This window comes from Poromitra crassiceps, assembly GCF_964638095.1.
Source record: "Poromitra crassiceps genome assembly, chromosome: 26".
Lineage (NCBI taxonomy): Eukaryota > Metazoa > Chordata > Actinopteri > Beryciformes > Melamphaidae > Poromitra > Poromitra crassiceps.
The window spans coordinates 1,351,914-1,496,092 of record NC_139640.1 but is presented as its reverse complement, the minus strand read 5'-3'; the positions used below and the strand labels follow the sequence as shown (position 1 = coordinate 1,496,092).

The 144,179-nt window shown below is 43.4% G+C and overlaps 3 protein-coding genes across 3 annotated transcripts; 2 read left to right on the top strand and 1 right to left on the bottom strand.

The window, feature by feature from the left end:
- Positions 1-80,497: 80,497 nt before the first annotated feature.
- Positions 80,498-102,397, top strand: iffo1b (intermediate filament family orphan 1b; the record flags this gene model as incomplete). The annotated part of the gene is made up of 11 exons (XM_083661441.1): positions 80,498-80,993; positions 81,299-81,836; positions 86,726-86,786; positions 88,964-89,059; positions 91,140-91,280; positions 92,060-92,229; positions 94,340-94,466; positions 97,580-97,672; positions 100,206-100,336; positions 102,054-102,076; positions 102,270-102,397. 11 exons carry the CDS (start codon positions 80,498-80,500, stop codon positions 102,395-102,397), a joined length of 2,004 nt encoding a protein of 667 aa, XP_083517567.1.
- Positions 102,398-114,839: 12,442 nt separating this feature from the next.
- LOC310798691 (uncharacterized protein) lies at positions 114,840-122,265 on the top strand. The gene is made up of 11 exons (XM_083661248.1): positions 114,840-114,928; positions 115,040-115,109; positions 115,429-115,465; positions 116,732-116,842; positions 117,011-117,157; positions 118,991-119,090; positions 119,307-119,359; positions 120,017-120,133; positions 120,420-120,442; positions 120,551-120,641; positions 121,523-122,265. The coding sequence occupies exons 2-11, from the start codon at positions 115,041-115,043 to the stop codon at positions 121,816-121,818; spliced, it is 1,044 nt and encodes a 347-aa protein (XP_083517374.1). The 5' UTR covers positions 114,840-114,928; position 115,040; the 3' UTR covers positions 121,819-122,265.
- A 990-nt stretch (positions 122,266-123,255) lies between these two features.
- LOC310798877 (uncharacterized protein) lies at positions 123,256-131,295 on the bottom strand (the record flags this gene model as incomplete). Its single annotated transcript, XM_083661440.1, has 6 exons — positions 123,256-123,680; positions 123,849-123,953; positions 124,060-124,119; positions 124,655-124,723; positions 126,884-127,015; positions 131,172-131,295. The coding sequence occupies 6 exons, from the start codon at positions 131,293-131,295 to the stop codon at positions 123,535-123,537; spliced, it is 636 nt and encodes a 211-aa protein (XP_083517566.1). The 3' UTR covers positions 123,256-123,534.
- Positions 131,296-144,179: the final 12,884 nt, after the last annotated feature.

Sequence of the window (144,179 nt, the reverse complement as noted above, 5' to 3'; positions counted from 1 at the left end):
ATATTTTTTTCTCATGACACAATTTATGCTTTTACTCTGAAGGCAAAACAACCCAACTTCCTGTTTTAGGTGGCACTGCGCCTAACTTCCTGGCTGTTGCGTGCTAACGTAGTCACATGACACGGGTACAGACCAGACCGGGTGAGTCTGGAAACATAACGTTGAAGCTACGTTAAGCTACTCGGTGGCCCCACGTGTTGTTTTGTTGTTATGTGTCCAAGGCAACATTTCACCGTCCGGTGATAATGTGTTCGTGAAACGTGTGCGTGTGTGTGTGTGCGTGTTGTGGCTCTTGCTATCTTGTGCAGCGTGCAACATGCTGCTCGTATTCCTGTGCTTTTTCAGAGGTGTTGAAATAAGTTTGTGTGACGCTGTCTTTAGTAGCCACTAGCCACAGCCTTCAGAGAGACTTTACAGCGAAGGGATGAGGAAGCTCACTGTGCTTGCCATGATGATGCCTGTCTGTGTCTGGCTGCGCTGCAGGCGTTCTCATACACTAACGTTAAACGTTAAATAAAACAAACGGGGGGGGGGGGGGGGGGGGGGGGGGGTCCGCGGACCACGACGTTCCGAACCGTGTGCCGAACCGTGGGGGCTGATCCGTACGGGTCACGGATTATCCGTGATCCGTCCCAGCCCTACCCAGCCGGTAAGTAACGTTAGCGCTTCCTAGCAGCACATTGGACCGATGCTGGAATGAGACACATATTTTCAGAACTTACCACTTCAGTCCTACATCCTGGCTCACTTCCATGTCGTCTCCTTGTTTTTGCGGTCTGGAATCCGTTATTCCATGAGACTACTACTGTTGTGTTAGTCCCAGACAGCCAGGCTAGAGAGAGCCTGGTGAGTGGTGACGCCGCCGCGGGTTACTGAAACACAGAACAGGGAAGAGAGGGGAAGGGTGGGAGCTAGCGTGCGCGCGCTGCGCGCCGGCCGGCGGCAACGCTTTGTTGCCAGGGTAACAAGTCCTTACTGACGTCACAAAAATTATGGTTCTCGCACAAAATCGGCATAAATCCATGTCATCTCGTCTACGAGAGTTCATAGGCGCGAGGGGTGGTTCATGGGGGTAACATTAAAACACTTTCACATATTTATTTGAAGCTTAGCCCATGTTTAATATGACCATCCAAGATTGTAACAACATATATATGATACAAAATTAAGAAATGCATAATATGGCCCCTTTAACATTTTTATACCCCAAAGTCTTTGGCCAGGACCACCAGAGGTCACCTTAAGGTCGCAGTCATTTAATGCAACTACAGTCTGATATTGAATATGTCGCTCGTAACTTCCTCGTCTTTCAACCGAGAGAGCCATGCAGGTTCGCCTCCCGACGTGTTCGCTTTTTAACCCAAACCCCAACCATAACCATAGTTACAACTTGCAAGTTGTTTTAGTTGCCTAAACCCAACCAAGTAGTTGTACTTGCGTTGCCTAAACCCAACCAAGTAACATTCCATAATAATTGTAGTTTCTGTCACTGCGACAGCGCTGCGGTTTTGTGCTGGTGAGAATCAACGTCTGTATGTCTGAGCTGGCTCAAAGACCCGGATCAGACCCGGATCAGACTGCCTCTCTGACCCGATCAGGCTCAGTAAGCTTCGGTGACGACACGGGGAGTTTGCCTCAGATCTCAAAAAGCTGAATCAGGCCAAAAGTGGTGGATTGTGCAACCAGCTTTAAGTGGTCTACTGTGTGTGAAAGTGTTAGCCTGGTTAAAACCATCCTGATAACAATGTTTACCAGGCTATGAAAGTGTATGTTATGTAGGGAATTAAAATGATTTAAAAGAAATCCATGTATAATGTGTTAAATGGCTTTGAAATGTCATACAATCCAACAGCAATTGTAATTACAGTGTTTTTTGGAGGAAAACATTGCCTTTTGGGCATAACTTATCTTGAAATCTTAGCATGAAAGAATGGGCATCTCCCAAAAGCTTCCTAAAGAGATAAAATGACGTAGTCCTTTCCGGGAGCATATTTTAATGAGAGGGCAAGTGCAAGTGGTGAATGTGGAGATGACTGTGAATCAAAATTGAAAAACACACTGCTTTTTAACCTTTGCTACTCTGGCTGCATTTCTCCGTTTTGCTTTCGGGCAGCAATGATGGCAGAATATTATTTTCCGATGCTCTAAAACCAGCCATTCTCTGTTGTGCAATATAAGCCCAAGGCCTCTAAACTCATTCTACTGGTTGCTGTTGCGGCTTCAATTTAAAGGGAGACTTTAATCGAGCCGCACGCTCTTGTATGGGTGTAGGCGGTTTAGTTCAAAATTGAGCCGCACGCCCTTGAAAGCTCAGCAATTCTGAGCTTTCGAGCGGTGATTCCAGGTGGCCAGCTGGCAGGAAAGTATCGCGGGACTTGACGAGACTTGGTGACCGAGATCACGTTTGAGGTAATTTGATCCCTGGGAGAGACCAGGAAATAGCCTGGGGGGAAATATCACTCTGGTCGTTCTTGAGGGATCAGATTATGACGATATGTGGCGAAAACGGGAATAAAAATAGCTATTTAGATGCAGGAAAGACAGGCTCCCACTTGGCCCCAAATCAGCTCCATTTTACGACTGACTTGGACGCTATTGATCTCAAAACAACGCTAGGACGGCCAGAAACGGCGCGGACATCGCTGGGTGAGTGGCCAAATCATAATTATTGCCAGGAGATGGGTCCAGGTTACAAAAAAACCGAAATTCTCCTTTAACTTAGCCTGTAAATTTCATGTACATTCAACTCTTATTTAACTCCGACTGTAAATTCATGTAAATCCACTGCCTATTTAACGTCTATTTAACTCAGTCTGTAAATCTCATGTAAATCCAACGTAAATTCATATTTATCATCCACAGAACACTTCACCACTCATGTACATATTGTATATATTTACTCGATTTGATTGCACTTGCAACTTTGTGATTGTCTTTAGTTATTTTCCTACTTCTTATCTCTGTATATTGATGTAACCACTACGCTGCATACAGACACTAAGACAAATTCCTCGTATGTAACTTGCATACTGTGGCAATAAAAGTGATTCCGATTCTGATTCTGATTTCTTCCTCCTTCAGTGTTTACATCCAATGTGCTCAGGTGGAGCACTACAGTGGCCATGATGTCACAAAGTGCTCAGGTGGAGCACTACAGTGGCCATGATGTCACAAAGTGCTCAGGTGTAGCACTACAGTGGCCATGATGTCACAATGTGCTCAGGTGTAGCACTACAGTGGCCATGATGTCACAAAGTGCTCAGGTGGAGCACTACAGTGGCCATGTCACAATGTGGTCAGGTGGAGCACTACAGTGGCCATGATGTCACAAAGTGCTCAGGTGGAGCACTACAGTGGCCATGATGTCACAATGTGCTCAGGTGGAGCACTACAGTGGCCATGATGTCACAAAGTGCTCAGGTGGAGCACTACAGTGGCCATGATGTCACAATGTGCTCAGGTGGAGCACTACAGTGGCCATGATGTCACAATGTGCTCAGGTGGAGCACTACAGTGGCCATGATGTCACAAAGTGCTCAGGTGGAGCACTACAGTGGCCATGTCACAATGTGCTCAGGTGTAGCACTACAGTGGCCATGTCACAATGTGGTCAGGTGGAGCACTACAGTGGCCATGATGTCACAAAGTGCTCAGGTGGAGCACTACAGTGGCCATGATGTCACAAAGTGCTCAGGTGGAGCACTACAGTGGCCATGATGTCACAATGTGCTCAGGTGGAGCACTACAGTGGCCATGATGTCACAATGTGCTCAGGTGTAGCACTACAGTGGCCATGATGTCACAAAGTGCTCAGGTGGAGCACTACAGTGGCCATGTCACAATGTGCTCAGGTGGAGCACTACAGTGGCCATGTCACAATGTGGTCAGGTGGAGCACTACAGTGGCCATGATGTCACAATGTGCTCAGGTGGAGCACTACAGTGGCCATGTCACAATGTGCTCAGGTGGAGCACTACAGTGGCCATGATGTCACAATGTGCTCAGGTGGAGCACTACAGTGGCCATGATGTCACAATGTGCTCAGGTGGAGCACTACAGTGGCCATGTCACAATGTGCTCAGGTGGAGCACTACAGTGGCCATGTCACAATGTGCTCAGGTGGAGCACTACAGTGGCCATGATGTCACAAAGTGCTCAGGTGGAGCACTACAGTGGCCATGATGTCACAAAGTGCTCAGGTGGAGCACTACAGTGGCCATGATGTCACAATGTGCTCAGGTGGAGCACTACAGTGGCCATGATGTCACAATGTGCTCAGGTGTAGCACTACAGTGGCCATGATGTCACAAAGTGCTCAGGTGGAGCACTACAGTGGCCATGTCACAATGTGCTCAGGTGGAGCACTACAGTGGCCATGTCACAATGTGGTCAGGTGGAGCACTACAGTGGCCATGTCACAATGTGCTCAGGTGGAGCACTACAGTGGCCATGATGTCACAAAGTGCTCAGGTGTAGCACTACAGTGGCCATGATGTCACAAAGTGCTCAGGTGGAGCACTACAGTGGCCATGTCACAATGTGCTCAGGTGGAGCACTACAGTGGCCATGATGTCACAAAGTGCTCAGGTGGAGCACTACAGTGGCCATGTCACAATGTGCTCAGGTGGAGCACTACAGTGGCCATGTCACAATGTGGTCAGGTGGAGCACTACAGTGGCCATGTCACAATGTGCTCAGGTGGAGCACTACAGTGGCCATGATGTCACAAAGTGCTCAGGTGGAGCACTACAGTGGCCATGATGTCACAAAGTGCTCAGGTGGAGCACTACAGTGGCCATGATGTCACAAAGTGCTCAGGTGGAGCACTACAGTGGCCATGTCACAATGTGCTCAGGTGGAGCACTACAGTGGCCATGTCACAATGTGCTCAGGTGGAGCACTACAGTGGCCATGATGTCACAATGTGGTCAGGTGGAGCACTACAGTGGCCATGATGTCACAAAGTGCTCAGGTGGAGCACTACAGTGGCCATGATGTCACAATGTGCTCAGGTGGAGCACTACAGTGGCCATGATGTCACAAAGTGCTCAGGTGGAGCACTACAGTGGCCATGATGTCACAATGTGCTCAGGTGGAGCACTACAGTGGCCATGATGTCACAATGTGCTCAGGTGGAGCACTACAGTGGCCATGATGTCACAATGTGCTCAGGTGGAGCACTACAGTGGCCATGATGTCACAATGTGCTCAGGTGGAGCACTACAGTGGCCATGATGTCACAAAGTGCTCAGGTGGAGCACTACAGTGGCCATGTCACAATGTGCTCAGGTGTAGCACTACAGTGGCCATGTCACAATGTGCTCAGGTGTAGCACTACAGTGGCCATGTCACAATGTGCTCAGGTGGAGCACTACAGTGGCCATGATGTCACAATGTGCTCAGGTGGAGCACTACAGTGGCCATGATGTCACAATGTGCTCAGGTGGAGCACTACAGTGGCCATGTCACAATGTGCTCAGGTGGAGCACTACAGTGGCCATGATGTCACAATGTGCTCAGGTGGAGCACTACAGTGGCCATGATGTCACAATGTGGTCAGGTGGAGCACTACAGTGGCCATGATGTCACAAAGTGCTCAGGTGGAGCACTACAGTGGCCATGATGTCACAATGTGCTCAGGTGGAGCACTACAGTGGCCATGATGTCACAATGTGCTCAGGTGGAGCACTACAGTGGCCATGTCACAATGTGCTCAGGTGGAGCACTACAGTGGCCATGTCACAATGTGCTCAGGTGGAGCACTACAGTGGCCATGTCACAATGTGGTCAGGTGGAGCACTACAGTGGCCATGATGTCACAAAGTGCTCAGGTGGAGCACTACAGTGGCCATGATGTCACAATGTGCTCAGGTGGAGCACTACAGTGGCCATGATGTCACAATGTGCTCAGGTGGAGCACTACAGTGGCCATGATGTCACAATGTGCTCAGGTGTAGCACTACAGTGGCCATGATGTCACAAAGTGCTCAGGTGGAGCACTACAGTGGCCATGTCACAATGTGCTCAGGTGGAGCACTACAGTGGCCATGTCACAATGTGGTCAGGTGGAGCACTACAGTGGCCATGTCACAATGTGCTCAGGTGGAGCACTACAGTGGCCATGATGTCACAAAGTGCTCAGGTGTAGCACTACAGTGGCCATGATGTCACAAAGTGCTCAGGTGGAGCACTACAGTGGCCATGTCACAATGTGCTCAGGTGGAGCACTACAGTGGCCATGTCACAATGTGCTCAGGTGGAGCACTACAGTGGCCATGATGTCACAAAGTGCTCAGGTGGAGCACTACAGTGGCCATGATGTCACAAAGTGCTCAGGTGGAGCACTACAGTGGCCATGATGTCACAAAGTGCTCAGGTGGAGCACTACAGTGGCCATGTCACAATGTGCTCAGGTGGAGCACTACAGTGGCCATGTCACAATGTGCTCAGGTGGAGCACTACAGTGGCCATGTCACAATGTGCTCAGGTGGAGCACTACAGTGGCCATGTCACAATGTGCTCAGGTGGAGCACTACAGTGGCCATGATGTCACAATGTGGTCAGGTGGAGCACTACAGTGGCCATGTCACAATGTGCTCAGGTGGAGCACTACAGTGGCCATGATGTCACAATGTGCTCAGGTGGAGCACTACAGTGGCCATGATGTCACAAAGTGCTCAGGTGGAGCACTACAGTGGCCATGATGTCACAAAGTGCTCAGGTGGAGCACTACAGTGGCCATGATGTCACAAAGGCAGCAGCTCTGACGGGAGAAGAAAATGTTCCCATCTTTTCAAAACCTAATCTACATAATTGACCTGACTCAGTAGACATGTTAAATATGGATGCAGCTCACATTTACTCCAAATCATCTCCACTGGCATGAAGAAAGGAGAGAGTAAAGACATCCAAATGATCTCCACTGGCATGAAGAAAGGAGAGAGTAAAGACATCCAAATGATCTCCACTGGCATGAAGAAAGGAGAGAGTAAAGACATTTTCTTTGCTCTTCCTCTGTTGTTATTCTTGCATCGGTGCAGGCATGGTGGTATAGTGATTGGGCTTGAGCATCAGTGCAGGCATGGTGGTATAGTGATTGGGTTTGAGGGCGATGTGAGCAGGCATGGTGGTATAGTGATTGGGTTTGAGGACGATGTGAGCAGGCATGGTGGTATAGTGATTGGGTTTGAGGGCGATGTGAGCAGGCATGGTGGTATAGTGATTGGGTTTGAGGACGATGTGAGCAGGCATGGTGGTATAGTGATTGGGTTTGAGGGCGATGTGAGCAGGCATGGTGGTATAGTGATTGGGTTTGAGGGCGATGTGAGCAGGCATGGTGGTATAGTGATTGGGTTTGAGGGCGATGTGAGCAGGCATGGTGGTATAGTGATTGGGTTTGAGGACGATGTGAGCAGGCATGGTGGTATAGTGATTGGGTTTGAGGGCGATGTGAGCAGGCATGGTGGTATAGTGATTGGGTTTGAGGGCGATGTGAGCAGGCATGGTGGTATAGTGATTGGGTTTGAGGGCGATGTGAGCAGGCATGGTGGTATAGTGATTGGGTTTGAGGGCGATGTGAGCAGGCATGGTGGTATAGTGATTGGGTTTGAGGGCGATGTGAGCAGGCATGGTGGTATAGTGATTGGGTTTGAGGGCGATGTGAGCAGGCATGGTGGTATAGTGATTGGGTTTGAGGGCGATGTGAGCAGGTTCTTCAGCCTTGATCTGAGATTGAAATGGAAATGAGCTGTGTTGTAGTCGTATATTCGGCACACATTTTTGTTGACTTGAAGGACAATTTCAGCATGATTTTCTACCCCTTTAATGTTGATTCTGTCTGTTTTACATGCATGTATACAGTATCGCAATTAAATATTCTCATCAGTTTTGCAATAGAGACAGTCCGCATGTCTGGGAACGCCCATACAGGCTCTAGGAACGCCCACAATAGACGCTGGGTTAGCCTGGGGGCGGGGTCAGGGTGGGGTAAATTCCCCCGTTCTATCCATTCAGCAAAGTTAGAATTTAGCTGATAGCCCAGCCCAGGCAGACACGATCGGGGATTTAACCACCGCAGTAAACGCACATCTGAGCAGATGTCTTGTGTTCTGCTCTAGAACCCCCAAACCTGTAGTTTAGAGCCGCAGCACCGTCTTTTGGTGAGTCAGCCCATGAGATATATGGGCGGTTTTACCCCACTCGCGCGCCAGCCGTTTAACATTTTGTGGGCGTTCCCAGACATGCGGACTGTCTATGACGAGACGTGGCCTCAACCTATACCGCTCATTCACTGCCATTGCATAAAAAAATAACTTGGTGAATTCAGTCCCTTTGAAAGAAGTTCTTTCAACGGTTTCCTATTATTGCGCTCATTCAGGAATGCCGCGAAAAGCCAAGACAAGACAGTACTGTACAACTTACATGCATTTTCTGCTTGTAAACTAATACAACTACATGTCTAATAGTTTCCCTCATCAAAACAAAGCTTTAATCCAATAGTATTCTCTGTGTTTACATTACTTTTTCTCAATCACCAACCATTCAAGCCAACGTGTGGCCTAAATGAAATCAAGACACAAGACGCTTCCCCTAGTCCCCAAACATGAAACTGAAATTAAAGCTATATTTTACACAATTACAGCTTAAAAACGACACTTCCGGAAGCTGGTTGTAGCTAGCTTCCACACCCCGGCTTGAGCTGTCCCGTGAAGCTATCTGCTAGATAAGTCAACTTCCCCTTTTGCAAACTTTCCACCTGACAGCCTTGTGGTTATTTCATTCTGCCGTGGTATGTTGCAGGTCCAGTTCATCTAGACACGAGCCTATCTCTTTTTAGAACCGAACCTGTGACAGTTTGTTTGTTTGTTTGTTTTGGGGGGGGGTGTATTAAACTAAACTCTTATCGAGTATGTGAAAAAATCTGATTTGAGCTGCCTATCTGAACATGGCTCCTATTGTCACCGCTCCTGGTGCTCCAGTTTTAGTGGGCAACTCTGAGTAGAGAGCCGCAGGGATGACGTATTTTTGTAGTCGGAACGCGGAAGTCCCGGACTTCCTGGTTCTTCACTGTTTCTGCCTATGGGATTTTTGAATGGGTTTTTGCCGCGATGCTTCAAATAAGGTCTCTGGGCAACGCAAGCTTAATCAAACGCGAACCAGAGTTCAGTCGGATAATCTTCACACATGAGGACCACTTTCATGAGTTTTGAAGCGTAAATGCGAGCCCTAGAAGTAAAAAGCTTGTGCTAAGCTAATCCAGAACTACACACTGTCGCATAGGCTTCCCCGTCACGTCACCACTCAACCTGTAGTGTTGTTGATGTGTGCGCTGCTGTGCACTGATTACCCCGGGCTGAACCAGGTGAGGGAAAGAGAATTTCCGTGTTCGTCCTCTGAAGTGATGACGTCATTGACGTATAATATCCCCGTCGACTCAACAGTGTAGTCTCATTTAGCCGTTTGCTAGCTAGCTGCCCTTTTAACGGCACGTAAAAGCTTCAAAACTCATGAAAGTGGTCCTCATGTGTGAAGATTATCCTACTGAACACTGGTTCGCGTTTGATTAAGCTTGCGTTGCCCACAGACCTTATTAGAAGCATCGCGCCAAAAACCCATTCAAAAATCCCATAGACGAAAAGAGTGAAGAACCAGGAGTGTTAGCATGGATGATTTCCGGACTCGTTCTTGCGGCTCTCTGTTCCTCTGTGCAGAGCGAGCTGAGGCATCCTGGATGTGACTCTCCCCAGTCATCTGCCCTCTAATGGGGACAGCCAGGTGCAAACAGCATGTAATCCTGTTTGTCACCCCCGGGCGGCGTATCTCTATTTCCCCACCCCTCCTATTTGGCAGCAATCTGCATTGGAAGTGTGGATTTGAAAAGGCTGCAGCCTCGAGCAGTCACAGGTGGAGGTGGAGGAGAAAGTGAGGGAAGTGACAGCGACAGAGAAAAGGAAGGGAAGAGGCAATGGAGGGATTGACTGTGTTAATGCCCTCTTCCTGGGTGTGCTACTTTGCAGTTATCCTATGCTTAGCCAATGGCACTAGCCCATAAAGACCCACTATAGAGACACTGCATGAAATAGGCCACGCCCATCACGGGGGAAAAGCTCCGTTCATTTCCACACACCAGCGTCATTTTCCTTGAATTAAACATAGCTAAAAGCTGTTGTGTGGTGGGGCTGCGCAGACAACACATGTAGAAAATCACCAGTTAAAGTTTGTTTGTACTCCTGAGCAAAACAAGGAAGCCATTGAGAATTGGCGGGAAGAAAAATGTGGATCTAGCTGTCAAGGAAGTAAGTTGGAGTGTTCATCTTCCGTATATACGATCTTTTTGTGCAACACGCAACCATGCACGTGACATAGGAGAACACCAGGATTGGAGGGGGGGTTTCTGTTTTCCCCCGTCTTGGGCGTGGCTTCTGAATGATGACGCGTTACGCAGTGTCTCTATACTGCTTAACCTTGTCCCAATCTCTTCTCTTCTGTAGGGTTTACTGTGCCATGTGGAGATGTTGTAGATGAGACATTTGAGAAAAAGGATATGATACACTGGCAGCCACTTCTACTAGTTTACTCAGGGAGTCATGACAGGCCAATAATCCAGCTTCTGAAGCAGCCCAAACGAGCTGCCAAAGTCCCTTGTGTATTATATTAGCACCTTGCCATGTTGTAATATTGAATGTTGATGATGTATGTATGTTGTTTCTTTTTGTTTCTGTTTGTTTTGTTTTGTGTGTTCTGACAAAAAATGTAAATAAAATAATGGGGGGGGGGGGGGGGAGTAGAGTGCCAAAGGCACACCAGACCCTCTTCCGGTTTAGGCATAGGAACCAAGGGATTTAATCCACCATTCATTTCTCCATAGACATTTCATAAAATGCTGATAAAAAATAGTTTTACTTTGTCAAACCAAGCGATTGAGTTTTGGTCCAAGTAAAACGTTATAGGGCCTCTCCTCTCCTGATTCTGAATATAGCTTGAATCGCTTGGTTTAACCAAGTAAAACTATCTTTGAAAGCATTTTATGAAATGTTTATGGAAAAATGTATGGTGGATGAGATCCCTTCATCTGTATGGCTAACCCGGAAGGGGGGTGTGACTTTGGCATTCTATGGCTCAAGAAAGGATCCCTGTCTGCTAATGCAATGTACTTTTTGATCTGCTGAAGGGGCCTTTGAGCCTATTGTTGAGATGGTGGTCAGTGTTGGGCAAGTTACTTTCAAAATGTAATATACTACATATTACTAGTTACTTTCATTTGAAAGTAATAAGTTACTTTACAATATTACTGTCTGTGTAGAGTAACTCGTTCCTTATTACACTACTTTTGCATTACTTTCACCAAAACAACAGCAGCAGCAGAATGACATCGCCGCCCCGGAACCATCCCGAAAAATAATTTTAACCGCCTTGAAGTCAGTGTAAACAATCCAAAATTCTAAATGTTATTCTTTTCCTTTGTTATTGTCATCTATAGTGGTTATTTGCATAAAAACACAGTTTGATTAGGAAATGATTGTATCTTTTTTAAATATGTGCTTTGATTTAATAAAATGTAACTCAATTTGTAACTTGTGTTACTTGACAAAGTAACTGGTATAATATTACTGAAATCCTATAAGTAATAAGTTATATTACTGAGTTACTGCTAAAAGTAATATATTACATGTAATATGTTACTTTTGTAATGAGTTACCCCCAACACTGATGGTGGTGTGGCTGTAGGAGCCATATCTGTTGTATAGTAGATGTAATGGAGATGAACATAGGTCTTATCAGTTCAGAGAGTAGGTACAGACCTTGATGCTTATTGTGGGATGTTAGAATTTGCTGCTGAAGGAGTCATGAGCCCAATTCCACCAAACATGTGTAATGGGAGGAGATCACTTGATAACCCTGGTAACATGCATCTGCCTTTGCTCTAATGTTCAAGCTGTGTTTATATGTAGTTGCTCAGGCTGATGTAATCACACCAGGGATAATTAGCCTATATCTGATCTTGTGCACATTAAAATGTCTCAAGAGACATGAAAACGGACGCAATCGATGCTGAAACATTCGTAATCCCTTCTTCTGCGATACACATCGCAGTGCTGTGCCTTTTGTTTCTTTGTTTATGGCTCTTTTCTGCCTTTTTTGACTTGATATGCAAGACGACGACACAAAGCACAGCCAGCCTGGGTAGCAGTTAACCGCCAGGGTCCTGATTTCTTAGGGCTTAGAGAGAGAGAGAGAGAGAGAGAGAGAGAGAGGGGGGGGGAGCAGGGCTGAGTGTTTGTGGCCTGCTTTTGGTCTCTATGCCTGAGGCCTGGTGCGACACATAACATGAATAAATCAACGCCATGGAAAGAGGACACGCACTGAGTTTTGGGGGCTCCGAGCTCCATATAACCATTTTTATCCATACACAAATCACCCCCCGCCCAACTGCCTTCCCCCCTCTCTGACACACTTTTAGGAATCTATCGTGACATAGTCCCTCTTGGGAAGTAACAAAGCAGCTCCAGTGTCAGGTCAGACTCAAGGTTTTATAAGCAGATTAGGGACTGCCTTTAGTAGAGTGTGCTTTGCCTATGAGCTGTTATTCCCTATTTCCATAAATATGGCCCCATGAATATATATATAGAAGAGTTCATTGGCAAAAAAAAACAGGTATCTCTGTTTGGATTTTTTATCATTTTATTTTATATATTGATGTGTATGTATACTGTAATTAATCTATTTTGGGGATTTTTTTTATTATCAATCATAACTAAAACATATTCATCTGATAATTTTCACATAAATCACCTCAATAATGTTTTCTATGTGCACTCCAGGGAGTATCAAACAGATGTTTGTTCATTTTAAGAATGGCGTTTACCTGTTTTTGCAAATGAACTCTTCATATATATATATATATATATATATATATATATATATACTTTTTTTTACCTACTTTCTCGGTTTAGAAAGTCAATAATAGCTGAGCTTCCCTGTCTTTGATTGTGATGTGATTGTGTTTTCTGAAGGTATACGGTCATTTTTTGATTAAAAACCATCAAAGCTCATGACTATTAGATTAGAGTCGATCGGGGGGGGGACATGTCCCCTTCAATATTAAGAGGAGGAGGAATTGGAATATTTCTGCCTCAAACACACGCTGCATTTTTACTCACTCGGCATTTTCTGAGGCACAATTGAGTTTCTCCGAAGCACACAACGTTTTTGTGATTGGCTTTGATAACAAACCTCCCCTTTAACAAAAAGTGTCTTTCCCTTAGTTGTTTGGAACTCTTTTTAATACGTTCGACAACAAAAACGACGGTCATGTTTCATATTTTGATTCTCGTTTGCCCTTCAGATCTTTTGTTGTCTTTCAAATGGACCAATCATTTTGCTCTGTCTCTCTCTCTCTCTCTCTCATACCTGCATACTTTTCTTTCGTTTCAGGCTCCTACTATGCTCATAAATTATTTGCTGCCTGGAGTTTGAACCGTAACACTGAAACTGAGGGGCACTTTACACGAGGACGGTTTCCTATGGTGACAGGGAATTATTGTATCGTTAGTGCCTCCCTTTTAGACGGCGACGGCGAATTTGCGCTTAGGAAACGACACATTTTGAAACCACCTTCTAGAGTGAAATTCTTGGTGACGCTCCCCGCTGAGCGCTCCATGTAATCGCTTGAGAAGGCTCATTTCAGGAATTCTGACGTGCCTGCACACGCGACACACGCGATTACGCCATAGCCGTGCGTGAGTTGGCAACCATTTTCAAAATAAAACGTCAGTATGAATGAAGTTTGGCAACATTCAGAATTAAGCTACACTGCGGCCAACTTAAGTGACATGTTCATAACGTTACTGCTGCGAGGAGCCGATGGCTGTACCCGGTCGGCATTTAGCGTTAGTTACAAAAGCACGTCGACAGTGTTTTCTCACTGCCAGTAGCCTAACTACAGTAGGGTTTGACAGATAGCTAGTCCGACCGGTGTCAGCACAGCCAGCGCTCCCGGTCCTCGCTGCTCGTTAAGGATTTCCAATAGGCGTTATTCTGATAAACTGGTCACATATATGTTACGTTCTCACCCGACAAATATTAAAACTTTAAAACAGTTTGGGGTTTTTTTTAGCTTGAAAACAGCTTTTTGGCAAGTCTAAATGACTGCGGTAGGCGTACTCTACTTCCGTGTTTAAAACCGGAAAGACGATTACGAAATGACGTCATGCTGAAGCGTCGATTGTATGGGCAAAGAATAAGGTGATCACACTGCCACCTAGTGACCTGGCATGTACATTACGGCGTTTTAAAAATTCAACAGCGCTCATGTAAACGGGGAAAAGGTGTGAAGGAAACGCTATTGTGTCGTTTCTTCCAGAAACTGTCCTCGTGTAAAGGGCCCCTAAACCTGCGCTCTTGCCCTCATCCATGTGGTGAAGGAAGTCTTGTTAGAAGGTATCCACCTTATTTTTGACGACCATTTTTGCCTGATCTGCTGATGGGTGCTTCTTCCAGTGTGATCCTCCCAGCCTTGTTGCTGACAGCTTGACACCCGTCTGGGCGAACGGAGCAAATCACTAATCAGGTCCAGCTTGGCAAAAATCTCGTCGATAAATATCCCTTTAAGAGCGCAGTGCATTCATGGGTAATCGCCTGCTGTGGCTAATATTAACCATTTCGAGTAACACTTTTTCCATACGGATCACCGGCGTTAGTTTGTTGTTTATAACGTGGCTATATTCATAACGTTTTCTATCTCGGATACGTTATTTCGAATCGCACATAGGTTACGCCAAACCCCACATAGGTTACGCCTCGAATCCCACATAAGTTACGCTAAAACGCACATACTTTACGCCTCGAATCGCACATAGGTTACGCTAAAACCACCAGCGCAAAGCGTGTGGGTTTCAGGACGAAACAGACTCGAGCCACTAACGTCATCTTAAGAGCACAATATTCCTGGAATGCAAGTTTAACTAAACAGTTACATGTCCTCTGCATTCTACATAAAATTAAGATATTACGGGTTGTTTTATTTTGTATGTTACATACTTATTGACCAAGTTATGTTCAATTCAGCTAGGGTACAATAGACTGAGTGTAGGCAGCCATCTTTTCAAATCAAGTAGAATACATTAGGAAATGGCAAGCTGCAGCAATAGTCACGTTAAACCGGACCTTGTACGCACAATTATTTTTTACAGTGGGGCATTCAAAAATAAGGTGGATAAGCGTATGTTTTCTGTGCACCGTCTCCTGTTGGGTTAATGGGTGCCGGGCCTTGGTGTGGGCTGGAGCTCTTCCAGCTCACCTCTATTGTTCTATTGTTGTTGGCTTTAATTGTCTGTGTTTCCATGCCAGCAATCCTCTCCTCTGCATCCAACCAGGTGCTCAATACCGTCGCAATCTTCCCTTAATGTGTGTAACTATGTACACACGTATGTGTCTTTCATGTGTGTGCGCTCTGTGCTGTGTGTGTGTGTGTGTGTGTGTGTGTGTGTGTGTGTGTGTGTGTGTGTGTGTGTGTGTGTGTGTGTGTGCCATTGTCTGGCAGCGCAGAGCTTTCTCGGGAGAGTTTGCCAGATTGTGCCACCGGGCCCCAGAGCCGACCGGGCTGCAATCTACATGTCTTTGTATCAGGATTGGTGGAGCTTTGTTCCTCAGATTTTACACTCCATTCGAGCAACACATCCTCAGGATCCTGCTTTTGGCTGTGGATTCTCCCTGAGCAATCTGCTCATGCTCACTGCACTGTGTTAAAGGAATAGTTCAAATGGAAATTCTGTCATCTACTTAAAAATGTATTTAAATGTGAAAAATATGTTATGTTTAATTTACCTAAAAGCAAGAGGTCCTTATGTGCTCAGTTACGATGTGGTATCCTGCCTTTACATATTGAAACAGGCAGATACAGAGGGACGGTGGAGGAGGATAGGATTTGTGAATATTGTGAGTTGAAGGAAGTGGAGAATGAATTTCATTTTATTTTGTACTGCCCATTGTATCATGACTTACGAGAGATACTATTTAAAAAAGTTCACTCCCCTGAGCTAAACTTGTTAGATTTTGAAGAAGGAGCCATACTTGAGTTTCTTTTTGACAACATCTTTGCTTTTTCAGAATATATTTCTCATGCGTGGGATAGGAGGAAAAAGATGACATATGATAGATAATTCATATATTTTACTTACTACATGTTGTAGTTAAATCTGTGTCTTGCTGTCCATTTCCTGAATGTATTGTTTATGCACCGGAATCGATATGGTAATTACTTTGTTGATCTCTCTCTCTACTCTCCCTCATGCGAGTTGAAACACAGGTGAAGTTTGTCCATATAAGTTATATGATATAACACACAGGGAGGTTGCCAGCACAACAGGGAGAGAAAACCAGTCACCATTGACTTCAGTTGTACTGTACTGAAGTCAATGGCTGGTTGATGATGACAGAATTTCCATTTTTGGGTGAACTGTTTCTTTAATAATCGCTGCTGCAAGAGCAAAATACGTCAGGAATACATATCAGTTCTAGTAGGCAATTTGAGTAGAGGCAATTTTTTTCAAGTGCTGTCTAGCGCTTAAAGACGTGTTAAATCCTTATTGGCAAGACAAGAAAAAGCTCAGGGTCCAATTGGGAATCCTGGCGCTAAGATTAAATTTCAACTGTCCTGCTGTCTTCGCCATCTGACCGCGACTAACAATAACGTCACTTGTGAAAACATTTGAGAAAGAGAGCAGCCATTTGTCATATCATGATACTTTTTGCATACTGCTTTGTCACAGGAGACCCTCATATTTCTTTCAGATAGAGCACGGTGGAATGGTGGGCTATGCATTGTATGTGGTGGTGAGGAGATGGCCGTGACCAAACTGTGGAAGACGAGGTGTGCCATAGTTATTCACCAAGTCATCATCCCAGGTGAAGCGGTCTATAAACAAACCATAACAGAACTGAAAAGACAAAGAACACTGGACATCAGAACAAAAAGACCCACACCCTGGCACCTGCTCACCTTCTAATAGACTTCTTATTTTTTGTTAAGTAATCCCTTCTACTGTTTATATATATATATATATATAAAAATATATATATATATATATATTACTGTGAATGTTTGTTACCCCTGACTGAATAATTCAATAAAGTATATTTAAAAAGTAAAGAGATGGCAGGTGGGGGAGGGGGTAAGTATTGAAGGCACTGTTCTCTAACTGAGGCAGGGATATCGTTTTTATTCATTGTATTGACTTTCCTGCCGTCCCCCCAGCCTCTGTCTGTCTTTAATTATTAATTTCGGGGGGCATTTGTTATTGTATTCCGTGAGAGTCTTCAGCCTTTCCCTCCTCAGCTCCATGGAAATTGAATCTCCTCTCTGGTGTGGTAGCTAATGCAGGCAGTTCAGTTGCTAATGGATTGAGTGCATATTGAATGCTTCAGTTGCTCCTCGGGGTAGGTGCAGCTTAGTGAAGGAATTAGCCCAGGCCAGCGCCTTGAAAGATGAGAGCGGAGAGTGGAGCCCAAATAGAAAAGATCCATCTATTATTCTTCTATTTTTTTCTTCTTTGACAATCTCTATCTTCTCGCTTCCTCTCCTTTCTCCTTCCTCCATTGTCACAGGCCTTTTCAAAACGTCCCTGTGCCATTCAGGTAATCAGCTGGAATTGAATGAGCAGAACCAGGATAGCAGGATTGTGCTATAGACCCATTGGAGATGTAGCGGAAGTCAAGCAGGTTGACTTTGATGTTCTTACAGTGATATCCCTAGGACTGGAGAGCTGGCCAATCAAAAACGAGTATTCACCCAGACCATGGTATAAATATATGTATTTGTACACTTATTTGTACATTTTGAATTTTAGACGCATTTTTCTTGACTTGACTTGTTACAATGTGGGGGACATCTTATTGAAACTCCTTCCTCTCTGACCACCTCCTCCAAAGGTATGTCTCAATTTGCAATCTTTGGCTCTCAGATGTGGCTCTAAAATATTGATAGGCTACAGTGCAGTAGACAGGCGTTCTCCTGGCACGTATGATCGCTCTTGACAACTTCAACTGTTGCTTACAGGATGCAACCCAAAGAGGACAGAAAGGTTGTATTTCTTAAGACAACATTAAAGGAGCCAGTAGATCACTACAGAAACCACCTGTCAGCACACCTGACTGCTTTCCGGTTCAAAATACTAAGCACTCCCACTGTGAAACAACCTGTCAGCACACCTGACTGCTTTCCGGTTCAAAATACTAAGCACTCCCACTGTGAAACCACCTGTCAGCACACCTGACTGCTTTCAGGTTCAAAATACTAACCACTCCCACTGTGAAACCACCTGTCAGCACACCTGACTGCTTTCAGGTTCAAAATACTAACCACTCCCACTGTGAAACCACCTGTCAGCACACCTGACTGCTTTCAGGTTCAAAATACTAACCACTCCCACTGTGAAACCACCTGTCAGCACACCTGACTGCTTTCAGGTTCAAAATACTAACCAATCCCACTGTGAAACCACCTGTCAGCACACCTGACTGCTTTCAGGTTCAAAATACTAACCACTCCCACTGTGAAACCACCTGTCAGCACACCTGACTGCTTTCAGGTTCAAAATACTAACCACTCCCACTGTGAAACCACCTGTCAGCACACCTGACTGCTTTCCAGTTCAAAATACTAACCACTCCCACTGTGAAACCACCTGTCATCAGCACACCTGACTGCTTTCCAGTTCAAAATACTAACCACTCCCACTGTGAAACCACCTGTCAGCACACCTGACTGCTTTCTGGTTCAAAATACTAACCACTCCCACTGTGAAACCACCTGTCAGCACACCTGACTGCTTTCCTGTTCAAAATACTAACCACTCCCACTGTGAAACCACCTGTCAGCACACCTGACTGCTTTCTGGTTCAAAATACTAACCACTCCCACTGTGAAACCACCTGTCATCAGCACACCTGACTGCTTTCCGGTTCAAAATACTAACCACTCCCACTGTGAAACCACCTGTCAGCACACCTGACTGCTTTCTGGTTCAAAATACTAACCACTCCCACTGTGAAACAACCTGTCAGCACACCTGACTGCTTTCAGGTTCAAAATACTAACCACTCCCACTGTGAAACCACCTGTCAACACACCTGACTGCTTTCTGGTTCAAAATACTAACCACTCCCACTGTGAAACAACCTGTCAACACACCTGACTGCTTTCAGGTTCAAAATACTAACCACTCCCACTGTGAAACCACCTGTCAACACACCTGACTGCTTTCTGGTTCAAAATACTAACCACTCCCACTGTGAAACAACCTGTCAGCACACCTGACTGCTTTCAGGTTCAAAATACTAACCACTCCCACTGTGAAACCACCTGTCAGCACACCTGACTGCTTTCTGCTTCAAAATACTAACCACTCCCACTGTGAAAGCACCTGTCAGCACACCTGACTGCTTTCCGGTTCAAAATACTAACCACTCCCACTGTGAAAGCACCTGTCAGCACACCTGACTGCTTTCTGGTTCAAAATACTAACCACTCCCACTGCAGCCCCGTTGTGACGCGTTGTGACATAAAACGCGCCACAACGGAGCGCTTTGACAGAGGAGGAAATGGGAGATCTCCGTGAGGAAAACCGAGAGAGAAGGTAATCACTGCCCATGTGCTTACACTATATTACCCAGATTATTAATGATACAAAGTGGGTGGATTACCGCTAAAGCCATCCTTTAAGTTTATACACTTAGGCTTATTCAATACATCTCAATATCTGTCTAAAAATTTAGAAGATACAGTTTGTAAAAATGTATTGTCAACCAAGTTGCCTACTAAAGTTTCACTTGTTTGTTTCTTGAAAAAGTGCTAGTTTAAATCAAGTGTGTATATCTATTCAAGTCGGGTGCATTGATTCCTACTTACAGTGAATCATTTCAGATTGAGGCTTTGTTCATGTTCAGCACCCAAATATCCTCTTTATACCAGCCATCAATCAAATAGTCCAACTTCCTATCTAAGAATTACCCTCAATTATCTACTGAAAGTAACCACATCTCCTGATTCAAAAACATCTCTGTCTGTCTGTCTGTCTGTCTGTCTGTCTGTCTGTCTGTCTGTCTACCTGTCTGTCTGTCTGCCTGCCTGTCTGCCTGCCTGTCTGTCTGTCTGTGTCTGTCTGTCTGTCTGTCTGTGTCTGTCTGTCTGTCTGCCTGCCTGCATGTCTGTCTGTCTGTCTGTCTGTCCGGCTGGATGGGCCAGGCAGATAAGGGGCAGATAAGTCACGGAGCTGCTGGGCCCCTGAAGTGAAGAGGAGGGAATACCTTGGAGAGCTTGTGGACTCAGACTCAATATGTGTCAGAGGCTGGAGGACACTTTCTAATGAGAGCAGAGCAGAAGAAGCTAAGAAGCAGAGGAGGAGAGGAGGAGAGGTGGTGCAGGAGGCTGCCAGCCTGGCCCCAGGGCCTCTGGATGAGACGAGGAAGAGGGCGGAGGAAGGCTCAGAGAGAAGAGGAAACGTGGTGGGGAACTAACTGTACGTCCACGGAGGAGACAGATGGACGAGCCCATAGCCTGGAGTTCTGGCTGGAGGGATAAGAGAGAGGAATGGACTCATTAAACAGACACAGGGAGGAGATAGACACAATCCTGCTATTAGCAGATACCATTGCCTGATTAACGTGAATAATGTGGTGTGTATGTGTGCGCCGTTTCTGCCTTATGATCAAGGCACTCCAGCCAAAAGTTCTTTGTTTGCTTAATTAAATGAGTGTCAGATTGAGGATAAGCCTTTCAATTTGGTGGTAAAGAGCGTACAGTATAGTTGCCCTGGTTCCTCCAAAGCTCTGCCATGCCTGTCTGAATATTAAAGCAACCAACAGCTCTCAGACACCCCGTTATTCTATTGTGGCTCATTTTCAAATAATGATGCCTCCAATCTAAGGCCAGAATGTACAATTGCAAATCCATGGGCTCCATCTTCCCACTGGCCTTAAAGTCGAGCTGAACCCAAAAATGACTTTTCTTTTCTTTTAGTTCAAATACCTGGTTATGCAGTGCACCTATTTAATAATGTATGCAAACAAAATCACAAAAGTCTAATTTCTTTCGTTTTTCACACATTTTCACATCAAAAGTTCATTTTTCCAGATTTCATTGATAACAGTAATTTACAGTTTGCTGACGTCACCTAGTACTATCAAATTTCTACCCCATTTCAACCAATCACGACATGGCAGCTGTCAATCAAATCTTCATTTCAGGATAATTTTCTCTTCCAAATGAAGGGGAAAATGGCGCCTAGTGCCTGTCATCTGGCAGAATTCCTATCCTATAAACTAACTACTAACTTGGCCAATTGTTAGAAACATGAACAAAAAACAAAAACTATAATCTCTAAGAATGCAAAGAAATGTAACTGGCTCATTAACACGTTAAGTGCCATAGCCGAGATATCTCGTCTTACATAATCCAACGCTTGAGTGCCAGAGCCGAGATATCTCGTCTTACATAAACATTTTTTTTTTTTGACGGTGGGACATCAATCAACAACTTTTACATCTTCGAGATCACTATTGGAGCAAGAGAATGTGTATAATCTATTTTACCGACCCACTAAGTGTTGACAGTGCTCCCCCAGACGAGCGAAATCAAAGAAAAAACTGCCGCGGGAGCAAGCCATTCAAGGAAATGGCGAGGCGATTTTACAGTAATCCATTCCAGACTTGTCTTGCCCGAGAGCGGCCGCGCAGGCAGCAGCACACAGAGAGCGGAGAGCGATTTGCAAAATAGATTATAGGTGAAACACACTTTGAAACACCTCAGAAAGGCCAGAATCAACATCTGCCCATCGCCCACGCATTCCCCGGCCCATCTTGACTCGCACAAGGAGCGTCCGCACGCAGGCAAGCAGGCAGGCAGGCACGCAGGCAGGCAGGCAGGCAGCAGCAACGCGCTTCTGACACGCCCGCTGTAGAGCCAGGAGGAAGGAGGAGAAGACACACGGAGGGAGGAGTTTGAATGAGAGGGGTGTTTCCTGTTGTTATGGAGGAAATTACTGTTCAAAACTATTGTTTAGAATGTCTGACGGTCTTACTGATGCCAAAAATGAATGGTTAAAGTGACTGTTCTATCGAATTTCACAAAAAGCCATTTATCTCTGAATAAATTTCCAGACGCTGAAACCATGCTGTACTCAACGGCTAATATCTACATAACTACTAACTCTACAAACTAACTCTTTTAGACAGAGAAAGCACACATTCTATTAGTACTTTTCTGAACTTTGTGTTCACAAAGTCCAACCAGAAAATGATGCTCGGCTCTTGTAAAATGAGCCAGAATCCTCAAAAAAAAACCTGGCACAACTTACCTACAGGATGAAAAAATGGCTGGCACTCAATGTGTTAAAACGCGCATTCCAGGGATATCGTATTTACAGCAGCGATAATGGCGCGCATCCGAGAGCTTGGTTGTCAGTGGTCGCACTTCAGAGATTCCAGGCCGACGGGCACTCTGGAGCGGTTTGTTTGGGGTGGGGAATGTGAGATGTGGGATGGAACAGCCATCACTGAAGGGCATCAATGACCCTGCAATTACCCCCCTCCATTTGATATTTCCAGTCTGTCCCCATCTTAACTTATTGATACAATTATTTTGGGTGTAAAAAATAAAAAATAAATCATATCTCTTACGATGTGTACAGAGGCATCATCAAAGGTTGATGTGTGCTTAATGAAGGGTTGCATAGCTTGGGCTTCTGCCTCCCTTCAAGTGCACGGGCAAATTAAGCCAACTAATGATCTGCTGTTAACGCTCTGTTTTATTTCCATCCAATTATTTAAACACAGCCAATTAACTTGATGAATTGCACTAATTAATGGATATTGCTTTTATGTGGCTTTTGTACTTTCAGGTTTTGCGGGGGGAAGCCTTCGATGCCAAATTTCACCACAATCGCTGCACCGTTAAACTCCTGCAGTGTCTTGATTGGGAAGAGACTTGTCGTCACGGCGGTGAGGAGTTTTGGCGAGCGGGAGAGAATCCTACATGTATCTGATGCCTGAGCCGGTCCCTGGTTTCCTTGATTTAATTATGACTCACCCATCTGAACAAATAAAGTGACTATTAGTGGATTGGCAGAGGTGGCAGGATCAGCGGGAGCTCTGTGCTGAGATCCAGTGTGATTTTGAAAAGGAATTCCCGCTGGAAGCCTTTGGCAGGCGCAGTCATTTGGCATATCTGACAGAGGCTTCCCATTGGCTGTTGGTGTAGTAATGTGCATGCTGCTTCAGACTGTTAATGACAACACAGTGCCTTGGGCCTCTGCGCTGCCTGATAGGATATTGTTGTCTTTCCAATGAGACTTCATATTGGATTGGTACGGTAATATCTGCCTGTTGCATTCTCCCTCCATCTCGCTCACCATCTCTTCCCCCGTGACAGTCACCTGTCCTGGACTCAGGAGCAGACGCAGGGCGCCTTTTGCGTGTATTTGCCGCTGTCAGTGTTGGGGGTAACTCATTACAAAAGTAACATATTACATGTAATATATTACTTTTAGCAGTAACTCAGTAATATAACGTATTACTTATAGGATTTCAATAATATTATACCAGTTACTTTGTCAAGTAACTCAAGTTACAAATTGAGTTACATTTTATTCAATCAAAGCACATATTAAAAAAAAGATACAATCATTTCCTAATTAAACTTGTTTGTTTTTATGCAAATAACCACTATAGATGACAATAACAAAGGAAATGAATAACATTATAGAATTTTGGATTGTTTACACTGACTTCAAGGCGGTTGAAATTATTTTTCGGGATGGTTCCGGGGCGGCGATGTCATTCTGCTGCTGCTGTTGTTTTGCTAAAAGTAATGCAAAAGTAGTGCAATAAGTAACAAGTTACTCTACACAGAAAGTAATTGTAAAGTGTAAAGTAATTTATTACTTTCAAATGAAAGTAACTAGTAATATGTAGTATATTACATTTTGAAAGTGACTTGCCCAACACTGGCCGCTGTCACTACATGAATGCATAGGAAGGCGTGGGACTGAGGCTTAGAGCGGTAAAGTGTGGCGCCCAAATCAGTATTCCACATCCGACTCTGCTACATTTGTATACAGCAATAAGGGCATCGTATGCAAATACCAGTCATTTTCACGGAAAAGATTTTGAACTATTGTACTCAATTTGATAGAGTAGAGATTTCTATTCGACGTATATACCAGCCAGTCATGAAGTGGGCGCAATCAGAGACAACACAAACAGGCCACTGACAATTGTACCTAATCCATGGAGATGAATGTGTTGTGGATGAAAGGCTTTCAGCAGTGAAATATGTGGATGGCATATTGGACATCCTTTTTCTTCCTTCTGTCTTTCTTTTGACAGCACATTTCATATCAAAACCACTTTTCACACGCAGAGGAAGTAGAATATTCAATGTATGATTTACTTTTATCAGAGCAGAGATCCACTGGGTTTTATCAGAGCAGAGATCCACTGGGTTTTATCAGAGCAGAGATCCACTGGGTTTTATCAGAGCAGAGATCCACTGGGTTTTATCAGAGCAGAGATCCACTGGGTTTTATCAGAGCAGAGATCCACTGGGTTTTATCAGAGCAGAGATCCACTGGGTTTTATCAGAGCAGAGATCCACTGGGTTTTTTCTATTCCTGCTTCTTCCTGTCTAACAATGATCCCATGTGGCTTTCATGGGGAGTTTTGTTTTTAGTTTAGTTTAGTTTTAGTTCTCACAAGGAAAACAACAACATTGGTCGATTCTCAAGGTCAAAACGACTGATGTTTACACATGCGCCCTCTTGTGGTTGTGCGAGTACTGTTACGTCCAAATTCCACTGAGTCCGTGTTTGGTCCATCTCCGCTCCGGCACGGCTTCGGAGCCGATACGTTTCCACTCTAATCAATGTGTCAACTCCCACCTACTCCGCTGCGTTGCGGAGCTCTCCGAAGCAGATACGCAAGGCTTCTATTTTTCACAGATGTCGGAGCAAAGCCGCAGCAAGTTGGGCGGAGCCAGGCCTGGAGTCAACAGGTCAGAGGTGCTTACAGCATTCAGCAGTCACACGTTTCTTCCTGAAATTTCGGCTTGCTCCATGTCTCATTTGGTCTTGGTTGCTTCCTAGTAGGGATGGGCATTTCTAGCAAAAACACTATTCGAAATTCGCTGGCCAAATTCGAATTTAATTCGAAATTCGAAAAAAAAAAAAAAAAATGTAAAAAAAAAAAAAAAAAAAAAAAAAAAAAAAATTATTTTATTTTTTTGTGTGAGTGAAATGTTGCATTGTCTCCCCTGATTCTAAGTCTACGGCTTTATTAATTAATATAAAAAGCTTCTGCTGTGGATTTTTAGCTCAAACAAGCATTGCACCACTGAAGTAAAGAACATGTTACATGACATTGACATTTTCGAAAATAAAAAACAGTTTTGACAATCATGAGTGGTTCATTAAATATTTAGTAGGCTCAGGTCTGAGTGCCAAAGGGGTGCCAAAGTCACCCCCTCTCCCTCTTCATGGGATTTCATCCGCCATTCATTTTTCCATAAACCTTGCTTAAAATGCTTATAAAAATTGTTTTACTTGCTCAAACCAAGCGATTTGACTATACTTAGAATCAGGGGAGACAATGCAACATTTCACTAAAAAAAAATTTTTTTTAGAATTTCGAATTTCGCATTTCGAATTTCAATAATAAAAGTCGACCTTGATAATAACAACGATTATTCGAAAATTCGAAATTCGGTGCCCATCCCTACTTCCTAGGCTGCTCTAGAGCATCATTTGTGAGAGATGACGAGGGGTGGGCCCACTCGGGGGGAAGAGGTTTTAACTACCGGTAAGTTGTTTTAGTTGCCTAAACATAACCGTTTTCAATGAGGAAACGCAGCGCCACCAATCCCAGCGAGCCTGTTTTATGCCTCCACACACTCACAGCACCAGAGACGTATCACCTGTACGCAGCGTTTTGCTCATGTTGTTTTGGGGAGTCATTGGAAATTTACTTATTCTGTCGTTTTGGTTATGAGGACGTGTTGGTTTTGCAATAATGGCGACGAGGTAATTCTAAACACCATACTACTGTAGCCGATATTTTTTTTCCCATGATGCCGAAGGCTAGACGAAGGCATGACCCGCCCCTCTCTGCCTCTGATTGGCTGACTGTACTCGGCTGCTCCCACCTTCTTTCCAGGCGAGCCAGAAGTATCTCAAACGAGCCTAAATATACTTTCATTCAATGTCACGATGCAGCGGGTGAAAAGTAGGCTACTTCCAAGCATGATTCCTATAGCGTTAGATATTAGTGGTGTGTTTGCTGGACAGCTAACATTCATACATGACTGCAGTTAGTTGTTGCTGAGGCTATGGTCATCTAAGCATTTATTCATAACGTGAGCAGCAGGTGCAAAACAATCATTAAATCAACAAGCATGAGATACTTCATTATATGGAACGTTACAATTGCAGACCCTATAACTGAGTTATTTAGGCCTATTTAGCCTATTACACAGACCTGTATTTTTTTTCTTGTCATTCCAAATGTACCGGTAATCACATTGTTGCTCTGATTAATATTTCAATTCAAATACATGTCACTCTTGTGTTAGAATGAGTAAATGGGCATTGACACTGTTTTTATATCACCCTTGATCAATTCTCATTAATCTTTTATCTTTTATTTTTTATTTATCTGTAGGTTACATAGGTGCACTGCCAAGAGTAGTGGCAGCATTCTAAACCAGAGACCAGACTATATCAAAAACATAAAACACACAGTGGCGTCTTTCATGCCTGCTAGCAAGCGAAACTGCCGTCTGTCTGACCATCGACATAAATAAATACCCACTGACCCACTGAGTCTGACCTAGCCTTGGGATTGGATGAACGTTTGACGCTAGGCCAATCACAGGCAGAGAGGGTGCCTCCAGCCTTCGCCATCATCCAAAAAAAAACATCGCCTACTGTAGGCCTACTGCATGTTGATGTTGTATGTTCTGCTATAAGGCGGTCTGCTCTACACATGCTCAATTGTAGAACTGTTTGTACAGGATACAGCAGAAGCCTTGAGAAGATTGTCTTTGATACTCTTTTGATCAGAGCTTCTCAGTCTGTCTGAAAGCGTGTTCTTTTGTTCAGGCAAAGCCGAGAGATTGCAGTGCATATTTCTCTCTTTCCCCCCCCCCCCCCCCCTCATGATTTTGCATACATCTTGAAATTGTTGTGTTTTTATTTTCAGAAATCATTCCCATACCTGCTGCTGACAGTAATTGTGGGGTTGGCGTTTCTGTCGTCGCACAAGCCTGATGGCAAATTATGGGCTATAATTTTGTTTGGTTTCACTTGTTGCATCGAGGAGGCTTGAAAGGCAAATGAGGTGGCAGCAGCAGCGCTCTTCTTGATGTATGATATTCGCCACCTGGGTTTTGGAAAAATATTGTTATCTCAAAATGCCAGAGGGCGACTCCGAATCCCAATCGCTCAGAGGAATGGATGCAACCTGCCAACCTGCCAACCATTTAGACAGAGTCTGCAATGTGGAATGAATGCAATCACTCGGGAAATTAGACATCTTAAGTAAATGGGATTTAAGAGTGCTTGAAACATTTGCAATGCTTGTGGGTTTTTCCTGCATCCAACATGCTCGAGCATAGGGTTGGGCAAAATAATCGATACGGCAATATATCGCGATATTTTATTTCCCGATACTGTATCGATACTTGGACGCCAAGTATCGCGATATTAACTGCCATGCCAGGCCTCTGCATCTGGTGATTCCCACCCCTAATCGATACTGTATTGATATTTCCCATATCGATGCGTTCAGTAACACTCAACACTCAGTAGTTTTGACTCAATTTGTCCACTACCTGGGTGGTACACAGTGTGTTGTATCTTTAGCTCTATTATTTAATTTTGAGTCAATTCTGTAGAATATCGCAATATATCGCAATATGTATCGCATCGCAATATATCGTGATACAATCGTATCGTGACCCAAGTATCGTGATACGTATCGTATCGTGAGATCCTTGCCAATACCCAGCCCTATCCAACATGCTCGAGCAGCTCGACATTTGAGACGGATATCAGCAATACTGTGTGCCTCCACCAGCAGTGGCTCTATTGAGAATGGAAAACACTATCATCTCGCAACATAATCATCAATAGCAAGGCAGTCATACTGAAATGCATTATAGTCCAAACATATTTGCAATAAGAATGCCTGCTCTTCACTGACTGGCACAGGAGTATTAAAGGTGACATTTGCTATGATTGATATTTCTGGGGAAACATGCATCTTCATCTGTCTTCCTTGGAGGCTACATTGTAACACTCAAAATAATCATCGTCTACCAACAAAGTGATGTGTGTATACTGGATAATGTGGAATGAGAGGTAAACGTGTTGAAAGGTTCAGTAGTTTGTCTTTGTTGCTTTGTGTCTCTTTTTGCTACATTACTGCACACTGCAATCTTGTTTGTTATCATGATTACACCCTCTTAAAAACACCAATTAATTCTGCCTGGCTAATCAGCTCCAAAAGGATCCTATATAGCCAGTGTCACATAGAGGTGGAGTCCAGCGTGTGACTGCCATCTAGTGGTCGCCCGCCATTAGGAAACATCTGCTGTGCAACAAGAGAGAGGAGTACTCAGTTACTGAAAGAAGAGTGAATTGAGATGTGTTACTTCCCTTGGTGCCGAGAGTGTGTTCATGTGTGTTTTTTTATTGATATTTACGTCATTCAAAGTAAATTACGTTACAGGAGTGTGTGTATTTCCATATGAGTCAAACCTGAAAGCAGACCCACAATGCAGTGGTCGATCTTGATCCAGCAATGGATTGAGCAGGTAAAAATTTATTCAGCTCCCATCAAGCATAGAATCCAGAAGGTATTTTTATAAAATTAAATTTGGGGCACATTAAAAAAAAATCTTTATGAATTTCACCGAAAACGCCCGTCTGTCCCCAGAAAGCAGACAAAAATGCATTTTGTAGGCATTTGGCCCCTCCCTCGGTTAGGAGGGTGTCCAACAACAATCCCTCTAGTGTTACCATCTCTATCTCGTTCAGACTGTACGCTATTCTCCTCCTTTCTGACTCCTGATGTTGTCTTGCCTCTGCTCTTTTCTGTTTTTCCCTTGATTCTCAAGAGACTCTCTCCTGGTGAAAGTTCTGCCAATTTTGGTCTGTCCCCTAGTGACCCTCCCCTGTCTGCCAGGCAGTTGTCGCCTGCTGGTATTTTTTGAGCGGCCTGGATGCCTCGTACATCTGCCAGTGTCAAATTCTCCATAACTTGTGAATGGGGTGTGCTTGCTCCCCTTGGATAGAGAGGGGAGGAGGGGTTTAAGGTGAGGAGCTTAGAGGGAGTATCCAGTCCTCTAGGGTGTATGGTTCCCCTCGGAGTTGCGGGTCCCACATGGAGCCCCGGTCCTCCAAGAGTCCTCTGCCCCATTGGACTAAGCCCCGCCTCCGGTCCCTCCAGGTGCAACACCTGCCCCTCGCCCCATTGATCCCATTCATTCCAATGTATTGGACCGGTGTGCACTCCCACTCCTCCCACTGCTCCTCTCTCAAGTCCTGCCTGGTCCTGTCTTGACTCCTCCCACTGCTCCTCTCTCAAGTCCTGCCTGGTCCTGTCTTGACTCCTCCCACTGCTCCTCTCTCAAGTCCTGCCTGGTCCTGTCTTGACTCCTCCCACTGCTCCTCTCTCAAGTCCTGCCTGGTCCTGTCTTGACTCTAGAGCTGTCACGATTCCTCGAGTACCTCGAATAACTCGAATAATTAAATTGATCGAGGCCAAAATGATTCGCCTCGACACGCATCTGAGTAATAGAAGAGAGTGGGTAAAATAGAAATTCCGACGGAACCTTAAGGCAACACGTGAGAGCGCGTTACGTCATTCCGTCACTCTACCTGAAACGTCAACAAACGGGAGCAGCCGAAAATGTGGCTACACTTTCCCAATTTAGACTCAGACAACACTGGTTGCAACATTTGTGATGTGAATTGCAAAGCTGGCCAGGGAAACACCTCAAACTTGAGGAAGCATGGGCAAACACAAGATATATTTACAGTAGCTAAATGCTGAAGACTGTAACGTATTACTAGATAGGCTGAGGGTGAATGAAGCAGGCAGCGCACCGCAGCTAATGTTAGCAGCACCTCCTGTAACGTTGAGAGAGGCATCGACTACAACATCAGATAACGTTATTTAATTAGCTAGCGTTAGCTGGATAAGTTGTTTCACTGCAGTTGTAGTTGTTAGATAACGGGGCTTTTCACTGTCTTCACAACGACTGCAAAACAGAGATCGCTAACGTTAACGTTAGCGTTAACGCTAACGTTGCTGCAGTAATTGTCAAGGGTTCAACATAACGTATTTCCTCAGCCTGTATAGGAGCTATCAACATGAAATAAAAAGCATTTGACAGCTTAAACCCGTGGCTTTTTATTTGGAAGGGTTACATTTGCCGTAATCTTTATTAACATGTCTTAAAATGCATTAGAATCTTTTTATTTTTTATTTTTTGGGGTTAAAGATTTTTAAGATTTTTTTTAATGAACATTAGAGCAAATATAATACGAAAAGCCAAAGGGTTAAGCTCTCAAATGCTTTTTATTTTTATGTTTCTATGTACTACAGAGCCTGAGATATGAAGGCTTTAGTGAATACCGACCGCTCTCTCTGAGAAGTTTGGACCGTTTTCTGTGAGAAATACAAAGCTCAACCTAACATTAACGTTAGCGGCTAATTTAACAGCGTTTTGTGTGTGTGTGCGTGTGTGTGTGTGTGTGTGTGTGTGTGTGTGTGATCACACTAGCCTGTTGGTGTGTGAGAGAGAAAGAGAGAGTGAGTATGTGTGAGAGAGAAAGAGTGTGTGTGTCATGCAGCTGTAAGGTAAATGAAGGATGTAAACTAGCTAGTAAGCCATTCATTCATATTATTTAACGGTTGCTGTACACTGGAAGAACTCAAACGTCAGGTTGAAAAGATGAATGGTGCCACTGCCAGTTCTATGCAATTTAAAAATCTAAATGTTGTTTTTTCTAAGAAAGAAACTAATGTAGTTGTTTATTTGAAGAGATTTATCTTATTTTTTGGTGTATATTTACGATAAGCCTTTGAAAACACAAAAAAGGGTTCTTATCCGATTACTCGATTAATCGATGGATTATTCGGTAGAATACTCGATTACTAAAAGAATCGATAGTTGCAGCTCTACTTGACTCCTCCCACTGCTCCTCTCTCAAGTCCTGCCTGGTCCTGTCTTGACTCCTCCCACTGCTCCTCTCTCAAGTCCTGCCTGGTCCTGTCTTGACTCCTCCCACTGCTCCTCTCTCAAGGGTTCCCTGTCCCACTGTCCCGACCATCCCCTGCGTTATGGGGGCGTTCGGTGCGGTGGGAGAGGGGTTCAGTGACTGTTTCATTATACAGTCGTCCATTGTGGGGTACATGTGAGAGTATGCCGGAGGGCACGGCCTGGCCTCCCCAGATCCCGGTGCAGAAAGAGCCGCATCATTTATTTTCTTTTTTTTTTATAATATATATTATGATTTTAAACAGAAACACAAACAATATAGACAACACACACAATGGCCAAAGAATAGAAAATATCTCAATTAGATCCTTAAGACATGATATGTATACAGGGGTACTCAGTCCATTATCATCAACAGTGATGGAACAACTAAACCTCTGAGGAGAGAGAGAGGGGGCGGAAGAAAAGAAAAAAAGAAGTACAAATATATATGTGTATACATACATACATACACACACACACATATTATATATGCATACACTTGTATCAATACATGTACACTGCACATGCACATATACTGTACATCCACATTTCCAGACAAATACATTTAAAATTGTATCACCTTAGGGCCTGTGTCCACCTAGCGTCTTTTTCCGACGTTAAACGCTGGGAGTGCGCTGGGGAACGCTGATCCCAGCGCACAATATACAAGGAAGCAGTCTGCAAGTAACGTTAGTTCAGCTTGATAGCTGACAGCTAGCAAGCTAACAACACAGGTAGGCTACGCTATTAAAAGCAGTAAGCACAACACTCACCAGAAATATTAAGTGTCTAGCCGATCTGCTCCCACAATTGAGCCGTTCTGTCTCTGTTGCGATAGTTTTTCCATATGATTAGTTACCAGAAAAGGAGCAGCCGACACCAGCGTCTTTCTGAAAAGTTAAAATATTTTCAGCTTGAAGCGCTGGGAGCGCTGGGAGTCGGGCGCACAAAAACGCTGAAAATAGACGCTGGGCGCTGCGCACTTTCTCTACACGTCCGTGTGCGCTCGCATACGCTCTCCCCCCATTGGAAACTGAAAAAAGACGTTGGACCTGAGGAAAAGACGCTAGGTGGACACAGGCCCTTACGGTGAAAAAAGATATCTCTTAGGCAATTTTCAGTGTTACAGTCTGCCATTAATTTTTAATATAGTACTTGTAAGTCTTTCACCAGCATATTTAAAGAAGGGTGTCCAAATCTGAAAACAATAATTTCTGATGATCGTGCTCCACTGCATCACGATACGAGGAACCACTGTGGCGCGGTCATCTGCATCTCTTCATTTCTTGGAGTGATTTTACCAAATGTGGTGGCAGCATTTGCATCTTTCATTTTTTGGCATTGCATCTTTTCTGCCTTGCTCAAGGCCAACAGATCCTTACTGGTGATAGGTGCTTCATGTGCTTGCTGGACTAAATTGTCCTTCTGCCATTGAGCAATAATGGCATTGTTCGCTTCTTTTACTTTCTGGCATTTACCGGTCTTTGTGACTTCCTCACTCAGAGCCTCTGCTCTTTTCAGCATGTCTTCAAACGTTATGCTTCTCATTTCTGCTTCGCCTTATTTTGCCCCCTAAATACTTGTCTTCTTTACCCAACCCACTTGCTCCTTCGAGACTTGCAATGGTTTTTTTCAGATAGGGTTCCTGCTAAGATGTCTACTGGCTGCCAAGCCGAACGACAAACTCGTAAGTTCCTTTGACTTTCCACTCAGAATTAATATTCAAAAGTAGCAAAGGTTCTGGCAGTTTTATAGACATCCGCTAATTGTCAGTGAGAAAACCACCCTTCCCCAAAGCAGTTACACTCTACAGTGGCTGCACTTATCTCAAGTGTGCTTGAGTTTTGTGCTAAGAGTAGACAACTTTGTGTGCAGTTGTTTCCTCAAACACCTCTGTAGTTATACATTTCTAATATTTTTATTGATCTAGACTTGAAGGAGTGGCTCAGTGGCGGTAAACCATTTCCACTCCTCCCCGGTCAAGCTTGAGACGGTTAAACTACACTCAGTTTACCCTATATGGAGCTCAATTGTTTCTGACCTGTACCCTACAAATTTTCACCATTTATCAATCAAGATATACTTACTTGGTAATTCCAGGCACTCACCCTAAAATTACTAGTTCTAGCCCTAGACGCTTTATATTAAAAAAACGTGCATCTTACCTTGTTTTTAGGCCGGCCTGGTGAGTGTCTTGGGGCAGAGCCAACGCTGCCAAACTTCACTTCCCAGAAGCCCTGAGTCTTGGGGCAAAGCCATCGTTGCCAGACTCTATTTCCCGACATCCTCGAGTGGGCATATCCCGACGCAGGGCATGTGTGTGTGTATTTGAGAGAGAAGGCTCTTTCACACCGGCCTTGAAAGCCGAAAAATGCACGGAAAATAGGATTCGCCCCTCCGATGTGAAAGTCGTGAAGGCGCTTTGGTGGACAATTGTTTTACGCCTTTTGTCCCGCGACGTAGGTAGTAACAGCGCCGGGTTACCTGGCAACCCGCCTCCATTTGAAAGCGTCGTCGCAGCGAGCCGGAAAAGGTGCGAATGGTCAGCTCATTCATAACAAAATTACAGGGGAAATCACCTCATGTATCAAGAAAGTGCAGGAGTGAAAGTAAAAAAAGTAGCCTATACAATCATGACTGCAGGGACGCCAGGAGGAATGCTCTGTGCGGTTAGGCTTTATGCTCAAACGATGTTGACATTAATAGGTAAAATTAACGGATATAATAATAAGCTTCAGAGGGCTATAGCTGTCTGTGGCGAGTTGCTCTGAGGTTATTCCCTCTCGAAATCAGCTCTGTGCATTCCCTTACAAAAACTACTAACGTTAAGTAGTCATGTGCATCTATAGCCTATACTATTCCCCCGACGAACGTTATGCAGACTGCAGCTGTTTGATATGCAGGCGGTCGTGTATCGTATATCGATCTGCCCGCCCACCTACTAGGAGGAGGGAAGTCTTGTTGTTGAATGAATTTGTTCATCATACAGTAGCCAGGCTACACTAACCTATGAAAATATTCATTTGGGCTAGGAGGAGCTGGAAATTCCTCCGCTCGCCTTTCAATCCGGGAGCAGGGGATTTCACCTGAAAGTACACTGCAGCACGGTAATGTGGCCGTGCTGCTGGCCTGTGTGAAAGCAATTTCTGTGGCGAGGGTGCGAGCTTTGCGGGACTCCTAAACGGCAATTTTTGCGCGATCTGCGTGTGAAAGAGCCTAGAGAGAAACAGAGATGAGAGAGGAGGAGGAGGAAGAGAGAGACTGTGCTTGTGAGTGAGTTTTTGGCGCGATGCTTCTAATAAGCTCTCTGGGCAACGCTGGCTTAATCAAACGCGAACCAGTGTTTAGTAATATCATCTTCACACACGAGGACCACTTGTACGAGTTTTGAAGCTTTTACTTGCCGTTAAAAGGACGGCTAGCTAGCAAACGGCTAAATGAGACTACACTGTTGAATCGATGGGGATATATTAGGGGTGTCACGATACACTCAGTTCACGATACGATACGTATCACGATACTGGGTTCACGATAACGATACGATACGATACGATTTTAACAATATTTTTTTTTAATTGAATAATGACAATATATGACTGGAAAAGTAGTATTTTATTTGAAATGCACAAATACAAAACAACCTGGCTGTTGTGGGAAATTGTTATTACAATAACAACTAGAAAAAATATGAGATTGGAGATAAGGCTTATCTTGAAATAGAATCAGTTACACGTCACTTAGATTTACTTTGAACTAAAAGGTTTCTCAGCAGTATAAATTCTCATTATGCATCTTCAGTTTTTCTTCAAACTCAAACAACAAGACTTTTCTTAATCTATTTTTTATGCATCTTCAGTTTTTCCTGTCAAGTAAACAGTTTTGCCAGAAACTCAATTGAATGGTTTCTCTCCTGTATAACTTCTCATGTGTCTCTTCAGAGACTTGTTCAACTGAACTACTTTCCACACATTGAACTTCAACAAACAAAGACGTTTCTTAGTCTATTTTTTGAAAAAAAAAAAAAAAAAAAAAAAATTTGCGATATGAGATTTCATCTCAACGATACATATCGTGACGTTTTACTATCGCGAAATTTCGTGGGACGATATATTGTGACACCCCTAGGATATATACGTCAATAACGTCACCACTTCAAAGGGCGAACACGGAAATTATCTTTCCCTCACCTGGTTCAGCCCCGTTCAGCCCGGGGTAATCAGTGCACACATCAACAACAGTCCAGGTTGAGTGCTGACGTGACGTGGAAGCCTATGCGACAGTGTGTAGTTCTGGATTAGCTTAGCTCGAGCATTTTACTTCTAGGGCTCGCATTTACGCTACAAAACTCATGAAAGTGGTCCTCATGTGTGAAGATTATCCGACGGAACTCTGGTTCGCGTTTGATTAATCTTGCGTTTCCCAGAGACCGTATTTGAAGCATCGCGGCAAAAACCCATTCAAAAATCCCATAGACAGAAACAGTGTAGAACCAGGAAGTTCGGGACTTCCGCATTCTGCCTACAAAAATACGTCATCCCTGCGGCTCTCTATTACACATACTCTTCAATGACCTGCTACCTGCTAGGTCAACCTTCAGGTATCCTCCACAAAACATCTTCAAACTTCTAAACAATAGAGCCTTGTACATTTTGGTGAGAACGTTCTCCCCTTTGCTTGGTTCTAGAGATAACACCGACGTCATTTACACACATAACGGTGTGAAGAATAGATACTAATATGAGAAGGTCTTTGTCCTGTGCTCGTCATCAACAGCTCCTTTTGGTGGGAATCTAATTTTTCTCACACTGACTGTACATAGCAACTCCATTGCTCATGGGCACATGGGCATACATATAAATATCTATACTAATCATAGTAAGCGAACATCTATAATCACTCTATTGATTAGAATATGGGCCGTCCTATAATCACTCTATTGATTAGAAATATGGGCTGTCCTGTAAATATCAATATTTCCAAAATCCCAAATCACGCATCACACTCGGCTATACAAACCAAATACTGTATAGGACGAATCAGCGTGTCATCACGACAACAAAAAAGCACTTCCAGGTGCCACTGCAGCAGTTAACTAGTCAACAACTATACATCACATTGCTTCTATTTTGACTTTGTGAGTGAGAGCACAAGTAGCTGAAGCAGCCCCGGCTACAGTCCACTAAAATAGAGGGGGCGTTGGAATTCCAGGAGGGGGCGACAACGTAACGCACTATTCCAAGCTTGAAAAACATGAGCAGACCAGCTGCCTTATCTAGGCATCAATTCAGCCGTTTTACTGGCGATTACAGACACGTAGAGCCACCAAGTATGTGCCTGCTTTAACGCTCATTTTCAACAATTAGATGGTATAGACAAGCTACAGACACAGCCACAAAGTGCCTGCTTACCAATATTTAAATTAAATAGATTGATAACAACAATAACAGCGTGTGTACCAGCCAGTATAGCACAAACATCAAACAACAATGCCAATAGAAGAACCAGCCTCTTACCTTTAGTAGTCTAGTAGAGCTGCAGTCTTCTCTTGGCTCGTCATTGCCTCGGTCCTGTGGTGTTGCTGGGTGCTCCTTGTGACTGGCCACCGCGGCCGGGCGGCCAGGTGAGGGGTGCATCCTGGCCAGGTGAGGGGTGCATCCTGGCCAGGTGAGGGGTGCATCCTGGCCAGGTGAGGGGTGCATCCTGGCCAGGTGAGGGGTGCATCCTGGCCAGGTGAGGGGTGCATCCTGGCCAGGTGAGGGCTGCATCCTGGCCAGGTGAGGGGTGCATCCTGGCCAGGATGCAGTGAGGGGTGCATCCTGGCCAGGTGAGGGGTGCGTCCTGGCCAGGTGAGGGGTGCATCCTGGCCAGGTGAGGGGTGCGTCCTGGCCAGGTGAGGGGTGCATCCTGGCCAGGTGAGGGGTGTGTCCTGGCCAGGTGAGGGGTGCATCCTGGCCAGGTGAGGGGTGCGTCCTGGCGGGGTTTGAGTGCGATCTCGTGGGTGTGGGTGAGTCGTGCTGATGATGAGGTGAGGTGCAGCAGGGTCCTTCCTGGTAGGCTTTAAGTGCGATGGTGTCGGCTCCTCCGTCCCCATGCGGGGGCGCCGGTGTGAAGCTGCTGCCTCCAGGCTGCTCGTGTTACGGCCCTGTAAAGGAGAAATAGCAAAGAGCATGGAAGGAAAGAGACGACACTCCGGCCATTTTTGGAAACAGAATGCGCCTCGCAGTAGTCAGCTGCGGTAGCGCTGGCCCCTATAATCAGCCTCTCTAAACAGTAACTCAATGGGAGTTGAACCTCGGGTCCTTTTCATTAGGTATTTATCTTGAAAAAACTAAACAAAGAAAACAAAAAAAATTGCTTACCGTAGTTTCCACAATATGGTTGTTGTTTTACATCCCTGCACTACACCACTTCAATCAAGATTTGCAGTACGCCCGGAAAAGATGTGAATCCCCAAAGTTTAGAGTGTTCTCCCGTTGAGTTACTGTTTAGAGAGGCTGATTATAGGGGCCAGCGCTACCGCAGCTGACCACTGCGAGCCTGTGCGAGGTTCTTTTGGCGCTGTCACGCTTCCAAAAATAAAAAATGGCGGAGGCTGCTGGGCGCTGATGTTGCAATGGGGCAATATGGAGCTGTCATTTCTTTCCATAAAAGTTCTTTGGAAATAGTGAAATGATAAACAGGACACAGTGTTGTTGGTCTGGAGTCTCTGGTATAATGTCTCATTAGGCAGGTAAGTATCAGGTACACACATAACATACATAACATGTTCACACAAAGCAAAATAAACCTTGTCTGAATCCCACTGAAAACAATATACAACAAAACAGGTTGCACTGTCCCTTTAACAGCTAAACAAAAATATATTATTTTACCAAATGACATCTTTTATGAAAAATAACATGTATTGTCTCCTTAAGCATCATCATTTATAAAATCCCAAATAGCTTATGTACTGTCTCTTTAAGAAATAATTAGGAAATTACATAATGTACAATTCTGTATTCAATAACTTGTATTACCCTTTTCCATTTAAATGAAACAAACAATAAAATACGTATGTAATACTATTTCATGTGTAGCTGTCTTAAAATACAGCTCGTGGTAGAAACGGGTGCTGATGTCAGACATTATGTTGTCTAATGAGTGACGTGTCAGACATTATGTTGTCTAATGAGTGACGTGTCAAAGACAAATGCAATATTTAATGTTACAGTGAATACAAGCTTGGCTGGTAAGTTTGCTAACGAAGTGTTCTGGCCATTCGTTCTGGCTCAAAACGCCGCGATAGTCACTTTTAACCGGTTTGAGTTACGCTCTTTCCGTATCTTTTCCTTATAAGCCCACCAGCTTTGATATCTGTTGGCTGGTTGTTGATATTTATAACAATATTGTGCCTTTTGGACGAACATTTTGCAGAGACAGAATAAAATAGAATGGAAGTACATGCAGTGTTTATTTTAATTATGGATCATAATACAATGCAATTCCAAATGCACTTTTATTTTAAAAGTAGCCACACAGTGAGAAAAAAGAAAGTGAGAAAAAATAAATCATGTATTGGGGAAAAAAAGTGATGCATCGATTTAAGATGCATCGAGATGCATCGATAATCGTAATCGAATCGAATCGTAGGTTCTTACCAATAGACAAACTTTGGCGCAAATGATTAGACTGGTGACGTAGTTTATTATGGCGCGTGCATCTTTGCGTTTCCACTGTACACCTACAATTGTACACAGATGGAAAACTGTCTGGAGGGGGGCTTTAAGAAGACCTTGAGACCATTAGGTCTCCCAAACCTCCTCACGAGGCACCTTTTGTTCTGGTCATTTGTTTAATGTAATATTGTCTAGTTCAGAGGTTTGTTTAATGTAATATTGTCTAGTTCAGAGGTTTGTTTAATGTAGTATTGTCTAGTTCAGAGGTTTGTTTAATGTAGTATTGTCTAGTTCAGGGGTTTGTTTAATGTAATATTGTCTAGTTCAGAGGTTTGTTTAATGTAGTATTGTCTAGTTCAGGGGTTTGTTTAATGTAATATTGTCTAGTTCAGAGGTTTGTTTAATGTAATATTGTCTAGTTCAGAAGTTTGTTTAATGTAATATTGTCTAGTTCAGAGGTTTGTTTAATGTAGTATTGTCTAGTTCAGAGGTTTGTTTAATGTAGTATTGTCTAGTTCAGGGGTTTGTTTAATGTAATATTGTCTAGTTCAGAGGTTTGTTTAATGTAATATTGTCTAGTTCAGAGGTTTGTTTAATGTAATATTGTCTAGTTCAGAGGTTTGTTTAATGTAATATTGTCTAGTTCAGAGGTTTGTTTAATGTAGTATTGTCTAGTTCAGAGGTTTGTTTAATGTAGTATTGTCTAGTTCAGGGGTTTGTTTAATGTAATATTGTCTAGTTCAGAGGTTTTTTAATGTAATATTGTCTAGTTCAGAGGTTTGTTTAATGTAATATTGTCTAGTTCAGAGGTTTGTTTAATGTAATATTGTCTAGTTCAGAGGTTTGTTTAATGTAGTATTGTCTAGTTCAGAGGTTTGTTTAATGTAGTATTGTCTAGTTCAGGGGTTTGTTTAATGTAATATTGTCTAGTTCAGGGTTTTGTTTAATGTAGTATTGTCTAGTTCAGGGTTTTGTTTAATGTAGTATTGTCTAGTTCAGGGTTTTGTTTAATGTAGTATTGTCTAGTTCAGAGGTTTGTTTAATGTAGTATTGTCTAGTTCAGAGGTTTGTTTAATGTAATATTGTCTAGTTCAGAGGTTTGTTTAATGTAGTATTGTCTAGTTCAGGGGTTTGTTTAATGTAGTATTGTCTAGTTCAGGGGTTTGTTTAATGTAGTATTGTCTAGTTCAGAGGTTTGTTTAATGTAGTATTGTCTAGTTCAGAGGTTTGTTTAATGTAGTATTGTCTAGTTCAGAGGTTTGTTTAATGTAGTATTGTCTAGTTCAGAGGTTTGTTTAATGTAGTATGGTCTAGTTCAGGGGTTTGTTTAATGTAATATTGTCTAGTTCAGGGGTTTGTTTAATGTAGTATTGTCTAGTTCAGGGGTTTGTTTAATGTAGTATTGTCTAGTTCAGAGGTTTGTTTAATGTAATATTGTCTAGTTCAGGGGTTTGTTTAATGTAGTATTGTCTAGTTCAGGGGTTTGTTTAATGTAGTATTGTCTAGTTCAGGGGTTTGTTTAATGTAGTATTGTCTAGTTCAGGGGTTTGTTTAATGTAGTATTGTCTAGTTCAGGGGTTTGTTTAATGTAGTATTGTCTAGTTCAGGGTTTTGTTTAATGTAGTATTGTCTAGTGCAGGGGTTTGTTTAATGTAGTATTGTCTAGTTCAGGGGTTTGTTTAATGTAGTATTGTCTAGTTCAGGGTTTTGTTTAATGTAGTATTGTCTAGTTCAGGGGTTTGTTTAATGTAGTATTGTCTAGTTCAGGGGTTTGTTTAATGTAGTATTGTCTAGTTCAGGGGTTTGTTTAATGTAGTATTGTCTAGTTCAGGGGTTTGTTTAATGTAGTATTGTCTAGTTCAGGGGTTTGTTTAATGTAGTATTGTCTAGTTCAGGGGTTTGTTTAATGTAGTATTGTCTAGTTCGGGGGTTTGTTTAATGTAGTATTGTCTAGTTCAGAGGTTTGTTTAATGTAGTATTGTCTAGTTCGGGGGTTTGTTTAATGTAGTATTGTCTAGTTCAGGGGTTTGTTTAATGTAGTATTGTCTAGTTCAGGGGTTTGTTTAATGTAGTATTGTCTAGTTCAGAGGTTTGTTTAATGTAGTATTGTCTAGTTCAGGGGTTTGTTTAATGTAGTATTGTCTAGTTCAGGGGTTTGTTTAATGTAGTATTGTCTAGTTCAGGGGTTTGTTTAATGTAGTATTGTCTAGTTCAGGGGTTTGTTTAATGTAGTATTGTCTAGTTCAGGGGTTTGTTTAATGTAGTATTGTCTAGTTCAGAGGTTTGTTTAATGTAGTATTGTCTAGTTCAGGGGTTTGTTTAATGTAGTATTGTCTAGTTCAGGGGTTTGTTTAATGTAGTATTGTCTAGTTCAGGGGTTTGTTTAATGTAGTATTGTCTAGTTCAGGGGTTTGTTTAATGTAGTATTGTCTAGTTCAGGGGTTTGTTTAATGTAGTATTGTCTAGTTCAGGGGTTTGTTTAATGTAGTATTGTCTAGTTCAGGGGTTTGTTTAATGTAGTATTGTCTAGTTCAGGGGTTTTGTTTAATGTAGTATTGTCTAGTTCAGGGGTTTGTTTAATGTATTTTGTTTATTTGTTTATTTAAACGGATCCCCATTAGCTGACGCCGTAACGTCAGCTAGTCTTCCTGGGGTCCAAGACATTAAAATACATTTAATACAATAATAAAACGTTATCAGTGTATTACAAAGAACTAATAAAAATTTGAAAAAAAAAATCATTTTTACAAAACTCTAGTATTGCATAAAAAAAAATCAACAATAAGAATACAACAGATTAAAAAAGCACTATCAAGCTGTTATGTAAGAGTGTTAAGTTAAGGGTTGAGTGTTAAGTATATGAAGCCGAAGTTTCCTTTTAAAACAGGCTTTTTCTCTGGTGTTTCGAATCTCATTTGGAAGACTATTCCAAAGTACAATAGACCTATAAAATGCAGCTCTCTTCATGGAATTGGACTGTGGTCGAGGTAAGCTTATCTGTCCATCACTCGCCCCCCGAGTGGAATATGTGTGAATATCTGTGCAGCAAGTTATGTTACTATAAAAAAATGTAGGAGTCTGGGTGTTAATGACTCTATGAAAAAAAAAAAAGTAAACTAGCAGAAAGTCTTTCTTTTACACATGGCCAAGTAAGACAGTCATGCATTTCTTTCACACTTGTTCTATACGAACAACCCAGAACCAGTCTGGCAGCCTTATTTTGTGCAACTTGTAATTTGTGAAGCAGAACATTAGACACAGATGACCATACTACTGAGCAGTAATCCAAATGACATAAAACCAGTGAGCACACAACCTGATTAAAGAGCTTTGAGGTTAAAAATGGTAAACACTTTCTTGTTATTGCCACAGCCCTTCCCATTTTGGAAACCACCCTGTCAATATGTTCCGACCATGACAATTTGCAGTCAAGCCAGAGCCCTAGAAGCTTCACAGTTCTTACTTGTTGTATTGTTTGACCTTCTATTTGTAAATGTATTTTAGGATTCACGGATAACCTATAATTAGATCCAAAAATTATACAAATTGTTTTTGAAATATTAAGAATAAGTTTGTTATTTTTTATCCACTCATATATTATGCTAAGCTCACTAGACAGAACTTGATTGAGCTCCGAACATGTGGGGGCTGCATAATACAGGGTTGAATCATCAGCATACATTGTTAAGTTGGCCTTACTTATTGCATACGGCATATCATTTGTAAAAATTGAGAATAGAAGTGGTCCTAAGCAGCTTCCTTGTGGAACTCCACAGTACAGGGCCCTACTATTTGATAAGGCTCCGTTAAAATATACTCTCTGTGACCTAGCAGAGAGATAGCTTTTAAACCATAGGATAGCAGAGGACTTAAAACCATAACTAGTAAGTTTGGAAATTAAAATGTCATGATCAATCACATCAAAAGCCGCACTAAAATCAAGTAACACTGTACCTACAAGCATTGAGCTATCAATTGACTCCAACCAGTTATCTGTCATTTGTGTCAAAGCAGTGCAGGTAGAATGTCCAGTCCTATAAGCATGTTGGTACATATTTGTTAAATTATTGTCAGAAAAGTAATCTTGTACTTGTTTAAACACAATCTTTTCCAATAGTTTACTTAATACTGGCAAAATGCTAATGGGTCTACTGTTAGGACCACAGAAAGTTGACTTTGTGTCTTTGGGTAGTGGAATTATCTTTCCTTCCTTCCACAGCTTTGGACATACACCATTAATCAAACATTGATTGAAAATATGACAAAGAGGTTTCGAAATATGTACAGCTGATATTCTCAACAGCCTGCTATCCATGTTATCAGTTCCAACAGACCCACCAACAGGCAACGTGCTCAGTAACCTTTCCACTGACACAACATCAACCTGATTAAATTCAAAAGTGCATAACTTATCTTTCATTATGAACTTTTTTATCAATTTGTCAGAGTTGGAATCCTTTGTATCCATATTCTCTCTAAGTGTTGAAACCTTGTTAACAAAATAATCATTAAAATAATTTGCAATATCCAGCGGCTTAGTAAAATATACACCGTTCGTTTCAATAAAAGCATTACAGTTTGACTTTTTACCAGTCGGCAAGGCCACCAGTCTCTTTTTGAGGCCAATGCGGAAGTTGCCATACTCTCAAATGGCCAGTGGGGGGCGCAGCTTGTGTAACATCATCCCTGAACGTCCATTCAACTCTATGTGAAACGAGCCAACTTCTCTCTCGGTCTCTGTCTTAAATAAACACTTTACAAATGAGTTTATGGTCTGAAAAAACAATTTCAAGTATTTTTCATGCTCTCAAGGCTCCAATTTTTTTAATTATAGCCCCATTTCGAGGAAAATAGGCGATATACTTCGGATATTGGGAAACAGTAATACCTCCGCCCGTTAGAGGCAGCAATGTGCCGCAAAGGCATCTAGTCTGCGGAAAGTACACGAATAAGAAAACCTAGCAAAACAAGGCTAGTATGGCTAGCAGATAGCAAGTCATACTTTAGCAAATTATCAGAAAATAGCGCTACTTTATGATATTTTAATAATGTTAGTAGACACACGTAACTGTATAGATGGCATACATGTAACGTGACGCTCATAACATGGCGGACCATTTAACGTTATCTAACGGTATGTAAAGTAGCCTAACGTTAAATGGTCTGTCCATGTTATACAGTAAGCGTCATAAGGTTATATGTTAACGGGACATAACATCACAAGTTTTTGCAGACTTGAATGCTGTTGGTCGTTTGTTCAATTTGCTTTTCTGTATGGTATTGGACATTTAAAAATGATACATACTTGTCTTGAGGCATCCGCCAAGCTCAGCAATTTGTTATCCTTATTTTAAAACATACTTTATCAGATCGATATAACTCAACATAGCCTAAGGTCTTGCACGAATATGTCTACTGGTAAATTAGGCATATATAGATAATCTACCAAGCAACACTTGATACAAATATAGGTAACCATTTCACAGCAGTACAGCCTACCATGGTGGAAAATTAACCATTCTTTAAGTTTGAATGATATCAAAATATATGTTGCATGGTGTAGCCTTTGTTTATGTCGAATTGTTACAGATAACCATATTTCAATAAATATAAATCATTTGTTGATTTGAAGCAGTCGGTTGGTTCTCCATCTTCATTCTTCTTCCTGGTCATTTGGTTGAAGCTGGTTCACTCGACATCAAATATCTTTATATCACATCTTATTAACAACCTGCCTGCTCTGACCAGACAACTATAATGGGCTCGTTCTATGAGATTTGGGGTACATTCGGGTACATGATTTACTTAGCACATAGCCTACACAATAAGGTTCTTTGTTGGCAATGTTTATTGACAAAAACACACTGGCAGATACATACCAAATGGCTCAAAGTAAATCTATCAAAAGTCTCAAATCTGTCAGCATTTAGCTTATGTTATTGCAATATCTTAGGTTGAACAACTGATGATCAGCAATATTCTCACAGTAATATGCACATGGGAATCAAAACGTAGCATTCATTTTCACAAATAATTTGACCAAGGGACAATGTGCCTCTGTTCTGTTGTGCTGTTCCTGCTCCACCATGGTACTCCGACGGCCATCCCTTGAAGAAACAAACGACACCGTGTTATATTTAATTACTATAACATAACGCCACCAAATTTCATTTAAAGTAGGCTATAACGGTGCTCACACGTTAGCACACGATGCTAATCGAGCTAGCGTTAGCTTACAAACATGAGCATCACTCAAACAGTCCAACGAGTCCAACATAGCAGAGCACCAAGTGCGCGACCAAATCCACCTCAGTTATCAATTTTAGAGTTTGCCCAGAGATAAGTATAATAGCAGTTTACCTTGTGGAGGCTTAGCAGCAGCTAGCAGGCTGGAGACTCACACCAGGCACAATGCACCAGGATCACACCACACCATGGTCTCTTGGCCAGGCCCCGGACAAGACGGTGGTCGGCTGGCTGGACTCCTACTCGCCCATACCTTCGGACTAAAAGTTATTATATTTGTTGTCCTGGACCATTTCACCACTGCAACCAGCCAGCCAGCGAGCAAGCTAGCAAACAGAAGCGAACAACAAGATGGCAGTCGTTCAAGCCTGTGAGACAAATTCGGAAACTCCCCCGGCAGCCGCTAGGGGCAGCCGCCCCCTCCTCCTTCTTCTTCTTCTACTAGTGTTTAACAGCCCTCTCTCCCCGTACTTCCGTGTAAAGTTAATCCATTCAACCAATCAACGATGAGCAGGAAGCGGGAGATTCAAGCCTCATTTTCTGCTATCAAAACCCAATGGGTGACGTCACGCTGGCTTCATCCATTCTATGTACTATCAATGCTTTTTACCCATAATTTCATTAAGTACGCTCCATATTTTTTTCCCATCATTACCACTGTCATAGATTTTCTTTTGATAATAACTTCTCTTATTTAATCATTAATAATGTAGTATTGTCTAGTTCAGGGGTTTTGTTTAATGTAGTATGGTCTAGTTCAGGGGTTTGTTTAATGTAGTATTGTCTAGTTCAGGGGTTTGTTTAATGTAGTATTGTCTAGTTCAGGGGTTTGTTTAATGTAGTATTGTCTAGTTCAGGGGTTTTCCAAGTCTGATACTGCAGGCCTCTCCTCGGACAAAGCCTGGAAACCCCTGGAACCCCCCCCCCCAGTTTACTTGCTAGTTTTGCTCATTTTCTAGATGCCTATGTGTACAAAAGAGTTCCTGGACTCAAAATCCCATAATCCTCCACACTTCTGACTGAACACCCTACTTCACCTCAGCACCTCAATCACACCTGCACACAATCAGGACTGATGACTCCTCCCTCCAGCCATCCTGCTGCCTCCACGTGTTCAGAGGTGTGCTGCTTTCCCACAATATGACCTTTTCACAGTGGCCATTTTGTGTTAAAGGCAGGGTGAACACAGGTGCAAGCAGTGGCCAACCGTGCCTATCAGAACCGGGCCTTCTATGCCGTAACCACACACACACACACAGTCAGTGACATCCATGACAGTGACATGACAGTGACAGAGACATACTGACAGACTGTCAGTAACACTGTTACAGTGTTAACACAGTAACACTGTTTGTGTTACAGTCACACAACCACAGTTTTAACAATGAGCTCAATACACAGAAAGACTCCGAAATTAAAAGCACAAAGAACTCAAGTCAAAAACCCGCGGGTGGCTCGCGCTGCCCACGCACCGACAGCAATAAAAAAAAAAAGTTTAACTTACCAATGAATGACGTTCACTTGATGACAAAACCCATCCTCCCGAAAAGCAACAAGCAAGCCCTCCGAAATGGCGACAATATTATATTTTTGCAGCATGACAGCTCCAGAAATCCTTTGAAAACTGCGCGCGTCCATTTCCCAGTACTTCACAGAGCTAAGCTACTTTCACACATGAACTCCGGATCAGGTGATAAACTCAACTCCCTCCTCCGTGTGCTTCATCTCGTCTGGTTGGTTTGTATTCGCGAATGCCTGATACATATCCCACCCACAACTCAACTAATTGTGATTGGCTAATCCCACAACTCAATGGAATTCTGATTGGTTAAAACACCTGTCATCAAAATTGTCGTCCCCGTTTCATGACTCCGAAAGTTCGAGAAGGGTTCCTGGCTTGCTGTCAATCAACTACCATTTGCCAGTGGAGGCTGGTCCTATTTTAACCCCATACAACAAAAACTAATAAATAACAAATACAAATAATGTATTATTATTATTATTATTATTATTATTATTATTATTATTATTATTATTATTATTATTATTATTATGCTTGGGCCTTCAGTGAATACCTATAAGGCCCTGATGGTTCGCAAAAACAGTAATGAGGGTTTCCCACTTGCTTGCACCTGTGTTTATCCTGCCTTTTTGACACAAAATGGCAACTGTGAAAATGGCCTATTGGGAGCTGTTGCTGCCCAAGTCTTTCAACTGTGTGTGAATGATAAAATGTAATTATGAATGATCTATCTTTACTATTACCAATGGTAAGTGATGGAGTTGATGTGCATTCATTGATATCCAATCAATGTCCTTGGCTGGCAGTGGGTGGTGTTTGTATGTGACATCTTGAGTTGTTTGTAGTGTTGTATGTATTGCAATTTAGAATGTTATCTCATGGAGATGTGCACATTCCATTGACAGACCTAATTGTTTATTGAGGTATTCTGTCTTTTTCTGAATGTTGCAGAACCACAGGAAAACAATATGCAACATGCTGAAATAAATAATCAATGTTACACGCGGCCGGATTGGACTGGAGTCTTGTTATTGAAACCTACCGTTGCACCATGATGGTGTGGGATTGAACCCCCCCCCCCCCTCCTTTCTAAACTTTCTTATACTATGAGATAAATAATAATAATAATAATAATAATAATAGCTTGGATTTATATAGCGCCTTTCAAGGAACCCAAGGCCGCTTCACAGAGCACAAAAAGATGACGGACACACATAGATGACACCAAAGAACAACAAAGAACAGAAAGAGACTAGCTGCCGAAGGCTGTGTTGAACAGGTGAGTTTGGAGTAGAGTTTTGAAGGTAGCCAGTGATGGGGCGTTGCGGATTTCAGCTGGGAGAGAGTTCCAAAGGGTGGGGGGCCGCCACGCTGAAGGCTCTGGCCCCAAAGGTCCGCAGGCGGGAGTGGGGGATGGAGAGGAGACCCGAGTTGGAGGACCTCAGGTTCTGGGATGGGGTGTAGGGTTGCAGGAGGTCAGACAGGTACTGGGGGGCGAGGGAGTGGAGGGATTTGTAAGTGAGGAGTTGGATTTTGTACAAGATAGAGATTGTGATTGTTAATTGATCCCACACATAGACACTCAATAATTGAGCCAACATAGCCTGATATTGCTGTTTGACTTCAGACTACACCAAATACATAAAAAGGTCTGTCTGAAGGTGTATTTGTTTCTGACTCTGGGAGTCACACACACATTAGTCTCTTGTGATCTCCTTTTGATAACTGATGGAATATATTTTCACTTTCATTCACTGAGCCTCCCCTGAAACTGCATGGAGCCCCCCTGGGGAGGCCCGCCTCCCACTTTGAAAAACTATAGTCAGTTATTTTCCTTTAATACGTTGTTTTAACTTTTACTTTGATGTATGACTCCCCTCGTGTTAATTGAGGGGGAGTCCTATTCCAAAGTAAAACTTAAAACAAAAACTGTTTACAGTTTTCGGATTCTTATGTGCACATCTATGGTCCAATTGTTTCGCCAGCAGGTCCTCAGCTTTAAGGTGAATGCTAGGAAATGGCTACTAGCCAAATTCCATGAATAGACAGGTAACGTTAGGGGAGGGAGGGATGGTTAGGATGTACACAATGTATTATGTACTTTGGTGTCTTAAGTGTGTAAGTATCTTTATGTGTTTTAAGTGTTTTATGTATACGTTGTCACCAAGGACCACAACGGAAACAAGTCCATGACTTTTTGTGTTATCCTTGACATTGTTTTTTTTTTAATGCCTGACTTGCATGTATTTTAAATGGATATGTCAAATAAACTAAACTATGAAAAAGAGAAAAAGCCAGCACTCCAAATGTCTTTTTGTTGATTTATTTCCTCATACACCTGGGCAGCAGCAACGAACGTTTCACTCAAAGACCTACCTCAGCGTTGTGCTGTGTCAGGCAAAAAAGACGGCTAAATACAGTCATGCCGGAAGTACAATCAATTAGAAAAATAAAATAAAACATTTTGTAATGTGCCTTCTACCGAATAGAGGCAAGGAACTATTTAGTAAGAAAAGAAACACATTGAGAATAATACATTTAGAATAATACATAGAAAAGTTAAGAATACAAGTGTTGTATAAAGACCTCCCAAACGGAAGTGCTTCACAATTTATTTTTCTAATTGATTGTACTTCCGGCATGACTGTATTTAGCCGTCTTTTTTGCCTGACACAGCACAACGCTGAGGAAGGTCTTTGACTGAAACGTTCGTTGCTGCTGCCCAGGTGTATGAGGAAATAAATCAACAAAAAGACATTTGGAGTGCTGGCTTTTTCTCTTTTTCATATCTCGTGCTTGCCCTGCACCCAGTGAGTTTTTAAATATTTTCGAGTGTGCTTGCAACCTGACTTTCTAAATAAACTAAACTAAACTAAGCTGTCTGAGTTAACCCATTGATACCTGATGCAGCATTTGCGTGTATATCCCTCATTTGTGTGCGTATCCCTTTAAGACCGCGAACCGCGTCAACGCGGTTCGCGGTCTTAAAGGGATACACACACAAATGCTGCATCAGGTATCAATGGGTTGAGAGTAAAAGTCGATCGGGGTCAATGGGAGTTAAAAAAAGATTGACAAACATGGGCAGCGGCGGCGCACCTCTCTCTCATTACACAGCCGTCCCATGCAGAGGCAGACATTTCATTAACATGGAGGTCAGGCGCAGTGGGCCACACCTGAGGGCCCGAGCACAGCAGCCAACTTCCAGCAATAATAACAAGAGGGAGGAGAAGCAAAGGCTGCAGAAATGCCTGACCTCTAGGGGGCGGAATGGAAAATGTCAGTAGCACTTCTATGTGTGAAAGATGGGTGAGGCCAGTCTTATTGGACAGGGAGCAAAGATGTGAAGGTGTGTATAGAGACACTGCGTAACGCGTCATAATATAGAAGCCACGCCCAAGACGGAGGAAAACGGAAACCCCCCCTCCAATCCTGGCGTTCTCCTATGTCACGTGCATGGTTGCGTGTTGCACAAAAATATCGTATATACGGAAGATGAACACTCCAACTTACTTCCTTGACAGCTAGATCCACATTTTTCTTCTCGCCAATTCCCAATGGCTTCCTTGTTTTGCTCAGGAGTACAAAAAAACTTTAACTGGCGATTTTTTACATTTGTTGTCTCCACAGCCCCACCACACAACAGCTTTTAGCTATGTTTAATTCAAGGAAAATGACGCTGGTGTGTGGAAATGAACGGAGCTTTTCCCCCGTGATGGGCGTGGCCTATTTCATGCAGTGTCTCTATGCTTATTGACTATGCATGAGGTGCATGAGGTGGTGAGCATAAGACATAACTTGCTAACACAATAAACAAGGTCAAATTGGGAGATAACTCAATCCCATGAGCTCACCACGTAATTCTAATCGCGTGTGAATTGAATTCAATCTGTGGCCAAATTCCATACATCGTAATGGGATTGAGTGAGAACAGTATGGAATATGTACTATGGAAAAACGTGTGTAAAAGTCTACCAGTGAGATATGTTGTTGCAAACAATTCATCCCATTCAGAAAACACATTCCATCTTTCAAAAACTAAAAAGGCTAGCACAATCCTACAGCCTCGACACGAGACTCAGTCTTCGTAGGCTGAGCCTCGTGTCGAGGCTATAGCGCAATCGCTTCTCCAGCCACAGCCTTTCTCTCCACGTCTGCACCTTCGTTTTCATTCCCACTAAGTGGCTTCATTCCACCTCGCTCACCGATGTCCAGCAAATAAATGCCTAGTGACATTACTGTGACATAACTTCTAATTAATGCTTAATCAACCAGCGTGGAGAATCAATGTCCACAGTCCCGTTCCCTGTATCCTCAAATAGAAGGCCGATCTCGGTTCAAAGCCAATCTGTTATAATGAGACCGGGGGGAGCTTTTGGATAACGAAGAAGCCCACAGTTTGATAACAGTGTTCTTCTGAGCTGTTTCTGGTCGGGGGTGTTGTGGAGGAACCTCTGTCATCTGCCACTGCTTTAACCATCTTTTCACTCAAGTCACTGGCTCCTAGCTGTGGCCACCATGGTGCCAAATTGGATGGCAGGAGGAGAGGAGAGGAGAGCCCAGGCATCAATGGGCCAAAGCTCCCCCCAGACATGCCCAGACCACGCACCTGGGGAGGGGAGGGGCGGGCAGGGGAGGAGGGGGACACGCGGCCCAGGCACCAATGGATTAGGGCCGTTCAGCTGAACAATTCTCGGCGGCCGATTGTAAAGATGCACAGGGAAAAGTTTATAACATAGCTAGCTTACTAATAAGCTGCTAGCTAGCTAGCTGGGCTAGACAGTCATGACACACTTGATATTGTTTCTTAAAATGTCGACGTCTTAAGGACCTCTGCCACCATAATGAAAATCAGAATCAGAATCAGAATCAGAAAGACTTTAATGATCCCCGGGGGGAAATTGGGACAAGTTGCAGTTGCTCGCACTCAGGCATGAAATATCCACATAACACAACATAGCATAACACAGTATCACACAGTATCTCCCTAAACGTAAAAAAAAAAAACAGTCAATAAAATAAAATAAAATAGAATAAAATAAAATAGGGTCAATGGGATAGTAAAAGTAAGTAGAATTGTAGAATAGCATTCAATAAGTAGTTACAGTTACAATCTATGTACAGTACGTGTCAAATTGCAGTTATTGCACACTGGAATTAAATTAAATTAAATCAAATTGCACATTACGTGTGACGTAACTAAGGCACAGCTATCCAATCGGCTGACTCAGTCTCAGAGAGCTCGAGCCCGTGAAGCTTCACAAGCTCGAGCTTCACGGGGAAGAGGCTTTTCCTCAACACTCCAATTACTCCCAATTAAAGTGGAGTACCTGTAATCCCTCCCTGGTGGCGATGAGCCAGCGATGCCTCTGAGAGAGAGTTGTTAACTTTGATATAGCGGTACTCTCATTTAGCTGATTGGGCCACCTCAGGGACTGTTCATCTGGGGAGCGAGGGAGAAGCTGAAGTGGAAGATAGGTCAATTCAAAATAAGAGAGACAGGCGGATGTGAGGAAACGAAGCGTGATACTGTAGCACTATAGATTTCTAGTCCAGATCTGGCGGGCGGCCTGGTAGCCTTCCCCAACCAGTCTGATCTCATTCATATTCATGTATTTAGTGGGTTTTGCTATATAGGGAGGGCAGCAAAGACAGCAGCAGTGACGTTGCTACTTGGTTACTTTTACCTTACGGACATCTCCTCTTCCTAGAGAGCCAACAGGGCTCTGTTTCTCATCTGCTTACATAGGTGTGTGTGTGTGTGTGTGCGTGTGTGTGTGTGTGTGTGTGTGTGTGTGTGTGTGTGTGTGTGTGTGTGTGTGTGTGTGTGTGTGTGTGTGTGTGTGTGTGTGTGTGTGTGTGTGTGTGTGTGTGTGTGTGTGTGTGTGTGTGTGTGTGTGTGTGTGTGTTTTATAGGCCTGTAAGTTTATAGGCCTATAGGTTTATAGGCCTATAGTTCAAGATTCAAGATTCAAGATTCAAGATTTTTATTGTCACTCCGTAGTACAAGTATCACGTGTGAAATTCTTGTGCTGTGAACTCCGTTTACAACATAGTGCAAAATAACAGGGCATATGAGTGCAGGAAAACAAGAGAAACAACAAGCAATAAGGCAGTAAAGTGATAAGACAAGTCAAAGACAGTGACATATTCACTGCACATAGGTGCACATGGCATGTACATACTTTAAACATACTTAAACATAATTGACATTCTGTTTGCACAGGTGCAAATAGCATATACCTAATTAAGCATACAATTAAACATTAGACATACGTAATGGTAGCAGCTACAGTACAGTACAGTACAGCTACTAAGAGCAGGGAAGTCAAAAGCTCGACCTGATCTAGTGTATGAAATTTTGTTATTATTATATAGAATTGAGAAGAATGATTGTGTTGTAAAGTTTTGCTGGGTTCCGGGACACGTGGGAATAGAGGGAAATGAATCAGCAGACTCTGTAGCCAAAGAAAGCCTGAAAAGGGAAGATATAGATGTAAATATTTCCCTGGGAAGAGTAGAACTCAGAGAGAAAATCAAGGGTGGAGTGGATGGAGAGTGGCAGGGGTTATGGGAAAAGGAGATGAAGGGGAGACATTTATTTTCATTTAAGCTCAGGTTAAAAAAACAAGTGTTTATTATTATGGATCCAGAAGGGATAGTATTAAGGTTTGCAGACTGAGGATTGGACACTGTAGGTTGAATCAGTGTTTGTACATTGTGGGAAAACATCCTAGTGGATTATGTGAGTGTGGATTGAAAGAAACAGTTAAAGTCCCTGGAAACCAATATCCACAAAAACGTTCTAACTATGTTATTTAGGGTCTTATGTTAGTAACTGTCTGCCTCAGAAATTATTAAATAATATTAATATTTCTGGTTTCCAGGGACTTTAAGCATGTTTTCCTGGAATGTGCTAAGTATAAAAAAGAAAGGGAAATTTTGTTTAAAAGTTTGACAAGTCTAGGAGTAGCTTCCTTTTCCATTAAAGTTTTCTTTGGTTATAATAAGAGCCACCAGTTGATAATTAAAGCAGTGTTGCAGTTTCTGCATGAATCAGGACTGTATCAGAGAATATGAAGTGTGATTGAATTAGTTTGACCTGCGGAGGGCAGTAATACGCCTAGTAGCGTCCACACTGCCGGAAATCTAAAAGAAGAAGAAGAAGAAGGAAGAGGCGGAAGCAGAACAAGAAACGTTTGACGCGATGGGGGCCTTTGTGTGTAACTATTCTTGAGCGAGGTACCGTCTAATTTACCGATGTTTTCCCCTTTCATTGGTACAGTTTACAACTGTAATTGACCAACAGAAGACTCAGTATGCGTGGATGATATTATATCACGGATATATAAACTGGAGCCGAGGCTCCGTTTAGCACTGAGAGAGGAAGAAGCTCATCGTATGGACTCAGATTAATGGTTTCGTTAGCTGTGAAGCTAATGCAGCTAAGGCTGTTGGAGCTTTGACGTTGGTCAGTAAACCTTTTCATGATACAGTTCCCGTGTCACTGTATGGAAATGTCTCATGTCCAAAACCTGACAGCGTTGGTGAACTAATACGCTAGCGACTAACTGTGGCTGTTGAGATAATTGGGCTGTTTGAAAGAAGATAGCAGCATAGGAGGAGGAAGCTTCTTTGCCTGAGTCCAGACCTTCAGATCTCCCCAATCCACTGAGTTGACTGCTTCTGAAGAAGGAAATGGAGTGTGACGACTTAACAATGCAGTCTGATATCAGACTAGAATCTTCAAGTTCAAAAACGATCAAGCAGCAACAACGAAAGCTGTTGCACACTGTTTTAAATCCTGTAGTGCGGTTACAAAGAGTAACCGTACCTCCAGACTTCCAGCAGCTGTTACTAATTAAAGAAGTTCCCCCTGAGCTGCAGGACTGGAGCCCCAGTCTGGACCAGGAGGCCACAGAGCCCCCACACATTAAAGAGGAACAGGAGGAACTCTGGATCAGTCAGGAGGGAGAGCAGCTTCAAGGGCTGGAGGAGGCTGATATCACCCAGTTCCCATGCACTGCTGTTCCTGTGAAGAGTGAAGCTGAGGAAGAGAAACCTCAGTCCTCACAGCTTCATCAAAGCCAAACTGAGGAGAACAGAGAGGCACAGCCTCTAGCCAGCATCTCAACTGAGCAGGTGAAAACAGAAGCTGATGGAGAGGACTGTGGAGTATCAGAACCAGCCAGGAACTTATATTGTATACACTTATATCCAGCTAGTAATCCACAACCAACTAGTGGTGACAAGACTTCAGACTCTTCTGAGACTGAAGACAGTGATGTTGAAAGGATGAAAACTAGTGAACCTCAGTCAGGTTTATACTCACAGAAAATCAGTGACGTTCTTGAGAAGAAACACTTCACCTGCTCAGTTTGTGGTAAAGAATTTGGTATTAAAGCACAGTTGAAGACACACATGGTAGTCCACACAGGAGATAAACAATTTATTTGCTCATTCTGTAGTAAATATTTTGGCCGTAAAGGAGAATTGAAGAGTCACATGATAGTCCACACAGGAGATAAACAATTCAATTGCTCTGTCTGTGGGAAAGGTTTTGGTCATAAAGCAAACTTGAAGACACACCTGCTAGTCCACACAGGAGATAAACAATTTATTTGCTCTGTCTGTGGTAACGGTTTTGGTCAGAAGCAACACTTGAAGGCACACATGATAGTCCACACAGGCGAGAAAATGTTTATTTGCTCAGTCTGTGGTAAAGGTTTTGGTTGTAAAGGATACTTGAAGAAACACATGATAGTCCACACAGGAGATAAACTTTTGATGTGCTCAGTCTGTGGTAAAGGTTTTGGTGAAAAAGGAACCTTGAAGACACACATGATAGTCCACACAGGAGATAAACAATTTATTTGCTCTGTCTGTGGTAACGGTTTTGGTCAGAAGCAACACTTGAAGGCACACATGATAGTCCACACAGGCGAGAAAATGTTTATTTGCTCAGTCTGTGGTAAAGGTTTTGGTTGTAAAGGATACTTGAAGAAACACATGATAGTCCACACAGGAGATAAACAATTTATTTGCTCAGTCTGTGGTAAAGGTTTTGGTCAGAAGCAACACTTGAAGGCACACATGATAGTCCACACAGGCGAGAAAATGTTTATTTGCTCAGTCTGTGGTAAAGGTTTTGGCCGTAAAGGAGAATTGAAGAGTCACATGATAGTCCACACAGGTGAGAAAAGATGTATTTGCTCAGTCTGTGGTAAAGGTTTTGGTTGGAAAGGAGACTTGAAGAAACACATGATAGTCCACACAGGAGATAAACTTTTTATGTGCTCAGTCTGTGGTAAAGGTTTTGGTGAAAAAGGAACCTTGAAGACACACATGATAGTCCACACAGGAGATAAACAATGTATTTGCTCAGTCTGTGGGAAAGGTTTTGGTCATAAAGCAAACTTGAAGACACACATGATAGTCCACACAGGAGATAAACAATTTAATTGCTCAGTCTGTGGTAAAGGTTTTGGTCATAAAGCAAACTTGAAGACACACATGATAGTCCACACAGGAGATAAACAATTTAATTGCTCAGTCTGTGGTAAAGGTTTTGGTCAGAAAGGAAACTTGAAGACACACATGATAGTCCACACAGGAGATAAACAATTTAATTGCTCAGTCTGTGGTAAAGGTTTTGGTCATAAGCAACACTTGAAGAGACACATGGTAGTCCACACAGGAGAGAATTTTTTTGTGCTCAGTCTGTGGTAAAGGTTTTGGTCAGAAAGGAACCTTGAAGAAACAGATAATAATCCACACAGGAGATAAACATTGATTTCAGGGTTCCCACGGCCATGACCTGGAAAAGTCATGGAATTAGTAAAATCCATGAAAGTTTGGGAAAAGTCATGACATTTTCTTGTGTGTAATGAAATTGTTAAAGTAATCTTCCTGTGGATGACCTTCCATATAATGTAACCGTAACATAACGACACATTTATTCTCTGTAGCTGTTGATATAACATAGCTCTAATATGTGTCAATTTTAGTGCTTCTTGTATTTTATATTATTTTTGATGAAAAATTCCTGTTTTAGTTCAATGGCTTCTTTGATGCAGTGACACTAAGCACTAAAAACCAATAAAGAGCAGCTGTGTCCTATTTGTCAATTGTCCCTATTAATAATTTATGGTATTGATTCAGTCATGGCCTCACATTACATGGAAATTCTATTATCGATCCTTGGTGGAGGCGCGGTTTGAGTGTTTATGTATGTGGATGTTTTTTGTGCTTTGTTGTGCTCTTCTGTGTTTATGTACAGGATTTGTACAAAATCTTGGAAGTTTGGAAAATGCTTGATTGTAACTGCCATGTTTTAGGATTTGAATATGCTCCTTGAAAAGTGTTTGATTACTACACTATTTGTGTACGTTAAGGAGTCTCGTGGCCTGCGGGAAGAAACTGTCCCTCAAGCGATTTGTAGTTTTGCTTGCTAATTAGTTATCACACCCTTCATTTTATTCACCCCAAATCCTCCTGTGATATTTATAGAAATTTGATATAAAGAAGAGTTTCTTTCAAACTCACAGCTGGCTACATTGTAACCTTAGTGTTTATTTGATTTTATTGCATGGTTATTTTTTATATGATTCAAAAAAGCACTGACCCTGAATACATGAGTGCTGAATATGATATGACTCCTGTCTCGTATGCAAAGTAGCCTTTGACAGGTGTCAGTCAAATCCTTTTTGATCATATGCTTTTTATCGTGCAGTATGGTCGGGACAGACCACCCTGTCTGTTCCCATCTGGGTGACAACTTCCTCAGCTTAGATGATGCTGAACAGAATAAGGAAGCAGTGACAGTCATTTTGGTCAAATCGTTCTTTTTGAACTATTTGATTTTGTTTTGCGAACACAAATCGAAACGACATGACACAAACACGTGCCTCTCTGAACTGTTCTGTTCAGTCACCAACTCAGAAACTTCTTCATTCTTTGTATACTGAAAGTACTCCAACCTGCCAGTGCTGGGGAGCACGGGGAGAACATGCAAACTCCACACAGAAAGGCCCTTTCGACGAGATAACCCACCTGCTGGGCAGTAGGCACTGAAGATATGAAACTAACCATCTTGTGGAATGTGAATAAGACCAAGCAGACTTTCAACATGGCTCCTCCAGCAGGGCCCATGTTGAAAGTCTATGTATTTTTGACATAGACTTAGGGTGTTTAGAGTGGAGCAGAAGTGTGTTATTTTTATTGGTCCACACATTGGTCTTTATTGCCATCTGCTGGCTACATCTAATTACTGACACCAGGGACAAAACTGCTCCATATTCTTTCTGCTTATTTTTGTTGCCCTGTTTTGAGACATGTACGTTTGCTATTACATGCCTCTTGCCTGCATTGTAAGCGTGTTTAGACGTCAAACTGGCAATAACCGCTCAACATAACAAAACGACACATGGCCAAAACATCCCCGCTTTCGGCCAATTATGTGACGGTTGAAGCATCACATGGCTCTGTATGTCCAATAACTGCACTATAGCATGGCAAGGTGGATTTAACCAGACTTTATAACAACTTAAGACTGGGTCATAATGAATAGGCTGGACCAGAGCCGTCTCTCTAGAGGATACTAGGCTGGACTACATAAGTACAGCAGTGCATATACTGTATACTGTGGTCTATTCCTCGGGCCCGGGTCAGGCCGGGCTCGTGGTCAGCTCGTAGTCATCAGATATAATATATTTTTTTTTATATAATTGTATAATATTTGGTGTGATAATCAGAATGTTATAACATTGTACCTTTAAAACCTTATGTAGCCTATTCATAAAACTGAGCAGACAACATGGATATACAGATAAACAGCCAACTATTAAGAAAATGTGGGGTTTGGGCTGGGCTCGGGCCCATAAATGCAGCCAATGGGATGGGCCGGGCCAGGCTCAGACAGAACATGCACAGGCTCGGGTCAGGCTTGTTTTTTTTGTTTCGGCCTGAGCTAAGCTCTATCACGGTTTGTCCTTTTCGTTGGTGAGGTTGAAAAGAGCAGGTCCTGTTTGAGGGAGATATGGTTCCAAGCCGTAGCAAAGTGCAGTTAGTGAAATGCTACCTCTCTCATTTTCTTATTTCTCTTTTCTTCTTATCGCTCTCTCGATACGTATATTTACTCGATTTGATTGCACTTGCAACTTTGCGATTGTCTTTAGTTATCTTCCTACTTCTTATCTCTGTATATTGATGTGACCGCTACGCTGCATACAGACACTAAGACAAATTCCTCGTATGTAACTTGCATACTGTGGCAATAAAAGTGATTCTGATTCTGATTCTGATTCAAAGGGAGCATCAGCCTGGTCAGTGGGATGTGCTGCTGTGATACTGGACTTTGCCTCCTTGGACACTCGGGTTAACAAGGAGAGACACTCAGGTCCGCTGAAGGGAAAGAGAGAGTCAGTCAGTCAGTCAGCTCACTGTAAGATAGATAGATACATCTGTCATAGGACATCAACACGTAAGTTGCTTCTAGCGTTAGCCATCATCACTGATAGCTACAATCAATGTAACATACTGTAGGTGCAACTATACTGTAGATCCCTGTGTGTATAGATAGATAGATAGATAGATAGATAGATAGATAGATAGATAGATAGATAGATAGATAGATAGATAGATAGATAGATAGATAGATAGATAGATAGATTGATAGATAGATAGATAGATAGATAGATACAGTAGATAGATTGATAGATAGATAGATAGATAGATAGATAGATAGATAGATTGATAGATAGATAGATAGATAGATAGATAGATAGATAGATAGATAGATAGATAGATAGATAGATAGATAAGCATTTATTTCTCTAGGAAGGAGAGGGAGAAGTGGAGAGGACAACAATGGGGATATTGCACTAAGGCCTACAGTGGTTCTCAAACATTTTAATGTCAAGGAAGGATCCCTAAATTGACACAAATTAGACCGCAGACCCCCATTTGATAAGAGTTTGTTTTGGTTAGGGTGATTGGGTGCACCTGGGCCCAGTGCACTCAGATCATTCAGGCTTTTATTACAGAAAGTGGATGAAACCCCATGACCAAAATAGCCACACAGTCTTTCATTGTGTTACTTATGGTTGGAATTCTAGTGACAATAAATCATCCTTTTTGCTGGGGACCCCCCACAAATACAGGATATTGTCTCAAATCAGTTCTGTCTGGACACACTGAATGAATGGTCTCATCAATGATCCTGGTTCAGCACTTCCTGCAAGGCTCTGCTTTATTCTGAGAGGGACACGGGCTAAGCAGCTAGAAGGGGCTTTACATTGCTTCACATGCTGTTTTGTGTGGCAAAATGTGGAATTGCAATGTGAAGCTGATAAGAGTGAGTAGGCCTAGTGGCCGTATATGGCCACCATAAATCTGAATGTAAACAAAGATAAGTCTATGAAGAGGAAAAACAAACTTTCCCTCAGTGGTTTCAGAATGAATCGATGAATTATGCAGACATAAACACGTAATGATCTAGCCTAGGAACGCGCACGCACACAGACGCACGCACGCACGCACGCACACACACGTCTGAAACAGCTGATTTCTCAATGAGTAGCTAAATAGTTCTAACAGCCTCCCCTAAAAGTACTAACTGATTGCTGACATGTCATTTGATGTACCAATCGAGTATAACGGATCAATAATCTCCAGCGTAAACCGGACTACTGAAAAATACATAAAGAGGACAAGGGGGAGCAGAATATCCCGTTACACCGGAGCGGATTTGAACCCGGTAATGAACATCCGGGTCATGGTTCAACAAAATCTGATGCAAGCTTCACCGTTATATGCCTAGCAAGACCACAGCAAGCAATCCTGTATTATTTTCCACAAAAAACACGCAATTTACACATTACACAGTTAGACAATGTACCGACAAAGAGGACAAAGTTATGCACGGAGGGATAACCGACCTACACAAAAAATCCCATGAAAAATGGACAATCAAATAGTAAATAAAAGGAAAATATATCAGTGTAGTGCTCTCTTGTCCTTTACAATCAAACATGTCTCTCCATGCGCCATCTAGTGGCTGCAGAGAGGAGATGTGTAGTGTAGAAAAGGCATGCTTTGGTGCCCTCTGGTGCTGATGCTGATGGGGCGTTGCAGGGGCTTTGTATCTAGTGGGGAAAATACTGCATGAGTGGTTTATAATTTGTTTTGTTTGAAAAAAAATTTTATTGAGTTTTATTATTACATTCCAAAAGAAAAGAAAATTGTGCTCTTTACATAAAGAGAAAGAAAACAAATTAGCAGATACCACCACCGCTGCTTTTCATCCAACCCCCCCTCATCACCCTGTCAGCCCTCCCGGTATCCCCCACATGATGCACCAGGTACCACTATGAATATGGTGATTTACATATAAATACATACCTACACATACATTTACACATTCTGTGTGTTCACCGATTATGATTATTCTAATCTAAGGCATAACTGCCCTTCTTACAGTGTCCCGGAGGGGTTGGGGTAGGTGCATTAGAAAGGCCGTCCATGTTCTCTCAAACAGACTGTCATCAGCCTTCATTCGTGCAGTAAGCTGAAAAGGCAATACTTTATATAAGCATCATAGAACCATTGTGTGACTGAGGGAGGTGTGTCACATCCATTGGTCTATAAAAAAAGGCAGCAAACACACTCAAACAAGACAAAGCACACTCTGTCTGTAGCTGCTTAAATATATTTAGACGGTGTTTCAGGCAGTGATATAAGGATATTATGAAGAATCAGAAAAGCTGAAGAAATGTGTCCTTTCCAGATAACTGTTACTCATAATGGGAGACATGGTCGCATCGTATGGAGTGGTGACGTTGGCTTAAAGTCTGTGATATACAGAGCAACCAGACAGCTATGGCAAAAGCAGCAGACAGTTGGCGTCAGCATCATTGCATTATTTCCATTTTTAACATGAGAATATTTGTGTGGAAACATTTGAATAAAGCCTTTTGACCCTGTGACTCACAGTTTACCGTCTGGTCTCATAGGGTTTCACTTCCTAAAGGACCGCAATGGCAACAAGCTGTCAGCTTTATTGCGATCATCCTTTTGATAATGGTGGGCCTATGTGTGTACTTGTATACATGTATACATGTATACAGTATGTGTTCATTGTCAATAAAGTCTTCAATCAATCAGTCAATCAATCACTTTGTTGCTTACTGCTGAGAGTATCGCCCATCTAACTCTATCCATCCCTAACCCGACAATTAAAAACACCACATTCCATCTTTTAGAGGCTTCGCATCAACACCAGGTGCAGGCCAGCTCCCGGAACAGATTCTGGGCCTTCTGAGTCCACCCAGCTCCTTGGGACCGTTTCCCAGATCTATCGAGACCGATGACCTCACAATGCAGCCTGTGACATCATGACAGATGTGATGTCCTTGCCGAGTATGACATCATCACCGATGCCATCACAATGAGGATGTCACCATACTCCGATGACATCATAATGGGATGTGTGACATCATCAGATGGGAATGAGACGAGTTTATGACATCACCAGTGGTGTCATATACCCGGACTAGGACAGCTATAAGTAGGTCCAGTCCAAGTTCGAGACAGTTCCAGATGTTCGAGGCTTCGGAGACCTCAAGCCATGTATGGAGCCGACGGGCTTCATTCAGCCCAAGACATTTTAGGAGGCGCTGGTCAAAACCCAATACCTTATATTTATTTATTTGGTCTAATTTTGGTCAGTTTAGGGGTCCTTGACATGAAAAAGTTTGAGAACCACTGCCTTAGGGGCCTTAGATTCAGATTCAGATTCATTTGTTAAGGACTGCACAACAAAGTCGGCAGAATTTGCTTTCGGTACAGCAATTGTTATAGCACATATACATATATTGTGTCAGCATAAGACATTACAGTACATAGACAGACATATGGCAACATAAATACAGAACATTCAACATATACATTGCTGGAGAGGTATGCAGTGAGATTTCAGAGGTGAGTGGAGTTCAGAAGCCTGATGGCAGTGGGGAAAAAACTGTTTTTGAATCGGGTTGTTTTGGTGGAAATTGATCTGTAGCGCCGTCCAGAGGGCAACAGTTGGAACAGGTGATTGGCTGGGTGAGATGGGTCAGAAACTATTTTTTGTCCTCTTGTGATTGTCCGTTTATGGTAGAGAGTGTCTAGTGATGGGAGTGGGGTACCTATGATTTTTGAAGCTTTTTTTATTATTCGTTGGAGTTTGTTGCGTGAGTGACTCCAAATTGCCATACCAGATGGTTATGGATGAGGTGAGGATGCTTTCAAGGATGGCTGTATAGAACTGGAGGAGCAGATTGCATTTTACTTTGAATTTTTTGAGCTGCCGAAGGTGAAATAGTCTTTGATTGGCCTTTTTGATTATGTGACCGGCCACTGGCACTAGATTCCTTCCACATAACTGTATGTTGTTCCAGGGAGGACTGGACAATATATGTGAAGATGCCACTCAGTTGCTGGGAACAGCACTTCAATAATTGCCCCCCTGCCGTCAGGACCTGGGCTTTTCCTCTCTTTAATGCAACCTAAGGATTTACACACAGTTGCCTCATCAATTATAATCATACAGCCTGCAGGCACATTCCTGAAGTTAGAAAGCTCATCATTAAAATCATAAATATCAAACCTAGAATAAAATGTGTTTAATTCTTCTGCTAATTCTGCATCAGGTTTATCAGGTACAACTCTTCTGTCCCTGTTCGGTGTCCACCCGCTATGCCGACGACCACCCCCAATGCCGACCTTAGGTTTAGGCGTGGGGGGTGGGAGAGGTTAGGTTTAGGGTTAGGGTCTGGGGGAGGTTAGGTTTAGGCGTGGGGGGTGGGAGAGGTTAGCTCCAGCCGGTCCACACGCTGCACGCCGCCTCGCTCAGCTGGTTCTGCTTGAGGGCTATCGGCATTGCGGCCTGTCGGCACATAGACACATGATATAGGCTACCCCTTGTTCTGCATCCCAACCTGATGCCTTTCCAAGCCGACCTTGAGTGCCCTTTAATGTGCTCATCTTCCACTTCATTCCTTTTATACCTGATTTTAGCTAAGTCTCTTCTAGCTAAGTTTTCCTCCCTCTTTCCATTGTTATCTCCTGTGTGATAAGAGAGCTTTTTGTTGCTTATCTCATTCTGACACAGATGCTCTGCGCCATGCAGCCACATTTACTATCTATTCGCTATTGGCCCAATTCTGTGTCCCAAACCAGCAGCTGTGAATGGCTGTGAATCTTCTTATCAGTCATTTGTAAAACATTTGCTGCCAGTAAAATTCACGCTTTGACCTATAAGAAATTACACAATTGCAATAGTGCCGAATGATAGCCAATTTTAGACAGAATTTTTGCTGATGTTTTGGAAACATGATGTTTCCATTCAAGTGTTCCAGTGTGTGGTTAGACTGATCGGGTAGACACAAGGAGGTAAAGGTCAAGGAAGTCCCGGTTGGCATTTAAAAAAGGATATGAAAGTGGATAATTTCCTTTTATAGCAAAAGAGACAAAACCTTGTCGAGAATTGAGAATTGGTCCTCCAAACGGGGGTGGGGGTGGAGCGCTTCCTGGCAACCCGCAGGGTCTATTTATATTTGAAAAATAGACTCTGGGTTCCCAGATTGGGCGGCGGGTGCACGCTCTGTCAAAACCCTTCTTCCCCGTTCTGCCTGCTGGCAGTGCACGCATAGCAGGTGTCAGAACAGACAGAGAGGAAGAAAGAGGGACGAGGAGCCGCGCCGCAAACCCAGGCTGCATCGCCACCCACCCACGACCATCCATATCCAGGGGTGATATCAGGTGAGTCTAGGTGTAGTGCTAAGCTCCACTCCTCCGTAATCTTCTCTTCCCGTGTTTTTAACCATTTTTATAGCAGTAGAGTGTAGCGCTCCTCTGAATAACCGAACGCTGTATTCCAACGACAGCGCTCCCAATTTACGAACGGTGCAGTTTGTGCCAGAGTGCGCTCTGGGCGCTCGGAGTGCCTACTCGATCCACAATTCTGAATATATGTGTAAAATAAACTGCCTATTTTGATTAACCTCGTTTCGTTTCGTTTTTTATTTATTTTTTACTTTTTTCTTGTAGCTTTGGGGTAGGTAGGCTATTCAAAATACCTCCTGTATTCAGGTATTCCATGAATAGGTACCCCCAAGCTATTTTGAATGAGAATCAGAAAATCAGAAAAAGAAAAAAGAAAAGAAAGAGAGAGAAACTAAGAGACAGAATGATTGCATCATTTTCTCTCGCAGTGCTACCTTTTTTTTCCTCCCCCTCGCTGCACGGCAGACAGGTAGGATGATCCAACAGCCTCTAATGACAGGGGCTCAAAACTACGATATAACAACTTTTTTTTCATCGGTCATTGTGCCTGCCTACATATAAATTAGTGGCCTTTTCCCCAAAATAGTGATGGTTCTGTCTGTGGTGACATTTCAGATCGGATGGGGCAGAAATTGATGCGCGTCAAATGTCAAGTTTCGCTCCCTGTGCGTTTCAGGCGGTGAGCAAGTGGTAGGGCTCTGCAGGCCCGGCGCCACGAGGGGGCCTCAGGGGGCTTAGCCCCCTCAGTTCAATTTTCGGCCCCCTCACTTGAATTTTTTTTTTTTTTTTTTTTTAAAGAATAGTTAATCTATAAAGGCCAGTTAGGCAATGTTTGTACCTGACATGTTTAGGCTGCTGTTTCTGCAGTCTTCATCAAATTTGATCAGTTTAAGTTGATGTAGGCTACCCCCTGTAAACATAGCTCTGTTGTTACAGAATTGGCAGGGAAGCGCTATTTGCTGTGCTTTGGTTGTCACAAGGTGTCAGAGATGTAGCTATTTATTAAATTTGAACCTATGAACCCTTGAACCTCTATTAATGCCTTGATCTGCTGCTGTGAAATAAATTAAGTAAAGATAAATAAAGATTTTGAATAGTAGTCTTTCTTGTGTTATTGCACTTTTCAGAGGTTATTATGGTTAAAAAGTCCAGAAATAGGCATAGCGGGTATATAACCTATGTTTTACGATATAAAAATATCATATTAAAAAAAAAAAAAAAAAAAAAAAAATCGAAAAAAAAAAAAAAAATCAGCCCCCTCGCCAGTTATAACAGCCCCCTCAGTCATTTCATCCTGGCGCCGGCCCTGGGGCTCTGTTTCCCCTCACGGTGTTGATAAATGAGCAGCAGAGATTGTACAACTCAAAATTTAGACATTTTGAAGCAATTCCTTTCCATTGAATGAGGTGATTCATAGTAGATCGGGTGCACACATCATAGGCAGTCTACTGTAAATCAACCCCAAGGACTCGAGATTGTGTCTCCACGTGACCTCTATGTGCCATCAGTTACGAAGAAACTGACGCTACAGGCGTTAGCTTGTGACGTCACGTTGAAGGCTGGGCTTTTAGATGGTTCAGTTCACACAGACACACACACACACACACACACACACACACACACACACACACACACACACACACACACACACACACACACACACACACAGTAAGACTGAAAGTAGCCTATCACTTTGGAGTGCGTATGTGCTGCCTGCATGCGTGTCTGTGGGTGTGTCTGTGGGTGTGTGTTTGTGTGTGTGTGTCTGTGTGTCTGTGTGTGTGTGTGTGTGTGTGTGTGTGTGTGTGTGTGTGTGTCCGTGCGTGCGTGCGTGTGCGTGTGTGTGTGTGTGCGTGTGTGTGTGTGTGTGTGTGTGTGTGTGTGTGTGTGTGTGTGTGTGTGTTATTAAAAGTGTTGTTCTGTGTCACGGTGTGTTTCAGCAATTCGTCGGCCGAGTGACGACAGAGGGCGTTGAGGTGAAGCTGCCAGAACATCCATCAGAAGGAGAGAAGGGATTGCCTTAGACCTGCAGATATATTTGTATGTGTTTTAGTTCTCCTTGGATAATGTTGAATGTGTCATAATGTTATGCTGATATGCTGTATCCTGTGTCTGTGTAGCGTACCTGTACTGTATCCTTTCTCCTGAACCTCATCTGTGTAAGATCCAGTCATTCAACAATGATCTACAACATGAAAAGTAGGTTTTTGACCTGACCAAGTTTAAAATGTGTCCATGTCGACCGACCATCAGCACTTCTAATATAGTTTCTACATTTGTCTTCACAGTACTATTCGTCTTTCTTATGCTGGGATTAATAGGGCTATCAGAGAATGCTTCAACTACACCAAGCCCAAGTAAGTCTTAATCTGTTTATACAGTCTGAATAATGTATTGCAAATGTTTTTTTACCTGTTATTTATGTGGTTTACTCATAGATGCATCATCTTGCAGGTTACACGGTCTACGCCTGCAATGACACAAGATGCCATGTGAATATGAACGTATATTGCGGAGATGACGATAAACCAGTGGGGAAAAAAGACACCTGCACAAGAAATCTACCCCCCAAGCAACTCTGCAGGTGTGGTGGTTGGGTGTTGGTGAATTCCACCGGCAAATGCGATTTTGAACTGGACGATACCAATACTACTATTGAGATCACAGGTAGAGTATTCACTTTTATGGTTAGATGCCTTCATCTACAATGTGATCTTTTTTAGTGAGCTAATTTTAATTCATAGAAAACAATCACAGATTCAACAGCTGCTGACACTGATTATGTCGAATTAGAAAATGACACACAAGCCTTATGCTTCAAAGCAGACATGACAAGGAGTTGCATCATATCCTGTGTATTGGTAAATGTCTAGCAATAACTCGGGTGATTCAATCGAATATATATCACTTCTATAATTTCCTGAACTAGATGGCAACAGTATTTCTGTTACTTATATATATATATACCGTATATATATATATATATATATATATATATATATATATATATATATATATACGGTATATATATAAGTATATATATATATATATATATACACCAAAGTGTGTGTGTGTGTGTGTGTGTGTGTGTGTGTGTGTGTGTGTGTGTGTGTGTATACTTCTACTCTCTACCACCAAAGTGTGACATACATAAACAACTGGAAACTATAGTGAAAGTAAAGACCTGTGCGTGTGTTCTCTCTCTCTCTCTCTCTCTCTCTCTCTCTCTCTAAGTAGGAGACATTGCCAGCCTCTGTCCCTCTGTCACTCTGAGTCTGACCACCAAGGGGAGCGACCCACGATCCTTTGAGGACATGACAGGTGCAGGAAAAACACTGAAAAAAAGTGCACATGATCACAGTGTAGCTGAGATTTTGAGGGCATATTTGGCTTTAGCTGTTGTGTGCTGATGTCAGATAATGTGAGTCAAATCATTTTGTGGTGTGGCTTTGTGGTAAAAGGAAGATATTTACTCTGGTCTGTGGAGCAGTAAACTGAAGAAGAAATTCTACTTTTATGTTGCAATGGTGGAGACAGCAGTAGCGCCGGTGGAGAAGCAGCAGGTTTGAGCTTTTAGTGAATGAAGATCTGCCCCATGTGGGATGGACTGCTGTTGGGACTGTGTAGGGTCTATGTGGAATAGATTTCCACAACGATGTTGGCAAGTAAACAGACAGGACACTTTTTAGACCACAGTTGATTATGGTAGGATTATGGTTTGCTATTGCTGTAATGGCATCAGACATTTCTTGAGGTGTGGTTGATTGATTGATTGATTCTTTATTGCAGACTCAGGGGAATCCATATCACAGTACAGAACAACAACACAATAGATAAAAAAAATAATAATATAGAAAGAAATATACAATAAAAAGAGTTCCACCATATTCAGTTTCGAACATACAGACAAGTTCGCCAATGGTTCCACAGTCTGGAGGAGAACCTGACAGAACTACGTATCGTGTTAGTGATGACATTAATGATGTCATTTACTGACTCAGATACCCTACACATGAATTTATACATAAGATTGCGTAGCACAGCAGAGCAGGTGGGAACCCCAACACTGACACAACATTTGGCTTGCACTGGAGCTCTCAGAAGCAGCCTCATACAGTCATTGTATGCCACTGTCAATCGTCTGATACTGGCCTGCTTGTAGCGGCACCACAGGTGGGCGGTGTACAGGGGTGTACAGAAGGATTTAAAAAGTGAGATCTTCACCGGTACTGAGCACATGCTAAATTTTCTACACAGCATGTTTCCTTGTGCATACAGCATCCGACGCTGTCTAAATATATCCTTGTCATCAGAGAGGTCATTCGAGATGATGTGGCCCAAATATTTAATCTCACTGCAGACACTAAGGATAGAGCCAGAGAGATAAAAGTCAGGAAAGGTTAAATGTCTGTCTTCCCTGCTACAGACAATCATAATCTTGCTCTTTTTTGCATTATATTTAATGTCAAAGTCAGCACCGTACTGTGAGCATGCACTCAGCAGCTGTTGAAGGCCAGCACTATATGGACTAAAGATGACCAAATCATCCTGGTACATAAGGTGATTAATTAGCAGGTTTCCAACCCTACACCCTGTACCACAAGCATTTAATTCCGTAGATAAATCATCCATATAGACGTTAAAAAGAAAAGGGGATAAAATCCCGCCCTGCCTGATGCCATTGTTTACCCCAAAGGGAGCAGAGGTTGACCTCCCCCATTTTACTCTCATCGTCTGGTGAGCATACCAGAAGACTAGGATTCTGACTAGGAAATTAGGGACCCCTCTTTGCGATAATTTATAAAAAAGTTTCTCATGATTAATGCGATCAAAAGCTCTCGATGCATCAATAAAACACATAAACATAGTAGAATTGTGTCCATTATATTTATCTAAAATTTCTTTAAGAGCAAAAATACACATGTCTGTGCCATGCTTACGTTTAAAGCCAAATTGGTTATCTGTAGACACAATGTATTTCTCAAGTCTACTAAGAATAACTGTTTCCAAAACTTTGGACAAGACGCTGGCCAAGGCTATGGGCCTATAGTTATCTGAGCTGCTCAGCTTGCCTACTTTGTCTTTGATGAGTGGCACTAACACCACAGAGAGCATAGATTTAGGTAAAATCCCGTGAGCAAAGAAGCCTGTAAAGCACATTGCAATTATAGGACACAGTTTCTCACTGGCACATTTAAGATGTTCAGCAGTTAAATTGTCAGGGCCACAGGCCTTGTTATCACCCAGCTTCAGAACAGCTTCATGAATCTCCCCAGGAGTGACAATGACATCATCATTCAACTCTGCATTATCCACTACAAACTTATTACTTTTCACACAGTTGAACAGTTCTGAATATTGTTTCTGCCATAACTGTGAAATTGCATCAGAGCCACTTACCCCATCTATATTAGATGGGAGACATGTTTTACAATTATTTATATTTCTTATTTCCTTCCAAAAGTCATTTACATTATTCTTTTGCAGCTTCTTAGCCAGAGAATCTGACCTCATTGTGTTTTCATTCCTTTTGATGAAACGAAGGGCACATTTAAAGTCAGCGTTGGTGCGTTTTTTCATTTCAAACAGAGGTCCATGTCTCTCTTTGCCTGCCTCGGCCCATTTTTTAAAAGCATTTCTAGCCTCTAGATGGAGCTCTTGTACATGGTCATTCCACCCTGGCTTGGCATTATACACTTTGGCCTTGTGTTTACAGAGAGCCCTGCTGGAGATGCACAGAGACTCCACAATAGACTCGTACAGGGAACATAATGCATTACAATGTAGTGGGTTTTTGCAGTTCATGTCTCTACACATTACCACATCTTTTAGAACTTTAATATTACCCAACAAGGCATCTGAGTGGTTCAAATAATTATCAAGATCTCTCTTGCACAATTTAGACCAGTCTATTTTACCCGCACTTGCGCTGTTATCCACCGGCAACAATATTGGTAAGTTGCCTGTATTTAATACCACACGAAAGGGTATGTGGTCAGTGGTAGCCAAATCATACACAATTTCCATTGCTTCAATAGAGTCATGGGCATCCATTGTACAGAGGCAGTGATCCAGCCAGGAAGTGCTGTGCCAAGCCTCGCTTATATAAGTATAACTATTTGCTGGTAACAGTATCTTACTAGATAAAATCAAACCACTGTCTGAACAGAAGTCCATTAAATGATTGCCAAATAAAGATTTTGCATCAGTTACGTCAGCATTCAGGTCACCGACCACGTAGATGGAGGTGGAAGGATTATCCTGAATAAAAGACATAATGAATGCCATTCTACCGAGATACTCATCCTCATTTTGATAGCACTCATACGGAGTGTAGACATTCACAATAATCAACTTTTTACCATTACAGCACAGCTCTATCCCAACAGCCCAGTCCACTCCCAGCCTAATGACATTAACCAACTGGTCATATTTTTTATTCCACAGAGTAGCAACTCCCCCTGGGATCCTTCCTCGAACCACTTTAGAACACAGATCGGTGGTGGATTCCCCCGCCCCGTGAAAGTCCTTATGGATAGAGTTTAGACCTTCCAGATCTTGTTTAGCCAGAAATGTCTCCTGGACACACAAAATGTCACAACTCTCCAACAGTTTGTCCACAACAATACGCCGTGATTTATCCGTTTCACTGTGGCCAACACGCAGCCCTCGCGCATTGTAGGATACAACACTGATGTTCATGTTCATGTTCATAGTGATTGATACGTGTCACAGTGACTATGCAGTCGCAGATTGACTCTCATTCCGAGCAGCAGGTATATCGCTCCCCCCCGCGCTGCTATTAGACTTTAGCCCACGAGCCTCATAATAGCGGCGGACATAAATCCCAGCTGGCCACAGTTTGGGATCAAACATTTCCTCAACACTATTACATTCGGCGGTAATGTGAAATGAACCGAATCTACTGTGGGGTGACTCGATTTTGCGGCATGTCATTGTCTTATTATCCAGTTTCTCTGCTAGATAATCACGTATAGTATCCGCATCCAGAAGAGGGGAGAATCGAGTAGCAAACACACTCACCAGTTTGGTTGTCACCACTGCGATGTTGCTTTCCGTGCCCGTGCCAACTATGCCAGGGCACGGGCAAACGGCTTGTTTGTCCAATAAGAATTGAGGTAAAGTTCACAATCCACTGATGGCTAGCAGTATTCAATGGTCTCCTTATGCGGGGTCTCTGGGGAGACCACTGCCGCCTGCTTTACGTCACATGAAATCACACAGGTCATTGTTTCCATTGTTCTCAAATACATACTTCAGCATGCGCTGGGACGCGTCATCAGTGATGTTATCTGGGGTCGTAAGGTGTTTCGGGTCTGTCAACATCATACACCCTCGCCCAGTAGACCCAGCCGAGGCCAATTAAGACCCCGACTCGCGTCCCAGAAGCCGCTCACGGATAAGCCTTACTACTCTGTCTGCAACGTTGCCCGCGGGAGGGGTAAAAGAGAACCCAATCCGCTGCAATAGAGCTAGTGCTACGCCGCAGTATTGGCCCTTCGGTGCATGGAGGATCTAGGCTCTGTGGGTTCCTCCCCGGCCGTGCTCCTCCTTCGTCTCACCAGACCCTCACGGGGCAAAGGCAATCCAGAGGCTGAGAGGATGCCTCAAGGACGCCTCAAGAGGGCCTGTGCGCTGCACGTCATTTACCTGCGTCGAGCACCTCGCTCTAGCCTGGAGGACCCCAGGCCGCGCCGATCTTTGCGCAGATTTTCAGGAGGCTGATCCGTAGCGTTTGTGGATTTCTCCCTCACGAGAGAGCCAGTCTGGGTTGCTAACCCATCCCGTACCGGGTTGCCGTCTCTCACGAGAGAGCCAATCATTGACTAGAGTTTTTCCTTTCGTCTGCAGATGGTATGACATCATCCCAGCAGATCACCGTGATCTTGGCAGTTTTGGGTGAGTTACGTCACATTTCTTCTGGTACTGTGCGTCTCGGGTCTCACCCAGGGGCGTATCTACGGGTGGGCCTGGGTAGGCACAGGCCCACCCACTTCTTGCCCTGGCCCACCCAAAAAAAAATTTTTTTTTTTTTTTTTTTTAATTGGTTGTTTTCTAGAGGCAAACTTGCTGCTGCATTGCTAGCCAATGGTTTTGTTACTTTTGTAAAAACGCAGGGCACATCATCTCCAGAGTCTAATGCATGACAACTTCATGACATCTAGGAATTTTGTTCTCTCTGTGGATAAATAAACCAGAGGGCGTCTTGTTCAAACTTGAAGCAGCCTCAGTGTTGTTATTTTTTAAACTCACAGCAGTATATGGATCAGTGGTTCTAATTTCTGTATAAAGTAACAGTATACACACAAGTATAAGCATTCATGTATGCAACATTTGGCACCTATATGTAACCTTTTAAGGTTGAGATAATTGTATTATCATTATATGGTCCAAATATTTCAGTAAAGCACTTGAAACACTTGAAATATTCTTGCTTGGGTGGTATCATTCTACTTGAAATGATGGTCAAATGCATTATTTTTAGTAAATAATGCCTTCGGCCGGGCATCTGCACCCCTTCCTATCCAGGCCCACCCAATTTGATCCAGGCCCACCTATAATTCAATTTCTGCATACGCCCCTGGTCTCACCTAAACCTTTCACACCTTTAAACCCACCTTTTAACCAACGGTTTAAACTCTGAAAAAGAGCATCTCTTGATACAGGTTCCTGCTGCTAACCCTACTTGCTGCTCTGTCCTCTTTTTTGTCTTTGGAATGCTTCACCTGCTTTCGTCCAGAACTGTCTTTCAAACACTATCCAAACTAAAGAATAAGGTGAGATTCAAACTTTCAAACTATGGTGAGGTGCATGCATCATACTGTATATTTATACAATGATCTGAAATATCCATCTCTTGTTCCCACAGGTCTGTTTCTCTGTGCTTTGATTGCACTTTGGTTCTTTTGGAGAAGGGGGGGGGATGCCAACTTCAGGTGAGATTCAAAGGAGAAGTTCAGGAGGAGTCACTACCGTCCATCATAGATAGATCACATTACCAACACTTGCTCTTGTTAAATATGAATAAATAATAATAATAAATAATCTTTCAGTGAACCCGATGTCGCCCTGAAACATGTGACAACTGCTGAAGGAAACGGAGAGAGGTTTGTGCTCACTGACTTGGCATCATTCATAGCCACAGTATGTTTGATTTGATTGATTGATTGAAACGATTTATTTCAAACAGTTAAAACAATACATAAAGTGAAAAAACCAGTAAACATAACAGTCTAATAGACTTCATCAAAAGGAAAATACGTAAACTCAAACATAAAAAAGGCGAACTGTTTGAAAAGTGTGACTATGTGTGACTGTGGGCAGAAAGACATAACTCTGGGATGTCATCTTACACTTTTAGTGATGCTGTGATGGTCCTGGACTAGATGATGACAACACTGATCCTGAGCTTGATCAGTGTTGAAGAATGAACAGCCTGACGAAAACCCAACGGTTGAAACGCGGTGCGGTATTGATCTTGCCCGTATCGCCTTCATGAAGATGTACTCAGCAGTAGGGAGAGAGGGAGATATGAAAAGAAAGATATACCAAAGGCAGCTCTATTGGATTGACACGTTCGATCCAATTCATCCTTCAAGCCTCAATGAAGATTTAGATTTGAGTGTTATCCAAGATGTTTTATTTTCTAGTGTAGAATTTCTGGGTATCTCAAAGCCCCATTTACTATATGTGATGAAATGATTTGATATGTACGATACTCCTCTATGGTGTAAAAGGGAGTCTTTTGCACAAATTTAAGTGTGTATTTTTTTTCTTTTTATTATTATACTCATTGCTTCCTACAACTTAACAAAGACTTAGCTAGGTGGAGTAGTTTTTCCTGCATGCAGCCACTTAATCAAAAAGTATCGGTAAGCTATTCAGTTGTCTGATGTTGCCTTTTGTGTTTTTATCTTGTGTAAAATTCCTCCATCACATTTGTTTACAGTATTCAAGAGACTTTGTTTTAATGCATCCTCAGCCTCTGGCTCCCATCTACGTACTGTTTGAGATCAAAACCACTGTAAAAACATACTGTACTGCTATTTAACAACCTATTTAAAAGTGGAAGCTATAAGTTTAGAGAGAGGCGCTGATATTTCATTGTGTGATGTTTTTATGTACTGAAACGCCGGCTCATACTTGTTTTATAATATTTTGTGTTACTGAATAAAGCAAGTATGCATTTTTGTATTTTACAAATGACACGTATTTTAACCCTGTCGCCCATCTACATTATAATCGATTTTAAGCTTAGGCTACATGTTCACTCAAACCACAATATTACACACACACAGAGCATGCAATTCTCAAAATGTAACCCGTCAATCCACTTATATATTGCTGATTTTACTTTCACATAGAAATACAAATAGATTACTTTCACAATAAAATAAAGTATTTGAACATCATACATTTACAAAGTACAAAGAAGGTAAAAACATTATTGCATCCGTTTTAAGAACATCATATTACAATCACAGTGCACTGTGGGTCGACAAAAACAGTCAGACTCGTAAAACATCTTAAGAATTTTACAGCGCCGGCTGCATCTTGATGGGACAGCGAACTTGAAAGCACCACGCAAGTCCATCCGTCCCTGGGAAAGTGAACGTGATGAAGTTGAGCGAACGCTCCACTGGTGCTATTCATGCTAAACGCTCCACTGGTGCTATTCATGCTGAACGCTCCACTGGTGCTATTCATGCTGAACGCTCCACTGGTGCTATTCATGCTGAACGCTCCACTGGTGCTATTCATGCTGAACGCTCCACTGGTGCTATTCATGCTGAACGCTCCACTGGTGCTATTCATGCTGAACGCTCCACTGGTGCTATTCATGCTGAACGCTCCACTGGTGCTATTCATGCTGAACGCTCCACTGGTGCTATTCATGCTGAACGCTCCACTGGTGCTATTCATGCTGAACGCTCCACTGGTGCTATTCATGCTAAACGCTCCACTGGTGCTATTCATGCTGAACGCTCCACTGGTGCTATTCATGCTAAACGCTCCACTGGTGCTATTCATGCTGAACCCTCCACTGGTGCTATTCATGCTGAACGCTCCACTGGTGCTATTCATGCTAAACGCTCCACTGGTGCTATTCATGCTGAACGCTCCACTGGTGCTATTCATGCTAAACGCTCCACTGGTGCTATTCATGCTGAACGCTCCACTGGTGCTATTCATGCTGAACGCTCCACTGGTGCTATTCATGCTAAACGCTCCACTGGTGCTATTCATGCTGAACGCTCCACTGGTGCTATTCATGCTGAACGCTCCACTGGTGCTATTCATGCTAAACGCTCCACTGGTGCTATTCATGCTGAACGCTCCACTGGTGCTATTCATGCTGAACGCTCCACTGGTGCTATTCATGCTGAACGCTCCACTGGTGCTATTCATGCTGAACGCTCCACTGGTGCTATTCATGCTGAACGCTCCACTGGTGCTATTCATGCTGAACGCTCCACTGGTGCTATTCATGCTGAACGCTCCACTGGTGCTATTCATGCTGAACGCTCCACTGGTGCTATTCATGCTGAACGCTCCACTGGTGCTATTCATGCTGAACGCTCCACTGGTGCTATTCATGCTGAACGCTCCACTGGTGCTATTCATGCTAAACGCTCCACTGGTGCTATTCATGCTGAACGCTCCACTGGTGCTATTCATGCTGAACGCTCCACTGGTGCTATTCATGCTGAACGCTCCACTGGTGCTATTCATGCTGAACGCTCCACTGGTGCTATTCATGCTGAACGCTCCACTGGTGCTATTCATGCTGAACGCTCCACTGGTGCTATTCATGCTGAACGCTCCACTGGTGCTATTCATGCTAAACGCTCCACTGGTGCTATTCATGCTGAACGCTCCACTGGTGCTATTCATGCTGAACGCTCCACTGGTGCTATTCATGCTAAACGCTCCACTGGTGCTATTCATGCTGAACGCTCCACTGGTGCTATTCATGCTGAACGCTCCACTGGTGCTATTCATGCTAAACGCTCCACTGGTGCTATTCATGCTGAACGCTCCACTGGTGCTATTCATGCTAAACGCTCCACTGGTGCTATTCATGCTAAACGCTCCACTGGTGCTATTCATGCTCAAATGGCTCTAATCACGGCAGTGGAAGGTGCTTTTGGGGGGAAAAAACATCGAGCAAATAGCTTAATATGCAGTTATGCTACGTAACACATGGGCAGCATTATCAGCATCAGCATTATCTTCCATTAGTCCGCCTGGACAGTCTGTGGTCCCAAAACCAATACAGCTGTAAACAATTAAACTATTAAAGGCATGTGGTTATTAATAATGATAATAATAATTTCAAAGACATTTAATAAGATGTTGAATAGAAAGTAGACAATATAGTATAGTTATGAATGCAGTGTTACCAGTTAAACTTGCCTGCTTATCTGATGTGGCTAAATTGGAGCTCTGTTGATTCCTCAGGTGTTGGAGAGAGCGTCACAGGAATGTAGGAGGCTACCACATGGACAGTCATCCTCCTCCAGCCACAGTCAAATACCTTGATCACACGCCAGATTCCCAGCCTGGTGGGTGTGGTTGGTATTGCATGGATGTCTGCACCAATGACAAGCGAAAGGCTCCCCAGCCACTCCACAGATCCTGGACAGTGGACACCCTCTCACTGCCCAACTGGACCGCCAGCCACGGTTTATTACGGAAGCGTCTACAAGCCTAGGGCACGTTCACACCATACGCCGAAGCAACGCTCAACCTACGCTGAACCTACGCTGAACAAACAAGTTTCATTTTGGGCCTTGTTAACAGGCGAAGCCGTTCACACCAGCCATGTGCCTGGTGCCTTGCTCAAGCCGCGCTCAAGCGATTGTTCAGGATTCAGTCCTATTTTCCAAGCGTGAAGCATGAAGCTGTCAGGCATGAAGTCAATGGAAGTTGTGGGGGCGGGGTCAAGGCACTGAGGAAAAGAGAGTGCTTCTTGTGTGACCGGTTTAAGCGTGAGCTCAGCTTCAGCGTGGCTTTAAGCGTGGCTTTGGCGTATGGTGTGAACGTGGGCCTGGCCCTCAGCTCATCCCATGCAGGGCCAGGAGGGGGTGCCAGCGAGCCAGAGCAGCCAGCTATGCCAGCTGCCACCCATCTCATCCTTATCCCTGCCATGTCTGCAAAGTCACACTAAATGATTAACCCTTTCATCTATCAGATCATGGATAGGTGAGCTCAGGGACGATGTCTATGAGATGCTGTTTGGCTTGGAGAAGGCAGAGAGGAAGGTAGCCCATGGGAGAGAGGGGCGCTCCGGTGAAATGAAGGAGGCACTCTTCAACTTCACTAACTGTTCACTAACTAACTACTGTTCACTAACTAACTACTGCTCACTAACTGACTAACTGTTCACTAACTAGACGTTGGATTCTCTATCCGAACCCAAGCCCGGCCTGGGCCCTCTATTCCTCGGGCCCGGGTCAGGTCGGGCTTGTGGTCAGCTTGTATAGTCATCAGGTATATCTTTTTTTTTTATATATAATTGTATAATATTTGGTGTGATAATCAGAATGTTATAACATTGTAACTTTAAAACCTTATGTAGCCTATTCATAAAACTGAGCAGACAACATGGATAATATACAGATAAACAGCCAACTATTACGAAAATGTGGGGTTTGGGCTGGGCTCGGGCCCATAAACGCAGCCAATGGGATGGGGCCGGGCCAGGCTCAGACAGAACATGCACAGGCTCGGGTCAGGCTTGTTTTTTTTGTTTCGGCCTGAGCTAAGCTCTATCACGGTTTGTCCTTTTCGTTGGTGAGGTTGAAAAGAGCAGGTCCTGTTTGAGGGAGATATGGTTCCAAGCCAAAGCAAAGTGCAGTTAGTGAAATGCTACCTCTCTCATTTTCTTATTTCTCTTTTCTTCTTATCGCTCTCTCGATATATTTACTTGATTTGATTGCACTTGCAACTTTGCGATTGTCTTTAGTTATCTTCCTACTTCTTATCTCTGTATATTGATGTGACCGCTACGCTGCATACAGACACTAAGACAAATTCCTCGTATGTAACTTGCATACTGTGGCAATAAAAGTGATTCTGATTCTGATTCTGATTCAAAGGGAGCATCAGCCTGGTCAGTGGGATGTGCTGCTGTGATACTGGACTTTGCCTCCTTGGACACTCAGGTTAACAAGGAGAGACACTCAGGTCCAGTGAAGGGAAAGAGAGAGAGAGTCAGTCAGTCGGCTCACTGTAAGATAGATAGATACATCTGTCATAGGACATCAACACGTAAGTTGCTTCTAGCGTTAGCCATCATCACTGATAGCTACAATCAATGTAACATACTGTAGGTGCAACTATAGATCCATGTGTGTATAGATAGATAGATAGATAGATAGATAGATAGATACTGTAGATAGATAGATAGATAGATTGATAGATTGATAGATTGATAGATAGATAGATAGATAGATAGATTGATAGATAGATAGATAGATAGATAGGTAGATAGATAGATAGATAGATTGATTGATAGATAGATAGATAGATAGATAGATAGATAGATAGATATATAGATAGATAGATAGATAGATAGATAGATAGATAGATAGATAGATAGATAGATAGATAGATAGATAAGCATTTATTTCTCTAGGAGGGAGAGGGAGAAGTGGAGAGGACAACAGTGGGGATATTGCACTAAGGCCTACAGTGGTTCTCAAACATTTTAATGTCAAGGAAGGATCCCTAAATTGACACAAATTAGACCGCAGACCCCCATTTGATAAGTTTGTTTTCGTTAGGGTGATTGGGTGCACCTGGGCCCAGTGCACTCAGATCATTCAGGCTTTTATTACAGAAAGTGGATGAAACCCCATGACCAAAATAGCCACACACAGTCTTTCATTGTGTTACTTATGGTTGGAATTCTAGTGACAATAAATCATTATCCTTTTTGCTGGGGACCCCCTGGAACCCCCTCTAGGACCCCTGGGGGTCCCCGGACTCACTTTGAGAACCACTGCTGTAAGTTAGTTAGTTGTCAAGTAGCCTGTTTCTAACCGATTTTGTTCATTGATTTATAGCTTATATTATAGTTTTCATGTGGCTTTTGTCTAAAAATGTTTTGAAGGCAATATTAAAACATTGCCACACTGGCCTGGTGTTTGATTGTGGTACTGCACAATTTACTAATACAAATAATAATAAAATAAATGACATCATAATAATAATAATCATTGTGTGTGTGTGTGTGTGTGTGTGTGTGTGTGTGTGTGTGTGTGTGTGTGTCTGTCTGTCTGTCTGTCTGTCTGTGTGTGTGTGTGTGTGTGTGTGTGTGTGTGTGTGTGTGTGTGTGTGTGTGTGTGTGTGTGTGTGTGTGTGTGTGTGTGTGTGTGTGTGTGTGATCAACACAACAATAACAAAATAACTGGCTAAATGACTCAACGTTACAGCCTGTAGAGACAGTAAAGGGTTAATGTAGCTGCGCTTGTAGTAGCGTATTTACGGTAGCTGTGTGCTGTGCTCTTCAGATCCCGCAGCAGCACTTGCTCCTGCCTGCGGTCACCTCTGGTTGCCTGCCAGATAAGGAACTTCATTGTGGCGGCGGCGACACTGGATTTCTCCTGTATTCATTCTGCTTTGCATGCGTTTTTCCTCATTTCATTATTATTTTTGTGAGACCTCTCACTTATAGCCGCTGACACAGTGTTGTTGTCGCGTTTGTTTGCAGCCCGTTTGGAGACGCGTTTTGGTGTTTTGTTGCGCACCGCTAATGCGAGAGCATATCCATCCAGACGACGCAGCTTTAAGAATACGATTCTGAATTAGAAACCGTTACGTCATCAGGTAAATACAGGTCTTTTTGCGGACACGTCCTTTCTGGCACGCTTTCCAACCTAAATATAATTTCGCCAGTCTGTGTTCATGCCAGATCTGCAGCGCTTTAGTTTCCCATACCATAGCATGAATCCTTTGTTGGGGGCCAACACGCATCTCCAACAGCATCACCACCAGCAGAGCCAAGCACCCAGCCACCCGGACTCCCCCTCGGCCCTCCTGCCCGACTACACCGTCTTCGGTGGTGGACCGGACCCGTTTCTGCTCGGTGAGCAGCCCGGGCTCCTGGGGCCTGCTGATCTGCTGCTGCCCGGGCCCGACTTCACTTTCATCACCGCCCCCTCACCGAGCAGCTCACCGTATCTCCATCACAGCAGCCACCATCAGCATCAGCACCATCGCGCTGCTGCAGTGCATCCGCCTCCCGCAGCCATGGCCCTCAGGAACGACCTGGGCTCCAACATCAGTGTCCTGAAAACGCTCAACCTGAGGTTCCGCTGCTTCCTGGCCAAAGTGCACGAATTAGAGCGAAGAAATAAGATCTTAGAGAAGCAGCTGCAACAGGCGTTGGATGCCAACAAAGGTAAATATCTGACTTATAGTCTTGTTTACAATCCAGTGTGATAGGCAAATGTACAAATGTCTTGTTTCTTATATAGCCTATATATTTATAACAGACACTTTATATCACACTTATTATTGTAAATAGCAGTTACTGTAATTTGTTTAAATGAACCTCCGTCAACTCACTGTCCCTTGTTTGTTTTTGCTTGTATGCACACCTTTTTCTGTGTGGGCACATTGAGAGCAACGTAAACTGGAGTCAAATTCCGTGTTATGTGTGCATACTTGTGTGCCAATAAAGCTGATTCTGGTTCTGATGCTCAGGTTGCCAGGGTGGATGCTGTGACAGCAGGGCGCAGCACACCCAGGAGACAGGTGTGCAGACTGGATTCGTCGGCACGATACCGCTCAGGCCCGGCTCCCTCCCGTTCCACAACACCAACAACTCCGCCAGGAGGCCTACGACGCTGTTCACCCCTCCGCTGATAACAACAACGCCCGGTGGCTCAACACAACCGTACATCACGTCTAATCCCACCATCACCATCAGCCAGGCCAGTCCTTGCGTGGACTCCCCAGGCGGAGGAGGCCCCGGGTTTAAAACGGCCTCCAACAGCAGCTGTGGCCCGGGGATGTCCACTACTACTAACCCTCCACCCCGGTTCCTCCCCGGCACCATCTGGTCCTACAACCACACTCGCAAGTTTGGCCCCGGTGTTCCGGAGCGCGTGACCAGCCCCGGGGTGTCCTGGAGGCACCCCGACGGAGTGGGAGTCCAGATCGACACCATCACCCCGGAGATCAGAGCCTTGTACAACGTCTTGGCTAAAGTGAAGAGGGAACGAGACGAGTATAAACGCAGGTAAGTTGCATAAAAAAATCTTTTATTGTAACTATATTGGCATAAAGCAGTGGTTCTCAAAGTGGAGTCCAGGGACCCCCAGGGGTCCTTGAGGGGTTGTTGGGATTGCTCTATAGACCCTTCTCACGGGGGCCATTTTGTGTCGAGAAGCCAGGGTAAACACAGGTGCGAGCAAAACACTAATGAGGGTTTCCAAATCCCAATCGTGGAAGTTGGAAACCCTCATTAGTGTTTTGCTTGCACCTGTGTTTACCCTGGCTTCTCGACACAAAATGGCCCCCGTGAGAAGGGTCTATTGGCGTGAGCAGCGCACAATTGCCCAACAGTGATGACATCGCAATTGCTCGAGTGACCATCACTGATCACATCATGGAGTGCTCGAACTCGCCCGCAACTCGGCTGCCGTGTGGCCAATAAGACCGGCATCACTGATGATGTCAGATTTATGACATCACTGATGATGTCATCAAATGGGGGGGTCTGATGTCTAATTGGTGGCTGGCATACAGGTCCACAACTTAGAGTGGAATTGGCCTGTAGTTGACTCGACTAAAGTGGGTGTATTATCTTCTACTGTGAGTGGCTGCAGGCCTGGAGCTATAAAACAGAGGGTGGTGTGTGAGAGCAGCTGTCTCCAGCACAAGCAGAGTCAGCACAACACCCCTCCATCCATCACCTCCAGCCTGCTGACCCAGCCTACAGTGGCAGGTGGTGCTGCTAGAAATATATCAAGCATTAGAGGAACACTCATACATGCTAAATATCAAGAAGAATGAAGGTCAAAGCCTGTGGGATGTCATCAATCATGTTGAAATAAATCAACTTTCCCAGAAGTTGACTGACTCAGGAGGACTTAATAAGCTCGCAGCAGGAAGTTGAGATAGAAAATGAAGATACATCCACAAGTATTTCCTCCTGTCATAGAAAACGGTGTTATGGAGTTTGGTCCCAGGACACCGAGTGGACATCGCTATCTCTGAATGCCAAGTTCATATTATGTCCAACTGAGCAGCCATGCGTTCTTCACAGAGGGCCCCTGACCACAGCACAGTGGGCTCTTTGTGAACAAGACATAGGGCAAAACCTAAGTGCTCGTGTGTGTGTGTGTGTGTGTGTGTGTGTGTGTGTGTGTTTTTGTGCGTGTGTGATCAGACATAAGGATGTATACTAGGGATGCACATTTTCCGCGAATTCCAAACTCGATCATTGGTAACGTTAACAATCAATCAATCAATTGTAATAAAAAAATAATAATAATCCAAACCATACCAAATGCGTTTTTTCCTCAATAAAACGTTTATTTATGCAGCAGCAACTTATTGTATATTTCTCACAGCATTGCATAGCATAGCCTACGCTATGAAACACATAAAAAACGTGGAGGCATAACTTTTTAGACATGTCAACATTTGCCCAGAATCCCCGTCACGGCCGCAGGGGCTCACTTACCCACGCAGACTGCGACGCGAGGTTACTCCAGGCGAGTCAATTTATCCGAATGAACACTGTTCTACTTGAACAGCATCTTATGACTTGTCTGAAAAGGGCTATAGTGATGTAGCCGAGTGTCCGGGTCCGCCTATTACTTACACTTTGTTAAAACAATAAACGAGAGTCAGGCTGTAACGTTATAACACGTTTCCACATTCATTCTCAGTTAGCGACTAGCGTTAGCACTAAGCACACTACGAGTCAACACCGGCTCTGTGGTCAACAGCAAAGTCCCCCACTTCCTATTCTACGGCAACTCTCGAGGGGACAAACACAGAGCCTCGCATACACGCTGAACACAGTCTGTTACAGTGATATCATTGCGCCCTCTGGAGGATCATTGAAAAATGATTTGAAAACACCATCTAATGCACGTTGCTTTTATGTTTTGTTTCGATCGAGTCATTTTTCTTTGCTGGAGTAAATCCTTAACAAGCAATTAATGGAGTTTGGATTAATTGTGTGCATCCCTAGTGTATACTGTATTATGGACTAATAGAGAGTGACTTGAGTGTTTCCATTCCATCTCTGTCTCCTCTCCTCCAGTGTTTCCATTCCATCTCCCACACACGGGCGGTGTGTTACAGCTGCCCCATTATGAACTTATGAACTAAGAATAGGGTTTATTATTCACCCTTTGAACCTTCTGGAATTAGTCTTTGCCAACTCATTAGTAGAGTTTAGATCACGTTGGCCCGTGCAGGTGGGAACATTTAAAATGTGCATCTCACCTTCAAATTCATGATCTTGGAATTCCCACCTGATATAGAATTAGATTATCTCCCTGATATCTGTTCCATTACCTGTAAAGTGTAGTATAGCATAAATTCACCTTATTCTTTGCCCATACAAGGACGCTTCTGCATGACGTCATTTTGTAATCCTCTTTCCGGTTTTAAACACGGAAGTAGAGTACGCCTACCGCAGTCATTTAGACTTGCCAAAAAGCTGTTTTCAAGCTAAAAAAAAAAACCAAACTGTTTTAAAGTTTTAATATTTGTCGGGTGAGAACGTAACATATATGTGACCAGTTTATCAGAATAACGCCTATTGGAAATCTTTAACGAGCAGCGAGGACCGGGAGTGCTGACTGTGCTGACACCGGTCGGACTAGCTATCTGTCAAACTCTACTGTAGTTAGGCTACTGGCAGTGAGAAAACACTGTCGACGTGCTTTTGTAACTAACGTTAAATGCTGACCGGGTAACAGCCATCGGCTCCTCGCAGCAGTAACGTTATGACCATGTCACTGAAGTTGGCCGCAGTGTAGCTTAATTCTGAATGTTGCCAAACTTCATTCATACTGACGTTTTATTTTGAAAATGGCCGCAAACTCGCGCTGAACCGGAAGAACAAATACGTTGCGTCGAACGCGGAAGAAAGAAAAAGTGGGCGTGGTGAATAAGGTGAATAGAATAAGGAGATAAAGCACACGTATAGAAACAGAGAAATTACTTAAAATGCAACGCTTGCGGTACATTTTACATCTTTCTTTCTTTCTTTCTTTCTTTCTTTCTTTCTTTCTTTCTTTCACCTTGCTCCAGCCCATATACCCATCCCACGTTTGTTCTTTCAAGGAGACGATAGGACTACTTCTCTCTTTCCCCCTCATCCCTCCCTTCATCCTTCCTCTGTCCCCCCCTCTCCTCTCTCGGCCTGCTGCTCACTCCCATCCTCTCAACCCTTCCCTCCCTGCTATCAGTCTGTCTATCATGTCTCCACTGTCGGCCTTTCTCTCTCTTCTCCTTACCCCACAATCTATCCTCTCTCTCTCTCTCTCTCTCTCTCTCTCTCTCTCTCTCTCTCTCTCTCTCTCTCTCTCTCTCTCTCTGCCTGCACTCTCGCTCTCTGCCTAGTTGTTTAACATTGCGCATCGCTCTCTACGCTCCAGACAGTATCTGCAATGCAGCATGATGCACTGCAAGCTGTCGTTGCTGGATAGGAGGGCCGGCCGGCTTGCAGAAGGAAGGAACGCTTCTCATCTTTCTCCTCGTTCTCACCTTACTGATCAAGCAATCGCTCCCTAACAACGGCAAAGCAAGCTCCTTCTTTGTGGCTTGGTTTGTTTCAGACTGGGTATTATTCCTAAAGGTCTTCTGGCTATGCCGCAGCGTTCTGCATTTCAAACAGCAATTGTATAAAAGGCTAGAGTCACCGCAGTGAGTGGATTTCCCCTGAGCTCATATATGCTGTAAGGCACAGGCTTTTAAATGGATTAACACTCAGATTAATGGGCCAATCATGTCGGATGCATCATAAACAAAATTCATCAGAACACATAATCCGTCAGTCAGTGAATCAGTCAGTACTCACTCACTCACTCACTCACTCCAGGGGCGTATCTACGGGTGGGCCTGGGTAGGCACAGGCCCACCCACTTCTTGTCCTGGCACACCCAAAAAAAAATGTTTTCTAGAGGCAAACTTGCTGCTGCCTTGCTAGCTAATGGTTTTGTAGCTTAAAAACGCAGGGCACATCATCTCCAGAGTCTAATGCATGACAACTTCCTGACATCTAGGAATTTTCCGCACTTTGCGTGCAAAATTTCGTCATGCAATTGCCCCACCCCTCCAGGCCCACCCAATTTTATCCAGGCCCACCCATAATTGAATTTCTGCCTACGCCCCTGACTCACTCACTCACTCACTCACTCACCTCCTCCAGCCCACCTAGTGAAATATACTGTAGCTAATTGTTATAGAATGGAAATTCACCACTCCTCATCCGCTATATAATAATTATAACAGCTTATATAAACCAAATTGAATGAAACCAAGAGCCAGAAAGTTGTCTTATGAAAGTATATTTAAAGCCATAACATTCTCCTATAAACTGCATTATAGGTGTGACTGAATCTCAATGTACCATCTGATCAATGTACAGAGTCCAAATATTCAGTCATGACTGACAGTTGACATGGATTACTTATACTCAGGGAGAGGAGGAAAAGAGGGGGGAGAGGAATGGGATAAATGTGTGTGCGTCGTGCAGTCTGACCGGGAGACTGTTATCAATTGTTATGGAACACGATGCACTGTCCAAGGTCTCAGCAAAAGAGAGAAGTCCTCAAAGCCACTGGGGTGAATCTATATGTGTGAGATGTCATGTCATGGTAACTCATAGCATTAATTATGCGTATGCAATTATAGCTTATAACTTATTGATTGGGAAATGCCAATGGAACTTCAATTTTCTACAACACTAATCACTGGGCTAACTCATTCTAAAACTCTCTCTCTCTCTCTCTCTCTCTCTCTCTCTCTCTCTCTCTCTGTCTATCTATCTATCTATCTATCTATCTATCTATATTATCTATATCTATAATTCATCTGTCTAATCAAATGATGGTGACTGTAATTGAAGATTGTTAACATGTAATGTTCATTGCTGTCCTGTAGATGGGAGGAGGAATACACTATGAGGGTGGACCTGCAGCAGAGGATTGTGGACCTACAGGAGGTAATTGTGTGTGTGTGTGTGTGTGCGTGTGTGTGTGCGTGTGCGTTTGCGTGTGTGTGTGTGTGTGTGTGTGTGTGTGTGTGTGTGTGTGTGTGCGTTTGCGTGTGTGTGTGTGTGTGTGTGTGTGTGTGCGTTTGCGCGCGCGTGTGTGTGTGTGTGTGTGTGTGTGTGTGTTTTGGGCATGGCTTGTCCACTAGGCTGTATGAAAACAGGGCTGGAGGCCAGCAGTGCAGCAGTGTGTCTGACGGCCTGACTCTTTACCTCAGTGTGTCTGAAGGCCTGACTCTTTACCTCAGTGTGTCTGAAGGCCTGACTCTTTACCTCAGTGTGTCTGAAGGCCTGACTCTTTACCTCAGTGTGTCTGAAGGCCTGACTCTTTACCTCAGAGGTGACAGCTTTCACATCAGCCTGAGTCACTGAAAATGACCGCGCTCAATAGACCTTATTCCATTGACGTCACTTCACGTACTGGCACGCCCACCGCCGCCATATTGTCGACATAACGCTGCAGCTCTCAAAGTGACAGCCTGTGTGGAGCAGCGTTTATAGGAAGCTAGCCGCCGTTAGCGTTACCTGTATCGTTCCAATTGTGTTTGGATGGTGACCTGCGTTAGGCATGGCTGTAGTAATGACAGCAATAAAGTCCCCGTGGTTTGTTTCTATCTCTACCGTCCACAGACGTGAAGGGAGCGAGACGGAGGATACGTCAGCAGCACAGGAGAGGTGTGGATAGTTAGGAGAGACAGGTGAAACTTTCTGACAGCTCCTCACAGCAAAGTCTGTTCACCTCGTTCTTTTGTTTATTTATGACAGGCATTAACGGCAGCATACAAACAACAACTGTGGGGTTTTTATTGCTGTCATCACTATCGCTATTTTGTAATGGAACAGAAACGACAATAAGGCTGTTACTAGTTGTCAGCTGCAGCGCTGTGTGCGCGCAGGACGGTATGTCAACAATATGGTGCGTCCAGGGTTAGTGAAAAAGGTCTATTGTTGGGCGTGAAGCTTACCCAAAGGCTTAGCTAAGCTAATAATAGCATGCCATGTGTGTATCTCCTGGCCTACTAACAGTGCAGTGATAGTGGTGAAATGGCATAGATGTAGCCCTTTATGATATTATGGAGGTGACACAGCTTAATTATATCTGAGAGCTGTTTGGTATGAAGGAATGATTGGCAAACAGGTCAGGAAGCTCTCTGATAGTCAGTTAGCTTCCTCTGTGTAGCAGGGTTCAAATCTTGGCATGTGTAAAGATGTTGCACTTCTTAGCATTTGGTTTCCTTTCTATCTTCATCACTGGCCATCAAACAATGAAGAGCTTGGGGCTTATTCTCATTTAAAACAGAATAGAAAACATCAACTTTGAATCGGATATAGAGCTTATTATTATTATTATTATTATATTCTGTTACATCTCAAATTGATTGCCATATTAGGGTTTCCTAATATAGTTTCTGTATGAGCCCAACGTTTTGTTGATTTCCTGTGTGTGTGTGTGTGTGTGTGTGTGTGTGTGTGTGTGTGTGTGTGTGTGTGTGTCTGTGTGTGTGTGTGTGTGTGTGTGTGTGTGTGTGTGTGTGTGTGTGTGTGTGTGTGTGTGTGTGTGTGTGTGTGTGTGTGTGTGTGTGTGTGTACACCACTGTCGGGAATCTGCACCTGACCCAGTTGTGCAGACCACATGCAGCAAGGCAGCGCTCTGAAGGGCCTGGTCAATATTGTCATATAAATAAATCAACAAACAGAGATACAATCTGTCAGAGGGGATGACCAGATCATCCAGTGTGTGTGTGTGTGTGTGTGTGTGTGTGTGTGTGTGTGTGTGTGTGTGTGTGTGTGTGTGTGTGTGTGTGTGTGTCTGTGTCTGTGTCTGTGTGTGTGTGTGTGTGTGTGTGTGTGTGTGTGTGTGTGTGTGTGTGTGTGTGTGTGTGTGTGTGTGTGTCTGTGTCTGTGTCTGTGTCTGTGTCTGTGTGTGTGTGTGTGTGTGTGTGTGTGTGTGTGTGTGTGTGCGCGCGCTAACCCAGTGTGGCTGCATTGTTTTTGTTCATGACCTCTATTGGCACAATCTGATCTCTGATTTCCAGGAAAGATGATTTTCAGGAAAGATGGCCGACGCTGTGACAGGATATCCTGTGTGTGTGCAGCATGTCTCTCATGGCTCTATTTGTGTTGGGCAGGATCTGCAGGAGAGTGAAGGCTGTCAGGATGAGCTGGCTGTCCGAGTTCAGCAGATGAAGGCAGAGCTGGTTCTCTTCAAAGGCCTCATGAGCAATGTGAGCAACGTGAGCACAGTGTGTGAATGTGAATACAGTGATATACTAGACACACATCCCCCTAGCTATGCATACTAACTACTGTAACAGTACGCATATTCCTATTGAACCATGTACGTACGCGGCTTTAGGTTCAACCCAACAAATCTTTCACTGCTAAACAGTGCTTGCCTGGGTCCAGACCAAGCCCCCAGGAATAGCACTGGGCTGTGAAGCCATTTGAACATGGTGGCGAAGCTCTGTATTGCAAGTCACGTGACGCCATGCGGCCCAGAAAGGAAAATTCCCATCCACTTGCATGGGGACCCCGGCAACTGTTAAACCCAGGGGATTTTTTTCCGGGTGTCACTCAAAGTATAAAACGACTCTTTTAATTATCAACTAATTTTTTATGGGGCATTTTCTCTTCAGAAGCCACTAAGAGCCGTATACGGGTGTATTTTCTTCTTGTAATACAATCCATGGTGGGAGGGGTGGGAGACGTCATGGAACACGTCATGGCACACATGCGCACTTCGCCTTGGGCCGCATGCTCAGGAAGTAATCAGGAAGTAAAACCAGGAAGAAAACCCCCCCATGATGGCTTCATGCACCAGTGAGCAGCCTCCGTCCGAATGCATGGGTGGGCGTGGCACATCCCCTATCCAGTTCTTTTAATACATCCATGGTCCAGAGTCAGACTCCAGACCTTTGACTCCGCCCACTCCACGGAGTTGAGTATGGCTGCTTCTGCTTATTGCGGCCTGAAAATGCAAAAAAGTGAAACCAATCATTTAATTTGCAAAAAAAACATCAATAAACAACACACATCAAGTGAACATTTGACAACATACTACGAGACGGGACACAAGGGGAAAGAAAACTATCTGATCAAACGGATAAGAGAAGAATGGCAAAAATAATAAATTGCTAAATAACCAAGTAAAAAACTAATTAGAGGAAAAAATGGAGGGGAAAAGGGGGGAATTAGAAGGGAGAGTCATCTGGGATACTTTGAAAAAGGGTGTCAGTGGAAGGGGGGGAGGTAATGGAGTCAGGGGGAGGCGGGGAAGGTGGGTGGAGAGTAGGGCTGCGTTAAGAAAATCGATTCTCCGATTTTTAATCAATTTTTATTTTAATCCTTTGATATCGATTCATATGTCCAGAGATCAATTTTTTTTTTTTTATAAACATAGGCTATAATATTATAGGCTGTGTGTGGTAGTTGAAACATAGTTTCAAGTTGACGTTTATTTATGTTTGTAGTTGAAACAAAAACATCAATACTGTAGGCTACATAAATGGAAATGTTTGATCATTAATATCTACTTTTAGAAATGATATAGGCTGAAATCAAATCACTGTGCATAATTGTGAAAGTGTCTTTATTGACAGATGAAAAGGCAGTTATCGCTGTATCGAAAACGTACCAAACCATGACACCACTGTGTCGTATGGAACCGAACCACACCCCTAATACTAACAGTAATGAACTGGCCCTCTGCATCGCAATGGGCGGCTCGTGGCACCGCCTACTACTATGCTTTGGGTTGTGTTTCCCACACATATAGATTCAAACAAATATCATGTATTTTTAATGTTATAGTAATTATTAGAGTAATTGTAGGTACTCCTCTTAAAGGAACACTCTGCCCATTTTCAACCAGCTTTGTATCATTAGAACATCAGTAGTATATCAGAAAACTGTAAACGGTTTTGAAGTCTGTCATTTAATTTGACAGTTATTGAGTGTTAAAGTGTGGACCAGTGACATCACTGGTCCACACTAACTCAAATTAATAACTCATTAACTCAAATCAACTCTCAATAACTGTCAAACTAGATGAATGATGAATAGTTTGACAGTTATTGGGAGTTGATTTGAGTTAATGATTTATTAATTTGAGTTAGTGGGGACCAGTGACGTCACTGGTCCACACTTTAACACTCAATAACTGTCAAATTAAATGACAGACTTCAAAACCGTTACAGTTTTCTGATATACTATTGATGTTCTAATGATACAAAGCTGGTTGAAAATGGGCAGAGTGTTCCTTTAAGTTTCCTTCTCCCCCTCCCTCTCCTCCAACCCTCTTGGCAGAACTTGTCAGAGCTGGACAGTAAGATCCAGGAGAAGGCCATGAAGGTGGACATGGACATCTGCCGCAGGATCGACATCACCGCTCGCCTGTGTGACGTCGCCCAGCAGAGGAACTGTGAGGATGTCATCCAGATGTACCAGGTACGGCTCACAGCTGCCCAGTGTACATGAGTCATTTATACTGTGAGTCCATGGCGGTCATCTGGGGCCGGTTGCACCAACGGGTCTTAACTATGCCATTAGTTAAGACCAGTCTTTAGAGTGGACTTACGCCTGTTGCACCAACAGGGCTTACGTCTGGTCTTAACTACGCCGGTCGTAGCGATGCACGTCCATGTGAAAACATGGGAATGCCCACTGGAATGCGGCACGCGACCTGTTTAGATTAGAAGAGTGTGCTGACGTCAAATGACGCTCCGCTGATGGGTAATCGGCTGTAATAGTGTGGCTAATGTTAGCGGCTAACTGTTACTTGTCGTTACTTTAAATGGCAGTAAAACGCCACTGAATGACCAAATTGATTGAACTTTTAACCATTTCGATTTCCACTTTCCATACGGACCCCCAGCATTGGTTAGTTGTTTATAACGTGACTATATTTATAACGTTTATAATGTACTCCGGTTTCCAGTTTATAACTCGGGTCTGAATACAGCCAGAGTGCTGAGGGGTTGTAGCTATTGCGCAACACACAGGTGAAAACCGTCTATACTGCACCTTACGCCTGCTCTGGACTAGGCATAATATTTACACCCGGTCTTAGTGAGAAAAAGGCTTACGCCCTGTTGGTGCAACCGGCGTAGCTGTTAGGTCGTAAAGTTACGACCGACTTAGCTTAAGACCAGTCGTAAGACCAGTTGGTGCACCCGGCCCCTGATCGTTAAGCTGAATCCTGAATATATCTCTGACTGAATCCTCAGGTTCCAAACTGTCGCCGGAAACAAACCCCCGTGTCTTTCAACGGGAGCGAGTGTGACGACCCCCTCAGCACCTCGGAAAGCGACGGGGGCGGGACTAAAGAGGAAGAGCACTGCGGCGGCTCATCGGCCAATCAGATCAACGAGGAGATGCAGAGGATGCTGAACCACCTGTGAGTGGCCAGACTGTGTTGATCATGTGATGAGTCGGAGTATACGATGCATCGGCAATACGTCATTTTGTAGGCGGCACATGGTCTCGCCCCCTTTTAGGGGGGGAAACACAAGCCTCTCGCCGTTGACTTCATTGTAAAATATAAATATATATATAAATATAAATATCGGGGTGGGAATCTCTAGGCACATCACGATTATCTGTTATTAAAAAAGCAAATGGAATTGATGTGTCAACTGGAAGGTTACATTTGCCAACATATTTCCCAGCATTGCAAAGAACCAACAGGAAAATAAACACAAGTGTGCCAGTTGTGCCTGTAGCAGCATCCTTGTAGTAAATTAACTCCACTTCAGCATATTCTGAATCCCTTCTCCTACATGTTGTAACAGCTCCGTCACATTTGCACCCGTGTGGCTCTCAGTCATCACTCTTGTTCGGAGTCCATGAGACGCTAGCTGCCACTGTCAGTGTTCAGTGATGAAGTGCGCAGTAACAATGGATGATCTGATCCACACATCACAAGTTGGAGATATCCTACCAGCTTTCTTCAGTGAGTCCATAACTTCGGCTTTGGTCTCATTGAACAGTCTGGGGATCAAAAAACGGCGAGATGGGACGATGTAACTCGGCTCCAACGTGCGCGACATAGCGCGGAATCCCTGGTTCTCAACGACTGAGTACGGGCGTATATCCATAGCAAAAAAAGTTGCAATGGATTTTGTGATTCGTTTCGCCCTTTCCGAGTTGGGTGGATGCTTTGATAGCATTGCTTGCTTGCTTGATTGTTGGCTGGTTGGGAGCAACTACAGCCGGTGTGTCTGATTTCATATTCTGCCATCTTCACATGCGTTTGGTTTGCTTTCGGCTGCACCACGCCGTAAACTGTCCGGGCGCTGTCTCGCGCTCGCAGTTTGGTTCCGCCTTTTTCGTTCCGTTAACATCACGTTACAACTAACGTTAAAAAAATTGATTATTGACATTTGTGAATCGATTAATAATCGTCCACGTCCGCATCTCGGTGCATCTAAGAATCGATTTCCCCCCCCACCCCTAGTAAAATAGCAGTACCAAAAAAAAAAAAAAAACTCAGCCGGCCACACAATGCGCAAGATACATCATCAGAAATATGACTTTGACCCATCTAAAATCATGTAACTCATGTCCCGTCTCTGACCTGTAATTCCGGTGTCCGCCTGTTGTCGATTTAGCCTTCCGACATTAAATGCTGTTGTAGTGGAGCCCAGCGTCGTTGTAGGCTACTTGGCTCGGGGCTGTAATGTAAATATGTGACATGAGTCACATGATTTGAGATGGGTCAAAGTCATATTTCCGGTGTATCTTGCACATTCTATGGCCAGACGAGTTGTAATATATTGTCATGTCATGGTGTCAATTGTGTCATTAATAAACGAGATTAATTCTGTTATTTTTCTATGGTTTCTTTTGGTACTGCTATTTTACATTGAAGTCAACGGCGATCGCCTTGTGTTCTCCCCCTAAAAGGGGGCGGGGCCATATTGCCGATCTATCGTATAATGTAAGTGTGGATCAGTGCTGCTCTTGGACTCGTTGTTTGTGTGTGGGTCAGTGTTGGGGGTAACTCATTACAAAAGTAACATATTACATGTTTTAGCAGTAACTCAGTAATATAACTTATTACTTATAGGATTTCAGTAATATTATACCAGTTACTTTGTCAAGTAACTCAAGTTACAAATTGAGTTACATTTTATTAAATCAAAGCACATATTTAAAAAAGATACAATAATTTCCTAATCAAACTGTGTGTTTTTATGCAAATAACCACTATAGATGACAATAACAAAGGAAAAGAATAACATATAGAATTTTGGATTGTTTACACTGACTTCAAGGCGGTTGAAATTATTTTTTGGGATGGTTCCTGGGCGGCGATGTCATTCTGCTGCTGCTGTTGTTTTGGTAAAAGTAATGCAAAAGTATTGTAATAAGTAACGAGTTACTCTACAGAGAAAGTAATATTGTAAAGTAGCTTATTACTTTCAAATTAAAGTAACTAGTAATATGTAGTATATTACATTTTGAAAGTAACTTGCCCAAAACTGGTGTGGGTGTGTTTATTGCAGGCGGGAATGTGAGTTTGAGGATGACTGTGACAGTCTGGCCTGGGAGGAGACTGAAGAGACGCTGCTTCTCTGGGAGGACTTTCCAGGATGCACTCTGCCTACTGACCCCACCCACCAGCCAGGAGAGGTAGGCTAAGGTCACAGTTGTCATTTTACAGTAACACCATTTCTGGGCTCTGATCTCAAGGATTTCTCTTTATTAGATCACATCGTTGTGTGTCCAGGAAATTCCTCTTAAGCTGCGTTCACACCGACCTATTAAAGTTTTTCGCTGGCATCGAGTTTACATACAAAGTCAATGCAAACGAGCGATTGAGCGTATATTCGCCCGGGAGAAAAATCGCTGGGCGTCCGAGCGACAGAGACAGAGCGATAGGGAGAAAATTCGCTCGTCGCCCGAGATGAAATATCCCAACTAGAGCGAAAATACGCTGGCATCAGTCGCTCGCTGTTCAATGCTGATTGGCTGCCGTGTGAGAGTGAGTCAAGGATCACACTGGCTTGGCACAAACCACTGGTTTATTGTGTGGCAACAAACCGCATTGACAGCTGATTGACAGGCTGAGAGCTGACATGAAGTGAAGTCTGTACTACCGGTATAGAGCTCACGTTAGGAGCACGCTGATAGGCTTAGCTTGTAAACAACTACGGTGGCTCGTAGTGGACAAACATCATGACATTGCGTAACGTTATAGCCCCCAGATGTCCGTCAATTATTGTGCCTGTTGACGAGCGATTTAAACAGAGCGACAGAGCGATTCCAAAGGGTTGAATCGAGCGACAGAGAGAAACATAAATATCTCGGTGTGAACACAGCTTTAGCAGTCTCCTGTGACTGTATTTATTTGAGTCTGCGTACACACTCGTTTCTGCAGCTCTTGTCTTGATCTGATATGCAAAATGTATAATTTCCACAGTGTAAACCTGTCAGGATGACCACTTCCAAATCGTTTTTTTTCTCCAATCTGTATGCAAATTCAGATTTTTTTTGTGCATGACTGGGTGATAAAAATCATGCACTCATAGGCATACAGACCACATTGTTTGTATGTATGTCTAATAATATTTACTATTACTCATCTTGGGGCGCCCCAGTGGCTCATCACTTGGTACCATGTACAGCAGTGACCCGGCTTCGAATCCGGCCCGCGGTCCTTTGCTGCAATGATGCCTCCTCCCCTCTCTGACAGCTCTGTGCTGTCAGTGCCGTTCAGTCCTGTGATGCGGGGGATTCATCTCCAAAAATATCGATCGATGTGTGCTGTAAATGGACGTTTTGGGCGCAGGACCTCCGGTTTTTAAAAGCTGATGCGTCGGAAGATCTTTCCATTTCTTCCTGACTTCGTCAACTGCCCGCAGTGCGCAGTCTGCCATCGCATTCAGTACTGATTGCACTTGTGATCAAATCCCATGCATCTTGTTTCTGTTTGTTTGTGTTGGCGCTGTTAAATTGAGCTGTGAGAACGTTTCTATGCTTTGAAAACAACTCTATAAGTTTGAGCTGAGTTGGAGCTGTCTGTCAGCTGTCTCGAGCTCGTCTGAGAGAAGTGTGCTGCTTGGCAACAAGCACGTATTCACGTGAACGCGCACGTCCGCAGCCCGGGTGCAGCTACGACCGTGGTAAGTCAGGCTTGGTGCACTCGGTGTGAATTCAAATCACATCGTCGGGCGTAGCTAAGACCGGCGTAAGAGTTAAGACCTACTTTTTTACGGCCAGCTGGTGCACTCGGTAGCTGATGTCATTAACGGAGTCGTGCAGAGTGTGCAGAGCGAAAGGCTAATGGTGGTCAGTTGGGGTTTGGCCTCAGGCATCGACCGTCTGATTCAGCTGCATCACTCACTGCCCAGTCCACTGACCTTCACTGCTCTACACCGACACGGCCACTTCAGTGCATCGCTCTCTTAAAGCACACACACACACACACACTGCACACTGCACACACACTGCACACACACTGCACACTGCACATACACTGCACACACACTGCACACACACTGCACACTGCACACACACTGCACACACACTGCACACTGCACACACACTGCACACACACTGCACACACACTGCACACACACTGCACACACACACTGCACACACACTGCACACTGCACATACACTGCACACACACTGCACACTGCACACTAGGGGTGGGGGAAAAAATCGATACACCATAGTATCGTGATATTTTGCCTGACGATATTCTATCTATATTTGGACGCCAAGTATCGATATATAAAAAAAAAAAAAAAAATTGCAGGCCAGGCCATGCCAGGCCACCGGGCATTTGCCCAAAGCGCCCGATGTTGCAGTCCGCCCCTGCAGTGGTGTATTGAGTCCAGAGAAGCTTAATAATGTAGCCTACATGTGGGGCAAAAACAAAACAAAACAAAAAAACACTGCATGTTTTACTTCCGGTGAGGTCAAGGAAAAGGTAGGAAAAGGAGTTAGACAATATATCGAAATATCGCAATATTCAATATATCGCAATATCGGCGATATCGCAATATCACAATACTATCGTATCGTGACTCAAGTATCGTTTTAGTATCGTATCGTGGGCATCTGGTGATTCCCACCCCTACTGCACACGTGCACAAACAGATGCAGTCTCCATCCAGTTGGTTTTCAGTATGTTTGTTTCCAGGAAATGCATGTAGGTGTTTGTTTTCAGCTATTTGAACCATCTGCTGTCCCTTCAAAACGAGGAGTTGCATTGGTCAGTGTAATTTGATGAGCTGGTAGGACAAAGACAGCTGTGTTTTAACAGTAGTGTAAGTGGACATAACGTGGTGTCTGATTATGGGGCGCTTGGCACACAAACACATGTTCTGTATACTGCTAAGTGTCCTTCCACTCCATTTCCTCCTCCTCCTTAGACTCAGCTCTCAGTCTTAATCCGTTTCACTACTGTTGTACTGTACTGTTTGGTGGTTAGGTGGCGCTGTTGGCGCCGCTCACCAAACGTCTGGAAACTGAGACTACCTCCTCCTAAACTCAATATACTTCCATCCATTCATAAACCAACATGGAACAATGCATCTCTTTCTCTCTCTCTCTCTCTCTCTCTCTCCCTCTCTCTCCCTCCATCTCTCTCTTTCTCTCTCTCTCTCTCTCCCTCTCTCCCTCCATCTCACTCTTTCTCTCTCTCTCTCTCTCTCTCTCTCCCTCCATCTCACTCTTTCTCTCTCTCTCTCTCTCTCTCTCTCCCTCCATCTCACTCTTTCTCTCTCTCTCTTCAGCAGGAGGACTGTTTGGAGAAGGTGATTAACGACACAGAATGTCTTTTCAAGTCTCGGGAGAAGGAGTACCAGGAGACAATCGACCAGATTGAGGTGAGACTTACGTGTGTGTGTGCGTGCGTGTGTGTGTGTGTGTGTGTGTGTGTGTGTGTGTGTGTGTGTGTGTGTGTGTGTGTGTGTGTGTGTGTGTGTGTGTGTGTGTGTGTGTGTGTGTGTGTGTGTGTGTGTGTGTGTGTGTGTGTGTATGCGCCCGCGGGCGCTTGCATGTACACCACTGGCGTAGCCAGACTTGGCACATTGGGTGTGCCACAGAAAGACAGGGTGTGCCAGGGGGTGAACCATTTAGGCCTTTTCAAGCCAGATTTAGAGGAATATTATAACCATCAATGTTTGCTCCTTTTCTCACTCATTATTAGCAGGTAGAAGCAGTCAATGAAATTGTATTTTTTGGCAACATGTAAAACCACTTTGGTGTCTCAAAAAAGTCTCACCTACTTTTTCCAATGAGTGTTCGAATGTAGTCGGGGAACAACGCAAGTTTGGTTGGCATGCAGGTTCGTCTACTGCAGAGAGATCTGTAGCGTTCTCAGTGTCCTCTCACTGCTGCTGCACAAACCACCGGTGTGTTTTTTGCTGCGTCCCCCCTCTGTTATTAACGTCATTGTTTCGGCTGCATCGTCTTCATCATCGTCTGTCTCTCCACTGTCCACCAACAATACAGGTGTGGGAACGGGTGCACTACAAGCCGTGAAGCAGCACTTGTTGAGGGGGAGGGGCGACGAGTCATCTTCTTCCTCATCAATGCGACGTTTCTTGCCTTTGTGGAAAAAGCTTAAAAGCGAGCTCTGTTTCATGTCTTCTTGATTTGGCGCTAGGGGTGTCACGATACACTAATTTCACGATACGATACGATACACGATATTGGGTTCACGATAACGATACGATACGATATTTTAACAATATTTTTGTATATATATATTTTAACAAAAGTAAATAGTATATATATAAAAAAAAGTAAATAATTTTTATGTATTTATTTATCATTTATTATAAAACGGCTCTCTCAAATCAAGCAATCTGATTGGTTCACAGCCATTGTATAATTCCAGTAACCGAGTTCAATAACCCATGGCCATGGGTTATTGGTTGCCATGGCAACTCTCTTACTAAAAGGCAGCTCTGCGCTCGAGCTCCGTGTTGGGCTTTCCAGAAAGCTCTCAGCTTCTCAGCAAGCGCCAGGATTGGCCAATGTCAACTTCAGTCTCCAGAACGATCCAATCAAATCACCCGCACGTCTATCTTCTTGCTAGAGGTCCCGCCTTACAGTAGTGTCAAAACAAAAAGCTACTCGCTTGCAGCCAGACGCATGATGGCGCAACTCTCTTAGGCTTTGGTTACCTCAAAAACAAAATGGCGGAGACAGTTTTCAGATCCTTGTGAATCGATCTTCGCTTATAACTTTACTAATACTTCGCAGAAAATTATGTTTTGTACAAGAATAGACGCGGGCTAATGTCTTAACCCCTCTCTCGCGCGCCCTCACTCTTAACCCCGCATTTCTAAATAAGACGTAACGTTACTTGGTGTCGGCATACGGCTCTGGTGTCTGGTGTCTGGTGTCAGCAAGCGGCAGGATTGGCCAATGTCGACTTCAGTCTCCAGAACGATCCAATCAAATCACCCGCACGTCTATCTTCTTGCTAGAGGTCCCGCCTTACAGTAGTGTTTCAACTGACTCTATCAGAATACGATGCCAGTCGGACTTATAGTATTATTATTATTATATTATTATACTTGGAAACCGTTTTATAAAAGCAATATAGCACTCGAGCAGCGTGTGTTGTGGAATATATCCCGCTGATAAACTGTTATCCCACTCGGCCTGCGGCCTCGTGGGATAACAGCTTATCAGCGGGATATATTCACCACAACACACTTGCTCTCGTGATATATTGCTTAATTTAACCATGTGAGTCCCATTGAAATCGAAACCTCTTTTCAAGGGAGCCCTGGGAAAATACTGGAAAAATAGTCTTTCATTTGAAATACACAAAATACAAAACAAATGCTGTTTTTGGAAATTGTTATTATAATAACTAGAAAACAACATGGAAGATATTGCGCTGCAGCTGCATTTGTTTCCTTTACTAGACAGCTTAGCTAGTTGATGCTCTGGGGCACAGAGTCATAGCAGGACAGTCGGACACTTACGCATGACAGGCTGTGCATGACAGCTTTATTTTTTCCCCCTTTCTTTTTGGGTGTGCCAGCTGCCTGTGTGGGTTTTATTTATTTTATTTTATTCGTTTATTTGGACGGGACAGTGCAAAATTAATGAACACAGAAACCACAGAACAGATAGTAAAACCTGGAACATAGTAAAAGTGTAAAAATTGCCGGATTTAGCACGAGGCTAATTTCCATCCGTTGTCCCCATAAAACATAAAACACAAAAAACATAGAGCGTAAAACGTAGAACGTGGCATTGGCACACCCAGGCGCACCCGTAGCTACGCCATAGGTGTACACACTTGATTGTCATTGAACGTGCATGGTTTCGTTGGCATGCATGTACACTATATGTGTGTGTGTGTGCATATCTCCAACTGCATGTCTGTGACTGCAGCTGGAGTTGCAAACAGCCAAGAGTGACATGAACCGGCACCTGCACGAGTACATGGAGATGTGCTCCATGAAGAGAGGACTGGACGTTCAGATGGAGACCTGCAGGAGGCTCATCACGCAGAGCGGAGACAGGTATCTTTCTTACTGTCTAGTGATGAGAAGCAAATGTGCACATTGGACCAAAAATACAATCTCCCACACCTCCCGTTCCCCCGCACCAGCGCAGACAAACGAGAAAATACAAACGGGGCAACCAACACATGTGGTGTCTGTTACTTTCTCGCTTGTTAATCCCTGTTATACCATGGTCTGGGTGAATACTGGATTCTGATTGGCTGCAAGGTGTCCATTAATTTGTGATAATGTACAGTGATAATGTACACCTAGCTAAATGGTCTGTTCATTGTTCATATCAATGCGCCAGGATCACGACAGAGCCGTTTGAGCTCTATACCACCGTTAAGGGTTAATATGGCACTTTTATAAGTTTAGAAAAAAATTGAGCCGGTCAAAGTAACTATTTAGATTACCCCTGTGTGCTCAGTTGATTAAAACAAGGCTATTTAGAAATCTGTCGTTTTCGGAGATCTGCTGTTGTTGTCAGCTGACAGAAGCCGGGCTCTCAGCTGTCAACTGTCAAACCAGCTCTGTTTACAACTTTGCAGAAAGCCAGCCAGGCGCTTTGCAAGAGCGCGCGCTGCCTCTATCACTGATACAAATCAAGTGGAAGAGGAAAAAGACGAGATCAACAAAAAGAAAACAACGAAATGGGCAGTTAACAGCAACACGGGTCATAATAAGCATCTAATGTAACTATGATGCACTTGCACTTTAATTGTATGTTTGCACATGTTTGCACTGTCTTGTGGTTTGCACTGTTGTTTTGTATGTAGCAGCCGTATGTATGTCCAAGACAAATTTCCCTTGGGATAAATAAAATAATCTTGAATCTTGAATCTTGAAAACACACTGAGAGACGTCCTTGTAAAACATACCTGGACTCCAACATAGAAAGCTTCAGATAGTTTTCAGTCTACTCCAAGCGTGGCATGCGCCATTTACGTCTATAAGACCCGCAGACATTAAAGGAACACTCCGCCCATTTTCAACCAGCTTTGTATCATTAGAACATCAGTAGTATATCAGAAAACTGTAAACTGTTTTGAAGTCTGTCATTTAATTTGACAGTTATTGACTGTTAAAGTGTGGACCAGTGACATCACTGGTCCACACTAACTCAAATTAATAACTCATTAACTCAAATCAACTCTCAATAACTGTCAAACTATTCATCATTCATCTAGTTTGACAGTTATTGAGAGTTGATTTGAGTTAATGAGTTATTAATTTGAGTTAGTGTGGACCACACTTTAACAGTCAATAACTGTCAAATTAAATGACAGACTTCAAAATCGTTTACAGTTTTCTGATATACTACTGATGTTCTAATGATACAAAGCTGGTTGAAAATGGGCAGAGTGTTCCTTTAAGTAATCAAGTAATCCATTTTATACAATGATAGCCTAATCTTCAGCAGCCGAGGGGACTATTTTGTCTCGCCGGTTCTCAACTCATATTCAAGGTTATGAAAACTAGATTTTGATTGCAAAATGCATGAAAATATAAATGAATGGTCTTGTATTGTTTCTTTGGCAAGTGACCATGGTATAAGCGGGTTTAATGCCCTTCGAGGTGTCCATTATCAGAAATGAATGAACTTCGCGGAAGCAACCGTCCTCGGCGAAACGCCTCCGCGTCGTCCATTCATTTCTGATAATGGACACCTCATCGTGCATTAACCCTTACTTGTTCCCCATCTCCTATTTGTGTTTCTGTCTTGTTCTGGCAGTGAGGAGTGTGACCAGAGAGAGAGTGAGAAGACTCCTCCTCCTCCTCCTCCTCCTCCTCCTCAGCCTCCCTCCTCCGCTGCAGACAGATCTTGACCCTTGACCCCTCCTCAGGAGAGTGTTGTCACGTGACCTGCATTGCATCCAGCTACAGCACCACACCAACGCAATACACCTACTGTAACTATGGCAACACCATGTTTACATCCACCCGTTAGATTCACTGATCCACGCCTTCTTTGCCAGGCAGCTGGCTGCTGGCCTGCTGGCTCTGTCGGGAGGTCGGACGCTGACTCACAACCCTCAAAATGCGCCGAGTGGCATCGCCGATGACATCACTCACTGATGACATCACCGATGACATCGCTCACTGATGACATTACTGATATCACAATTGCTCGAGTGAAATCACTCACCATCAGAGTGTCTGTCACAAATTGATGCCTGACATAGGTTCGCCTACTTTGCCAGGCAGCTAGCTGGCTGCCGGCCTAAATCCAGCTCTGTCTGAAGCTGTCTGACTGACTCACAACCCTGAGGACAAAATAACATCATCAGTGGCCAGCAGCCAAATGACGGATGATGTAGTCATCAGTGATGTCATCAGTAACACACATGCTGCCTGGCATAATAGCGAATTCATGCTTGTTTCTTGAAATTTTGTCGCAGAGGTGGATCATTATTATCATGATTTATTATTATTATTATTATTACTACTATCATTATTCCATGCAAATGTCACTGCCCTATTTGGGGAATAGGTCTTCTTACAGGTGTATTGTCTTGTATGCGACAGTAATAGTTGAAATAGTGTGTTGGTGTTTTTCTATGGTGGATTATGTTGATGTTGTGAAGAAGGGGTGGGAGGTTGAGGATCCTGGATTGACTGTAAGTGATGGGTCATTGCCCTTGTGATGCAGTGGGACAGTGCGTTGCTGTCGGCCAGATGTTCTACATCAGTACCCCCTTTCCCTGATTTCTGAATCCAAGTTCCCCCTTTCCCTGATTTCTGAATCCAAGTACTCCCTTTACCCGACTACGACATGTTGCTTAAAACGGCAAGAGAAAACTATCACATGCAATGAATGAAAGATGCCCTCAGAATTACAAAATAAGAAATTGAGTGAAAGCGTTGCAATTAGTGCCTCCTGAGCAGATTTATTTCATTAAGTTAAATTTATTTTCATGATTTATGTTTACATTTTTACATGTTCCCCTTTCTCTCAATTACCCCCTGTAGTACCTCCACGTACCCCCTAGGGGTATGCATACCCCAGTTTGGGAACCACTGCTGTAGGCTATGGGGGGAAGCATAGCATGACACAAAGTTATTCACTCATAGCCTACTGGACTAACGCTCGTTAACGTCGTGCGCATCTCAGGCTATCGTAGCGTATTGCTGCTGTGTGTCATATCACTGTTAGTGCTTACAGCACCTTGAAGCCAACTGGAACTTCACACAAGCTGCTCCAATCAAATTCCCATTCTACCAACGGATGCTGGAATGGTATAGTGCTTTGATCTGTTATGTAATGTTTGTCCTGAAGTTGATACAGCAAAGCAGGGTGTTGATGAACTTTGATTGTATAAGTCATTTATTGGCACCTCTGAGTCTAAGGCCATGTTCACATTACAGGCAAATCTGATTTGCTGATAAAGTCATTAATCATCATTATAATAATAATAATAATAATAATGGCTTTAATTTATATAGCACACTTTAAAATGTAAAACAAATCTCAAGGTGCTTTACGGTAGATAAAAGACCAGATAAAAACAAGCTAAAAACAGCACAGAGCTATTTAGTAAGTTAAGTAAAAGTGGAAAAGGAATTAGCTAAGCATAGGAGAGGCAATTATCTTGATTGGTTTCCCAAATCTGATTTGGGACTGTGTCCACACTGCCACAAATCTGATTTTCAAGTCGGATCTGTGTGTCCAGACCTCCATATGTGGTTTAGGACAAGTGACACAAATCAGACTTGGAGCATCCAGACTCATAAAACCAATCTGGATAAAGTCATTAATAGGTCACTAAAGTTCACAAATCAGATTTGGCCTCCTAGTCTGAACATGGCCTAACAGGATGTCATGATTTAGAATTTTTACTGCCTTACCTACAGATACAGAGCTTGTTTTGTATCGGTATCATAACAAGTCAGATCAGGGGCAAAGCTCATTTTAAGCCATAATTACATCAAAACTTCGCACTTCATTAAGCGAAACAAAAAATGTAATAATAGAAAATAACCAAAATATAAAGAAACACAAATGAACAGCTGTCCTGTATCAGCTGTGTGTGATTTGGAACTGCAGGTCTGAATGCCAACATGCTTGCCTCCCTCTTGCCTCTTGTTGAGATTGCCAGGTGTAACAGTCAGTAACCAGGTGCAACAGGTGTGACAGTGCAAAGAAAATGCTTTTTGCTCTGTCATGGTGACAGTATTCTGTGATCCCCTGTTCAATTATTTATCTGTTGTGAATCATGACCAAGCGCAATTTAAGGAAAAATCCACCCTAAAACAGCTATTGGCTCAATGTACCTTGCATTTCTTGGGTCATTTTCTTGTTTAGTGGTCTGTTTTTGTTATTGTCACTGGCCATGTATCATCCTATCAAGATATTTCATAGCTACATGGACTTGAATAGGAATTTAATAATTAATAAAAGTACAATCAATGGTCAGGTTTTAGTGTCAGTCCCCCGACGTGCAACAGTTACACAGGGAGAAATCCATCTAGAAGAGGCAGTGTTTCCTCCACCCACAAGAGGCAGTGTTTCCTCCACCCACAGTAGCCTCAATAGACCAGAATGCAGTGCAGCCACAAGACCTGTGTTTTTGAGTAAGGGGCGTGACTCTCTTTCTCTGAACTGGCAAATCTCGTATTATCTCGCTTGATTTTGGATATAAGATATCGGGTGGATAATTGCTTCTCCACCTTCATTAACTTATAAAGTAAATAACTAAAAGCATACTGATGAATATAATTGTGGTTACTGGAAGAGGAAGAACTTATTTGCTTGACAAGTTATTGAAAGTGGAAAAACTAGTAGTATCCACTGGATATTCAATTCAATTAAATTCAAACTGTATTCCAGACACACAGGGCGTCCATAGAGTACATACATATTATCAACATCACACAACAAATTATACAGTTTAAAAAAGAGAGAAAATCAACAACAAACATAAGATCATAAATAGAGGCTGACTCTCCAGTGTTTACGCAGCCTGGACGAGAACCGAAGACAGTATCCAATATCCTCTACTAACTATACTTGTCATGTAACACCAACAGCTGTTCAGTTCACGCACGTTCTCTGGGGTTGTTGAAAGTCATTCTGGGAAATGTAGGAAATAAGTAGCTGAAGAAGAAGTAGACGAGGCAGGTTGAGGGGGAAGTGTGCACAACAACAAAGAAAATTCTGACACCTCATCACAAAATAACTCCTGGAATGCACTAAACTTGACAGATGGATGTTATAGTAGAGTTTCTGAGGGTGGTGTTTTTCTTGAATGCTGTTTAAGTACCAGGAGATGGCAGATCTGCCCTAGGAGCTAGTATAAAATAGTGTAAATAGGAAGGCCCTTGAAGCTGATCTGGAGTCAGCGTTGGGGTCTTGCTCTGCTCTCTGTGTCTCACTGACACAGAGTTGAAGCTGATCTGGAGTCAGCGTTGGGGTCTTGCTCTGCTCTCTGTGTCTCTCACTGACACAGGCAGGGGAAATTATAATCAAGGGCAATGATGACATCCAAGTGTCATAATGTAGGATGTTAATTAGTTACATTTTCAGCAATAACGAGAAGAGCAGTACCTAGATCTGCTGTTTGAGCAGAGCTGGATAGCTGAGCAGAATCACTTTAGATTACATTAAGGATATAGCTGCACAGATTACTGTAAGAATGAAAAAGATGGATATAAAATGAGTTAGCCGTTGAGTGCCAAACTAAATGAAAATAAGCAGTTTGTGAACTAACACGAGAATTGCTGGAAAAAAAATGGATGACTAAATAGTGCTGCCGAAGCGACTTCACCAACGGTGCTTGATGTATATAACTAAACTTATTTTTGAGCTTGTACACATTTGCACTTACAAAGGAAGAGCAAAGCAAAAATGTAAACAATCAGCGTCAATACTTGTAGAACATGTAACAAAAAGGTTAACACGTTAAAATGTTTAACTCTATTTCTTCTATTGAGATTTCCTCATCTCTTACATGTTTTATGGGGAATAGAATACATTATTAACATGGACATATACCTCATTTTTACACCGCTTTATTGACATAGTCACGGACTTTAACTCCGACACATCACCGCAGTACCACATATACTAGCATAGGGCTGGAAAACAGAACACTTGATATCATTGATAGGGAAACCAACACTATTATCCAATTCTATTGTCTAAATGTAATCCTGGCCATAGTTTCTTCTATGTGGTTGAACCAGGTGGCTTGTATTACAGCTATTCACACTTTTCAATGGTCCGTTTCAATACTAAAGCGATGAGGACAAACAGATCTATAGAGACACTGCATGAAATAGGCCACGCCCATCACGGGGGAAAAGCTCCGTTCATTTCCACACACCAGCGTCATTTTCCTTGAATTAAACATAGCTAAAAGCTGTTGTGTGGTGGGGCTGCGCAGACAACAAATGTAAAAAATCGCCAGTTGAAGTTTTTTTGTACTCCTGAGCAAAACAAGGAAGCCATTGAGAATTGGCGAGAAGAAAAATGTGGATCTAGCTGTCAAGGAAGTAAGTTGGAGTGTTCATCTTCCGTATATACGATCTTTTTCTGCAGTGCAACATGCAACCATGCACGTGACATAGGAGAACGCCAGGATTGGAGGGGGGCTTTCTGTTTTCCCCCGTCTTGGGCGTGGCTTCTGAATGATGACGCGTTACGCAGTGTCTCTATAGCTTACATAAATGACATGCATGTGTGGTACTAGGAATCGGTTGAATGCTGATCCTAATCTTGCTTGTGATTGAATAGAAGGAGGATGCCAGAGATATATTGTGTGAGAAATATTGTATAGTTTTATTTTCACACACTGAGTGAGTCTATGTATGCATGTGCCAGTGTGTATGTTTTTGGGGCGTTCTGTATAAAGTGAGTGTTTTTAAAAAGACTTTTGCTACGGCAGCAGCACAACATGAAGAAGTCAGATAAAATAAAATAAAAGTATCCAGTTGTTATCGTCTTTACCTTTATTATGAGGTACTGTTGGGTGAAGTAACTTCAAATTTAACAATAATCGCCTAAAATTAAATATTTAAAGAAATAATTGAGGGGGTTTTTCTTCATGAGTGTGTGTCGTTGCTAAACCGAATTTTAAAAACAACTCAAATGTAAAAAAATAAATAAATAAATCTTGAAATGCAAAATGCTTTAGCAAAAGTGACTATGATGGCTTTGATGATAATAATATGTGTCAAGGAAATAGCTTTGGATATATTTATGTTTAAAGACTGCAATACACAGTATGTCCACAGTCACACCATGTGCATAACCTGAAAAGGAATGTGAGCTTTGAATTAAGATAGAATGACTTGATCACTCCATTTAGCTTTTCACTGGAAATTGTGGTGATAAGGGCAAAAAAAAAAAAAAAAAATTTTTTACTTCTCCATATCTCTGCAGAAGAAAGAACGCCTTATCATGAACTACTTTTGAAATGTAGAAATGTAATGTTTTGTGCCACACAACAATGTGACTGTAAGTTCCCGTGTTCATCACAGTGACTGAGTGCTTTGTGTGTGTGACTTAGACAGCAGCTTTAAATGTCAAAACAAAGCCGGTTCAGCTGAAGCTTCACTGCAGAGATCTGTCATGTGTCAAGGGAGATGGAAAGAATAAAGAATGCAGCTGAGCAACACGTTTACCTGTAGCCTAATGAATTGGGTTACTTTCTTATTTATTTACTTATTTTTCCCTCATCATCTAATAATTCCAGGACGGTCCGTATGTACCGTATTCCTATAAAGAATGTCTGGGAACGCCCATACAGGCTCTAGGAACGCCCACAATAGACGCTGGGTTAGCCTGGGGGCGGGGTCAGGGTGGGGTAAATTCCCCCGTTCTATCATTCAGCAAAGTTAGAATTTAGCTGATAGCCCAGCCCAGGCAGACACGATTGGGGATTTAACCACCGCAGTAAACGCACATCTAAGCAGACGTCTTGTGTTCTGCTCTAGAACCCCCAAACCTGTAGTTTAGAGCCGCAGCACCGTCTTTTAGTGAGTCAGCCCATGAGATATACAGTATCGGCGGTTTTACCCCACTCGCGCGCCAGCCGTTTAACATTTTGTGGGCGTTCCCAGACATGCGGACTGTCTATGACGAGACGTGGCCTCAACCTATATAAGAATGAGAAGTTTCTGTTTGTGAGCAGAATTTTGTTAGGCCACAGCTATGCCATTTTACGTGCGTTCGGGCTGAAGTGTAAAGAGCACCCCCTGTGGGTGACCCGACGGAGCAGTTTTTTAAAATTCTGTAATTAGGGCCGACTTCACATTCGGTAAGTGTGTCACTGTGTTACTGAACCCAGTACGGTGCAATTTGAATTCTGACTCAAAGGAAGCAGTCTACGGGTATAAGCTCTGCCATTGGCTCCAACCATTTCCCAGTTGCTGTGAAACGACAATGCTAGCTAGCAACCACCACGCTGAAAATGGCAAGTTTTGATGAAGATGTGGATTGTGCAGGCCTGCTTGGTACTTTCGGTGGATAGTTGTAAAGATAACGGAGCATTTCTTTCCCGCTATAGACCTTATTCGCTAACCCTGGACGCACCATATTGTTGACATACCGTCCTGCGCGCACACAGCGCTGCAGCTGACAACTAGTAACAGCCTTATTGTCGTTTCTGTTCCATTACAAAATAGCGATGGTAATGACAGCAATAAAAACCCACAGTTGTTGTTTGTATGCTGCCGTTAATGCCTGTAATAAATCAACAAAAGAACGAGGTGAACAGACTTTGCTGTGAGGAGCTGTCAGAAAGTTTCACCTGTCTCTCTCCCAACTATCCACACATCTCCTGTGCTGCTGACGTATCCTCCGTCTCGCTCCCTTCACGCCTGAGGACGGTAGAGATAGAAACAAACCACGGGGACTTTATTGCTGTCATTACTACAGCCATGCCTAACGCAGGTCACCATCCGAACACAATTGGAACGATACAGGTAACGCTAACAGCGGCTAGCTTCCTATAAACGCTGCTCCACATAGGCTGTCACTTGAGAGCTGCTGCGTTATGTCGACAATATGGCGGCGGTGGGCGTGCCAGTACATGAGTGACGTCAATCGAATAAGGTCTATACCAGAGTGAGAGTAAGTGGAGCCAGACTCTCTCCTGCACTGGTACAGCGAGAAACGAAGTGTGGAGAGCGAGACTACTGGGAACCTGAGGAAGTGCAGTGTCGAAGTGGGTGCAATTTCCTACCTACCTCAAGGAACTACCGGTACTCATATACCACAAACCTCCGACCGCAACCTCCGATCCAACAATAACCACCTTCTCCATCCCCCCCAGGACCAAGCTCCGCACCATGGGGGACCGCGGGCCTTCTGCTCGGCCGCATCTCGTCTGTGGAACACTGTTCCCGACGACCTAAGGGCTCCACAGACTTTTAAAAATTTTCCTTTTTAACAAAGCCTTCGCCTAACCTTTTAGGCCACCTCTGGCATTGTATTATGTGACTTTTAAGGCTTTTTATGCTCCAGCTTTGGTTGATCTTTTAAGCTCCTGTTTTTTTGTACTAATGTAGCACTTTGAGATGTTATTGCTAATGAAAAGTGCAATACAAATGAAATTTTGTTATGATTCATTTGGACAGGCATAGTCATACTTAGCAACAAAGGAAGTGGTTTATCTCGACAACCGTTCAATCGACTTCACACTTGGCGGGTCTATTGCTGGCAACACAGGAAGTGGTTGATCTCAACAACCGTTCATCCAATCGACTTCACACTTGGCAGGTCTATTGCTGGGGACCCAAGGAAGTGCAGTGACATATTTGGTGCAATTTGGACAATATTGTCCAAACTTAATTGTCCAACTTTGAATGAACACAGACACAAAAGCAGGGATCAGGCAGAGCCCTTATAGCCTGGGTAAACCCAGCCCCCAGTGACCTGCTCTCAGGCTTACCCTGCTTACGAGTCACAAGGTAGTGACTGAGAGCAGGTCTGAGAGCAGGTCACGTGGCGGCTGGGTTTACCCAGGCTAGAGCCCTTAGGGGGGAGGGGTGTATGAAGAGTGGGAGAGCATGATATGTGAATGGGGCAAGGGCGAGGCATAGGTGTCCTTTACACTTGGGACGCTTGGGACATGTCCCCACCACTTTTTGAAATGGCCCATTTTGTCCCCAACACTTTTTAAAAGCATAATTTGTTTAAAAGAAATCTGGACAAATAGCTTGCACCAATAAATGTTACATAATTAATAATTCATTATAATAACATAATTAATAATAATTACATAAATGTTATACAATGCAATGTTAATATAGAAGAAACAAACGCGCATTGTAAAAAAAAAAAAGCGCAATGTAAAAAAAAAAGTAAAATTATTCCTTTTGTTGCTTTGTCATATTTTATGGCAGTGATATTGTTATGATAATATTTGTTATTGTTAAGGTCCTTGCACACCAGGGGCAATTTTTTCGTGCAATTATTTTGCACGTCAATATTTTTTGAACCTATATCATCACTGACCTAAAAAAATATGGACAGAGCTATCCCATTGATTTTGGGTTCCCGTTTTGGGTTGAAGTGGTAGGCGTCGCCATCTTGATTTTTCATCAGCAGAGCGGGAGGGAATGGGTTGAGTCCTTGTGCAGCTCACATGAGATGGGGCTTTCCCCAGAGCCGCAGCTCCACCTGCTATTGGTCCGTAATCGGCAATCGGATCAATGGACAGGCGACCTGTCAATCACCCCCTTATCTATCATCTATTTAACGGGCGAGTTATATAAAAAATTACCCCCCCACAGTTGTTATGAAATGGTGAAATTAGCTATATAGACCAAAATCGAAGGCCCAGGCTGTAAAGATGCTGTTACACTGTTACAATGTGGGGCATTTTAACATGGGGGAGAACGGGAACGACAGGACTTCTGAGCCCTGGCCATTCAAGGAATTACAGCTTTCAGGGTTACTTCCTTGTCCTTGTGGGAAAACCTCTCGTGCCTTGCCCACTGCCTATATCCAGTCAATGCAACCGTGCATATTATTGTGGCGTTTATTTTTTCAAACCAAGGACGATTTTTCAGAAATTCGCTTCCGGTACGTACACAATCTTTTGCTGTGATTGACAGATTGGGTCAAAATTTGCCTTGCAATTGTTTATTCGCATCGCTCTTGGTGTGTAACGGCCTTTAGATATGATTTTGTCCAGAATCCCATGACCGTATTGTGGAGATGTCCGTGAAAAGGATCAAAATAGTCGTCATTGTTATACAGTCTCTAATTGTGTTAACAATTCATTTAACAATTTGTCAGTTTGATGGGACCCCCTGGAATCCCCCAAGGACCCCTGATGGTCCCGGACCCCACCTTGAGAACCACCGTTCCAGCCAGGTGACCTCAACTCAAACTCCCACGATGTTGTTTGAGCTTGATATGTTGAAGACCGTTTATTTAATTTATTCATTTTCATCTGAGCCCTTATGTCCCACTCCCCACCACTTTTCAACACAAAGTGATGCTCTTCGGGGGAGGTGAGAGGGGTTGTAACTGCAGGGAGAGCAAACAAAATGGAGGTGGAGGCAGTACATTTAGCCACATGTTTGATTGGCAGCAGAATCAACCAATGGAAGGCTATAAACTGGCTCTATGGTTCACGCTCAGTTTAGTCTCACTGGTGAAGTTTCTGTCTGGATTTGTAAAAGTTTAAAATAGGCCTGCAAGAGGTGTACCACTAGTGTGTGGTTTATTAAGTGTTATTAATTAATACACTTAAAAGAGAAGTCTATGAACTTCAGGTTCCATTACTCTAACTTGGTTAGAGTAGTGGTGGTTCTCAAACTTTTTCATGTCAAGGACTCCTAAACTGACGTGATTTAGACCACGGAACCCCATTTGATAAGATTGTGTCTCAGCGTCCCATATCGGATAGGATTTGAGCTTTTGTGATGACCCTCCCACTCTCCTGGCCTGTCTTGCAGCAGGAGCCTGGTGTTGGGGTCGTTAGGCTGATTGGGTGCAGTGGACCGTCAGAACATTCAGTCTCTCCCTCCTCACCAATGTACCTTTTGTTCTGTTTGTTTGTTTAATGTAGTCTGTGTCGTCTAGTTATTTTCCCTTAGTTTAATAAATTATTTTACCTTTGACTTTGTGAGTGAGTGTGTGAGTGAGTGCACTGGGCCCAGGTTCACTCAATCAGCCCAACGACCCCAACACCAGGCTCCTGCAAGAGAGGAGAATGGGAGAGTCATCACACACAAGCTGTTTTCACACATACAGACAGGGAAATTACCTGTAAATCAAGAATTTCCCTTCACACTTGAGGGATCACATGTGGAAAAACAGCAGCGAAAATACCTGTATTTGAGGGGGGTCGGGGGGGGGGGGGGGGCACTGCAGAGCGGGTGGGGAGTGACGTGTGCACTTGGATGGGGAATCGTCCTTATTTTGGGCAAAACTCCGATGGTGAAATAAGTTTGTTTGTCACACAATAAATCACACTCGTTTGACTTAAAGGCCGGGTTTTCCGTGGGGAATATGAATATATATTAAATCTCACGCCCCTAAGGTTTTCGAATCCGTTGAAATTTTTGAAATTGGAGGTTTACTCACAGAGATATCAACCGAAATCCACTCTGTGTGTGGGGGGGGGGGAGGTGCGGGTGCGGGGACTCGAAATACTACATTTCCCACAATGCACTGGGCTCGCGTGGCCTTCGTTTTCATGCCCACCCCTCAGGCATTTGGCTGATATCAAACTCCAGTAGGTGGCGGTAATGCACATATATGTTTGCCAACCGCCATAAAACTCAAAGAAGAAGAAGAAGAAGAAGAAGAAGGCTTCGACAATAAAACATACAAAGAACAAGAAAATTATCGAAAATAAAATTGCCTCCAAATTGCACCAAATTTAAACTGTAGTATATATGTCGGGAGATGTCTTCATAAAAAAATTTTCATGCATTTTAAGGCATTTTCGTAGGAGTTACGCGCATCTGATGTTGTAACTATTTTCTGTAAAAATGTGTAAAAATGGGTACATTGCTCAGCGTTGATTTCGTTACTTCAACCCACCTACTACTAGATGTAAAATTTACCGAGCTTTCCAATGCCGCCAGTCCCGTGTCTATTAGTGCTTCCGTTCCCGAGATATGGTCTCTTTGCAAGGAACTATGGGAAGCTAATATTAGCTACAGCAGGCTAGGCGGTTGAAAAAGATGGCTGCCTTTTCGTTTTTGTTGAAGACCTCTGAAGGGGCGTGGAGGACCTCTAGAGGCGGGACCATGGCTCACAACAGTTGTAGTTCATAGGTGCACGACTTCTGCAAGGCGGGGGGTGTCGCTCTGACGCGTTTTGCGTCAGAGCGACATGGAAATAATGTGATAGATGCTTGATAGGCATGGCAGTTAATAACCAATTTCAAAAATTTCAACGGATTCTAAAACCTTAGGGGCGTGAGATTTAATATATATTCATATTCCCCACGGGAAAACCCATCCTTTAAGAGGGCATGTATGTTGTATCATTCACATTCGCTAACCAGTCTTTGAACTGAAATATTTGAAGAAGTTGGGATCCCTGTCAGAGAGAAATAGCCTGGCTGGTTCGATGTTTATCCGTTCACCTGCGTTGCGTTGAAGCACTTTTTACAGACTGGCTTCGTTTGATGTGTCCGGGCTTGCCTTCGCTGTCGGCAACGTAAGCAACATTCTTCCACATTTCGCTTCGTGCATCGGCTTTCTCTACAAGCGTTGGGCGGCTTGCAAGACTCTCAGAACAAGCCGCTGCCATTTTCGCTGTGTTTGTCCCACTCCTCCCTGTCGGGCTGCGGAGGACTGAAGGACTGGCCAGAGAGCGAGCAGAGAGGGGAGGGGGGGAAATCGGCACGCCCACACATGAAGCAGACATACCGCTCTTGTGACGAGCTCCAAAGTGGTGAAATGTCCGCAATGACGGGGTCACACTTATACCGGAAAACAACTTTCACACATGAAGGCATTACACCGCTTTCTGGTCATTTCCCGGTATAAAGTGCATGTGTGAAAACGGCTATAGATATAACAGAAAGTGTATGAAACCCATGACCAAAATAGTCATACATAATATCATTGTATTACTTATATGATTGGAATTCTTGTGAAAATATATTGTCCTTTTTTGCTGGGGACCCCCTGGAACCCCCCCAAGGACCCCTGGGGGTCCCCAGACCCCACTTTGAGAACCACTGCTCTAGCCTACTTTTACTGAAGAGAATTTGGCTCGCAATTATTTTCACGTGTAGTAAAATGTATTAAAACAAATTAAATATGATAGCAATGAATTTGTTATCAGACAACCTTGTGAAAATCAAAACAGCAACTGTCACTGTTCAAAAGATTTGATCTCAACCGTCAACAACACAGATAAAAGCTCACACTTTGCAAGGAAAGTGATGAAGCTTTGGTGCAGAAATGTTAGTCACAGCGCTGACGGGGCTGCACGAGAAACCGTCAAAGTTGTAAACAGGACAGAGCAAAATAGAATGCAGAGTGGGCGGAAGAGACAGGATGATGTAACAGGTAAAGAAACAATGACACATGATGAGTAGAGCAGAGAGAAGAGACAGAGAGAAAGAGAGCTTCACACTTTGAGGAAGTTGGTTGACAAAATAAGGGGGAGAATAGGTGCATCTTCCGAAGGTAAAAAAACATTTAAATTTTTGTTATATTTTAATGTCTCGCCCCAAGAATACCTATTCAATGATAATCAAGATATATTGACTTTTTCTTTTGTTTTTTATACTTTCATAGGATGGGAGTGATGCTCTTCTTTGTGGCTGTTCTGATACTCTCTGCACAGTCGGGGCTCGCCTCGCCCCTGGTAACCATTTCCAAACTCACTTGCCTAATTCATCATATAAATCACTGTAAAACCTCTTTTCATTTTAATTTTAAATGATAAGAAATAAGACTCACTGTCAAAGCTATACACACACAAAAATATATATATTTGAAATTGTCCATTTTCATTTTTTAATATAAGATACATTAGAGGAAAACAAAAAATAACACTACAAAACCAGGCAAAACCTTTTTTTTTTATAAAGGGGGGTGTCTAAAATATATAAAAATAAATGTGTCTTTTAGTGTGTAAAATATACACACTAAAATTAATATTTTGCGGTTTGTTGTGTCCACAGGGGAGCCAGGACGGAGGGTGTAAAATGTGTCTGCCAGGTAAGAAACATAATTATGCAAATATAATGTCATGTAATATCTCCCTTGGGTGGTCAAGTGCAAACTCTGTCACATTGGAGAAAACTAGCTTAGCATGAACCTAAAAGGGCTAGAACTTCTAAGATTTTCTTTGTATCCATGGGTTCAGGAAAATGCATCTCTCTGCTTTGTGATAACATCATGCCACAATTCAAAGGGTCAAATTTGCAACAACATTACAAAGTAAAAGACCCAAAGGTCCAGTACCAACTTTCAGAAAGGTGGAGAGCTGAAGAGCTGGTGAGACTCAAACTGAACCAAACTGCTTTCAGGGGAGGAACGGGACGTTTTTGGATTGTGGCTCTTTGCAAAAGTATTTTTTGTCATTGTGGCTCCCACTGCTGTACATTTTAAGAACATGGTTTTCACATAGGGTTATCTCAGCTACCATAGGCCTATCATTACAATCTACTGTCTGTAACTGACATGACGGCAACTGTGCAATTCTTCTCTATATTCAATCTAGGGTGCTGAAGATAGTTTACCAATAAGTGATGAATACAGGAAAAGACTGAAGGACTTCTCAGTGCAATTTTCCCACTTTGCAAATTCATCCTGTGGGTCTGATTGGACCCTTTGGCGGGCCGGTTCTGGCCCCCGGGCCGTATGTTTGACACCCCTGCTGCTATAGAGGCTATTTCCCCCTGTTGCTCCTCCCTCTGTCTGCTCCTCATATGACTGACTCACTCTTCTACTTTGTTTTGATCATTTCAATCAACAGTCATTAATGTTTGGAAAGAAGTGACTATATCTTTTTCTAACTGTCTGTCTGTCTGTCTGTCTGTGTGTCTTTCTCTCTGTCTGTCTGTCTGTCTGTCTGTCTGTGTGTCTGTCTGCCTGTCTGTCTGTCTGCCTGTCTGTCTGTCTGTCTGTCTGTCTGTCTACCTGTCTGTCTGTCTGTCTGTCTGTCTGTCTGTCTGTCTGTCTCTCTGTCTGTCTGTCTGTCTGTCTGTCTGTCTGTCTGTCTGTCTGTCTGTCTGTCTGTCTGTCTGTATGTCTGTCTGTGTGTCTTTCTCTCTGCCTGTCTTTGTCTCTCTCTCTCTGTCTGTCTTTCTGTCTTGATGAAAAACGACGCATAGTGCACACGCAGCAGCTGTCGTACGACCACATCCTTCATTAATATGCACTCTGGGCCTCAGCCGTCTCTCTCTCTCTCTGCCAGCCTGTTTGTCTCTGCTCAGCCACGCCCCCCATTCGTCATTCTTTCCGTCCCTTCCTTCCTTCCAGGTGAGTTTCAGTCGTCTTGTGGTGTGTGTCAGCCCTGTCCCCACGGCTCCTACACATCTCACCCCAACCGCGAAGACAGCTGCCACTACTGCTTCAGAGACTGTAGACCTGGTAAAGCCACTCTCCTGCCATTACTCCTATCTAGTTGGCCATTGCATCACTCCCTGTCAAAATGATGATGATAACACTGATGATAAATTATGATGATAAACGACATTTACTATAAATGAGCTGTGCCAGTAACACTCATCAGAGGACTTTTTGCTCTGTCTGTCTCAGGAAAGCATCTGAGAATGATTCAGAACTGCACCGGTACGACCGACGTCACGTGTCGTTGCGAGGCTGGTTTCATGTGCACCGACACGGACACGCTCTCGCAAAACTGCAAACGCTGCGTCAAGATTCCTGTGCTGACAACCACATCCGGTAAATACTTGAGCAGTGGCATGTTCTTAGAATTTCAACCTAACCCCAACCTATAACCATTTCAACCACACCGTGCATGATGGGGCCTCATGGAGGATAAAATGCTGATACCGTATTTCAGGGTTTTGTGGCAACATGGGGAAGATAGGAAAATGGATCGCCATGCCACAAGACTCACCCTGACCTCTCTCTCCATAGCTATTTTTTTTACCTTTATTTAACCAGGTCAAATCAATTGAGAACCAGTTCTCATTTACAATGATGAGCTGACCAAGGGGCCTCAGCAACAGTATATATATAACATAAACCCAGTCAACAGAAAATGACACATACAGTACATACGAAACAGCAAAAGACAGCATAGTAAGTAAGTAAAAAATAGATTAAAAAACATCTATAAACACTGCGCAAGAAAAGGTGAGTTATTGCATATACTTTCTGGGAGTCTAAAGGGAGATAGAGAGGAGAAGGCTGGTCAGCAGGTAGGCCTACAGAGAGCTGGTCAGTAGGTAGGCCCAGAGCCATGTAGATAGAAGAGTCCCGACATCTCCATTCACTCCAATAGACCAGTTTTTTACTCTCAAGAGTTCCAGGAAGTAAGGTCCTGGATTAAGCAGCACTGTCGAGTTGCAGCAAAATAGACAGTTTGTGTTGTGCTCTGAAAGGGTCCCCCCCCCCCCCCCCCTTGAATCAAATTGTACATTATCAGCTTTATTTTAGCATGCAAAAGTAGCGCGAGACCCATTCCTGGCTGTTCATTGGCTAATGAGTCTCGCATTTTGGTCCTCCGCTGATTCCACTCTCTCTCTAGAGGACACTAGGTAGGCCTACAGAGGGCTGGTCAGCAGGTAGGCATACAGAGCGCTGACTACAGAGGGCTGGTCAGCAGGTAGGCCTACAGAGGGCTGATCAGCAGGTAGGCATACAGAGAGCTGACTACAGAGGGCTGGTCAGCAGGTAGGCCTACAGAGGGCTGATCAGCAGGTAGGCCTACAGAGGGCTGGTCAGCAGGTAGGCCTACAGAGGGCTGATCATCAGGTAGGTCTACGGAGGGCTGGTCAGCAGGTAGGCCCATCAGAGGGCTGGTCAGCAGGTAGGCCTACAGAGGACTGGTCAGCAGGTAGGCCTACAGAGGGCTGGTCAGCAGGTAGACCTACAGAGGGCTGGTCAGCAGGTAGACCTACAGAGGGCTGGTCAGCAGGTAGCCCTACAGAGGGCTGGTCAGCAGGTAGACCTACAGAGGGCTTGTCAGCAGGTAGACCTACAGAGGGCTGGTCAGCAGGTAGACCTACAGAGGGCTGGTCAGCAGGTAGCCCTACAGAGGGCTGGTCAGTAGGTAGGCCGACAGAGGGCTGGTCAGCAGGTGGGCCTACAGAGGGCTGGTCAGCAGGTGGCCCTACAGAGGGCTGGTCAGCAGGTAGGCCTACAGAGGTCAACTAATGGCCTGTTGCAGGTTTTGTTTGAATGCATTTAACCCATTGATACCTGATGCATCATTTGCATGTATATCCCTCATTTGTGTGTGTATCCCTTTAAGACTGCGAACCGCGTGACCCTAAAAAATTTCCGCTTTGAATATATGGCCACCCGAAAATATTTCCGATTTGTAAAAATGGCCACCCGAAAAAATTTCCGCTTTGCATCAGGTATCATCAATGGGTTAAGGGAAGTGAGATGTGTGAGTTTGAGTGGGTTTTGAAGTGAGTCTTTTGAAGTGTACTTGAGTGGGTTTTGAAGTGACTAATTAACAGAACAGATTATGGCCATCATCAACCTTTCCTTTGTCCGTTTGCCTGGCATGGAGTTAGTGTTTTGTGTTCTCCTGTGTTCCAGTTGCACCGGCTGTAACCTCCTCAGGCCATATTAAGAAGACTCAAGCTTCCACAGGACACAGCAGCACCTCCCCCACATCCTCATCCTGCCACCTCCCCAAGTGAGTTTGACATGTTTCTGCAGTGAAACTAAAACACCTCACAGCCTGGAGACGCAAAATCTCCTTCATATGAAATCAAACTAATATGAGATTGGGATTAATTCAGCGTCTGGTATTACAGCTGTTTTAGTCTAACCTCATAAATGGTACTTAATGATGTACTTAAAATGTGTCTGTCAGTGTATTTATTCAAGACCCCCCACTTCTCTTACACAGCTGTGGCTCTCGGCGAGTTGCTCCAGAGAGAAATGCAACGAGTCACAACAATGGTGAGTGTGTGTGTGTGTGTGTGTGTGTGTGTGTGTGTGTGTGTGTGGGGGGGGGTACGGTGGCACAGTCGGCAGCGCTGTCGCCTCACAGCTAGAAGGTCCTGAGTTCGATTCTTGCCTGGGACGCTGTGGGCGCTGGAGTTGTGACCCCCCCCCATATCTTCAGTGCCTACTGCCCAGGTGGGCTATCTCGTCGAAAGGGCCTTTCTGTGTGGAGTTTGCATGTTCTCCCCGTACCCCCCAGGGGGTTCCTCCGTACATAACCCCCCACTAAAAACATGCAGAAGATCGTCATCCGACCAGTGACGACAACATCTGGAATTGGTCCAATGATGGTCCCCCGGGCGCTGGAAAGAAAAAGCGACCACTGCTCCCGGCCTGCCCCCCGGAGGAAAGGACAAGCCTGGATGGGTCAAATGCAGAGGACATATTTCACCGGCCACCGTCAGCATGAGTGTGTGTTGTGGCCGCATGCATGCGTTGTAGTGTGTTCGTGTGACAATAAAGACGGGCTTCCGTCTGATATCGTGTGTTTTAAAATCGTGTTTAATCGTGTGTGTGTATGTGTGTGTTTAATTGATATTCACTGTTTTTAAGACAATTGGTTATACATTCCAATAATGTTGGGATATTCCACTCTCTGTCTCTCGCTCTCAGACAAGACGAGCAGAGAGCTGGCAGCCATCTTGTGTCCAGTGGTGGCCGTCGGGGGCATCGCCCTGGTGATCCTGTTCTGTGTCCGTCGCCCGGGAGATGAAACATGCTTCAAGCTAGGTGAGGTGGTGTTTGCATCTCTCCAGGACCTGCTCTGTTTCCACTCACTCAGCTGATCAATAGCAGTCTTGAAAACTTAAAAGTGCCCAACAGGAAACAATAAAGAAATCACTTAAGGCCTCTAAGTTGTGTGATTAGGGATTTGTTATGAGCGTTGCAGAAATGTTTAAGAACAATGCTATCTAACTCATATGCACTATGATTAATCATTGATGAAGTGCAGTCAATCAGTATGAATTTTTATTTGATTTTATATTATTCATTCATTTCATCTTCTGATTTCCAGCTATTGTAAAGCTGTGTAATGAGGTAAGTGGCTAATTTCAAGATTTTTTGTGCAAATTCGATTTACAGATCTGGTTTTGTTTTCTCTTATGTTTCCCCCAAACTGATTTACTGTATGTGCTCTTCCTTTAGGGAGAGAGAGATGCCTCATCTCACAAAGCTAAGGAGCCAATTCACCAATACCCCAGAGACCCATCCAGTCCCCTTGCAGCAGTCAATCTGGGTACTGATGAATGAAATGAAGACTTTTTTTTAATGTGAAACATCTTTACTCTTAAGAAAATAAAACAAACTAAAGATGCAGCTGTCTTAACTGTTATGAGTTTGACTTGTGATCAGTTGTCCTCATCCAGGGGTTCCCAACCTTTTTAGGCTTGTGACCCCACTTTGATGTCACAAAAATCTAGGGAACCCACCCACACATTCAAATTCCGGTACATTGGTAATAGCATCAGTGACATCATCAGTGATGTCACATGTAACAGTATGTTTTTTTCCTCCGAATTCTGACTTCTTTCGTAAAATTTCTTACTTTAATCTGAGAATTCTGACTTCAATCTCAGAATTCAGACTTTTCCCCTCAGAATTCAGACTTTTTTTCTTCAGAATTCTGACATTAAACTCAGAATACCTATTTTCAGAATTCTGACTTTATTCTCAGAATCCTGATTTAAATTCATAACTTAAAAAAATCACAAGTGACCCTAATCCTCTGTGGTTATATATATATATATATATATATATATATATATATATATATATATATATATATAGATATAGATACACATACAGTGTATCTATATATATATATTATTTATATATATATATATATATATATATAAATATATATATATATATATATACACACAGTATATATACAGTGTATCTATATATATATTTATTTATTATTTATATATTTATTATTTATATTTATATATATATATATATATATATATATATATATATATATATATATATATATATATATATATATATATATATATATAAATCACTGTCCTAATCTATATATGGCAGTGCACAACTACAGGTCAATTTGTGTGGGGAAACTGTATTTCTTTATTTACACCCTTTTGTCTCTCTCAGGTCAAGTCCATGTTCACAATGCGGGGACGGTCATCTTCAGCTTGCTCAGTCAGTTCACTGGCCAAGCGGACCCGACGGCCAGACAGGGGGAGAAGACCAGAAAGGTGCCGAGCGATGGAGGAGGAGGAGAAGAAGAAGAAGAAGAAAGAGACTGCCCTGTGTTTCACCCCATGCCCTCTCCCTCCGCTCACCTGTCTGAGGAGGAGAGGAACGGAGAGGTGGACAGAGTCTTCTTCTTCCCCTCTCAGGAGCAGGGGAAGGACTGCCACATGTCCAAAGAGGAGGCGCAGCTATGACGCATGATAACCAATCCAAGGACATTAGTGTGTAAGTGGTTGTGAGTGACGGCTGATCATCTACCTATCCTCCTAAAAGCATTCTCTCAAAGGGGAGCTCTGGCAAGCTGTGGAGGGACCACAGCAGAGATGCAAGTCTCAAGTCTTTGATCACAAGTCCAAGTCAAGTCTCAAGTCTTTGGTCACAACTCCAAGTCAAGTCTCAAGTCTTTGAGGGGCAAGTCCAAGTCAAGTCTCAAGTCTTTGGTCACAAGTCCAAGTCAAGTCTATCATCTGCTGCATGCCATCCGGTCTGCTTAGAACACTGCATAGCTAAAACTAAGGAATTCAAAGCATGTACTGTATTATCCTCACTCCTTACCTATTAGCATACAGTATCAGCATTGATTGGATGACATCAGTATAGATTTGTCAGTATAGAATTAGATTTATAGATATTAATGCACCCTTAAAATAAAAAATAAATAAAATAAAGATTGTTCACAAGTCCCAAAACTCAAGTCCAAGTCAAGTCTCAAGTCATTGAGGACAAGTCTCAAGTCAAGTCTCAAGTCTTTGAGGACAAGTCTCAAGTCAAGTCTCAAGTCACTGTGAGTGAGACTTAAGTGTGACTCAAGTCCCAAGTCCAAGTCCCCATCTCTGGATCACAGCACTCTACAGTGACACTGCCTCTACAGGAGCTGGGGATACTCACAGTGGCCACTGCACACCATAGTCACCATGCAAGAATGAAAGTATACCGTAACGCGAACATTGATTTATACTCAAGAAGTGTTTTAAGTATCTGGAAGATGATCCCTTTTGTAAGTTATAAGTTAAGGATGTACGATACTATTTAAGACGCTCACTTTGTCTAGTTAGGTTAACATGAATGTTTGTTTTGCACAAGTAATGGGCATTTTTATTACAATGAAATGTTATTTTAAATAAAGAACATTCAAAGTATAAATGTAGTTTATTCGTGATTGACAAGTTCTGTTTTAAAGGCACCATGTCATACATACTGTATTATATCAATCAATAATAATAATAAAATAATAATAATAATATCAATTCTTGTATTGATAATTGATTTCTGGAATAATATGACCAAATAAACTAATCAATTCAATTCAATTCAATATAATATCTGTAAAGTTACACCAAATAAATCTATCTATACACACAAATATCAATAATTGTAAAGATGTAACATCTTCAACATAGTGTACCATAGTACATACAGCCATATTATAAAAACAGCGTTTCTAAAACACGGGTTCAGACTTTATCTCTATGTTTTCCTTTCACACTCTTTCATGATCTTAATGTGCCAGATGTTGAATGGAAACATCACGGTCAATTTCCTCTTAGGCAACAGCAGCAGGCCTGAAAATACGTTATAAACACCTTAGTATTTCCATTACATGGCCTGGGATGACATTCGGCTCTATCTGTCTTAAAATGTCCTAAGGAATGAGAGACGTTTTGCAGTGAGACAATGTCCACCTGTTGACATCTTACTAATCCAAGTTCAGGTTAGATCGTTCCTGCAATCAATATGTCCACCTGTTGACATCTTACTAATCCAAGTTCAGGTTAGATCGTTCCTGCAATCAATATGTCCACCATGTTGACATCTTACTAATCCAAGTTCAGGTTAGATCGTTCCTGCAATCAATATGTCCACCTGTTGACATCTTACTAATCCAAGTTCAGGTTAGATCTTTCCTGATATCAATACCTAATGTCCACCTGTTGACATTTCCCACACATCTCCTGCACTGGCATGGACACCTTCTCCTCGTCTGTGCCCTTCTCCTCGTCTGTGCCCGTCTCCTCGTCTGTGCCCGTCTGTGGAGTCTTCTCAGGGGCGAAGCAGCCTGATGATGTTAACAACATGAGAAGAAGGGAAGGTGTTTGCAGGCATTAGATTAAATATGTGAGACACAATAATCAATTAAGATGTGCAAATTAACATATTTGCAATTCGATATGGATTTTAAATGTGTTGTATTGTTACAGGCTTCATTTTAGTGAATGCTACTAACCGCGCTCTGTCCTGAGACATAGCAGAAAAGGCCCGAGTTTTACGGCCACAGCGATTAGGGTTAGCACACACACGACAACACCGACTACCACCAGGAACCACGTTTCTGCAGGAGATGAAACAGATTGTTGTGAAATTGATGTCAACGCTTACTCAAGGGTCAATTCAATAATTCATTTGTTTTTATAGACAGTTATATTAGTTTACGTTACCGTTGCTTGGAGTAGGCTTGGCTGTTGTTCCAGGTGTGTTGGTTGCTCCAGGTTTGGTGACTGGGTGGAGGAAGAGAGTAAGTGAACTTATCAGCTGCTCTCTTGACAAATGGGCATTTACACATCATTTGGCCATTTCACTTCCCACCCAATGGGCTACATGCACAACTCCACTACTTCCTGAAATTAGTACAGCTTCTTTATTTCCTGTCATCACTATTGGATGAAGTGATTAATGTCAGGTGTGCTGCAGTCACAACAATGATCAGGCACACCTGATTAATCAGTTCATCCAATAGTGTAGGACAGGAAATAAAGAAGCTGTACTAATTTCAGGAAGTAAAGAAGTTGTGCATGTAGTCTATTCACCCATTTTGTGTCTAAAAGGTAGGAAGTAAAACAGGTGCAAGCAGAACACTAATGAGGGTTTCCAACTTCCAATCCATTTAGGTGTTCCAGCCGGGGCTCTACGCAATGTCTTGCTTGCAACTGTTTTACTTCCTGCTTTTTAGACACAAAATGGGTGACTTGGGTGGGAAGCATTGATAGTATAGTGGGAAGTGAAATAGGCTAGTAGTTAGTATACTAACTTTACCTTTGCTAGGAGACTTGGTTGTTCCAGGCTTGGCTTTTCCAGGTGTGTTGGTTGCTCCAGGTTTGGTGACTGGGTAGAGGGAGAGAGTAAGTGAACTTATCAGCTCTCTTGACAAATGGACATTCACACATAAATGGGAATATAAAAGCATACTAACAGTACAGTGGTGTAATGTAACTAAGTATAAATACTCAAGTACTGTACTTAAGTATTTTTTCTGAGTATCTGTACTTTACTCGAGTATTTATATTTCTGTCAACTTTCACTTTTACTCCACTACTCAAATAAAATGGATACTTTTACTCCACTACATTTCCCCCAAGCATCTTAGTTACAAAGTAAAATCAGAAGAAATTGCGTAGCCTGCAAGCAATCAGGTTTGGCAAATCAGTGCTCCTAGTTTGCAAGTTACGTTAATTACGATCCACACGCCATTGCATTTGGTGGCTGTAATGCAACATAACATTGTTTGCCAGCGGCTATAAAAGTAGAAAAAAGTAGTAGAAATAGACTTCCACTCAAGCCCAGGCATGTCTTTTGCTTGATTTTTTTTGCAGCATTTACTTGTACTTTTTACTTTCAATACTTAAGTAGAATTACTTTTGATACTTAAGTACAGAAAATATCAAGTACTTTAAGACTTTTACTCAAGTAATATTCTAATGAGTGACTTTGACTTTTACCAAAGTCTTTTTCTGGGAAGATATCTTTACTTTTACTTAAGTATGGTTTCCGAGTACTTTATACACCACTGTAACAGTATGAGTAGCCTATAGGACCTATAGGCTACTCATACTGTTAGTATGAGTAGTATGTTACCTATAGTATAGGTAACATACTACTCATACTGTTAGTATGAGTAGTATGTTACTAGTATAGGTAATGCAATGATGTACCGAGAGCCAGTCATCAGGATGGAGCACTAGTGCTTTGAACACATTCTGACTCCTTTATTTCTGGGTAAGAGGGCGCTGTTTCATATTTAATCATATCACTCTGCAAAGTCTGCAGTGAAGAAGTCTGCACCGTTTTGTTGATTTACTGCCTGCAGACAAGCACTTGGCTAACCAAGATTAGAGGTTTTTTTCAATTTATTTGGGGCGCACTATAAACTTTTTATTTTTTGATTGCTTGTTTGAAGAGGCTGAAGGACAACCTTACCAGATTAGTTATGGTTACAGTTTTTTTTCTTTTTTTCTCGTTTTTATCCCATTTTTATCCCCCCATTAGTGCAAATTTTTTAATTTATTTATCCTGGTTGCTACTCCACCCTCTGCCGATCTGGGGAGAGCCGAAACTGGCTCCATGCTTCCTCCGAGACATGGGCAGTTAGCCAGCCGCTTCTTTTCACCTGACAGAGGAAGCTTCACCGGTAGGACATAGCACGTGGGAGGATCACGCTATTCCAACCAGTTCCCCTCCCTCCGAACAGGCGCCCTTAACGACCAGAGGAGGAACCACATTAGCAACCAGGATATTGCATGTTTTTGGTGAATGGGGTTCCTATATGAAGGAAACCCCCGGGAGGCATGGGGAGAACATGCAAACTCCACACAGAAAGGCCCTTTTGACGACCCCACTCGAGGACATGCGGACGGGCACGCACTCCTTCGAGGACATGCGGACGGGCAATCGAACCCAGGACCTTCGAGCTGTGAGGCGACAGCGCTTACCACTGCACCACTGTACCCCCCCCCACTATGGTTACAGTTCTCTCTCTGTTGCTACAGCTAATAGTATAGAAGGCAAGAGATGAAGTCTAGTGCTTTTCTTTTAACAACAGTGCTGCTGCCATTTTGGCCTGAAAATGCCTCCTTGCGCCAATGGGACAAGAGCACAGAACCATGACAGCCATTCAGAGGCAGAGTAGTGCAAGCGTTGCAAATAAATGTCGTGCTCCCCCTGTTGCAACAACCTATTCCTTCTGTTCTTATCAATGTAAGTTCTTTGGTTACAGTGCAAGCTACAGCTGTTGCTATGCAGACTTGCAGTCCTCCTGCTGAACAATTTTTATTTTTTTGGCAGAAGCTTGAAAATAACTTTAGAATGTAATAAAACTATCAATGTTTCTTGTGAAATGAATTTGGTGATGAGCAGAATAAGATTCGCATGGCGATCTTGATTCAAACTGTCTGGGTTTAGGGCTAGTTATTGATTTATTAAAAGTTGCACAAATGAAAAATGACTTGATGCACAATACTTGAAAAATACTGCCATTTTGTAGCCTACCTGTGGAGGAGACGTGAGAGATGCTTGGTATCGGCTCACAGCGGCGACACGGGTCTGATGTGCATCTGTAGCCAGGCTCACAGGTGCACACTACATTGTGAGTGGTATCGCATGCTGACTTCAACTTAAGATCTGTTGTAACAAAGAATGAATGGGATTAAACTCACTTCCGGGGCAAGATATGTCATGTGACTGTTCAGCTCTATAACAATAATGGTCATCGTTCATAGAAAACTTGATCCACATTATCAGTATGTTTGGTTGGTGTAAATGCATGTTGTAGTACTTTCTATTGCCTTGATATTCTTATCTGATTAATATCCAATTTCCCCATAGGCATCATTAAAACCTCTTGCATGGCACCGTAACCCCGGCGTTGCGTTTTTGATTTTTTTGCTGTTCATCTGTCATTTATGTGATTAATTAGGTAGTTAATTCTGAACAATGCTGTTCATGCTACATACCAAATTAACCGGCTGAATCTTGCGCATCGAACCATGTCTTCCTTTTTCAGATCAGATCAACACAGCAGAAGTTATAGCCGTCTTTGTACAAAGACAAAGACAACATTTCAGATTATTTGGCTTTTTCAAATGGCTTTTTATAATGGCTTTTTGGAAATCCGCCTAGGTATCTCCTTACAAAAACCACTGCCAAATACTCATGTTTTGGTATTTTTTCCATCTTCTTTGAGTTGGGATGTGGTAAGGCCTGTGGCTATGTCTCCATTGGGTTTCTAGCCATACATACCACAACCACAGGTAACTGTTTACACTCTAAAAGTGTTTTTTATTCTAGGTGAGAATCAACCACTGTGTTTGAGCTGGTGTTACTCAGGGTCAGTAACACATAGTCATTCTGACACTTGGAACAGAAACTTCAAAGTCTTACCTTTCAGAAAAGGTCAGGCAGTTGTCTGTAACCCCAGTGGTTCAGCCACAGTAAGTATTTTAGTTTGGGTATGTCGTTTTCACCATTCTCTTCAGAAATAGGTGGCTTTAGAAGAGGTCAATCTACTCTAATCTGATAAATTAGGATTTTTAGGCAAGATTATATTGAATCTGCAAGTAAAACATGTAACTATGATATTTGATTGACCACTGTAGGTAATTCTCTTTTCACTTGATTTGAAGTAATATGTGAAGTGAAAACTTTCTACTGTAGTGAAATATTAATATGAAAGTGTCAAAGTATAATTGTCCAATCTGTAATTGCGTGGTGGCATCCCCTTTTGAAACAGTTTCCCAGAATGATGGGGGGGGGAAACTTGGACATCCAATAGCGCAGGTACATTAGAATGAAATATGAAAGCATCAATGTATGAACTCTGTCTGATGATGGTCTGACTGGGCCTATATATGAGTGAATTCATGTTTATAGTGTTGTATTCAATAGTAGCAGAGGAGGTTTGCGCTCTTTAAGACTCAGGCTTACAAACGATTGCTCAAGGTGCGTGAGGCCAGGTAAATAGTCCAAACAAAGAGTGAAGAGGGCTCGCACACTTTCAAAAAATGAGGCCCACGGATGCAAAGAATCCGGCTTTAATTCACCATAGTGCCAAGCCGGATTTTTTGCATCCGTACGCCTCGTTTTTTGAAAGTGTGTGAGCCTTCTTCACTCTTTGTTTGGACTATAGTGTTATATTGCAATAGCAGTGTCTGCCAGGATCTTTTTCATATACATTAAAAATTAGAAATTAGACAAATTAAAAATCCATCCAAAATTAGTTGAGCTTGCACTGCAGTTTGTTGCGTTGTTGTCTCCCAAAGTTGATGTGATTGTCTGCTTATGAGTTTTGTCACAAACACCGAATATGTGACAGCTATCCATGAGTTCTACAGCTATCTTGAGATTTCAAAAGGTTTGTTTACATTTGTAATGTGGGTGAAATGTGAACACACTGGCATAAAATATGGTTGCCCTTTAGATTAGATTAAAATAAGTACAGAAAGTTCAAAAGGCGTATTTTCCACCTACAAGTCAGTGTCTGTGTTTGACCCAATTTCCACTCTGACATTTAAAAAAGTAAGCAGACAGACTCTATTTTCGTTCACCTGTAGCAGATCACAGACCTGAGAAATAACATCAAGTATGACATTTCTGTCTGGTAACAGTTTCCGATGTTTATGTCTTTACTATCTTTTTTTTCCACTGACGACGGTCTACCACTATCAACCTCCTCATGTCCCCACCGGCTGAGGTGGGATGTGCTGCTGATGCTGATAATTTATTTATTTTAACACATTTATTTAAAGCATGAACCTCTAACTGCTGAATCCCACCCAGCCAATAATACCAAACCCCCTGACTCAGCCTTTCTCAGACCCCCCTGCCTTCTGTCTCTCTTTGACTGTCTGTATCCCACTATGACACACAGCATGGGGAAACCCCTTCCATACTGTTTCAATAACACTTCTCTGCAAGTATGAGAGAGACCCAGACAGAGTTGAGCAACTTCTACGATTCTGCCTTTGGGGCTTTGTACAGTTGATCGGAGAGATGAATCATACAAGACACACACGACACACAGCCACACATGGATGTATGTGCACACATGATGAAGTAACATTATGGGAAACAATGTTTCAAAAGTGGTCACCATGCTACTAGGCTACGTTCACACAGCAAACCTTAGTGCTTGAATCTGATGTGTTGCTCACATCTGATTTGTTGTGTGGCTGTTCACACAGACTTTTTAAAAGTGGCCCATATCCAGACTCCAATGTGAACAGATCACGGACATGAAGTGACCCGCATGCGCAGAAGAACAACAATAACGTCACACGCAGCACGAAAGAAAAAAAAACGCGATTTCAGACGGAAGCCTGTCTTTATTGTCACACGGACACTACAACACATGCATGCGGCCACAACACACACTCTTTTTTATTGATATTGTATTTGCACTATAGTTTTAGCAATACAGTAGGTGGCGGTAATGCACCATTTTAGGATGCCAACTGCCATAAAACTCAACAGAAGAAGAAGAAGAAGTCACATTGAAGCATTAATCGTGCATTCCTTTATAACTGGGAACTGGTAATCTTACGACTTCAAAGGTCACGAGCTGGGACAGTGACGTCACCAGAGCTGGTATTTCCCATTCCAAACTCGTAGGAGCCTCAGCAGCCCCAACAACAGTATAATCGTAGTAATGTTGTTTAGCACTTCTGTTTTGTTTGTGTCTCATTAAATCAGCTGTAGACACAGCACTGTCTAACTTCTATCTGTGTGGACATGAGGCTGCAGTGTTTGTATGCGCAAAATGCCGGTTCCATGTCGCTGTTCCGACCTCTCGCTGTTCCGACCTCCCCTCTCCCAGCCCCCATGCCTAAACCTAACCTCCCCCAGACCCTAACCCAAAACCTAACCTCTCCCACCCCCACGCCTAAACCTAACCTCCCCCAGACCCTAACCCAAAACCTAACCTCTCCCACCCCCCACGCCTAAACCTAAGGTCGGCATTGCGGGTGGTCGGCATAGCGGGTGGACACCCAAAATGCCGCGAAATGCCTTGTTATCAACTGTTATTGCTAACAATGGCTAGCCTGGCTAGCGAGTGGATCTGACCAGTGAACAGTGAACTTCCCAGCTCAGCTTTTCTGCAAATGGAACGCTAACAAAACGGATGTGACGTCATTTAGCCTCCACATCCCAGTTATTTTGCGATAAAGGAACGCACATTAAGTCAGATATGGGCCAGATGTCTGTTCACACCAGAGTCATTTTCAAAAACATCAGATTCGAATCTGATGTTTTACCACATTTGAAAGTAGCCCAGGTCGTCTTTAAAAAAGTCACTTTCAATGTGACTTGTACTGTTCACACAGTCATAAAAAAGACTGATCTGAGTGACTAAAAGAAAAGATTAGATTCAAGCACTAAGGATGGCTGTCATTGTGTGAACGTAGATGTGCACAGATGATGAAGTAACATTATGGGAAACAACGTTTCAAAAGTGCTCACCATGCTACATATGTCACCTCTAATATTCAGGTAATTTCTGTGTTCTCCTTTTACTTGCACGTCTTATCTAGTATAAAAGATCTTACACATTTTCTGTGTTTGGGGTTCTAATGGATGTGTTATAGTAGCCTGGGGAAACCCAGCCTCCACGTGACATCTATGTGCCATCAGTTACGAAGAAACTGACGCTACAGGCGTTAGCTTGTGACGTCACGTTGAAGGCTGGGCTTTTAGATGGTTCAGTTCACACACACACACACACACACACACACACACACACACACACACACACACACACACAGACACACACAGAGTTACTCACGTGGCCCTTTGCAGGAGGATTCACAGAAAGAGCAGTCCTGGTCCACGTTGTAGGTAGACGTGAAGGACCCACTTGGGCAGGTGGAACACTTTATGGTACAGCTGGATTCACTACGCGAATCCATGTAGGAACCTGAAATAAACACAGTTTAATAATGCATCGCAGACTTACAACGTTTTCTATTAGTCTTATGGTCGTTTTTCTTCACAACATCCACTAGTATTTTATGACAGTGAGAATCTGTTTGTATTAAAACTTAATTTTATCACTTAATTCAGTCAGTGTAGCCTACCTGGTTCGCACTTGTCACAGCACTTGTTTGCCCTGGAATATTGCTTATTTGTATCACACTGTATCACACTGGAATGCACAGAGGGCTGGAATATGAAAATTAAACTAATGTAGCAGAGTGGCTGCATCTGGGAAGAAGGACGAGAAGAAGAAGACGACGACAATGATTAAATGGGTCAGATGCAATCTCATCATACTATCAACAGGCATTGAATGAAACGAGCATTCTGTAAAAAAAATATGAAATTAATAATATTGTATAATACTGTATTCCCATGAATGATGATCCACACAGACAGTCATATCATCATCTTTGTTGGCAAAAATAATAATTTCCTGACATGTTGGACATGCTTGTCTGTGATAACTCAGTACAGACACAAGACAGAGTCACTGACGAGAGCGGTGTCAGTGCTGTCATACTGACTGTGAAAATGTCACTGTCACTAATTGGTATTTATACCAATTAGATCCTAGAACACACTCAGGAATTCGACAGGGCGCTCTTATGGAAGACTTGACTGACAGCTGAAGTAGAAGATAAGTTGCTACTTACCATGCCTTGCCTTAAAGAGGATGAGACGCTGACAGATGTAAGCTGGGACCCTCTGAGTGTGTGACTGAAGAGGGGACCAGAAGGGTTATTCATACAAAATGTCAGTGATGGTGACTCATAACAAACCTACCATTTAACCGATGCATTGATCTTGTTCTACCATCTCTCTCTCTCTCTCTCTCTCTCTCTCTCTCTCTCTCTCTCTCTCTCTCTCTCTCTCTCTCCCTCTCTCTCCCTCTCTCTCTCTCTCTCGCTCTCTCGACGACCCTCCAACTGGTTTCTGTGTATACCACTCTGAACCAAAAACAAGCCCCCTCCACCCTCCACTTTTTCCACTGTCACCATCTCGTTTCAGCCAAAACATGCCTTTTTTGGCTGATGTTGTGTGTGTCTCTCTCTCTCTCTCTCTCTGTCGGTCGGTCTAATTTCACACACACACACACACACACACACACACACACACACACACACACACACACACACACACACACACACACACACACACACACACACACACACACACACACACACACACACACACACACACACACACACACACACACACACACACACACACACACACACACACTCTCTCTCTCTCTCTCTCTCTCCTCCTCAGCAGTGCATGACAAAGTAATTTCAGTGTAAAACGCCACTCATTTAATTCTACTCCAGAAAAGTGCCTGACCTTATTACTGTTGAGAAGATAAACATTCTTCTAAGAACTGAGATGATGCTGATGCAGCTCAGTGTGTGGAGATGGAGAGCAAGAGAGAAAGACAGAGACAATCTACCAGGTGAACTATTAGATATACTGTATCTCCCCACTGCAGAATATCTAGATTCAAGATTCAAGATTCAAGATTCAAGATTCAAGATTCAAGATTTTTATTGTCACTCCATGGTACAAGTACCACGTGTGAAATTCTTGTGCAGTGGACTCCGTTTACGACATAGTACAAATAGGCAACAAGCAATAAGTAATAGGCAATAAGAAATAGGCATCAATAAGCAATAAGACAGCAATAAGGCAATAAGAAATAGGCATCTTATAAGCAATAAGACAAGTCGGTGGCTTATACGACAGTGGCATATTCATTGCACATAGGTGCACATGTCATGTGCATACGTTAGACGTGTTCAGACATTCCAAATTCGACGTTTTATACATACATGTGCAAATAGCATGTACCTTATTAAACATACACTTAAATTTACAATTAAACGTTAGGCACCTTATTAAACATACACTTAAATTTACAAATAAACGTTAGGCATCCGTAATAGTAGCAGCTGCAGTACGGTACTGCGGTACGACTACTGCACTATTTGTGCATATTTAGGAGTCTCGTGGCCTGCGGGAAGAAACTGTTCCTCAAGCGATTTGTGCGTGTTTTTGGAACCCTGTATCTCCTCCCTGAGGGTAGCAGGGAGAACAGGCTGTTGTGGGGATGGTTTGTGTCTTTGATGATCTTCAGGGACCTCCTGAGGCACCGCTGGTTATACAGTTCGTGCAGTTCTGGCAACTCGTCTCCTGTTACGTGCTGGGCCGCGCGCCTCACCCTCCGTAGCGCCCTGCGGTCCATGGTGGTACAGTTCCCGTACCAGGCGGTGAAGCAGCCAGTCAGCAGGCTTTCAATGGTGCCTCTGTAGAAGTCCCTGAGGATTTCTTTCCTTAGCCCAAACTTCTTCAGGCGCCTGAGTCCGTGTATTCGCTGTTGGGCCTTTTTGACCACAGTGGCGGTGTGGCCGGCCCAGGTCAGGTCCTGGTGGATGTTGACTCCCAGGTACTTGAAGCTGTCCACCCTTTCCACCACTGTGCCGTTGATGGTGATTGGGGGGTGTGTGCCCCCCCCTCTCCTGTAGTCCACAATGATCTCCTTGGTCTTGGAGACGTTCAGAGAGAGGTGGTTGTCCTGGCACCATTGTTCCAGGACCCTCACCTCCTCTCTGTAGGCCGTCTCGGTAGTAGCAATCTACTACAGGCAGAGAGGCATGTAATGCGGACAATTAGACCAGGAGAAGACTGAAATATTATAGTCTTAGCCTGGCTAATTATTTATTGTTATTTAACAAATGTATGTTCCAAAAATGGTAGCATAATAGTTGTAGTTTCTATAACTGCATTTGTTTAATCTGAGTATTAGTAATACCTTAATGTAAGTTCTTATCATGTCCATAGAGCTGTATTGGGGGGGTACGGTGGTGCAGTGGTAAGCGCTGTCGCCTCACAGCTCGAAGGTCCTGGGTTCGATTCCCACCTGGGACGCTGTGAACTCTGAAGGAATGCGTGCCCGTCCGCATGTCCTCGAGTGCCCACCGCCCGGGTGGGGTCGGCAAAAGGGCCTTTCTGTGTGGAGTTTGCATGTTCTCCCCGTGCCTCACGGGGGTTTCCTTCATATAGGAACCCCCTTCACCAAAACATGCAATATCCTGGTTGCTAATGTGGTTCCTCCTCTAGTCGTTAAGGGCGCCTGTTCGGAGGGAGGGGAACCGGTTGGAATAGCGTGAACCTCCCACGTGCTATGTCCTACCGGTGAAGCTTCCCCTGTCAGGTGAAAAGAAGCGGCTGGCTAACTGCCCATATCTCGGAGGAAGCATGGAGCCAGTTTCGGCTCTCCCCAGATCGGCAGAGGGTGGAGTAGCAACCAGGATAAATAAAAGTAAATTAGCACTAAGGGGGATAAAAATGGGGTAAAAAAATCGGGGGGGGGGGGGGGGGGGGGATATAGCTGTATTGGTTTAAATTGGATTGGGGAGAGTGAGGGGCAGCCACAGGATGTCTGCCACCTGTGCCTGTCAGGTGTTGTGTGGTACTGTAGCCCCGCCTCCTGCTTCACATCAGTCAGGTGTTGTGGTACTGTAGCCCCGCCCCCTGCTTCACATCAGTCAGGTGTTGTGGTACTGTGGCCCCGCCCCCTGCTTCACAGAAGCCTGACCACATCACATGACTCCTTGTCAACCGTTTCAACTTACAGTCAAGGCAGCAGCAGAGGGAGGGGGGCTGTCTCAGGCCCTGTGGTGCTCTGGAGATGACTGCACAGGAGGTAGAGCAAAACCAGGCCAGGCTTATTCTACAGGTTTCAATATTAGGCTGCCGGCTGTAAATTGTGTGTCAGATCAGAACATGAAAGCATGAGGAATCTTTACCAGGAACATGTTGTTGACGCTTCGAGATGAAGTAAACAGAGAGTGACTTTTAGACTTCATCCCATAGTATGTACTGTACAGACTCGTAACTGGGCCTAGAGGGCGTCCAAACCTCACAATGGTGTGTGTGTGTGTGTGTGTGTGTGTGCGTGTGCGTGCGCGTGCGTGTGTGTGTGAGCGAGAGAGACAGAGAGAAACTTCAGGCCTGCACGTTCGAGTGCACATGTACATGTGTGCGTATGGAATGTATAGCCTACGAAACATCTATATAGCCTGCGGGTGTGAGAGGAAGAGAGAAAGAGAGGAAGAGGAGTTGCTGAACTCGTTTTTTTTTAACTCAGTGAAAGGAAGGATGTGGTCTTTCTAAGGAAGCACTTGTCTCACTCTGCTGAGTTATCTCGCGCTACGTAATGTACCAGATCAGATCAGATCAGATCAGATCAGATCACGCGAGATCACAGTGTGTTGCACGCCTGCTGAATAGCCCGTCACCCCACCCTGCTGTTTCAGCTTTGCAGCATTGCAGTCCGGTCCTGGGGCCAGATTCACAAAACCTTCTTAAGAACTTCCTAAATATTCCTCTTATATCATTTCTTAAGATCTATCTTAAGAACACATTGGTGAATACGGCCCCTGGTCCTTCTTTATAAGCCCCTCCCCTCCATATGCAATTGTGGTGGCTTTTTCTCTCTCTTATTTTTTTTTGCATTGATGTGGATTTCCGTCACATGCAGCCTGTATTCATGTATTCATGTGTTCATGTGTTCATGTATTCATGCCTGTATTAATGCACAAAGGGCCCACGAGGTAGAAAAACAAAAACAAAAAACAAACGGCCGACATGTCAGCCGACATGACTCTCTTTCAGAGACGGTAGTGGGCTCAGTGTTATAGCTAGACTGATGATCCTGATATCATATGAAACTAGAAGAACTAAGGCATCCATTGGATGACCCGAAGGGGTCAAATCTTTTTTTGACCTTTTTTGGACGTATTTTTGCCATATTTAGAGGCTGTTTGAAGTTACATCCCCCCTCAGATTCAATGGGCATGACCCTCTGCATCCTCTCTCATTCTCTTTGTGAATCTTGTAATCTTTATATCTTTGTCACTTGTCATCTTTATATCTTTATCTTTGTCACTTGTAATCTTCATAATCATATCTTTATCTTTGTCATCTTTATATCTTTATCACTTGTAATCTTCATAATCATATCTTTATCTTTGTCACTTGTCATCTTTATACAGTAAACCAAATATAGATCACTCATTCAACTCAACATCAATCTACAAATAAACATCAATGTGTAAATAATAAGTAAACAATAAGGCACTCGCACAATACAAAGAAACATCAATAACTCAAATGAAGGCACTATCAGTGGACAGCGAACGGGCACTGCAATTTAGCATGAACAAGGAGCCACATGGCGGACGAATCCACCGCATGTAGAACACAGTATAAACGTCATTCCACACAGACAACAACAAATAATGGTGCCGCGTCTATGTGCCGACAGGCCGCAGTGCCGACAGGTCGCAATGCCGATAGCCCACAAGCAGAACCAGCTGAGCGAGGCGGCGTGCAACGTGTCGGTGGAGCTAACCTCTCCCAGCCCCCACGCCAAACCTAACCTCCCCCCATGCCTAAACCTAACCTCCCCCAGACCCTAACCCAAAACCTAACCTCTCCCAGCCCCCACGCCAAACCTAACCTCCCCCATGCCTAAACCTAACCTCCCCCAGCCCCTAACCCAAAACCTAACCTCTCCCAGCCCCCACGCCAAACCTAACCTCCCTTCATGCCATGCCTAAACCTAACCTCCCCCAGACCCTAACCCAAAACCTAACCTCTCCCAGCCCCCACGCCTAAACCTAACCTCCCCCCATGCCATGCCTAAACCTAACCTCCCCCAGACCCTAACCCAAAACCTAACCTCTCCCACCCCCACGCCTAAACCTAAGGTCGGCATTGCGGGTGGTCGGCATAGCGGGTGGTCGGCATAGCGGGTGGACCCCCCAAATAATAACACTCACTTGTTCCTTGGACCCACAGCAACATATAACAACAAAAAACCCCAGCAACTGGATCAGCAAAACTACCAATAGAGTCCACTCTGTAAACATTAGCAAAGCTCTTCGACCAGCAGCGCACTTTCTACTCTCTAACCAGCAGCGCACTTTCTACTTTCACTAAAAAATAAATGCTCTGGTCTGCGAGGCCCTCTAGTGGACGAGGCTCCAGGCGGCGGCCTGTTCGGCCTGGTTCAAGAACCGCCTCTGTCCATTGGTACCAACCAACCATGTCATGCTAGCTTGTCCACATGGTTCAATGTCTCCAAAGTTAGGCTAAATCTTGGTAAGGGAAAAGCTGGCATTCCTGTTTCTCAGGAAATAAAAAAGTGTGTCTTGAAACATTGGCACATCTTGTGTAGTGACCCCCCCCCCCCCCCCCAAGTAGGCCATGTCTAAACTACGCCTCCCATTTTTGCTCATAAACGAGCTAAACGTGTTGCAGCGAAAATTGATTGTGAGATGGCATGTTTTTGCCAGCCAAAACATGTCTCAGGGGCTATCCTGACTGACTCTTGCAGCAACTTGCAGTCGCTAAATATAGCGACATTTCATAAAATGTCCACACCCTTCCACAAACCTATGGAACATAATGCGTGTTGAGTCGTGATCTTGTTTTGTTTTTTGGTCAGTTTTTGTTTGTTTGTTGTTGTTGTTGTTGTTGTTGTTACATACATAGCAGATCTCCTCCCTCGCTATGAACCAACTAGACCTCTCAGGTCAGCTGGGTCCGGCCTAATAGACCCTTTTCACGGGGGCCATTTTGTGCCGAAAAGGTAGGATAAACACAGGTGCAAGCAAAACACTAATGAGGGTTTCAAACTTCCAATGATTGGAATTTGGAAACCCTCATTAGTGTGTTGCTTGCACCTGTGTTTACCCTGCCCCTTCGGCACAAAATGGCCCCCGTGAAATGGGTCTATAGCTGTCCCAAAGGATACACTGGAACCAGGGCAGGGCCGCCTTTACACACTGTGCTGCTGTTAGCTGGAACAACCTGCCTGCAGGCCCTCAGACTTTCCCCAACACTTCCTATTTTTAAAAATGGTCTAAAAACTTTTCTGTTTAACACCGCTTTTAACTGTTGAAATGTCTATTTATCCTATCATTTTCCTGTATTGACCAAACGTGTAGCATCTTACTGCTTTTTGCTTTTAATTGTCTTTTTATCTTCTTTTATTCTCTTATGTCTGTAATGTCTTGTGAAGCACTTTGAATTGCTTTATGTATGAAATGTGCTATATAAATCAAATTGACTTGACTTGTTGTTGTTGTTGTGGTTGTTGTTGTTGTTTTTGCGGGGAGGGGGGGGGGGGGGCTGGGTGAAAGAGCAATAGCCCAGGGGCCCATGGTACTGAAATAAACCTTGTCTCAAATATGAGAATGTAGAGCGCCCAAACACATCATGTATGCTGTGCCAGCCTTGCACACAGGTACTGGACACAGTCTGAGTTCTCAACTCCCCCCTCGAATGCCAGCAACATAGGCCGTATAGCAGGGGTGGGCAATTATTTTTCATGGGGGGCCACATGAAAAACCCAGATTGTTGCCGGGGGCCGAACAAATATTGTCATGCCGTAACCCATGGATGGGTAACTTTGATGATAGAGAGGGCCACAAAAAATGTCCTCGCTATCAGGTTTTGCTGAGGGCCGAACGGCGCCAGCGCAAAAAATTTGATGCATTTGAAGCCAGGTTTAGAGGAATAACTCATTTTAAATGAACAGTTGTGATGTCATTATTCAGTCTAAACCACCAATATTTGATCCTTTTCTCATTCACTCCTATGTCACCACCTGCTCTCAGGGTTTGAAATTAACTTTTTTGACCACCTGCCAATATGGCTGCTATTTTAAAGTTACCAGCCAATTAGAATTTCCACTAGCTGAAATGTTTTTCTTGAAATAAATCAGAATATGAGTGGGTTAATTTAAGCATAAGTATCAGTAAGTGTCCCGGGATGATCAAAGCCTGTGTTGAGGGTCACACAAACAAAAATGCAGTCTTGAAGCTAAAGGCTACTCAAGTGTATGGGCTATCGCCAAAACCACAGTTTAGGGCACTGCAAACGGGCTGCAACTCACACCAAAAATCTCATCCCACCAGGGCACACTGATTGCACTGCAAGCGTCATCACTCTTCACTGCAAACGGGCTATAAAGGCGCGCATGCGCGGCATCGTCGGGAACAGTTGAATAACCCCCGCTGTTTTTCCAACCCGGCGCTATGTGGCTATGGGTGCTACTACTAAAACACATATAACATTAACACGTCACATAAAGGAAGACAAATGACATAAATCAAAATGAGTAGTATATCTTCTAAAAAGCACTTAACTCTCCACAAGTGCTAGACCCTCTCCCGGGGGGTCTGAGCTTTGGCGCTGGTCCAGCAGATGGAACTTCAATAGCCGTACTGTGAACACTGTGTTTGAGCATAAAGAGGACCTCCTCAAATGTTTTGAAACCATCAGACGAGTTTGATCCTACTACTGTGCGAGAAGCTGGAGGGTTTGTCAGGCTACTGGAGGATGCTACTTTCAGCTTCTTCCTGGAACTGTTCCATCACATCATGCCTCATGTGGACATTCTCTACAGCCAGCTCCAGAAGCGGACCATTGACTCAGTCTTTGTCCAGGGCATCATGCAGCAGTTCACAGTGCAAAAGATCAGGTAAATTAGTACTTATGTTGTGCTGTCTACTGTTATTGTATTAACCCATTGATACCTGATGCAAAGCAGATTTTTTTTCGGGTGGCCATATTTTCAAAGTGGAAATTTTTCCGGGTGGCCATTTTTTCAAATCGGAAATATTTTCGGGTGGCCATATATTCAAAGCGGAAAATTTTTAGGGTCACGCGGTTCGCGGTCTTAAAGGGATACACACACAAATGAGGGTTATACATGCAAATGCTGCATCAGGTATCAATGGGTTAAATGTACAGTATATGTTGCTTGAACAACTTAAAGGGGTAACATTCGGAAAATAAATTAATATTTTGGTGTTTATGGTTAGAACTGAAGTTAATTTAAAAAATATTTTTTATAGCATTTTTAATTTGTGTACATTTGTGTCCACTAAGCCCCATCCAATATTTTGTGTGTGTAATTTTTAAAGATATTTCATGTGTTGCTGGGTCAAAGTAAAAAAAAGAAAGAAAGAAAGAGCTGTGGCTAAAATCCAGTTATGACATAATTATGGCCATTGAGTGAACTAATGTAACATGTCTGATTGATTATTTCACCTGGCAACTTATCATTTCTCTTCTGGTTCTGTTCAGAGATTCCCTCCCTACTCTCTGTGGAGAACATAGCACCAGCGTAGCTCAGCAGCAGCTGGCTAAGAAACGACGCACACTGGGCCCAGGTGAACTTCAGAGGCTAGCTACAGAGGTGAGATAGAATCTAAATGTGTGGTGTTGGTCTTGATAAAATAGTTTTTATATATGATATCATTAAATCAGTAAATCTGACTTATATGATATAAGTCAGATTTACAGATATAATGGTGATGGCTATAAGTTGGATATAAGTTATACCCATGTCCATTATTGTATTAAATTGGTGTATTATTTTTTGTTATAGGTTTGTGATACTATCTTGGGCCATGCAAAAGAGAGGTTTTCCTTCACCACGCACCTGATCAGTGCTACACTGCTGCAGGGAGACCAATTCCAACAGTACCAGAGCCAGTTCCCTGAAGCAGCGCTGAACACCACTGTGGACGCTTACCCGCTCCTGAACAAGAGCAAGCTGAAAACTGAACTAGCTCTCATCTACAGCAGTGAGGAGTTCAGGAACTGCAGTGGTGCTGTGGCTCTCTACAGGAGCGGACTGGGATCATAATTCAGGCCGGGCATTAGATCCCAAGCAGGCCAGGCCGATACGGGCTGACGCGTGTGCCGGCGTCCGAAGGGCGGCGGCGAAAAATTTGGGCCGTTTGAAGCTCAATTTGGGCCGTTTGAAGCCCAATTTGGGCCGTTTGAAGCCAGATTTGGGCCGTTTGAAGCCAGATTTGGGTCGTTTAAAGCCAGATTTGGGCCGTTTGAAGCCCGATTTGGGCCGTTTGAAGCCCAATTTGGGCCAAGTCCAATTTTTCAATGAGATGCACCCACTTTAACCCTGAATAAAGTAATAAAACCACTAGTAAACCAGTATTCGGCGCCTGGCCTGCTGTTCAGTGAGTGGCCTGGCCTGGCCTGCAATTTTTTTTTTTTTTTTTTTTTTTTTTTTTTTTTTTGCAGGCCAGGTCAGGCCAGGCCACCGGGCATTTGCCCGACGTGCCCGATTATGCAGTCCGCCACTGGCTCTCTACCAGCTCTTCATGTTTAACAATCTCCAGGATACCTTCTCAGAGACTGTGGCTTTGCTGAAGATCCTCATCACAACTCCAATGACGACAGCTGAATCTGAAAGATGCTTTTCAACACTGAAGAGAATCAAGAACTTCCTCAGGAACACAATGACACAGGATCGTCTTAATGCATTGGCTATGCTCTCTATGGAGAAGAAGCTTGTCAAAAGCATCCCCGACTTTAACCATAGAGTCATTGAGCGATTTGCATCTCTCAAGGACAGAAGGGCAAAATGTATGTACAAAAAGTAACTGCCCATCTTAGTTTCTGAATTTGAGAGACAGAAATCAAGGCATTGAAAGTTTTTGAAAATAGACCTACATAGACAGTGGGTCATTGAAAGTGCTTGAATTAATATATTTTGAGCAAGAATAGAAATGTAAGTTCTCTCTTCTTCTTTTTTTACTTTGTTAATACAGAGAATGCTTTATCAAAATGCATATCTTTTTCTTGAAAGAATTAAAGACTGTAGCCTACTTGTAATATTTTTCTTGTCATATTGTCTTCTTCTAACTAACTGGTCATGTTAATTTCTTCAAGTACAACAGTATTTTGTCTTGTTTGTTAACTGGCTTTCTACTCTCTTAACTCATTCACCGCCAGTTTAGGACTGCCAATATTTAGCACAGGCCAAAGATTTTCATAATTGTTGGTCATCTTTCAAGACCCACAGTAAATTATCTATTAGCACCAGAGTGATTTGCAATACCTCAAAATGAAGATGTACGTCTCTGGGTTCACCAGGAAAAAAAAGTGAGCTTTTAGCATGTTCTGTACTCTACTTATAGCCATTTATATACACCCTGTTTTCCCCCAAAATGTCTCTCTGAGAAAAGAAATTGCAGAAAATGGCATTTATGTATTTATGCACACAATCTCATGCAGAACTCGCTCTCAATTCTTTTATTTTGAACTGTATTGACATCAGACATGTAAATATTATTCGTTAGGACACAAATGACAAAAAAAAAAAATATATATATATATATATATACACATGAAGTGCTTTTTTTTTTACATTCAACAATACAGTTTACTCGGTGTGAGTGTGCAGACAGACAGACAGACAGACAGACAGACAGACAGACAGACAGACAGACAGACAGACACACACACACACACACACACACACACACACACACGATCCTTTTAGATTTCTAACCCCACATAGGATAAGCAATAACCACGCCCTGTGGCGCTGGGATTGGCCAGGAGCAACACTGGAGGGCACGCAGCCCAGCGATTACATGAACCAACTGAAGAGCTCTTGAGAAAGGACAGCGGGCTGCTCTGACTCCCGCTTCTGCCTTGTGCCTTGCTGTTGTGTGTTTATTTTGCACCCGTCCTCGTCCATGTCTCCCTGTCATATCCTCCCTGTGCTATCTGATCGTTCCCGTTTTCCCCTCGGCTATTCAACACGTCCTCACCGCCCTCGCAAACTGATCGATCATTTCCTCATTCCTCCGATGATCAAACACATCTCTTGATTACTTTCTCCCGTTTTCTCCTGGCTGGCACAGAGGAAGGCGACTCCAGCTCGTGCAGCGCGCCGAGGGCGTTTCAATGGCGTTTCTCCTGTCTGCACAAGGAAGCGTTACCCGTTTTGCTGCTTTTCCTCTTGCTCAATTTCAAAACAACAGCTGCGGTATGTGTTTGATCGCGTGCTGTCGGCTACCCTTTGAAGGCAGGGACCTGTGTCTGTGTCACAGGCTGGGCAAGTGTTTGCTGCAGGCGCTGCACCAATAAAAACAAAAACACGTCAAACACGTCATTGGCGGGGAGGGCTATTTCTGATAACACGTCAAAGACGTCATTGGCGGTGAATGAGTTAACTGGTTATTATTTTTGTGCCCTGAACTGATGTGTCTACATTACTTTTGTAGCAGTAAGATTAATTCTATGGTGAGATTTTCCCTATATTATCATGTTAAAATTGACTGTAAATCCACAGACTTTGACCTGGATTCCTCAAGAACACAGCTAATTTCCAATATATATTGATTTTCTCTTTAAAAAAAATCTTCCTGGGGAGGATGTCCCCAGAGCTCCCTAGGGGGTCTGAGGCATGGATGTATTAAAATAACTGGATAGGGGACGAGCCACGCCCACCCATGCATTCGGACGGAGGCTGCTCACTGGCGCATGAAGCCATCATGGGGGGTTTTTCTTCCTGGTTTTACTTCCTGACAATGCGGCCCAAGGCGAAGTGCGCATGTGTGCCATGACGTGTTCCATGACGTCTCCCACCCCCCCCCCACGCATGGATGTAGATGTAGATGAAGAAAATAGACCTGTATACGGCTCTTAGTGGCTTCTGAAGAAAAAATGCCCCATAAAATATTATTTGATAATTAAAAGAGTCGTTTTATACTTTGAGTGACACCCGGAAAAAATTCCCCTGGGTTTAACAGTTGCCGGGGTCCCCATTCAAGTGGATGGGAATTGTCCTTTCTGGGCTGCATGGCGTCACGTGACTTGCAATACAGAGCTTCGCCACCATGTTCAAATGGCTTCACAGCCCAGCACTATTCCTGGGGGCTTGGCCTGAGGTCCCTCTCACTTGCGCCCCACCAAAATTTTGGGT

Bases quoted from the DNA above. Each gene is read 5' to 3' on its own strand.
- LOC310798691 (XM_083661248.1), top strand. From the start codon at position 115,041: ATGGGAGTGATGCTCTTCTTTGTGGCTGTTCTGATACTCTCTGCACAG. The intron at 115,110-115,428 runs GTAACCATTTCC...TTGTGTCCACAG, and splicing joins CGGGGCTCGCCTCGCCCCTG to GGGAGCCAGGACGGAGGGTG. The intron at 120,642-121,522 runs GTACTGATGAAT...TGTCTCTCTCAG, and splicing joins CCTTGCAGCAGTCAATCTGG to GTCAAGTCCATGTTCACAAT.